At 43.8% G+C, this 122,248-nt stretch overlaps 3 protein-coding genes across 4 annotated transcripts; 1 reads left to right on the forward strand and 2 right to left on the reverse strand.

Annotated features, from left to right (window-relative positions):
- The first annotated feature begins 5,222 nt into the window (after window positions 1-5,222).
- POGK (pogo transposable element derived with KRAB domain) lies at window positions 5,223-10,501 on the forward strand. The gene is made up of 2 exons (XM_082661553.1): window positions 5,223-6,231; window positions 8,465-10,501. Exon 1 carries the CDS (start codon window positions 5,242-5,244, stop codon window positions 6,217-6,219), a length of 978 nt encoding a protein of 325 aa, XP_082517679.1. The 5' UTR covers window positions 5,223-5,241; the 3' UTR covers window positions 6,220-6,231; window positions 8,465-10,501.
- A 1,666-nt stretch (window positions 10,502-12,167) lies between these two features.
- On the reverse strand, window positions 12,168-28,305 carry TADA1 (transcriptional adaptor 1). The gene is made up of 8 exons (XM_082661058.1): window positions 28,185-28,305; window positions 23,694-23,785; window positions 23,368-23,433; window positions 18,943-19,040; window positions 17,261-17,470; window positions 15,834-15,985; window positions 13,806-13,968; window positions 12,168-13,361 (listed from the first exon to the last, which is right to left on the reverse strand). Exons 1-8 carry the CDS (start codon window positions 28,256-28,258, stop codon window positions 13,209-13,211), a joined length of 1,008 nt encoding a protein of 335 aa, XP_082517184.1. The 5' UTR covers window positions 28,259-28,305; the 3' UTR covers window positions 12,168-13,208.
- A 32,456-nt stretch (window positions 28,306-60,761) lies between these two features.
- Window positions 60,762-119,397, reverse strand: ILDR2 (immunoglobulin like domain containing receptor 2; the record flags this gene model as incomplete). 2 transcript variants are annotated; one of them, XM_082656899.1, is made up of 10 exons in its annotated part: window positions 60,762-64,199; window positions 65,456-66,128; window positions 67,259-67,475; window positions 71,825-71,938; window positions 80,108-80,284; window positions 81,393-81,539; window positions 84,282-84,334; window positions 102,026-102,149; window positions 103,012-103,344; window positions 119,337-119,397. In XM_082656899.1, 10 exons carry the CDS (start codon window positions 119,380-119,382, stop codon window positions 64,164-64,166), a joined length of 1,920 nt encoding a protein of 639 aa, XP_082513025.1. In that variant the 3' UTR covers window positions 60,762-64,163. The 2 variants fall into 2 exon arrangements, with proteins under 2 accessions (XP_082513025.1, XP_082513024.1); XM_082656898.1 differs by having other exon boundaries at window positions 65,456-66,146; window positions 119,337-119,382.
- Between the last annotated feature and the right edge of the window lie 2,851 nt (window positions 119,398-122,248).

The following is a 122,248-nucleotide window of genomic DNA, read 5'->3' on the forward strand; positions in this document are numbered from 1 at the left end:
GTTTGGCCCAGGGCTGGCCCTGTTTACCTTCTGCTGTGCTTGGCTAGATAAAAGGCCTCTGTGGAGAGAGGGGAGGCCTGCACAGCAGGGCCTGGCTGAAGCCTTGCTCAATTCTCACAGAAGGTTGCTGTGAGGAGAATTCCTAAGCCACTGCACTGCGCGCCTCTGGAACATAATGTGGGCTTGTCTGAGGATCCTCCGGGGCTCAGTCCTAAATGGGAGGAGATGAATCCAACCTCAGCCTCCAGCTGCCTTCTCACCACTCCAGGGCTGCTGATATATTTACCAGGCCCAGGACGTGTTACCTTTTACAAGGATCGACGTGGGTAGCCCCTCTGCAATGACAGGCATAGCCAGTCCTGTGTCCTGTTTTATCAGCAAAGGGAAAGGGCCTATAAATAGGTATGGCCTAGATCTGGAATTTCCTAGGGAGAGAAAAGGCCAAAGGGAGAGTTGTTTAAAAGCCTGGGAAGTGGGATGGGGTGGGATGGAAAATTCCTGGCTGCCTGGCTTTCCAGATTGATGGAGTCTGAGCGGAGCCCAGAGACCAATCCGTTTGTACCTCCTGGTATTTGACACTAGGGATTTTTGTCCATTCTTACTCCAAAGAGTAAGTTCAGTCTTGTGACAGATACATTTTAACGATTGTTTGAAACTATTCCAAGCGGAATAAGAGACGTCCAGGGGTTATTTGCTTAAATCTTTGATTCAAAGAACACATTTTTAAGGGATTACTACCTACAGGAAGTGTTCTAGGCTTAGGGAAACAAAACAGAATAAGCCCAGAGTACTGCCCTCAGTGAGCCAATATTCTAGTGGAAGAAGCAGACAGGTAAGCCAAGAGGACTCTGCAGTGTGATAAGTGCCATCAGAGCCTTCAGCCCAGGGCGTCACAGGGCACACAGCTTGGGTTGGGACCAGTTTCCTGGGGAACAGGATGTCTGGGCTGAGTCTTGGAAAGTGGGTGGGTGTCAGCCAGGCCAAGAATGGGGAGGACCTCCGAGGCAGCAGAGCACCATGTGCGCACACACAGAGGGTGCGAGGATGGTTTGTTCAGGGAACTGCAGCAGCTGTGTACTGCTGAGCGTGTGCGGGGTGGGAGCGGAGGCCTGCCAGCTGGTGACCTGGGAGACCCCTCTGCCCTCTGTGAGGGCGGGAGCCTTGAAGTCAGACAGTGCTGTGTCCCACTCTCAACCCTGCCGTTATTGGCTGTGTGACTTTGGGCCAGAAACGGGGCTGCTCTGAGCCAGTTTCCTCCTTAATTAAATGGGGCTGTGGGGGGAATAAGGGAAGCAGTTACAGGGCCTTTCCTAGGAGGTTCTCCCTGTGTGGAAGGGGCTGTGATGCGGGGGAGGGACGAGGTGGGCTTCGTGCGTAAGGAAGAAGGGCCAGGAGATCTAGATGATTGACGGCCGGGGGCCTGAAGAAGCTGCAGGTGGTGCAGACACTGAACTTTTGTAAGCAGATGGAAAACAGTACTCTGATCCCCCAGGCCCTAGATTCAGCTATGGGGAGTAGCTGTGAAAGCAGCAGCCCAGATCCCTTACCATTGAATACGATGAACTTTGGAGTAGGATTTTTAATGACTGAAGGAAAACACATAGTAAAAAGAAAAGCAGAGAGTTGAACAAGAGGGGGTCGGTCTGGGTGCCTTGGCTGCGTTTGGCTTCTCAGGCACCCCCGTCCCACTGGCCCATGGGGATGGGGAGGTAGGTGAGCCCGGGAGCGGGCAGTAGAGCGCTCTTCTCTGGCCTTAGGGCTTCCTGCTGCGGGTCTAGGCACGGAAGCAAAGCAGTCTGCTCTAGTATCTCATTACATAAATTGAAGCTCTAATTAGCCCTTCTGTCCTCCTCCTCGTGGATTGGAAAAGGCCGGCCGAAGCCCCTTCTCTCACTGGCCCCTCCCTGGCAGCGTTGGGTTCTGAGTCAGAAACCGGGGCTAGTGCCCTGCAAATGGAGACTAGTGCCCAGGAGGCCCCCAGCACCCTCCTGGGCTGAGGATCTGTGACCAAGGGAGAGAGCAGGGTTGTGTTGGTGGGGCAGCTGTCTCGGGGTGTTTCCTCGAGCGTGGTTGGTTCTGGCTCTGGATGGGGGCTGAGCCGTGATCGGCTCTCCCTGCTGTATGTGAGAACCCAGTGTCTCCCAACCAGTACGGGGGACTTTTCTTCTCAAGGTGCTGCTCTCCTTATCTGTGGATGCTGGGGGAGGAAAGCACTCAGCAGGGCACGGGAGACCTTGTTTTTGTCTTGGTGTTGCTTCTCGGAGGAGCCGTGTGACTCAGGACAGACGTTTCCCCGGGCCCAAGCCCTCGCCTGTGAGATGCGGGTGTGTGATCTGTGTCTGCATGTGCCTACTAGTCGCTGAGAAAGGCCTGTTCACTGTTGCAGGTGCCAGCCCTATTCGATGAGGTGGCCATATATTTTTCCGATGAGGAGTGGGACGTTTTGACGGAGCAGCAAAAGGCCCTGTACCGGGAGGTCATGAGGATGAATTATGAAACTGTCCTGTCCCTGGGTAAAGCTTTGTTTTCCTTTGTCTCCTAGAAGCTCTGAGCCCAGAGAATTGTTTCCACGTCTCTCTTCTCTGGTGTATCCAACATCCCTCTCTCCTGAACTTGGAGTCTGTCCCCTCAATGCCTGTGCCCATTTAATTTCCTGTTTTTGATTTAGGCAGGATATACATATTGTGTCCTTCTACTCAGCGGCTTGTGCCAGCTCTCAGAACCATCCTCATTCAACCCAGGCATTCTCATCAAAAAAAGAAAAAATAAGACATAATCTAAGAAATGTCACCATGGGTCTGCGCCTGTGCTTCATATGTTCCTTAGGAGGGAAGGCAGGCCTCATTGTTACCCTGTCAGCCTTAGAAGCTTGGGGACATATCCTCAAAGAATCCTTGCTCCCTTCCCAGCATTGATATCCATATTATTGGAATGTAACCATATTATTAGAATGTAACCATTTGGAGGGATCTCCTCATTTGCTCATATGGGTACCAGAGTGCTCATTAGATCCGTGGCTGCACCCACCCACTTCCCTGCTAAATGCAGTTCCTTTTTGTTGTTGCTAGTACATTAGCAGAGATTCATAAATTCCCTTGGACAGACCTATTTCCCATCATATTTTTTCTTTAAGTATCCCTGAGCCCTTTCCCCCCGCCTTTCATAAATCTGCATATTGAGAAGACTGTGGTGGGGTGGGAGTGGAGGGGAGGGTTTCTTAAGTATTATAAAGTACTTATTTTGGCAGTGTTCCAAGACAGTAACACACAGCTGTTACCTGTTCTATTTCCTATAAACAGAATTCCCATTCCCTAAGCCCGACATGATCACTCGGTTGGAAAGGGAGGAGGAGTCTCAGAATTCTGACGAATGGCAGTTCCAGGGAGGAACCTTTGCAGGTACTATGATTAACCCAATTCAACATCCATCCAATGGGAGAATAATGAAGATGAATTTTAAGTTTCCAGGTACATTCTGTGGGGTATTTAAGAGTAAGGCAAGGTTGTGAGGCAGAAAGATTATGGGCTTTGGAGTTTCAGAATCTCCTTTCCTACGCTATGTGACCTTAGGCGACTTCATCCACCTCTCTGAGCCTCCATTTCTTCACCTGTCGACTGTCAGTAATAAGTCTCAACATGCACCTTTGTATGCAGGTGAACCAAAGTGAAGTTTGTGTGGCTTTGGTCCAGCGCACATCCTGGGTGCCTCGGTGGCACACCACACACCTCTGAAAACTAAGGAAAATAGTGTGACGAAGCATGCATCCAGGGTTATTTACTTGGCTTCCTGTCTCCTTAATCTTGGATAGAAAAAGCAATAGCAGCTGTAGTACATGCTTGAGCAAATATGTCTAAAGAAGCACTCAGTCTTTTATCAAGAAATATAGTTAGAGGGCAGGCGTTGGAAAAATACAGCTTCCCAACAGCCTGAGTGGTTTGATTTGCCTTCTCTCTATAAGTAATAGTTTAAAATGCTGTCTTTCATTGATTCCAAGACACGTTTTTCCCTCATCACTTTAACATCTCTGCAGTTGAGAATGCCTCTTAAAATTGATGGCGTGCTATAGTTTCACTAGTAGCTTTTTTTTTCTTACTGGCATATAATGGTGCATCTTGCAATTGATGGCATCTTAGTTCTGGTGAGATATGGTAATTTCCGTGAGTCGTGTTCAGCTTCTGTGGCCACCTTCTGAACAGAAACATACAGTGAAACCCAGTTCTGACATTGGTATGCAAGAACCATACTTCTGCCTGATAAGCTTAACTTTGCTAAGTGTGGTATTGCTATAGGTTTTCTTGGTTTAAGGGATATGATTCAGCCCATGATGATACAAATTCTGTAACATTACGTGGTAATATGGGTTATAATTGGCTTCTCGTCCAGGTAAAGGTTATTTTGACCCAAGCATGGCCCACACAGTTGGTATGTGATCCAAGCTTGTTGCCTGTATTCAGTTTCCAGCTCTGCCACTTCCTAGCTCAGCTACCTTGATGCATTACTTAATTTCTCTAGACTCACGTGCAAAGACGAAATAATCAGTTATTGTGAGAATTAGATGGGGTAATCCATGGGAATTGGCACGGGGGTAAGGACTTCGTGTTATCTGTTATTAGAGCTACTGCTTTTAGTGAATTTGAGATTAAGGTATTCTTGGTATTTCGACCAAAAAAAAAAAAAAATCAGGGAATGAGCCAGAAGTCATTTTACTTACGGGCACTATCTTTGCCCCTCCCTGTCTGTCTGCCAGAAAATGAAGAATCTGACGTGAAGCCCCCAGACTGGGTGGGCCCGATGAACACGGCCTCCCAGTTTCCGCAGCCTCAGCACCTGGACAGCTATGGCCTCCGTCTGCCTCGGGACATCACAGAGCTGCCCGAGTGGGGCGAGGGGTACCCCTTCTACATGGCTGTGGGCTTCCCCGGGTACGACCTCTCGGCAGACGACCTGGCCGGGAAGTTTCAGTTCAGCCGGGGCATGCGCCGCAGTTACGACGCAGGGTTCAAGTTAATGGTGGTGGAGTACGCCGAGAGCACCAACAACTGCCAGGCGGCCAAGCAGTTCGGGGTGCTGGAAAAAAACGTCCGCGACTGGCGCAAAGTGAAGCCGCAGCTGCAGAACGCCCACGCCATGCGGCGCGCCTTCCGGGGCCCCAAAAACGGGCGCTTCGCCCTGGTGGACCAGCGCGTGGCCGAGTACGTTCGATACATGCAGGCCAAAGGGGACCCCATCACCAGGGAGGCCATGCAGCTGAAAGCTCTGGAGATTGCCCAGGAGATGAACATTCCGGAGAAAGGGTTCAAGGCCAGCCTGGGCTGGTGTCGAAGAATGATGCGAAGGTATGACTTGTCTCTGCGGCATAAGGTACCGGTGCCCCAGCAGCTGCCGGAAGACCTGACCGAGAAGCTCGTCACCTACCAGCGGAGCGTCCTGGCTCTGCGCAGGGCACACGACTACCAGGTGGCTCAGATGGGGAATGCTGATGAGACGCCCATTTGCTTAGAGGTGCCCTCGAGGGTGACTGTGGACAACCAGGGTGAAAAGCCCGTCTTGGTCAAGACGCCAGGCAGGGAGAAACTGAAAATCACCGCCATGCTTGGTGTCTTGGCAGATGGGAGGAAGTTACCTCCGTACATCATTCTGAGGGGCACATACATCCCCCCCGGGAAGTTCCCCAGCGGCATGGAAATCCGCTGTCACCGGTACGGGTGGATGACGGAGGACTTGATGCAGGACTGGCTGGAAGTGGTGTGGAGGCGGAGAACCGGTGCAGTGCCCAAGCAGCGAGGGATGCTGATCCTCAACGGCTTCCGGGGCCACGCCACTGACTCGGTGAAGAGCTCCATGGAAAGCATGAACACCGACATGGTCATCATCCCGGGGGGCCTGACCTCGCAGCTGCAGGTGTTGGATGTGGTGGTCTACAAACCCCTGAATGACAGTGTCCGGGCCCAGTACTCCAACTGGCTCCTGGCGGGGAACCTGGCCCTGAGCCCCACGGGGAATGCCAAGAAGCCGCCCCTCGGCCTCTTTCTGGAGTGGGTCATGGTGGCATGGAATAGCATCTCAAGCGAATCCATCGTCCAGGGGTTCAAGAAGTGCCACATCTCCAGCAACTTGGAGGACGAGGATGACGTCCTGTGGGAAATCGAGAGCGAGCTGCCAGGAGGAGGGGAACCGCCCAAAGAGTGCGACACTGAGAGCCTGACAGAGAGCAACTGAGGGAAAGCCAAGGTAAGCAGTCGGGAGGAACTGCCCAGCGCCTACCCTGAGGGACGTGTTGGGTTCCACAGACACCTTTTCTCTTGCCATTATTTTCCTCTGTTTCCGAGAACTCTTCGAGCCCACAGTGCAGTGCTGTAGGTGACAGGCCATCAGCATTTTCACCTTTATGTGAAACTGGTTGCTTGGCTTATTTCGTGGGTACTTTGTATAATGCATGAAGTGAACAAGGAGTGAGCTCCGAGAACACTTAATCTGAGAGCTGTAATTATCGCTGAAATTATTGGGGCCTGAAAGAGCGTAGTCTGACATGGCCCCGATAAGAAAAAGTTTTGTCTGCAAAACCAAAATTTTTCTTCCCCTTATAAATTGTGCTGAACATTTAGGGCCAGTGTGTGTACCTGATTCACTTGGAGCGGCCGTGCTCGCCTTGGCTAGCCTGTAGGGCTGGGATGTAAGGACGCATGTGCCTTCAGACTGTGTACCCTGGGCCTCGGGTCTCCGTCCTGGGGTGGTCTGCAGTAGCCCAGTGGGGAAGGAAAGAAATAGCTTATGCCTGCTTCTCCCTGGGAGTTCAGAAGTGTGTTTTAAACCATCATCTCATTCTCATGACATTCACGTGGAGTGAACAATTATAATAATTTCACAGACGTTTGAAGGGTGATACTTTTAAATTGAAACTGCACCAAAAAAAAAAAAATGCTTATCTCGGGCTACAGTGAGTAAAGTCTAAGGACTAAGGACCACAGGCCCGAGAATTTTCAGTTGAGTATAGAAGGGCAACAGCTTTAAAAGGAAGTGGGGGGCTTCCCTGGTGGCGCAGTGGTTGAGAGTCCGCCTGCCGATGCAGGGGACGCAGGTTCGTGCCTCGGTCCAGGAAGATCCCACATGCTGCGGAGCGGCTGGGCCCGTGAACCATGGCCGCTGAGCCTGCACGTCCAGAGCCTGTGCTCCACGACGGGAGAGGCCACAACAGTGAGAGGCCCGTGTACCGCCAAAAAAAAAAAAAAAAAAGGAAGTGGGGAGTGGGGGGCTACCAGATATCACTAGTGGAGTGAACCTCCCCACCCGGACCCCTTGAGAGAGAGTGAACGACCACCTACAGTGGGCAACATACAGAGAGAAGAGACATTTCATTTTACCTTCTTGTTCTCATTTCCCTAATTGTCAGTTCATTTGTTCCTCCAGACAGTGTTTAATATGAAGACAGCACTCCTTTTACAGAGGACCTAAAAGTATCTTGACGGTTTTTCTTTCCTTTAAAGTATAATTAGGTATTTCCATCCTACTTGCTTCTTTCTCCAAATGAAATGCTAAGAGAAATCTTGTTACACCGCCCCCCTTCATGCTGTGTAAGTTGAAGAGTGACTTATGTCTCCTTCCCTGCCCCCAAATCAAACTGTACTCCTAACATTGAACCGCAGTGTTATTCTGAGACCCCTAGAATTACAGAGACAAGGAGAAGTTCTTACTATTACAGTCGAAATCACGAAAATTGCTTTTTCCCCTCATGTTCCCTTATTCTTCCACTCCGTGAATTCAGCCTCCCTTTTCTGCCAATCATTACACTGCCTCCACTGGATTATCAGACTTTGAATTATAGTGACTTTTTATCCTTTTTACCTTCCCGCCCCCCCTTGTTAGATAACATTTTTGTGCATTTTTAATTTTCTAAGCTATTTGCTACCCAAAGGACTGGATCAAAAACTGCCAGAGGGCTTCCCTGGTGGCACAGTGGTTGAGAGTCCGCCTGCCAATGCAGAGGACACGGGTTCGTGCCCCGGTCTGGGAAGATCACACATGCCGCAGAGCGGCTGGGCCCGTGAGCCATGGCAGCTGGGCCTGTGCGTCCGGAGCTTGTGCTCCGCAACGGAAGAGGCCGCAACAGTGAGGCCCGCGTACCGCAAAAAAAAAAAAAAAAAAAAAAAAAAAACCGCCAGAAGAGGAAAGGGAAAAAAACAATGCCGGGCTACAGCTATGTACATAGGCATTTATGTCCGATCCCAACCACTAGCTTTGGCTCATCTTGACAGCCACAGTTCTCTGTACAGCTGCCCTGTTTTTGAGCTGAGGAAGTGCCAGAAGTAGACAGAGATTCTCATCGAACAAGGCATTTTGGAGGCGACGTGGGCATAAAACGGCCTCTTCTCATCTGTTTGGAAATCTGACTAATCTGTTCTTGAAAAGTTATACCATGTCTAAAATCCAAGGGTTAACTCACACTTAGGTTCTCTCTGTTTTCCAGCAAATGAACTGTATTTGGAACAGCTGAGGAGGAAAATCCTCAAGAAGATTTCCTCACAGCATAGGTACACAGGGAGCAGCAGGAAAAGGCCATGGGGCTCAGAACAGCCCAGGTCCGGACGGCAGCCTGAGCATCCTGTCTTGGGACACCGCCCACCCTCGCCCCACGTCCATGAGGTGTCAGAAAAGTCTAGGACCCTTCACTTCGTCAGAGACATGATTAGAAAAGAAACTGCTTCTGCCTCATTTCTTGTTTTAGAGATTACTCCATGTGTCCATCAAAAGAAACCTGTAGATAGGAATGAACAAAGGTATTTCCTGGAGAAGAGGCCATTTGTTCAGCGCCAATAAGAGACTCATCATACGGGCCCAACTCCACTGGTATTTTCTGTGGAGAAAACCTCAAGTCAATGTTTTTTCTTCTGCCTTTAAAAATGCTTCCATCAGTAGAACCTGTCCCCACACAGGTCAAGACTGCAGAGAAGGCTTTGTAGAAATGGTCATTCATGTACACCTGCTACTTACACATTCCTCTTTTGGAAAAATGAGATGCTAATAACAACAACAAAATTCAGACGTACTGGCCTGGTGCCAGCAGATGGCTTTTCTGTAGACAAACTAGGTTAGTGTGGAAGATACAGATTAAAATAAACTATGCCGTTTCATTTATCTTCCCAATCTGGTTGGCAGCTAGACTTTTCTAGGGTCTCATTTAATGGCCCTGTTTTTCATTATTATTATATTTAATGATAGGGTAGCATTTAGTACACAAGCTCTTCTGTTTCTCAGGCTGCCTGCAAAAGTCACCATAAATTATCTGCTGTCTACATGGTACAAAGCTCATTGACTCATCTGATACTTGTTTTGTTAATTCCGATTCCTTTAATGTTTTTATCGCAAGGGTGGTGAGAGGGCGTGGGTCTTTGGCCACAGCTGTTTGAAGACTTCTTCTATCCTGCAGAAACAGGTGGGAGGTCTTTGAATTTTTACACTAAAGTAATGTGCATTCCCACATACGTTGAGTGTTATGAAAACATTCCTTCAAAGCTACCTGTGCTACGAAAAATATGCCAGAACCTCATAGACAAAGCCATTGTTAGAAATGTCATTCCAATGTCAGATCTGGTTAACAGGCTACCATAACCACTTTTCCTTCCTGTAGACCCAGCTCATTTGTATATTATACTTGTTCTTGGCATTTTGAAACACCTATTTCTACTCAGGTACTCATTTTCCTATTAGTGATTCACCTTCCTCATTTTTTAAAACCAGTTTTCCTCTAAGAGGGGAAATTTCACTTAACTTCTGAAATCTGAATAACTTTCAATGTTTGAATCATTTCCCCATTTGCTTTTACCTGTACTGTATTCTTTGTCATCTCAAACGGCATCTAAATCCAGCTACTTTTCATTCCAGAAGTTTTCATTCCCTCCAATTACACTTAATTTATCCTCCACTATCCTGGTTCCTGGCCCTTTCCTCTTTATGTCCTATTTTACTTGCTTTGGGAGCTTAAAGGACTTTATAAGACCTAATTTTTGGTTCCTGCATTGGAGCCGTAGTTGTCTTGCAGGGAAGAGTAGAAAATGGGTTCAACTCCTGTTTCATTCTACCAACACCTCCTTGAGTCTCATTGTCAGCTGATAGATGATGCCTTACAGGTTGCTTAGCACTGGAACTTCCCTAGAGGAATGGCTCTACTGTCAGGGTTTTTCTGGGCTCATTCTTCCACTGACTTTATTATGATCTATGCCTAACAGAGCCCCAGTACAACTATTTTGCAGAATGGCTATTACCCTAGAGTTACTATAGCACATATTGAGACACAGTTGTACTCCCCAGTAGATAGGAACTGACTCCGACAATAAACTTTGATAATAAAGACAATAGGCTCTGGTGGTTTTATTTATTATATGCTAGCCTTGTGAAAAGTCACATGTCAAACTCTTCATTTACACTTTATTCTCCACTCAGTTTGGTACCAATATATTACACCCTTGAAATAAAAAAGTCTGTTCATGGGATGGCAGTGTAAGTAATGTCGGTGTCTTTAAAGACAAATGTTACATGTGGTTTTAAACTGGCTTTTAAAGGTGGGGGAAAGGGCCCTGGCAAAAATAGCTTTTTCCCTCAATCAGTCATGTTTTGGATGCTCACAGGAAAAATCACACGAAGGAAATTCATAAAGGGATATTAATTTTAAAAGGATGGAAACATGCAGCTTGATGAACAGAAAACTTGTGTCCTGTTTTCATAAATTTCTCTCAAAATTAAAGTATGATGAACCTATATGCCCTTTCATGGTGTGCTTTTAGTCTTGACAATTTACCATGCCTGTAGATTCAATTAAATATTAATCTACTCTCCAAGAATAATCTAGACATTTTTCCTTTTTTAAGCCGTGAGAATTAAATGCTGAACCAATCTGTTGGCCACAGCATCTAAGTCTGACCCCGAAAACCAAGCTTCCTTACCATTATTCAAACTGGAGGCATTCTGGTCCGAGTCAAAAGACATGAGGAAACACAGGTATTTATCTACGGTCAAAGTGAGCAATCATTTAGAAGACGCTTCATGAAATTCGATCAGGAACGTCGTGATCACTTCAGACAATGGGAGAAGTGTTAGAGAAATTATGTGCTTGGTTGATCCCAGCAATGGGTGACAAAGGGGTAAGAATGTGTGCTAAGCCAGCACTCTGGTACCTGGTAGAAAATAAGGCGGGCCTTATCAAACCTGGTTTTAAACAATGATATACCTACAGCTAAAAGACAATTACTGAAATCCCTACAGGAAAACTAAGCTCAATTCTAAGCCTGAAATTATCTGGTTTCTAGTAGCTTTTTTCCTCTTTGAAATAGTTATTTTTCTAAATGATGCTTGATAATAAGCACTCCTGATTTCTTAAGAACCTAATTATAGAAGAGACTGCACTCAGGGTCCCACAGTTGACCACGGTGCTACGGCTGGAGGCCACCTTTGGTGGAACAAGGCATTTGAACTCTGGCTCTCTTGAAAAATCCTAAGTATCACTCTATCCAGCTGCCTGCCTTGCCCTCAACCCAATCTCTCCACTGTACAAAATGATGCTTGAGGGAAACTGGCATGGAAAGTAGATCTTGGAGTGTAGGCCCGAAACTTGGAGGCAAAAAGAGTCCTCTGGTGTCCTGTGGTCCCACCAGAGTAGGCAACTAGGGACTTAGGCCAGGTCCTACGGAGTAGTGAGGAATTTTTCTGTTTGGAGGTCCCTCTGCTATACAGATTTCTATGGAACCTGCCACTGCAGTGGGCAGCAGGGCATGTCTGAGGCTTCTAGCTGCCTCTCCATCTATGGAACGCATGAAATTTAACACATACTTAGCATTAAGACTCAGATACATGGATAGGCCAAGCCAAAACCACTATATGCAATTAGATACCAGTTCAAATTCTTACAAACCCTAAAAATTCTTGAGTTATTGAAAACTCTAAAGGACTTTCCAGACTTGTGCCAAGAACTGAAACTAGGCTGTTTATTTTTTCTTTTTAGTCTTAACCTACATATCACAAGAGGAAGAAATGACATGCCTTAATTGGAACCTGCTTTTAATCTTTCTCATGTAGTACGTTCTTTTGAAAAGTCTCTGCTAAGATCTCAGAAAGCAAGGTTCTTCATATTCCTTATACGTTTACTTTAATAAACAAAAAAAGTTTTCTCCCAAAAGGTTTATTCGTCGCATTTAAAGTACAAAACCAAATACACAGATCCAGATATTGAACCATATATACATATCTATACATATGTTATTCAGACCTACGTAAACCCATCTGTACATTCTAATGTATCCACCAATAACATCTCTTGAATAAAAAGCAACATATCTCTAAACAAACGAACAGTTATTAGTAACACTGCCATTTGAAAGTATAGAAAAAGATACTTCACAGGAATAGGAGAATTACCAAGTATAAATCCAATATGTTCACATGGACTCCTATAGGAATAATTAAAAGATGAACCTGCCAATCAAAGTCTTTGGGCATAACAACTCTATAAAAGAAACTTGAGTTATGAGAAGATATTTTATAAGGTTAATTACATTCTAAGAGATTGTTTTGATTTGGTTTTTAATTTAAAGAAAGGACTTTATTTTCTCTAATAGCACAGCATTTCTAAGTCTTATTTTCTATGGAGTTGGAATGAATCTTTAGGCAACTACGTATACCTGTTAAAAATTAAACTGGTCACAAAAAATATATATATATATATATAACACTGGTCACTAAAAATGATAACCGATTTTTAACACTGTGTTAAAAGCACAGTTCTTTCTTCAGGAGGAAAGCAGAAATTTTAGACTTGCCAGATACAGAATACGTGATGTCTCTAAACACAGAGATGTCCTGCTGATCGTGGGGACTAAGTTATAACAGCTTCTTTGTTCTAGAATGTCACCTACCTCACATGCAGACCACAGGATACTAGGCCTCAGATGCCTAAACAGCACCATTCCAGGCACAGAACTTTCTCAGTGCCTATTCCCATAACTGGGAACACACACACACATACATACAGAGATACGGGTCATTATTAAAATCAGATTTATTAATGGCTTCACAGTAGCAACACAAAATGTACTATCACCTTTCCATAGGAAAGGTTATATTTACTCTACACACTTCAGTCTTGAAATGTGGCCCCCAAAAGCATTCAATTCCCAATCATCAATGAATTTGCTGAGGGTCCCACACCCTCCAATCCCAATTCAGCAGAGCAAGAGCCCCTCCTTGGCTGCCAGGCGCTGGCAGTGGACTTTGTCTTGCTGCAGCTCTTCATGATTTGGATGCCAGAGCTTCATAATGATCCTTTCAATGTTGAGAGCATATACAGTGTGTGTAGGAATGACTTCCCTGTGTACCTGGGATTGAAAACATATCAGCACGTCTCCCATTATACTTCAGTATACTTACTTTTCCAACACAGAAAATGAAAGTAAGATCTGTGTCAACAAAATACTCACACAAAAGACACACAAACCTGTAAGTTTTAAGCCAGAACCTAATTAATCCCAAATCAGATAACAAGAAAACAAGGAAATGACAAGGCTCTGAAATAGAAATAAGGGGACAAGGAGATTTTTTTTCTTTCACTGGGGAGGTGAGAGATGCGGGAGGTAAGTTAGGAAGGACTCTTGAGCCGGGGGTTTGAAAGATTGGGTTACTATTAATGGCTTTAATAACAAACAATAGAAACTGAAAAACAAAAGCCAGGAAATGGAAAAGCTAGTGAATATCTTTGTAGACTTGAAGAAACTTTGAGCCTATCCATAAATCCAGGTAAACCTTAAGGAGCCAAGAGTTACCTGCAAAGCTTCAAAAAGGTCGTACATGTTCACTGGAGGCAAAGTCGTGGGTAGCGTGTCCCCCGAGCACGCCAGCAGGAGTGCGGCCTGCTGCTCAGCATCGTCAGGAGGCAGGTGAGACGCTGGATTCTGACCAGTACAAGGAGCAGAAAAGGCTGGAGGGCTGGAAACAAAATGTTTCAGAAATATTACCAGTAAGTAAGATGGGAACAACTGAACAAACAGAATAGGGATGGGCTGCAAGAATACTTCCTATAAAATATATCTCAACGTGAATCAGAAATCCAGTTATCTTTCAGCCAGTGTATACACGAGTAGTCTATAGTTTTAATTTTTAAAGGCAGCCCATCTGTTGGGCTGGAAATAAAATGCAGTGCAACTGCATTTACCCTTCTCCCTCCACAGTGCTAAAATACTAAGTCAGGATACTGAGTCAAAATTGTTCCCTGCCCTTAAAGAGCTTCTAGTTGGAAAAAAGTAACAGACCTTCATTAAAGGAAAATGAAATTGGAAACAACCAACCTGGAGAGGAAGGTAGATGATACTGGAGACAACAGGATCAAAAATAACAAGCAAGAAAAGAAAATAAAGCACAAAAAAAGCAACAGGCAAAAATGAGGGTGGAGAAAATTCATCCAGATCTTGCCAATTTCCCAAAATAGAACCCAGGTATAACATCAGCTGGGAAGTCAGACATAATTTTTGTATCGTAATACAGTAGGAGATAACCTATGCAATTCTGGAGAACACGCAGGAGGTGAAACAACAGTGAGGAGGGAACTAGAACAAAAGCACAAGTGGAGCGTGAGCGTGGGCTCCGGCAGCAGACAAAGGCAGCGCTGATAGAGAAACAAGTGGCCGACGGTGAGACAGGAGCTTCACAGGGACAGGCTGGCAGGGGGAGAGGGCAGCTGGAGGCCCGGCAGGGTCACACACGGCTCCAGCACTCGCCCGCTACGAGGGGCCACTCTTTTACTCTTTTTGGTTTGTTTTTCTCTAGAGAAGAATGACTCACACATGAGAACAAATAATCCCAAACAGATATGCCTGAATGAGATTAAGAAAGTAAATCTTCACCTATGGCAATCTAAATAGTGAACCCAGTTTAAGCCAGTGATCTTCAAGATGAGCCCTGTGAGCCGTCTCAAGGTCTTCGGGGCCATGAAACAGGCACCAGTACCATGCCCTCCCCGTGGTGTCAGCACCATCTGCTCTCTTCAACTCCCTGCTCGGCTTTCCCACCCCACACCCCTCACTGTCACTCCTCCTGCCTTCCCTGCCCATTACTTCTTCCCCAGCATCACTCCTGCCAGCCTTCCCAATCACACTTTTTTCTCTGAAGTTTTATCTCTCTTGTCATCTCTTTACCTCTCTTCTCCCTGAAAAGGGACAACACAGGGATGAAGGTAATTCAGGTCATCTCAGAGGGATGACTCAGAATATCAGAGAGGTCCTGGGAGCCCACAGTGGAGTGCAGACAGAGAGGTTCCAGAGATCGGAGCTGAGAGACCAGAACTGCACAAGAGGATGCCAAGAGCAACCTGATGACACCCAGCACAGGCCGCTATCTTGAGCTACAGCTAAAAAAGCCAGAAAAGGACCTGGAGAGACACCTACTGCTCCTCCTCCCACCATCAAGAAACCCAACCTTGACCCAACAAGCACAGGCCACGTTCCTGAGTGAGAGCTGGCCCACTCCCCCCACCAGTCAGGTGATGCCCCTCAGGAACCATCCAGACGCACTGCCCCAGGGAACTATTCCACTGTACTTCGGAAAGTGGGGGGCACTCACTTTAAACCACATGCAGCGGCCAAACTCTACAACTTCACTCCTAACATAAAGAGTACCATAAGAATTCACTGGTTATCACGCAAGGATGCAACTTAAGAAAATAAAACCATACTGCTCTCAGAGGTACCTTAGACGCACAGAGCCCCAGTAACCAACTTTAACAGTGGTCTATTACAAAAGAGTAGTGTAACCAATTAGGAAGGATGGAAGCAAAGATCACAAGAAACTTCACATACCTTTCTATTAAGTTGTTGTAAGCTACTACACTGTTCTTCAGGTATGGCTGTGGGGTCACATTACTACCAAAGGCATATTTAAAATGACCATCACGTAATCGATAAGCTTTCCTTCTTGACACAACTGATGTCAATATATCTTTAAGGTGATTCTGTAAAAACAAGAAAAAAAAGAGAAAAATAGCATGAACTCCTCTTTAAAAGCAAACCATAAAACTTACTTTGACCAAAAAATGTTTATTGGCATTTAGTGGATGGAGATGTGAGACAGGCAAACAAGTGCTGAAACCAGATGAATGTTCACGAAACAGCCACAGAGCCATACATACCAGGGTACGAGGGTACAGAAAAGAGCAAAGGGAGACACGCTATTTTTATTTAGTTCTATTTAGGATGGGCTTGCTCTACTTTAAAATTTATTAAAGTTTTTATATCTCTGAATTGGCTCCTCTCCCTCAAAAATGATGTTCAGATAGCTTTAAATAAAGTACAAAAATAAGTAATTTTTTTAAGCAGCAAACTACCTTGAAGCTTGGTTTAAAATGGTACAAAATGTTTCACCATCAGGAACATATTGGTTATAGTGCCCAATCTACTAAAATCCTTGCATAAAAAGAACCTTGGCTCTCTCAAAAGCCACATAAACAAAAGATATATAGGAAATAAACAGAAAGTTAGGTATTTAATATCTCTTCGCCCTTGTGAGAGCCAAGTACCTAAGAGAGGGTTAGAGAATGTCTGCGAAAATAGAGACAGAACCAGTCCCAGCCTATCCTTATTAACAGGGGTGCTGGGGTCAGGGATGATGTTTCAATTCTACCAATAAGATCAGCTCATGTCAGGACTTCATGGTACAACTTATGATTCAATGTTTATAACTTCTTGAGAAAGCTATTATAATCTCTGAGGTACCGGCAAGGAAACGGAGGCCCAGAGAATTGAAAGGAATGACCCAGCGTCACCAGTCAGTACCTGTGCACTCTAGACCCCAGTGTCTGTTCTGTCGAGTAACTAAATGAGTAAAATGAATGAATGAAAGAGTGTGCTGAGACAAGAATCCCACAGTTCAGATGCCAAGTCTAATAATGCTCTTCAAATGCCGTACCACAGCAACATCAAGTGATTTTAATCTTTAGGATTCTCAATCTCTTTTTTTTTTTTCTTTTTTTGCTTAAAAACTGTCCCCTTGTTGAGAAATTAAACATCCAAAGTGTTATGCAAGTAACCTTTCTGAAAAGTTTAGTCTGTTAACTGAAGGCAATTGTTTGGATTGTGATGTTTCTCCCCTCAAAAGAAAACAACTTTCAATGACAATTCTGAGATCAGAGTCACATTTTAGTTCTTTTCTTGCAGTACCAGCTTTGAATAACTCACACCAGCTTGTCACATTCAATCTGTAAGAGTGTTTCTGCCACCAGCAAACCAACCTCCACTGCATAGACCACAGCTGAGACAGCCTCCTCGGTGACGTTGTCCAGCCCATGCTCGTAAGCAGTCACTATCATTCTCCCTTCAAGCTGACCCCGAGTGGGAAGCATCATTGTGTGGGAACAAAGTTTCAAGTCATCATCATCTTGGGGATCCTTGGCCACAAACTGCTGGGCTCCCGAGAGAGGATTTTGAGGCTGGAATCTATGCTATGGGTAAGAAAACTTTTCAAAATTATTCATTATGTGGCAAGTAATAAGACACAAACAAAAGTAACCTATGAATTGGACCTGAGATCCCACAAATTAATGCCACCAAAACTATACCACAAGAGTTAAAAAAAAAAAAAGTAACTCATGCACAACTAATCACAGATTCACACCCATTACACAGTAATAATGAAGACATGAGTTATGGGGAATAACAGTACTATGCATAGCAGTTTATTCTATTCAATTAATACCTCGGTAATCACAGAATATATGGCTCTGTGCTAAAAATAACAACTGGGGAGAAGGAGAAGATATAAAACTATATTCAAACAAGTCAGAGTATTTTAAGAATACTTGTAAGTAAGCAGATTCTGAAAATAAAAATATATAATTAATGCTTAAGAAAAGCCCTAAAAAAACCCAGCTAACCAATATAACAGATCTAATAACAAATATTCCAAGATAATGTAGGGTAGTGTAACTCTTACCATTATCTTCTACTAACAACTCTCAACACAGAATCTTTCTAAGACACAGTCATTAGTTTTTTTAAAAATAGTTTCTCCCAATCTTTTCCGCTTATAAAATCTCAGCCTTCCTCTGGGAGATGCTGATAGCCCAATTATACTCTCCATAATCAGTGGGAGATATGCCTCAGTAGCTTTTGCTTAAGCCCAACTCACAAGATTTTGTAGCGAATATGGCTTGTCCTGTTTGAAGTTTGTACTATAAAAGCAATACTTGTTGTTTTTCCATTTTCCAAGTAAGTATAAAACTGTATTTTATATCAAACATGCTTTTTTAAACCAAGTATACCTCTCTGGAGATACTGATGCCCTCCAGATCGAATATTCTTGACTTAAAACATAGAGCCAAGGTAGAAATAAATAAATATTTGTTAATGTTAATGAATAAAGCTATCAATACCCAGTCAAATCTATAAAAGGGATACTTTTGGGAAACTGTGTTCCCTGGATATAAACCAGAAAAAAAAAAAGCAAGTTATTCTAAAACGTTTACAAATTTTATAGCCCAATGCCTTCAAGATTTCTCTGAGGATCCCCAGAAGGCTCAAGGCCTAGTGGGGCGTCAGCAGCATCCTGCCAGAGGCCTCTGGGCCTCCTGGACCCTTGGAACAGAAGTCTTCAATCTGAGAAACATTATTCATTCCACACAGATATTTAAGAGGAAAAAGAACACAGGCATAGTTGTTGAATTACTGAAAAATCATTAGGTACTAATGATAACATATTAATAATTACACAATAACAAACTGGAATAAAAATTCAGACACAATCTTTGAAACCCTCTTCACCAGATTCAAATATAATAACACCGTTTTCTCCCCAAATCATGCCCTTTTTTTTCAACTTTACTACCAGAATTGTAATATTCATTAAAAAACTAAAGCCAGTTCCATCACACCAGTGCTTAAATCAGTTGTTACCAAGATCTACTAAACAACCTACATCAAATTTCTGACGAACAGAAGAAAGCTTTTTCTTTCCCTTTGGTTTTCCAGGTTTGGCTGCAGAACCCCCTGTCCAGGGTAAAGATCCAGCACCCTCTATAAGACAGAGAAACAACAATCATAAGAGAAAAGAATGACAACTGATAACTGCTAAGTTTGTTTTCACTTTAGGCTAAAAAAGTATGAAATGCTCAAATGATGAAAATGAACAAATGCTTAAATTCAGATCTCTCATTCTCCTTCTCTAAACAAAACATTCTCCTTCCCTAAACACAACTTCTCTCAAATCACAATTTTTCTCTAGCTGTAACCAAAATTGTTCTTTTAGGAAGACAAATTTGTTTTTCACATTTTTCATTGTTTACTGGGTGTTTGTTTGCTTACTAGTAGCAGTAGTATTATAAAAGCAGGACAGAATTTTCTAGTTCAAGATGGTGAAATAAGCACATGTATTTGTCTCCTCTCTCTTCCAAGACCCTACTAAATATGATAGTAGAAAAAAGTAAATGGGGGCTTCCCTGGTGGCGCAGTGGTTGAGAGTCCGCCTGCCAATGCAGGGGACACGGGTTCGTGCCCCGGTCCGGGAAGATCCCACATGCCGCGGAGCGGCTGGGCCTGTGAGCCGTGGCCGCTGAGCCTGCACTCCGCAACGGGAGAGGCCACAACAGTGAGGGGCCCGCGTACCACACACACACACAAAAGTAAATGGCACACATCCAGAACACAGATAAAAAGCAAAACGAGTGGCAGACCAAGATGAGATATCAACAAATTTCAAAGATGGGCTAAAAAGGAGCCAACTTACAAAGCGGACACTTGGAAGCTGTGACCTAAGTTGGCAAGGTTGGTAAACAGGTGGAAGTAAATAAACCTGACTAGTAGATATCCACAAAGAATCTGGATTTGGAGAAGGTGAGTGCAGTGGGAACCAGAAGGGATAGTACAGCTTAAAACAAGATTAATGGAAGATCTATATTGAAAAGTCATCCATAGAAACCCCTTCCCTCACCCCCAGGACTGAACTCAGTACAAAACAAAAATGCAGGGTCTCTTGCTCAAAAGTTAAGAATTTCAAAACAACCATAGTACAGCACTAAACCAAGTGCAGGCCCTTCCAAGTTCATGGACAGTTCCTGGCCCCATGAAACCAGCCCCACTCACTCCTGTACACAGTGCAGTATAAACAGGTGGCAGGGAATGGAGAATGGAGAACTCTTCTCTAGTTAAATAGAACAAAATTTCTGGGATTTACTGAGGTAGCTGGTATGAATGTTGGTACCCTAGAGCACAGTTCTCTGCAGCTGGCATTTGAGGAACCTCACTGTAATGGCTGGCCTCCCGTCAGCTCACTCTAAAGCACAATCTCCAGGTTTTATGCTTCATTCGTAAATGTGGATTCTCAGACATTTGATGATAAGCTGTAACATGGTAAGAAAGACCAAAGTAAAAAAAAAAAAAAAAAAAAAATTGAGATCCTAGAGATAAAGAATTCAGGCAACACAAAGAACTTGAATAATTTCTAATTCATATCCTCAGAGAAGTCTGAGAAGATGGGTATCCATAAAACAAAAAGAAGACGCTACAAGAATTGCTGAATTAAAGAATGCACTGGACAGAAGGGCTGAAAGAAAGAATTGAGGAAATCTCACAAAACACAGAGCAATAAGGCAAGATGGATGTTTAAAACCAGTCAATCCAGAAAGACGTTTCAGCACACTATACGGAGCCACTGAGGTCCCATAAGAAGAACAAAAAGCAAAAGCAGTTGGTCTTTGAGAACAAGCTGGTCTAGGAGGGGGAAGCTTTTCATTCTAAGACCCTCTGTACTATTTTTTTTAAACCATGAACATACATAGTTTAGTGTTAAAAAAAAAATCAAAAGTTATACAAGCTCATTACAGTACACTTGAAAAAAATATCCCAAATAATTTTTTTAGGAAAAGAAAAAAAAAAATCACCCATCATTCTAGCAAAACATTATTTCATCTTGATGTTTTTGGAAGAATGAGTTCGTAAAGCTTTGAAAAAATATTCCTGGTTCCTCAGCTAAAAAAGAACTGTTTGGAAAGTCAAGTTCCTCTTCTCCATCGCTTTAAGTATCTTTGGCACACCTAGATCACACCTGATAAGACCAGTCAATCTTAGATGATTTCCCTGATGAATGGAACTTGATGTTAGGCGATGCTGCTGCTGAGTGGCCAAATATACCTCGGGTGAGGAAGCAAAGCACGGCAAGGACTAACTCTGACCCCAAGGAAGGAGGGCTTCACAGCAGCAGTCAGATTTTGGTTTGGATCCAACACTTCTACTTACTAGCTGAAGAGGGCCTCAGGTAAGTTTTTATTTTGTTTTGTTTTCTCTCCTCTGAAGTTTGTTTCCTAGCATATAAGAAAAGAGGCTAATACCTCTGAAGAGTTGTTGTGAGGATTAATGATAACGCACATAAAGCGTCTAAGGCACTGCAGTTACGGTATTCAATAAATAACATTATTAACATCATCTTTCCTGCCTGACTTAGAAAAACAGTAACCAACCTGATCACAATCATTAAAGTACAAAAAACTGTATTTCTATACTTCAATAGAAATCACCTCTTTGTTGCCAGCAAATATTAATTTCATTTTAAAGGAAGACATTTTGGGTGTTTGAGAAATAACCTCTAAATTCTAATGTTTCTTCATTTATTTTTAACCAACAACAAATATTCAAGAATATCAAAGGCTTTATTTAATTAAAATCAGCCACCTATACTAATACCACTTCGTATTTGTTTGGCATTTTTTATTTTTAAGAGCACTTTTTGCATGTTCTTTCATCTGTTTTTTTTTTTTTTTAATAATCCTGCAGGGTAGATATTACTGTCTCTATTTTATAAATGTGGACGCTAAGAACACTCAATAATTAACTACATTATCTAAGCTAGTGGCAAAACCTAAACTTGAACCCAAGCCCCTTGACTCCTATCAACCAAGGTTTTTATTTTTATTTTTTTGCGGTACGCAGGACTCTCACTGCTGTGGCCTCTCCCATCGCGGAGCACAGGCCCCGGACGCGCAGGCTCAGCGGCCATGGCTCACGGGCCCAGCTGCTCAGCGGCATGTGGGATCTTCCTGGACCGGGGCACGAACCCGCGTCCACTGCATCGACAGGAGGACTCTCAACCACTGCGCCACCAGGGAAGCCCCAACCAAGGTTTTTATTTCCGATCATCCCACTGAACCTTTTGGGTGGGTGCCACTTTAGAATATACCTACCTAAAAAGTAAGATCTAATCCTCACAATGTTGGCTTTTCTGATCAAATTAAACTTTATACAATGAAGTGGATTATCTTTATGATCTAACTGGCGAAAGTCCACTTCTATTTAAATTAAATAAAACATTAGAAATGTGACACAGTGTAGGATGTGCAGTGAGGGGTGTGGTGAGGAGTGGAAAACTGCCTTCCCTCTCTAACACCAACCTCCGTAAACAAACGCTCACTGCTTATTATTCTTCACACCAATGGCGACTTCTTTGAGTGTGGAGAACAAGCCTTTAGGAGATCTCATCTGAACTCTCTATCTTACAACAGAGCTTAGTAGAGGGGGATGATACAAAATACTAGTCACTTCTAGGTAAACATGGGCTTTTAATAAATGATCATCAGAATCACCACAGGCCCTTTAAACAACAAAAACTTCAATTTAATCTACAGTAGGAGGTACCTGTAAATTCAAGTTTTTAACAAGAGCCCAGGATAAGCTTTATCATGAGGCAAAGTTTTAATGCATTTACCTTTTTTTTTTGACTGATTAAAATAAAATTGAAAGAGGGGACTTGTACCACTTAAGCTCCAAAAAATTAGGGACAAAGGAATCATTCTGTCTATACCTATTTATTTAGGTCGAAGTGACAGACTTAGCATCCACATACCTCCCCACCATGCTGCTATTACTACCTTTGTTCTTCACCAATAGTTTGCCAAACACATGCTGACGCTCCAACCTTCCAGGTGCTAATATCTCACTTAATTAAGAATAGGAGAAAGTCCAGGTTCTCAACATATGCTGTGGTTTCCCCTCCACGTACTTTACCGTCCCTATATCTATGGAAACGCTCTCCTAACCACCAAATTCCCTCCCTTCACTCCTCAGCTTCTTCCTCCTGACCACCTACCCTCCTCCTCACTTCTCATTTATTTAAGTAATCTAAACCCAGCTGAATGGGGGGTAAAGACCAAAAGTCAATGAAAGGACAGAGAAATCACCTGCTTTAAAAAGGTTCTATAGAAGAATCTCTATTACACAATAAAATGTTTCTTCTGAGCAGTTCAAAGAACATTTCATTTGCAAACAAGTCTGTTAAAGGAAGTGAAAGTCTAGTAAGCCCAGCATTCTGTGGTTTTGCTGACTGACATCCCTGGAGGTGTTTCCACTCCCTTACCTGGTGTAGACACCAAAATCTGACAACGCGTGAGAATAGCCAGGAGGAAATCGTTGTGAGAATGGACTGAAAAAGGGAAGATTGTCACAAGTCAAATACAGAATATTTACAACATAAGGAACCCACTGTTTCAGTCTAGCTTTTAAGGACTTTGGATATCCCCTTCTCTGCCATTCTTTCCATTTAATTTTAAATATCCACATTATTTAAATGACCTTATACCACTAAAACCAAAATTTTTTTAAAATTTTAAATAAACTTTTAATTTATTGCAAATCTGGGAAAACTTCAGAACAGTAAAATAACTCCCCAGATAATTATTTTACCATTATCCTGTGTGAGAAGTCTATGAGCTTCAAGGTCAAACTCTTCTTTGCTGATCTTCTGCTTGAACCACAACTTTAAGTTAGCCCAGTATCTGCAGAGGCAGAAACAATATTAAGAGCCTCAGGTTTTGCTTCTTCCCCAAGTTCACCTTATCTGCCTCAACTCCCAGGAAAGGAAGGAAATTTTGCATTCCCTCGTGTTATGGACTGGGTTGTGTTCCCCCCAAATTCATTTGTTGAAGCCCTAACCCCCAGTACCTCAGAATGTGACTCTACTAGGAAGTAGGGCCTTTAAACAGGTAATTAAGTAAAAATGGAGTCGTCAGGGTGGGCCCTAACCCAGTGTGACTGGTGTCCTTATAAGAAGAGATTAGGACACAGAGAGAGAGACAGCAGGCAAAAGCCAAGGGGAGAGGCCTCAGAAGACAACCCTGCTCACACCTTGATGTCAGGCTTCTAGACTCCAGAACTGTGAGAAAATAAATCTCTGTTGTTTAAGCTACTTAGGAGTCCGAATACCATCACAAGAAGGAAAGTCCTCCCTAAAAGGGACTGAGCAGTAGTCATAGAATCAGACTCATGAGTCAACCAGCCAAAAACCACTGCTGTACCTTTCCTTTCTCACTGCTGCCCTTCTAAAAGACCTGCTCACCAGAAACCTACACTTAAGATTTATATTTTAAAGTATTATTAAAATTGTCAAATATTGCATATTTGAAAATTGCTGAGGAGATCTTAAAAGTTCTCATCACAAGAAAAAAATTTTTTAAACTATGTATGGTGAGTGACATGAACTAGAGTTACTGTGGTGACCGTTCTGCAATATATACAAATACTGAATCATTATGTTGTACCCCTGAGACTAATATACACTTATATGTCAATTATACCTCAATTTTAAAAAGATTTATATTTTAAAATGTGTATGTGTTTTATGGGCATTAATACCAATTCTGGGCAACCTCTTTCCTTTCAAATGAACTCAAGTTTTAATCTATCCTGGCTGAATGGGATTCTAAAACAGCTCGCCACAAAGAAAAACACCTGAGCATAGGAGAAACTTAGTGGTTTTTAAAGTGAAAATCAACCACTAATCATAAAAATTACTAGTTAACTAGTAGGAAGAAAGGATCCAATCTTTTATACCTTAACAACATTATTAGAAATAGGAGTAAAATACTTTACTTTTCACATCCACACCCCTTGTTTCCGTGCTGAAGAAAGATACTCCTCCTTCAAGAAACAGGGCTAAAAATTACTTAGTATGTTTTACAATCACTTTCAATTCACGATTAACTACTTTCTAATGCTCATTTGAGTTTCTAACAGAAAAGAACAAAAAAAAGGAGCGATTCCTAAACGAGATGGTTTAATGCTCTCACTGACCTATTATACCCATGGCAGGGTTTCTCCTGTTCTCCCATATGTAGACTAGCTTAAGTCTGACTAAGTATATATGTAATTGCCTGGGTTTCTGTGCTTTGCCCTCATCCCCCCCTTCCCCCCACACCGGAGAAAACCCGTAGCTTTAGTGGCGTCTTAAAGCTTCCCAAGACCCATTTCATTCAACAGCAAAACATGTTAGTTCTAGAGCCTGGCACCATGTTCCACGTGACTAGTCACACCCAGCAGTCAATAATAACTTCCCAACATCAAACACTTAAATGCCCCAACCTCTGCTTTTTTTTTTCAAAGAACAACTAAAAAATGAAATAAAGCTCCACAGAAAAACAGAAGTCTTTTCCTATCCCATTTTATACAACAAAAGAAAATAGTAACATGAGAAAAACTTCATTATTTTAAAAGCCCTGTGTTCCTATTTTATAAGAAAGAGGCAAATATATTTATATTTGGTGTATGAACTTGTTCCAGAACTAAGGCAAGGCTCTGCCAACATGATGCTGTCTATCTTTTCCAGTGGCAAACTTTCAAATAGCCAGCACTGGCTATCAAGTTGAAGACTCGCTCCCCAATCCTGGTCCCTGTATTAACTTGCTGTATAGCCATGGGCAAATGACTGTTTTCCTCAAAAATACCAAAAACAAAGTTAGTCAACCTCTATGTAGGTGAGGATGATGGGTGATGAGTATAAATGGGTCAGACTAGGAAGCACTTGAGATACCTGAAGAAAATTAAATAACATATGGCTAAATCATCCGAAAAACTAGGCACCCATTTGAACCCAGAACTCTACTGGGTACTATACAAAGTGAGTTAGCCAGCAAAGCTCATTTCTTTCTACAAGCTGACATGGGCACACAACCTGACATAAAGAACATTAGGGCCACTGCATAAATAGAAAGCAACTCATATCTGAGTTCCTTATACATCTTATTATATATTTTACCTACGAACAAGGACCACATTTAAATGGTCACGTTGTACAAACCAAAGCTAACTACTCATGGAGGAAATGTGAGAAATTACTGTATAGCAATATCACAGACTGTTCAACCAAGAAGCGCTTTTCAAGGAGCAGAAGGGGGGAAAGACAATGAGAGAACGGAAAAAACTAATAGAGAACAACACTGTACCATTAACTGTTCCTGGCACAAAAGCATATTTTGATTGCGGTGTTAGTGGAGATTCAGCTAAAGATGCACCAAATTAGCTTTGGCAGCTCTATGTGACCAACGTTTGACAGCCAGTGTTGACCTTTAAAGACCAAACAGGAAATGCTAACTTCAACATTTCTGGCGACCCCAAGCTTGTGTGAGGAGTGTGGTATCACAGAGTTCACCATCGCATCTAATCAATCAATTATACACACAAGCCAGGTTTATTGTAACATGGAAACATTCACTTTCAAATATCTGTAAGCATCTTAGATGTAACCGAGTGAAAAGTCTTTTGTGCTTAAAAAGTGTAAATTTTAGCTGTATTACAAAAATAAGCTATAGTAATTAATGAAGGTAAAAGCTGTCAATTTTACTCATTAAAATAATTAAGAATTTTTAATTAAGTAAGCAAGGAAAGAGACAAAGTCAACATGAATATTAAAATATAACTTTAGGTAGAACATTTTATCTTTGGGAATCAATGTTTACAAAAAATTAAATAATTATGCCAAAATAACAGATTAGATGATTAAATTTTAATTCTAGTGTTTGTAGTTTGATTTATTAACGTTCCTAATATTAAAGTAATCTTTAAAAATTATATTTTGTTCTTAGTTATTCCATTTAGGCCATGAGTGTTCCAAGAAGTCTTACATGGGAATTCTGCATATCTATCTTGCGAGGACGAAAAGTAGATTCTGCCACCCCAAAATTTCACAAGAAGGAAAAACTCCAAAGATCACGTATGACATCCAAGTTAAGTAACTTCAATCTCCAGTCATAATGAAAAGTAGAAAGATGAGAAGGAGAAAGTGCTGGAGAAAAAGAAAGATCCCCCAAACACCTTGCTCCTCCGGAAACATCATTTCAAAGTGTCTGTTGAGTAATGCAAACGTGTAGAATATCACAGAAACCATCTAGCAACAACAACACAAGACTTATACTTTTAAACGTTTAAAATTTGCTTCTTATATTTTAGAAAAATAAAATTGTAATAACAATGTTTTGAAAATTTCCAAACTTGACCTTGTACCTCGGAGGGTTCCTTCTATGACTTCAGCCTTGTATTGAGTTACTGATTTTACACTCGGCCATTTCAGCATCTGACCCCACTGTGTACTCGGTCCCCTGCTATAACCTGGGTGAAAGTCTGTCTGAGAGTCTCTGGGGTCCTTTGCAACCCTCTGTAAGGTATCAGAGCCAGAAATCAGATGCAAAGGCCCCAATCCTGCCATGACTTTGAAGAGTTACTTAACCTCTCAAAATCTCAGTCTTCTCATCTATCAAACGGGAATGATAACTGCACCTACCTCACATCTCTGTTGTGAGAATTAGATGAGATAGTACATTTAGGGCGCTTAAAAGGTGTTCAGTAAATGTCTGCTACTACTATCATCACTATAACTGCAGTATTGTTCGGTGACTATTTCACCGGAGGGTCTGTCTGCCTTCCGAAATTGCTGTCCACGCTCTTACCGACAGTGCCTCCACAACACCCGCGCTCAATAAGCCTCTGCCTCCAGGAAGCCCTTCGGGAGCGGGCCGCCTGCGCGGCGCCGGCTCAGACCAGGCCGGTAGTCAGCCACATGCGTCCCGCACCCTCGCACGGCGCACGGACCGCAGTCGCCCAACAGGCCCTTGGGCGTGAAGGCGTGGAGTTAGGTTTTCCCGCCCCACCCAGGACACAGCCTCGGGCGAAGGCGCCCGCGAGGTTCCGGAGGGAACCAGGGAGGCCCGACCCCTCCAGCCGGGTGAGTCGGGGTTGCCCGCCGGCCCCTTCCCGGGCCCGAGAAACCCAGAGGCCCCGCCACCCGCTACGCGAGGGCTGCACAGGCCTCGCGGCCGCGGGGGACAACTCCATAGTGGGTCGGCAGCCCGAAGCTGGGGGAGCACCCGCGCGGAAACCCGGAGGCTGCGTCCGGGGAGTTCTTACTGTTTCACGTTGTCCCCTAGGGCCTCGCTCAAGTTCTTCTTGGCCGCCTCCAGCTCGCTCACAAAGGTCGCCATTGCTCCCCACGTCTCAGCCCGACCTCAGACCCCTCGGCCACAACGACCAGCAACCGAAAAACCAACTCCGCGAAGGCTTCGGCTCTGGAGGCTCCGTCTTCTCCCGCCTGCCCCGCCCCCAAGCTCTGAGAAGACGTTTGTTTGGTTTTCGGCTCCGCCCGCCTTTCTGTAGAGAAAGTGCTGAGCCAAACTCGGTGTTTTTGTGGTCCTCCTGCTCCCGCCCCCTCACATCACGTGACCCGCTTCACCTAGCGCTCCCGCGCCCCACCTAAACCCGCCGCGCCCGGCCCGGGCTGCAGCGTCACCTGCAGGGCTGGCGTATCCCGGGCTCTCAGTCTTACCGCTGCGGAAGTTCCGAATTCGGTCCTTTTAGCTGGATGAATATCTTCCCCCTCCAGGTCAAAAAGTAAATGTAGTATTGACTTTATTCTCTTTCTTTGCCTTATTTTTTTTGCCGATCACTCATCATCTAACATGCCACTTAATTGACTTATCTTTTAATTTTCTGCCTTCTCCAACTAAAATGTGTAAGTTCCGTGAGGACAGGATTTGTGTTTTGTTCACTGATGTTTCCGCAAGTTCCTAGAGCAGTGCCTGGCACATAGTGGGCTCTCGGTAAATATTTGCTGAGTGAATGAAGTAATTTTGAAAAACAGGAAAATGCACGGAAGGATAAGAGGAAAAGAAAGAAAACAAAATGTTACCACCCCGGGAAAAACCCTTTTAACTAAGAGAGATTCCCCCTTCCCATAATTTATAATCATACTCTATCTTCAATTGTGCATCTTGGTAGAGTTTTGTTATATTTATACTTAATAATATAAATGTTTTCCTCTGGTATTGTCTTTATAATCATAATTTTGGTGACAGCATATTAAATACCGCACAGGAGGAAGGCACACAGTAACTTGTTTCCCAATTGTTAGGCTGATTATTTCCATTTTTTTCTATTAAAAGCAATATTGTTATACACTTTATACATAAAGCTTTTCCTCATTTAGGATTATTACTTTAGAACAGAGTCCCATAAATAGAATTACTAATTTAAAGACAGGAGTATTTATAAGAGTCTTGGTGCATATGGTCAAATTGCCTCCCCCAAATTTGAAATAATCCTAAATGGCTTTTAAATCTTGTGTAATTTCTCCACAGAGACTCCTTCAGGCTTCTCCATTCCTTCAGCAAATGTATAGTGAATTCCTATTATGCGCCTGGCAATCTTTTGGGTCCTGGGGATACAAAGATGAACAAGGCAGGTAAAGTCTTCCTATCTGTGTCATAAAACTCTAAAGAAATTTTGACTTTTTAAAAAGTAGTTATCAACTTATGCTTTCCATGGCTCCCCACTGACTACTGAACAAATTCCAGACTCCCTAACCTGGCATTCAAATTTTCTTATGACCTGGACTCAGCCGACCTGTCCACCTCACACACACCCAGGCCTGTCCATCACCCTTTAGTATGCACTCCGCATTCTAGTTACTTCACTTTCTATAACAAACCACATGACTCAGTCCTTTTATATATATCTCCCCTCTGCTAGTTTTGAGACCTATGGGTGGCTACCTACATTTTTTGCAATCAGGTTCAAGTTTGTTTTTTGGTTTTTTTTTTTGCGGTACGCAGGCCTCTCACTGTTGTGGCCTCTCCCGTTGCGGAGCACAGGCTCCGGATGCGCAGGCCTAGCAGCCATGGCTCACGGGCCCAGCCGCTCCGCGGCATGGGGGATCTTCCCGGACCAGGGCACAAACCCGTGTCCCTGCATTGGCAGGCAGACTCTCAACCACTGCGCCACCAGGGAAGCCCAGGTTCAAGTATTAAAGGACCCATTCAATAGGACTAGGAAGGGGCACAGATGTTTGGGTATATCTTCCAGGAACTGTCCCCACTGTATGGCTACCTGTCCACTAAGAAAAATATGACTCTTATCTCTTGGAATCAAGGCTTGAAAACATGCATACCTCTACACATCTAGCTCAATTAAATAGTCCATTCTCCTTCATCACTTTGTATACCAATTAGCATTAATTTCAGTATAGTGATTCAGGTAAATGTCCACTTAAACTGTAGTGTTAGACAATATAACAAACACAAACAGACATCTGACCGAACAATATACTTAATAGAAATCAATACTAAAACCATTTGTAATTTGGTAGTTTACTTTAAAGAAACTAATTTTAAATCTTTTAGTTATAGACGTGCTTGTAAAAATGTATACCACATATAGACAACTATTAAATAGCTTCAGAGAATGTGTGTGAAAGTCGTTTATAAAATGTAAAGAATTCTACAAATGTTAGTTTAATCTAGTTTTTTACATCTTTTTAAAATCATTATTCTATAGCAATTTGCTCTTCCCCAAATGCAGGCTAGTCTGAGAGTAACTAGTAAAGTCAACTCAATAGGATATTGGGCACAGACTATATAAAATAAGAGTTCCCTTTATTTATATTATCCATATTTTTTCCATGTCGTTAAGATGAACTGTAGAAGGTTGGTAGTATTATTCATATATTGCCTATTCTTATGCAACATCTTTCAAAATATAATTATATAAATTATAAATATAATTGTGTACAAACACAATGCAAGGGAAAACCCCTCAGAAAGGCTATTTTCATAGCTATTTTACTTGCATATCCATGAAAGCTTGGCCTCTGCTTGCTTAATTCTTCCCAGTTCTTTATTTTATAAAGCACTAGTTTGTTTGGTTTTTTTGGTGGTAGGGTTTGATGTTGACGGAGTTGTGAGATATCTCAGATCTGGAGGTGACGATGATGATGATGATAATGATTTCTCCCAGATATGATATTTAGGTTCCTTAGACCTGTATATAAACCACTAACTCATTCTTTATTCTGGCTAGTACCTAGTGCAGCAGAGATATTTGATTGACTTTCCTGGTCTGCTCATTGGCATTGATTCATTAGCTTTCTTCTCGAAGCACTGACTGCAAATGTGTGAGTTGTTTCCATTTCAGACGTCAGCAGCTCTGCTTTATTGGAAGGACTCTTACAGTTCAGCTTTAAAATATTATTGATAATATTTTAGTTGCCCGTTGAAATTACCCTCATAATGTTCACAACAATTTGTAATACTTATTATGTAGTATACTATGGTAGGTATGGTACACACATATGGTACCTACATATACAGTTATACTATAGAACATAGTGACTCGCACTCAACGTATCTGGTAGAATTAAATATTTTAGAAAATTCTACATAATAGTCTTCCTCTTCTATATCTATATTGATCTACAGATATTAATATAGTTAAAGGTTATAGACTAGCATGTACTAGGTCCTAGTAAAATTTATGGTTGAAAACACTTGGAGAGGCATATCACACTGACACCACATATACTTATTTTATGTCTGCCCAAATAAGATATAAAGAGGTTCTTGATCTTTTATTTTGTGCCATGGGCCTCATTGGCAGTCTGGTGAGCCCTTCTCAGAATAATATTTCTAAATCCATAAACTACATATGATTACATTTAAAACAGTTTTATAGAAACACAGTACTATCCATGGGCCCCAGCTTAAAATCCTCTGAAGCTTTATAGGTACTTAGTTTGCTCAGGCTGCGATAACAACACATCACAGACCAAGTGGTTTAAACAACATACATTTATTTTCTCACAGTTCTGGAGGCTGGAAGTCCATGATTAAGATGCCACCAGCAAGTTTAGTTTCTGGTGAGGACTTTCACCTGGCTTGTAGACGGCCACCATCTCTCTAACGTCCTTACATGGCCTGTCCTCAGTATGTGTTTGGAGAGAGAGGGTGATTGAGAAGGAAAGAGGGGAGGGGCAGAGAGAGAGAGAGAGTGTGTGTGTGTGTGCTCTGGTGTCTCTGCTTGTAGGGACACTAATGTGTTGGATCCGGGCTTCACCCTTATGACCTCATTTAACCTTAATTACTTCCTTAGAGGCCCCATCTCCAAATATAGCCACGATGAGGTGGGGTGAGGCAAATATTCAGTCCATAATAGTACTACAGAGAGTTAATTATAGTTTCTCTTTCCTTTTTTTAGAAGCTCTTGGAGATTAAACTTCTAGGACTCTGAGAAATGGAAGGCATCTAGGGATTCTAGTGATAAAAGACACCTAAGCAACCCCTAACAATACTGAAAAGGGAGCGCTGTTTTTACAATGTGTCTTGGCACTATCATGGTTGTAATTAACTTGATGAAAGCATTTTCCCTGGAGTTAGTGAGTCTTACAATAGAGGAACAGACGTTTAAGGAATAGAAAGAAGAGGCATGATCTGTAATGTAGATAGAAGATAATTAGAAGCCAGTCAACAGTACAGTACATTAAAAAATTTAAACTCTACAAATATTAGCTTAGTCTAGTTTTTTAAATCTATTTTTAAAATTATCCTAGCAATTTTTCTTCCCCCAGTTAGAGGAGTATAAGTAAAAGTATAAGTATTGTTGCAATTAAAAGAAGAGGGCTTCCCTGGTGGCGCAGTGGTTAAGAATCTGCCTGTCAATGCAGGAGACACCAGTTCGAGCCCTGGTCCGGGAAGATCCCACATGCCAAGGAGCAGCTAAGCCTGTAAGCCACAACTACTGAACCTGCACTCTAGAGCCCGTGAGCCACAACTACTGAGCCCGTGTGCTGCAACTACTGAAGCCTGTGTGCCCTAGAGCCCGTGCTCTGCAACAAGAGAAGCCACTGCAATGAGAAGCCCGCGCACCGCAACGAAGAGTAGCCCCCGCTTACCGCAACTAGAGAAAGCCCGCGCGCAGCAACAAAGACCAGACACAGCCAAAAATAAATAAATAAACTTAAAAAAAAAAAGAAGAAGAAGATTTAGAATTACGACAATCAACTGAGAATAGAGATACAGTAGAGTTTAGCTTTCAGCTAAGAGCGCAGACTACACGGCCGAGGTGGATGACTAATTAGCTTCCGAGGACACAAAGAACCAACCTTGAGCACAGTTCCATGGGTATCCCCAGGATATTTCTATGCCTTGAAGGGAATCTCAGAAACTCTCTTCATTCTGTTGCCTCTTCTTACTCTGGGAGCCTGACAGCAAAGACCCCGTTGGTCCTATATTAGTAGTAAGAATGCTGCAGACAGTCTGTTATGAAACAGGGTCCTATGAAGGATGAAGTTAGTCCTGGGCATAATATCAGAGATATTTATGGGATCATTCTTTAAATTTTTCAGAATATTAATTATTAAACTGTGTATGTTGAAAAAGAAATCTCTGTAAGCAGCCTGCCAAACTGAAATTTGGAAAATTTGGCTGAAGTCTTTGGCCAGGCTTCTTATAGATAAGAGCTTCTCCAAGGTGCTAAAAGATTTTTTTTGTATAGAGATGGAGGTCAAGCTTTGGAGACAGCTTTGGCACTGGGGGCAGGTGGAGATTCCAAACTGACGCACTGTCTCTGGAGTTGCTAATAACACAGGGAGACTATGCTGGATGGAGACTAGGCTCCACACGTCACCCTCTGGAAGGAGGGAAAGCCACAGTGCTGATCGAGAAAGAGGAACTGCTCTCTGCTGTTGCCCTGCAAAGTCAGGCCCCAGGGATGGAACTTGATAAGTGAATTGTAGAAGATTAGGCCAGGGCTCATTGTTTGAAATCCAGGAGGTGATTTGCTAACAGAAGTTACAGTGGCAGTTGTACCACACAGAGCATCCTATGTACTTGCAGGAGTCCTGAGCCCACTCTTTACCCCTGTCAGAAGCTGCAAGCCTGCTGGAAGCCAGGGCTTCCTCCACAGTAAGGAGCTCTGTCTTGCATATCTTTTGTTAGCTTTATACCTAATTTCTTTGAAAGTTTTTGATGCTCTTGTAAAGATACCTTTTATGTCTGTTACTTATTTCCTTTATTATGTTATCTAATTTCTTTTGTTCATGCATTGGAATGCCATGGAGGCAAGATAGCATAGTGTTAAAGTACAAGCTCTAGAGCTAGTCTGCCTGAGGTTTGAATTCTGACTTTTCCTATTTTAGGTGTATGACTCTGAGCAAGTTACTTAATCACTCTCTTTCAGTTTCCACACCTGCAAGGTGGGAATAGGAATAGTACTTACCTAAGGGTCACTGTAAGAATTAATTTTAGAGTCAAGATGGTGGTATGGGAAGACGCGAAGTTAGCATCTCCCCACAACTAGGGTACCTGCCTGCCACTGGTGGGGAACTTTGACCCCCAAGGAGGCGGGAGGAACCCCAGAGTGAGCCAGTAGGATGTAGGGGGACCGAGAGGGGTGAAGAAGTGGAGGCCAGACAAGATCGGTGCCCCTGAGGCTGGGGAGATCAGGAGAGGCAGGTGGGACGGGCCCTCCAGGAAGAGTGGAGGGCGACTGCCCCACCCACTCGGGCACGGGGAGCCTGCTGAGCTTGCAGGCCAGTCCCCTGCCCTCCAAGGCCTCCATCTCCCCCTCACTGCCCACATTTGTCCTGGGGACATAGGAGGGAGGCCTGGAAGATCAGGAGAGGAGGCGGGAGCGGCCCTCCCAGACTCCCAGACCAGAGGAGCAGCAGAGGAGGGCATTTGCCCTGCCCACTCGAGCCCAGGGAGACATAGTTTGGGAGTTTAAGATTGACGTGTACACCCTACTGTATTTAAAATAGATAACCAACAAGGACCTACCGTATAGCACAGGGAACTCTGCTCACTATTCTGTAATAACCTAAATGGGAAAAGAATCTGAAAAAGAATAGATACATGTATATGTATAACTGAATCACTTAGCTGTACACCTGAAACTAACACAACATTGTTAATGAGCTATGTTCCAATATAAAATTTAAAAAAAGAAAAGAAAATGGAGGCAGAGATTGGAGTGATGCTTCTACAGGCCAAGGAATGCCAAGGGTCACCAGCAGCCACCAGAAGCCAGGAGACAAGCATGAAACACATTCTCCCCAAGAGCCTCAGAAAGAACTAACCCTGTTGACACCTTAATTTCAGACATCTGTCCTCCAGAGCTGTGAGAGGGAAGAAATTTCTAATGTTTTAAGCCACACTGTTTGTGGTAATTTGTTTTGAGAACCTTAGGAAACTAATATATCAGAGAAGGAATGGGGAAGAAATACCCTGGTCTCCTCCTTTTCCTGCTCTCTGATCTCAAATGGCAAGGGAGCCACAGAAGACACAGTCTGCAGAAAAGGGCATAAAGAGTCCTTTAACCTAGGGTGGGGTGCGGGTGAGGGCAAACTGAGAACATGAGCACCATACATGAAATGCAGATTATTATAAACAAGTTGCCAAACGGAAATAGAGCAAGGATAGCTGGTAAATTGCTTCAGAGAGGACATAGACCATGAAGGCTAAACGTATTTCCTTTGCTGTTGGGCTGTACTAAATCACAAAGGTAAAAGCGAGATTTGGGCTCATCCCAAGGGTTTGCCTGTTCTATTCTCAAAGAACCAGGCTCACAGATGTCCACCTTCACACAGTCAGTAAGTGAAAGAGTTGGGCCTGAAACTAGGTCAGCCAGATCCTAGTCAGTTTCCCATTTTCTGGTGTAATATTTTCCTCATCTAGAGAGTTTTCTTTCAGTTAAGAAGGCCAACCTGGTGCTTTAACGTTCTCTGTTTTTGAGATATTTTCAGAAATAGCAGCTTTTTGTTCCGATGGCCTCTCAAGCAGAACTCAACACAGTACCGCCAGAAGAGTTGCCCCGTTTTCTCAGGAGAGAGGGTGCTGATTCAGAGGGTGCTTTCCCAGAGGGCTCTGTTGTGAGGCATCCAGAGCTACGGCTTCAGTCAAGCGTGTTTTAGGGCAGCTCCGTAGCTGCCCACACTCTTTGATTCATTGCACACGTGCATTAAGCATCTAATAGATACCAGGCAATGGGGATGCAACACTGAATCAAACACAGTTCCTGCCCTCAAGGGTCTTGCAGTCTAGAGAGGAGATGAGGAAGTAAAGGCATGGGGTGGGGGTGGTCCATGGAGTGAGTACCTACCTCACCCAGCATGAGATTCAGGAAGGCTTCTGAGCCTTGAAGAGTGTAGAAGGCTGCTTTTTCCTCAAGCACCATAGAAGCTCATGGACAGAATTTTCCACATTCTACAGTGTTTGTTTGTTTGTTTAACAGACTTTATTTTTAGAGCAGTTTTAGGTTCACAGCAAAACTGGGCAGAAAGTACAAAGAGTTCCCACATATCCCTTGCCCCCATACATACACAACCTACCCCACTATCAACATCCAGCTTTAGATTGGTACATTAGTTACAATCCAAGAACCTACATTGACTCGTTCCTATCATGTTTACATTAGGATTCACTCTTGGTGTACATTCTATGGGGTTTGACCAATGCATAAGGACATGCTTCCATCATTATAGTATCATACAGAATAATTTCACTGCCTTAAACATCCTCCATGCTCTGCCCATTCACTCCTCCCTCACTCCTCCCTATGCCCCAGCCCCTGGCAACCACTGATCTCTTTACTGTCTCTACAGTTTTGCCTTTTCCAGAATGTTATGTGTTTGGGATCATGCAGTACGTAGCCTTTCAGGTTGGCTTCTTTAACTTAGCAATATGCATTTAATATCCCTACATGTCTTTTCACAGCTTGATAGCTCATTTCTTGTTAGTGCTGAATAATATTCCATTGTATGGATATGCCACAGTTTATTTATCCATTCACCTACCAAACAGCATCCTGGTTGCCTCAAGGTTTTGGCAATTAAGAATAAAATTGCAACAAGGATCCATGTGCAGATTTTTGTGTGTGCATAAGTTTTAAACTCCTTCGGATAAATACCAAAGAGTGTGATTACTGGAATGTACGGTCAGACTGTTTAGTTTTGTAAGAAACTACCAAACTTCAAAATCAGCTATCCTATGGTATATTTTTTAAATGACTTAATCTTTTTTTTTCAATTTTTTTAAACATCTTTATTGGAGTATAATTGCTCTACAATGGTGTGTTAGTTTCTGCTTTATAAAAAGTGAATCAGCTATACATATACATATATCCCCATATCCCCTCCCTCTTGCATCTCCCTCCCTCCCTCCCTATCCCACCCCTCTAGGTGGTCACACATCACCGAGCTGATCTCCCTGTGCTTTGTGGCTGCTTCCCACTAGCTGTCTATTTTACATCTGGTAGTATATATATGACTTAATCTTGAATCAAGCAGTACCTATATGAGGTGCACTCTCAGAAACTCCAGAAAACTTCCCTGATCAGCCTCTACTTGGAAGATGCCTCTCCTTCCAAGCTTGTTTCATATTTTTAGTCTGAGTCTTTGAACTCTGTCAAAATTGCAAACCTTTGTACAATTGGTAACAATTTTCATTGTCGTCAATGATGTATACCTTGAACAGGAACAAATGTTCTAAGAGTGCTTTGATTAAGCACAATGCAGTGAAGGTTAAGGGGAAGAACAACAGGATATATAACTAACTGGTCTACATACTACTGCCCCCAGGAGTATTTGCTGTATCCAGGGAGAGAGATCTGTCCTGTTTAATCTAACGGGTTCATGCCCCAGTCCGGGAAGATCCCACATGCTGCAGAGCGGCTGGGCCCATGAGCCATGGCCGCTAAGCCTGCGTGTCCGGAGCCTGTGCTCCGCAACGGGAGAGGCCACCACAGTGAGAGGCCTGCGTACTGCAAAACAAAAAACAAAAAACAAAAAAAAAAAGAACAAAAAAAGGAGGAGCAGTCTGTGTCCTTGAAGAGATAACCACCCAGGCATGTACGAACAAAATTTCAATATAACATGATAAGTACTATAATCCCAAAAAACATTTATCCTTGATTTTTAAAAAGTCTGCTTAGTTGTCAGTTGATGTATCAAATCATGTGTTACAACCTTTGATGCAGAAAATATGGTTTGCTTGAATAGAGGCATTAAACACCACAGAAGCTCAGTGGTGAGCATGACTGACTCAGCCTGGAGGGTCTGAGAAGTCTTCACAGAGGAGGCAAAATTGGGGTTTAATACTCAACGATGTATGTGACATTTCCTGGCACAGGAGAGAGACAGAGGTTTTAAGGCAGACAAGTCAGACACAGGTCAGCGTGTGCAAAGGTGTGAAGTGGGAAAGAGCTTGGTCTGTTTTGGGGTGGTGATTCGGTGTGGCCAGAGGAAAAGGTACCTGAGCTGGGGGCAGGAGGGGCGGGTGGGAGGAGACAGGATGAAAAGCAGGCAGGAGGCAGCACCTGAAGGGCTTTCACATCATGGGCAGGAAGCTGACCAGTAGGATAGCCACGAACCATATATGGCTCTTGAGTATGTGAAATATGGCCAGTGCAACTGAAGGGCAGAATTTTTTGTTTTAGTCATTTTATTTACGTAAATTTAAAAATGGAAGTAGTCTAAAATAGATAGATAGGTAGATAGATGGATAGATTACATGTTGAAATGATAATATTTTAGATGTGTTGGTTAAATAAAATATATTACTAAAATTAACTTCACCTGTTTCTTTTCACTTTTTAAAAATGAGACTACCAGAACCTTTAATGTGTTAAGCTCCCACTATATTTCTGTTAGGCTTTGCTGCTGTAAGCAGCTGGGAGCCATTGAGAGTTTTTATGCAGGAAAAGCATGTGATTGGGTTGAGGTTTTATAATTACAGTTCTGATAGTAGAGCAAAGGATGGCTTGGTGGGAGAGTGCACCTTGAAGTAAGGTGACCAGTTAGAAGGCTCTTGCTATAGTCCACATGAAAGCCGATAAAGACCTCAAAGAGGCAGTAGAGATGGAATGGGGGAGCTGAATTGAAAAGATATGTAGGAGAGGAAATTGGCATGGCTTAGTAATGGATTGGCTGTGGGGGTGTGTTGTACAATGAAGAACTTGACTTTTGCCCTTGGTTTCCAAGAGGTAACCTTGAAGTCTTTGGACTTTCCCAAGTGTCTTTGTTATTCATGATGGGCCCCTTGGACCACAACTGAGTTTATGCTAATACGGTGACTCATGGTGGGCCACTGAGTTTCGGGATAGGGACTGGCCATGCCAACCATGGTCACATGAAAGACCAACCATGTGATTAGGAGGTTGGGGCTTGGAGCCAAGTGCTATCAGCTAGACCTCTGAACTTTGGGGAGGGGAAAAGAGATTAGAGTGATTTCAGTCGCATAGCCAATGATCCCAGCACTCATGCCTCCATAATGAAACCCTAATAAAAACTCTGGACACTGAGGCTTGAGTGAGCTTCATGGTTGGTGATGCACATTGATGTGCTGGGAGGGCGATGCATCCTGAGGACACAGAAACTTCACATTTGGGACCTTGTCCTGTGGTTTCTTCTTTGAGCTGGTCCTGATTTTTATCATGAACTATAATCAGAAGTACAACACTTTCCTGAGTTCTGTGAGTTGTTCTAGTAAATGATCAAACCTGAAGCGGTCATGGGAGACCCTCCAATTTATAGCTAGTTGGTTAGGCGTGCAGGTGAAGTGGTTACCCCTGAGCTTGTGGCTGGCACCTGAAGTGAGGGCAGTCTTGTGGAAGAATGTGCCCTTAGCCTGTGAAATGTAACCTGTCTAGCTAGTGTCAGGATTATACGGCAGGGTGAAAGAGAACAAGTCAAGGATGACTCCACAGATTAAAAATATAAAGAACCCAACAGGAGATGCAAGTCTGAGTCAGAGCAGGGGAAAGTGGATTGAGGTGTCTGCTGTCTTCAGGGTTGAGATGTCTATAAAGCAACGCAGTTGGAATCCAGGAGCGAGTCTGGGCTGGAGGTAAAGATTTGAGGGTGCTCCATTGACAGGAGGTTGAAATAGGAATTTTTCTGCTTTGTTGTCTTCTAAGGCTCCTTGTTCCTCCATCCACTTCCCTCCCACTCTACAGATCTTCCTGTGTCTTTATCTTTTCTACCCCACCCAAGTTATTCCTTCTTCTTCATGCTCTTCCCACTCTGGCCTGTACTGGTCCGCAGAACTGCCTACCTGCCCTAGTGTTGAGCCAATGATCTGGAGAAGCTGGATAAACAGGTAGCTCTAAGCACACCTTCCCCTGCCCTGTGTACAGTTCATCCTCTTCTCTCACCGATTTTTATCTGATAATCTGCCTACATGACTCTTGCCCTTTCTATCTTTTCTTCTGGAAGCAGAGAGCATAATATAACATGGTGAGAGTTCATGTTTTTAAATGCCAAAGACATTCATTTTTCTTCCCAACAAATATCTGAGCACCTAGTATGTGCTTAGTGTTAAAGATATAAAGATGAAAAGACATATTTGTTTACAGTCTGAAGGAATTTGAACACTTACATGTTAACCAAATTCTTTTGATCATGTGACTATGCATAAATTGTAATTGAGGAGGTAACCTAATATAAATCCATCTTAGAGCTGACAGAGGTTAATACATTCAAGATGAGTTGTAAGTCTTTTTACTGTGTCCTCAAGAATTTGTCCATTAAAGAAACTGGATTTCAAAATATAAAATATTTCTTCTTTTTTGGCTTTTAAATTAATGCCAAACATCTAGATTTTTAAAGCACTTTTCATATCCTTTCATTCATATATATATATGTCATATACATCTATATTATTTTATATGTATATATATTCATATTTATGTATATGTATTTTACATATCATATACCACCTCCTTTTCCCTTGCTCTGACACTTCTGTGAATATGGGCTTGTGGTCTAGGGAAAGAGGAAGAATTATTTTATTTTGAGACAAGCTCTACGAAAGCAGAATGAAAACAAATCCATAGAGGTTCCAAAGACGGCCACTTGTCAAAGGACTATGCAAGGATTGGCTCTATTCCTTGATACTCTGTACCATTCAAAACCTGGTAGCAACAACATGACCTGGGATCCTATTAGAAACGCAGAATCCCAGGTCCCAGCAAGACCTACTGAATTAGAATCTGCATTTTAAACAAGATACCCAGGTCATTCAAATGCACAAAAAAGTTTGAAAAGCACTGCTCAGTGAGTTTCACATGGAGTTTTGTGAAATGCTATTATTATACAAGAGAAATTAGATTTCAGTCCCCTTGTAAACACTGACTGCTTGTTAAAGACCCTTGGTGTGCTGGCCAGCATTTTTAACGAGCTGGCAGAGAAAATTGTCCACTTTCGGCTCGAGCACATTCTCCTACCTTAGGATATGGAGAAGAATCTTGAAAGAGGGACCTTTGCTCAGCACAGTTGTGCAGAGATGGGCTGTGTATTGGGGGTGGACCTGAGCAAACAGAGCCCAGTATCTTGATGCTCCAATTTCTTGGAATGGACGTTGGGAAGAAATGTGGTCCCATGAGCAACAAGGCCCGCCCATGGCTAACTGAATGGCGGGACACTTTTAGAGCCCAAAGTTTCCCTCTCTTGGTGGTTTAAGAAAGCAACTTTCCCTGGATTCAGAATTCAGACGTTCCCTCATTGGGTTTCAGCTTTGGGGGTTTTGCCTGGGTTTGAGATCTGTACCTTCTCCTGAGTTAAGTGCCTTTAGACTTGGGGGCTAAAGGTTTGGGTTTTCACTTGGAACTTGATCACATTGTAATTATTCATAGTCACCCTGGGGAAGCAGGAGCTCATGGAAAGTGCACCGGTTAAGAAGTACGGCTAGTAGTTCCTTGCTGTGCCATTGTATTAGTTTCCTGTGGCTTCATTTATACACTACCGCAAATTTGAAGGCTTAAAACAACAGAAATTTGTTCTCTCGCAGTTCTGGAGACCAGAAATTGGCAATCAATCTGTCTGCAGGGTCGTGTTCTCTCTGAGGGCTCTAGGGAAGAACGTTTCCTTGACTCTTCAGTTTCCGGTTGCTCTAGGTGGTCCTTGGGTTTTGGCTGCACACCTCCAATCTCTGCCTCCTTCTTCAGATGGCTGTCACCTCGATCTTTCTGTGTCTTCCCTTCTGTCTCCTATAAGGACATTTGTCATTGGATTTAGGGCCCACCAGGATAATTCAGGATAGTCTCATCTTGAGATACTTAACTTCATTACATCTGCAGAGATTCTTTTTCTTTTTCTTTTTTTTAGGATGTTGGGGGTAAGAGTTTATTAATTAATTTATTTATTTTTCCTGTGTTGGGTCTTCATTTCTGTGTGAGGGCTTTCTCTAGTTGTGGCAAGCTGGGGCCACTCTTCATCGCGGTGCGCAGGCCTCTCACTATCGCGGCCTCTGTTGTTGCGGAGCACAGGCTCCAGACGTGCAGGCTCAGTAGTTGTGGCTCACGGGCCTAGTTGCTCCGCAGCATGTGGGATCTTCCCGGACCAGGGCTCGAACCCGTGTCCCCTGCATTAGCAGGCAGATTCTCAACCACTGCACTACCAGGGAAGCCCTCTTTTTCTAAATAAGGTTACATCCACAGGTTCTGTGACTATTTTGAGGGATCTACAAATCAATCCACTGCAGACCCTAACAAGCTGTGTGGCTCTGGACAGCTATCTATAAAATAAGATAAGCCTCAGGTTTCTCATCTATGAAATGAGATCTCTGTTAACAGTAGTGTTAATATTTTCTGACTCTAAGTCTTTTACTTGAGTGCTCTATCCCTAGGCAGAATAAGATAATTAAAGGGAACACCGTTGTGTGTGTGTGTGTGTGTGTGTTTTAAATAACATCATCCTTATGGTTCACTGTTTTTACATTAATTCTTTAAACAAATATTTGTCTAGGATGCAATTCCCAGCAAGGTGTTGGACTACAGTGATAAATGAACAAAATATAAGATTCCTGTCCTCATGGAGCTTACATTCCATGTAAGCTTACATTCTCTCCTATTGGAGAAGAGACACAATCAAGAAGTAACCAATAAATACTCAAGCTAATTAGATAATGCTACATTCCATGAAGGAAACAAGGTGACGGACAGAGGCACCAGACAGGATGACTGGGAAGGCTTATCCAAAGAAAGGAGATTTAAACTGAGATATTAAAAATGAAGAAAAGCCACGAAAAAGGTGGTTCAAGAAACTGAAAGGAGGCCTGTATGACTGGAATAGATTTTTTGAAGCCTCCATGTGAAAAGTGAATTATGGAAAACAAAGCTAATAGTGTATGTGAAAAATCTTGAAGGATTTTGGTTGACAAGGTGTCAGTAGTGTGCCGGGAGTGCCACTGCAGTCCCTGTGGTCGTGGGCTGCACAGGCAGAAGTCTGGTCTCCACAGGGAAGATGTTGGTCCTGTGCTGCTCAGAACACCCTCAGTGTGTTCCATCTGGACACTGTGCATGGTCCAAGTAAAACTGGGTCAGTTAAGGACCATCTTTGTTTGTTTGTTTGTTTTTAAGCATCTTCCTTCCTCCCTCCCTCCCTCCCACCCTTCCTTCCTTGCTTTCTTTCTTTCCTTCTTTCCTTCTTTCTCCCCCCCACCCCACCTTCTTTCTTTCTGTATTTTGGCCATACTGCGTGGCATGTGGGATGGTTCCCTGACCAGGGATTGAACCCGTGCCTCCACAGTGAAAGTGCTGAATCCTAACCACTAGGCCACCAGGGAACTCCCAAGACCATCTTTGGACTGTGTAAAGTTAAAAAAAATCCAGATCTGACTCCAAATGATTTGAACAATAATGTAAATCTTTACTAAGTTTTCTTGAACTTACCATACAGATGTTTGTGTGGGGCATCACAGAAAAAAAAATCTTTAAAAATTCTCTTTAGACATCTTTTTCACCCAAGCTCCACACTCGTGCTAGCCTCTCAGCTTCTCTTCTCTTGATTGCTCTCCTTTCATACCCTCCCCCCCAGCGCTGTCTCTCCCATCACCCCCTCCGAAAAGCCAGGGCTGTTCATGTCTGCCCCTTCCTGCACTTCCCACTGGGAGTGTATTTCCCTCTCTAATTTCTCCTTTCACGACAAGCAGCCCACCCACCACAAATAAACCTTTCAACTCATTGCATTGCATACACTTTAAGATGGCCGTGGAGGATAAATACAAGAGATATTTAAAAGGTATGATCAACAGGACTCCGTTACTGATTGGCTAATCATAACATACTCTAACATTTATTTTGTTCTTGCTCTGTGTCACAGCCTGTGCTATTCTATGAAGCAGACGGTGTTCTTATGCTCATTCAAAAATGGGGAAACCAAGCCTCAGAAAGACTCCATGACTTGCCTAAATCCACAGAGCTGGAAAATAGCAAAGATGGGATTTGAACCCAAGAAGTCTGACTCTGGGAACTGGACATTTTACCCCTGTGCTGGGGTAGAAGGGTGAGAGAAGTCTGTGATGATCTCCTAGGACTCAGGTTAACTAACTGGGATTAGTGACTCCATCAACACAGGTAGGAAAACTAGGTCAAAGGGCAGGCCTTTTGTTTTTGGGGTGGCGTGGCTAGTGTAAGTTACTGTTACTCCTATGTTAAAACTCCCAGTTTATCTCTAAGGGTAATGTAAAGATTGCTTCTTTTCTGTTTTCCTGGCTTCTTTATTCTGCCTTTGTAGCAACTCTTAACTCTGATTTTTAGACTGCAATACACCAAACTCTTCCTAAAGAAATATAAAAGGATAGGTGGAACACACCCAAAGAAGATTCAAAATCAGACATGAAGCACTGATAGCTTCATAGCTTTGTCTGATCTATTTGGCCACCTTCCATCCTTAGCAATTGGAGTGGATGGCTTGGGGGGTACAATCTGGGGCTAATGGGGGTTCAGACTCTGTCTATGTGTCTGATGCAAACTATTTGGGTAGAGCCCAGGTGCTTCATGTCCCCTGTTTACTTAGGTTCTTGGCGGTCTCACCTATGATTGGGATAACTCCTGCCCCCTTCCTCCCGACCCGCATCAATCTTATAGTCACTGGGTGCTCCGGGATTATCACAAAATTTAACCAAGAACTTCTTCAGACAGTTCCTCTCCATGGTTAATGGGAAGCACCTTTTGAACAAATTTCTTATTCATAGACTCACAAGCAAGAAAGCTGCCCACCCAGAATCAGTCTCCCTGGACAGCAGGTGCGGCTTTTGATACCACATTATTCTTGCTGGTTCTCTTCCCTGACCTCCCTCATCCTGGACTAAGGCTGCTTTTGCCCCTTACGGCACACAGTTTGTTTTTCGTATTCAAGGCCTGGTTTCTGAAAATATCAGAGGCTTGACTCACAAAAGAGAGATGGTTTTAGAATCCTTTATGATCATTTTCTAGACCAAAACACTGGGTTTCTAAGACACAGAAAATGAGGACCAGCAAGAGTCTTCTTTGTTTTCTCTTTGCGGTACGCGGGCCTCTCACTGTCGCGGCCTCTCCCGTTGCAGAGCACAGGCTCCGGACACGCAGGCTCAGCGGCCATGGCTCACGGGCCCAGCCGCTCTGCGGCATGTGGGATCCTCCCGGACCGGGGCACGAACCCGTGTCCCCTGCATCGGCAAGCGGACTCTCAACCGCTGCGCCACCAGGGAAGCCCCCAGCAAGAGCCTTCTTTTGCTATCTTCTGCTCTGGCTCTCCCCCAGCGTTGCTTGGACTCATCAGTCTCAGTTTATTTGTATCACCCAAATAAAGTCACTGTCATAGAAAACAATCTTATGATCACCAAATGGGAAGGGTGGTGGAATGATAAATTAGGAGTTTGGGATTAACAGGTATACACTACTATGTATAAAATACAATGGATAAACAACAAGGGTCTACTGTATAGCACAGGGAGCTATATTCAATGTCTTGCAATAACCTATAATGGAAAATAATCTGAAAAAGAATATATATATATATATATGTATAACTGAATCACTCTGCTGTACACCTGAAACTAACACAATATTGTAAATCAACTATACTTCTATAAAAACATATTAAAAATGAAGTCACTGATATTCACGTTATATCATCCATGCAGCAGTTTTACCCCATGGGTCCTTTGGTATTAGAACAAGCCTTCCCTCTTGGTGCAAATGAGACCTTTGTTCTAGTTTTCTTCATAAAAATCTCTCCTCCTCCGTCTGCTAAGGCTGTAGTTATATTTTCCTCCCACTTCACAGATGGGGAGAAAGAAACAAAGAGCTAAAGCTCACACACATAAACTCTTAATCAATCCTTCCTCCTGTCTTTCCCAACAGAACTTGATTTTTCCCAGGTGTCACTCACTACTCTCCACGTATCAGTCATGACTCAGACGCCAGTGGCTCCAACTCTGGTCCTTATTCATTTAAACCAATCAGAACATGGCAGACCTAAGTCAGCAAATTCAGGCTAGCAGGAAGGACCTGTACTATATGCTTAGAGGAATGGTTTCTCTCTGCATTCCTGTTGGTTATGAGCAAAGAAACACATTGTCCCAGTTGCTGACCCCAAAGAGAATTAGCTTTAGGATGAAGCTTAAACTTGGATGGCAAAGATGAAAGTTAGAAAGAGGCCATTGATAACATACTTAAGCCACTGAAACACCCAAACATTATAGCTTGTTCTACATTTTGTAAGCTAATAAATTTGCTTATTATTTTTGCCAGTTTGTGTCAAGATTTCTTGTTTTTGTTTTCTTGGTTTTTGGTTTTTTTGCTACCAAAGCATCCCATCCTACCCTGTACTTTAATCTTCTCTACCACAGGAAATCCTATCACTCTCTCATCAGTTATTCAAGTCAGAGACTTAGGAATCATATTTGGTTTTTTCTTTTCCTGCACCACCTCCAAAATTTAATAAAGCAGCAATCCTGCTTGCTCTAACCTACAGAATATATTCATAATCCATCCTATACCTCCATCTCCAATGCCACCATCTTAGTCTGTTATCTCTCATATAAAATCTACAATAGCTTTCTAACTGTTTCCCCTTCTCCCACCTTGGCCTTCTTATAGTCTGTTATCCATGCAGAAGTCAGAATGATCTCTTTGAAACATAGTTCGTGTTATTCATTGTTTGAAACTTTCTAATGGTTTCTCACTGAAAAAAAATCCGAATATCTCATTGATTTAGTTACAGTAAAGACTACATCACTATTTTTAAAAATCTCAATATACAGTGACTTAAATAAGACAGAAGTTTATTTCTCTTTCGCATAAGAGTGAAAGACAGTTCTGCTCCATGAGGTCCTTCGGAGACCCAGATTCCTTCCATCTTCTTGCTCCATCCTCCCTTAAGCAAAAAGCGTATTGTCCTTATTTGCATGGCTGGTCACGCAAGGGAAGGAAAAAGAGGGGAAGTTAAAGATAAGCATTTTCCTTTCAATCAAGCAGGGTGGGTGTCGCACACATCTCCTCTGCTCATATTCCTTTGGCAATAACATTGGTGGCATGGCTGCACGTCACAAAAAGAAGGCTGGGAAACTGTGTCTGGCGAGGTGTCAGATTAAAGTCTTGTGCCCAGGAGGAAAAGGAGAATAGATTTTGGGAGGATGATTAGCAGTGTGCCATGCTTATTGTGGCTTTCAAAGCCTACATGACCTGGCCCTTGCAGGCACTCCAGCATCATCTCCTGCTGCCTTCCTAGTTCACTAATCTGAGCCACAGTGTCTTCCTTTCTGTCCTTCAAACATCCTGAAATCCTTCCTACCTACATCCCCTTGCACTTGCTTTCCCTTTGCCTAGAACACTGCCCAGTGATCCTTGCAATCTAGGTTCCTTCTTATCCTCCAGGTAACAGCTTGAAAATGTCTCCTCCTTAGAGAGGCCTTCTCTGACCACCCTTCTACTATTGTCCTACCTCTTAATAATTAATGTCTGTAACTCTGCTTTATTTTATTCATTACACTGATACTTGTATGAAATCATTTCTTTATCTCCATACTGGCTGTCTGTCTCACTGGAATCAGAGCTCCAGCAGAATAGGGCTTTATTTGTCTGGTTCTTGTTTACTGAAGTTATTTGGTCAAGAACATCATGTAGACATGATGGGTGCCCAACAAACCCTTTTGAAAACAAATTGAGTAAGAAGATAAAAGGATCCTAAGCAATTTCTCCCCATCTCATCCTGTGCAATTATCATTTAGATCAAAATTTAAGACTTTGCATTTATTCCTCTTAAATTTATTCTATTAGACATGGCCCATTGCCCCAGTCTATAGACCTCTCTTGGGATTTAATTCTCGATTGTTCACTGCCAGTGGGTCTGTAAGTCTTTCCCAGCATCCCATGTGAGCTGGCCATCAGCCTCCAGCCCTGGGTTAATGGACACTCAACGTTCCCAGCTCCTTTAATTTATGTTGCTTTTTCACTGCACTTCCCTTTTAATATGTGCTTCCACAATCTCCACACTTGTTTATGAAGCAAGAATTAAGTGTCATGGGCAAAAATAAACTCAAAATGGATTAAAGACCTAAATGTAAGGCCAGACACTATAAAACTCTCAGAGGAAAACATAGGCAGAACACTCTATGACATAAATCACAGCAAGATCCTTTTTGCCCCACCTCCTAGAGAAATGGAAATAAAAACAAACAAATGGGACCTAATGAAACTTAAAAGCTTTTTCACAGCAAATGAAACCATAAACAAGACAAAAAGACAACCTTCAGAATGGGAGAAACTATTTGCAAATGAAGCAACTGACAAAGGATTAATCTCCAAAATATACAAGCAGCTCACGCAGCTCAATATCAAAAAAACAAACAACCCAATCCAAAAATGGGCATTTCTCCAAAGAAGATATACAGATTGCCAACAAACACATGAAAGGATGCTCTACATCACTAATCATTAGAGAAATGCAAATCAAAACTACAATGAGGTATCACCTCACACGAATCAGAATGGCCATAATCAAAAAATCTACAAACAATAAATGCTGGAGAGGGTGTGGAGAAAAGGGAACCCTCCTGCACTCTTGGTGGGAATGTTAATTGACACAGCCACTATGGAGAACAGTATGGAGGTTCCTTAAAAAGCTAAAAATAGAACTACCATATGACCCAGCAATCCCACTACTGGGCATATACCCTGAGAAAGCCATAATTCAAAAAGAGTCATGTACCACAATGTTCATTGCAGCTCTATTTACAATAGCCAGGAGATGGAAGCAACCTAAGTGTCCATCATCAGATGAATGGATAAAGAAGATGTGGCACATATATACAATGGAATAGTACTCAGCCATAAAAGAAACGATATTGAGTTATTTGTAGTGAGGTGGAGGGACCTAGAGTCTGTCATACAGAGTGAAGAAAGACAGAAAGAGAAAAACAAATACCGTATGCTAACACATATATATAGAATCTAAAAAAAGAAAAAAGGTTCTGAAGAACCTGGGGCAGGACAGGAATAAAGATGCAGATGTAGAGAATGGACCTGAGGACATGAGGAGGGGGAAGGGTAAGCTGGGACGAAGTGAGAGAGTGGCATGGACATATATACACTACCAAATGTAAAATAGATAGCTAGTGGGAAGCAGCCACATAGCACAGGGAGATCAGCTAGGTGCTTTGTGACCACCTAGAGGGGTGGGATAGGGAGGGTGGGAGGGAGACCCGAGAGGGAGGGGATATGGGGATATATGTATACGTATAGCTGATTCACTTTGTTATAAAGCAGAAACTAACACACCATTGTAAAGCAATTATATTCCAATAAAGATGTTAAAAAAAAAAAGAAGTAAGGAGAAATTAAAAAAAAAAAAGAATTAAGTGTCATGGGGATTAATGAACCAGGCTTCAAGATACCTGGGTGCTAGTTCCAGTGTCTGTTGTCTTTTTAAAAATTACCTCAAGAAAGTCATTCCCCTCTTTGTGATCTCATTCTCCCATCTGTACAACAGAGGACAAAAATGCCTGTTATGCTTTCCTCACAGATTTGTTATGAATCAGATAACAATGTACATAAACATGCCATGGAACAACCTAAAATTGTATGAAATAGGAAGTAATATTCCAGACAGCCAGGGCCGATGATAGGAGTCAGGGAGAGGCTTTGCAATGTGGGAAGATTGCTGGGGATCCAGGGGCTGCTCTCTGGAGCTCATCTCCAAAACCATCAGTCCTCCATCCTTCACTTACACAATAGGGCATCTTGTCCTTTCTTCCCCTGGTTTTCATGCTAAGCATGGAAACACCTCCTCAAAGAAGCCACCAAAAAATCCCTTTGTGCTAGATGACAAGACAGAGATCTTGCTAAGAAGGGAGATTTTAAAATTCTGTTATAACCAGTTTAACACATACTAAAGTTCCTCAAAAATGCCAGAAGGGATTTCATTCATAACAAATAAAATAATAAAATCTTTAAAATATTCTTTTCATATCTCCCTCAAGACCTTACACCCCAAATCTCCTTCCCCCTCTCCAAAATCTCCTAGCTCATCTTGACCATTATCTTTTACCCTTTTCTCTCCCACACTCTGCTCATTCCATGTGAATCCACTGAGCCAGACCAGGATCCTCTGGGCTCTGCCTTCACTCATTACCTCGTTTTATATCACAAATTGCAGATGCTGAGCTGGCTGTTCCCAATATGGTGTACACTGAAAGAGAAAGAGGTTAAGAGGTGCTCATAACACTGATATTTTCTGCCTGTCACATTGATTTGTTGCCTTTTAGACTAAAAGAAACTGAGGCTCCGATATGGTGGAGAGGAAGGGAGCAGACCCAGAGGAGGTCAGAGCCTGAGTAGGTTTCTCTAGTAGGTCAGTGTTCCATCTTCCCCACTACCTGGACAGGATGTCTTCCAGGCCCTCCTGAGTTGTCCAATCCTGATATCTCTGTCTTGGATATATAACTTATAATACTTCGTGGTTCTCATGAGCTTGGGGATAGTAATGGCTGGTCTAGGTGCTGATGAAAACACACACAAACAGCTTGTGGCCTAGAGACAGGTAACTTCTTTCATGTCTCAGTCACAACAGCATCAAAACCCTCTATGGATATAAATCCTCAGTTGGAGTGAACAGCTGAGGTTGGCAGCCAGTATAGGGCCTCAGGTGTTTCTACCTCCAAAATCTTCGGCCTCTCGCCCATGGCTTATAGGTGAACACAATCCCCATCTCCTGCCCTCCAAACCCCTCTAGGCTTACATGTCACTGAGAAAGGGACCAGTATCTTGGCAAGTCCCTTTCAAAAGTTTTCCAACCTCTGCTTTAGCGTATGGCTAGGAGGAAACCCTCAAGGTGACTGAGGTCGTCTGTCCTGGCTGAGCAGTGACCTGGATATGGAAGGGTTTGGGCATATTCAACCAGCATGGGAGTGACTGCTCTCCAGCCCTCCTGCGATCAGAGCTTTCAGAATATCATAACATGATCCCACTTTGGTTTAGTTCAGCTAACGATGGAGAACTTATTGTGTACCACGCACCATAGTGATCTGAAAGAGATAGAAAAAGCATACTTTCAAAGTACTTGGATTTCAGTGGGTGGACAGACACAAAAAGGGATTCTTTTGAATTCACGTTGAGTGCAGCGACAGGATGAACACTTCTGGGGAAGCAGGGAACTGGGGCTTTTAGCTCAGCCTGGTGGGAGCAGGGATTCCTAGAGGATGTGACACCCAAACTGAATCTTAAAACATGTGTAAGGAGGTGCCCAAAGAGGGTGAGGAAGGCATTCTGCAATAAAGGCACAGAGATGCAAAACAACACAGTGTATTCAAGTGCTCCTAATGATTCTGCATATGAGAGCACAGCAAAGAAAAAAGAGAAGTTGAAGTAGAAATTGGCAGTGAAGCTGCAATGGCAGGAAGAGGTTGGACCACAGAGAGCCTTGTGTACTTTCTAAGGCACTTGACCTTGTGTCAAGAAGACTGTGGAGAGCCAGAAAAGTTTTAAGCAGGGTGTGACAAAGTCAGACTTTGGCCTTGCCGGGTATTGTAATTTCAGTTTTCTGATTAGGAAATATGTATTTATTTATTTCAGTTTTCTGATTAGGAAATATTTACACATCTGGAATTTTGTAACTGAGGGTCATTATCAAGGTGTCATATGGCTTGTGTGAGAGTGTTCAGCTCTCACTCTTGGATGATCTAGGTGCTGACAAAATTTTTGCCTGGATCCAGGGGCTCCAGCACCCACCCAGTTCATGGCACACAGCCCAGTGCCCCAGCACCCAGTCCTCTGTGTGGGTCAGCACTGCCTACTGTCAGGGTGCCTGCTACCACAAGCCAGAGTTAAGTAGTCCCCTTTTATCCCTTACAATTCTTACCGTGAGAGTCTTTAGGTAGACTTTTTTCTTTCTAATACTTTCTTTCTAATGCTCTCAGGAGCATTTGGCAGCTTTATAAGAAACAAAACAAAACAAAACAAAACCCAGGTCTCCATAAGTCAAGCATTGAAAATATTTTATTTGGTTTCAAATTTCCTTGAGAGCAAAAAAAAAATGTGTTGATAAGTTTCTTGGAATGAGAGATGCATCTGCTGTGATGAAGAGCTGTTTGCCAGCTCTTGAAGACTTTTCTTTCTGAAGCACTGAAAGTGGACACAAGAGCCCTCAAATGCCTGGAGAAGAGGTTTCCTTTTGAAAACGCCCCAAGGCCTGCTCTGAATGACTTTGGATCATTGTGAAAATCCACCCTCGTCCTATTGAGTTATTTAAATCTGAAGAATCTCTAGGGGCGCTCTCCAAGTTGTCCTCATGCGGAGGCATTGGACATGGTGTTTGCTTTTCTTTGAGAGGATATCTCTTATAAATGGATTTTTTTCCCCTCAAGAAACTGCTGCTCTAAATTTGTTAAAACTTGTTCAGTATTTTGTTTGAATTTCTGTGTCAAATGCTGGAATGGAAAGTGTAAATCTATGGTCAGATGGGTATGAGATATTGGTTGCCTAGAAGCAATTAATGAATTTTTAGAAAAGATATATTTAAAGTCACATAATCTAACATAAAAGTTATATGTACAGATACATACATCAATAAACTTTCTATAGCATGTACAAATATTTTTTGGGCAACAAATGTCCTCTGTACCATTAGAGGTTTGGGGTGGCACAGTCCTGTTTGCCCATGACCAATGCCACATACATGTACACAAAGAGTACAAGTCAAATGAGGGCTCCGAGGGACAAATATCTCTCTAACTGCAGGGTTTCCAGTAACCCTGTGAGAGAATGCAGCTTTGGTCTGAGACCAAGATGCCTAGTGATGACTCTACCCAACTGTGCCCTCCCATGAGGGAAGTAAGCACAGAGGTGCTGGTCACCCTGAGACAGGAAATGAAAGAGGATGTGGGACCAGAAAAGAGAGCGTGGGGTCCGTGAACACTCACGTTTACACGTGAAATGTGGCCCGGTGAGCTGCAGGGATTCTCGGGAATCCAGTTAGTTCTCCTCTCCTGATAGTACAGAAAAAAATAAAGAGATGGGTAGGGAGACTAGAAGTCCCCAGTTCTGCAGAGCTTGGAGAGGAAAGGAGAAGGCACTTTGCCGAACAAGTATTTCTCTTGAAACTAGCTAGAACTCCTGACAACAAAGTAGAAGGTGAATTATTAGGGGACAACACTGGAGGTGGGAGAGAAGAAAGGGGGATATTAGACTAACCCAGGAAAGAGATGAAAAGTTTTAACTAAGGCAGTGACGCAGAGAAAGATTTCTCAATTTAGAATGAGCAGAGTGTACCCAAGGAGATACACCCATGTGTGGAAGGCTCTGGTGAGAATTTTCACTGAATTGCAAAGAAAACAGCCCCCTAATGCCCTGGATAGGGATATTACACCTGAGGGGTGTTCAAGGCTCCATGACTGTAGGAGAAGAATATTTCAGCATGCAGTAGTGGACGCCCGTTGTTATGGTATTCTGTCTGCCCAGCATCCCTTTTCCTACTTCTATTCATAACACATCCCTCCCTCCTTTGGAGAAATGTTCTTATCCCACTATCCAGTCCATCACTGAGTCTCATCCTTCTAGTCATAAACGGACTTGCCATCTCTCTGGCCACAAGGATGAGCTCAAAGATGGGCACATAACTCTGTATGGGTCAGTCACAGCCTTTCCCCAAGATTGTTCCCACGGGTAAGACCCTTCACCTATCTGGGGCCATGTGAGCTGGAAAATTGTGACTCTTGGACTGCTAGTGACTATATTCCTGCCTTGTAGAGAAGGTCTGTCCTCAATGGGAGAAAAATGTAGATATAAAAAGACAAACAGATGTGAGTGATAGACAGGGAGAGAACCTGAATACATCACCACCCAGATTTCCCTCAGTTCCTACAGCTCTTCTTCCATCCCATGATCTATCCCAGGATCTTTCTGATACACAACCTCCATCTCTTCCTTTTTTTTCTTAAGCTAGCCTGAGCTGGGCTTCTGTCATTTGCAACCAAAAGATTTTTGACTCATACTGCTGCAAAAAGAAAGCAACTTCAGCTGGAACTTCAGTGGCTGTCTCTCTGGCATGAAGGAGTAAGAAAAGCCAGTTGCCTGAACCACTACAGCAACACCAAGAGGTTATGGGAGAGAGGGGATGGTACTAATGTCCATTATAAATGAATTCCATTCAGCTGAGCAAAGGGCTTTTATAAGAACAGTGCTAAAAAGAAGTTGGCATGAGCTATGGCCGCTGAGCCTGCAGGTCTGGAGCCTGTGCTCCACAACGGGAGAGGCCACAACAGTGAGAGGCCCGCGTACTGCAAAAAAAAAAAAAAAGAAGAAGTTGGCATCTCTCTCTCTCTGGCTTTGCTCTATTGGAGACTGAACATCTCAGGAAAAAACAAAACAAGCCAGGAATACATTGGTGCTGGGCTGCAGCACAAGATATGTAAACAAAATATAAGAAAACATCTCTTGAGAGCAAGGATTGTTTTTTATATAAAGTGTTTTAATGTAAGAGACTATGGAATCTTCTCTGCTTGTTTTTTTTAGAGACGGAGCAAAAGAGTGAGAGCGAGAATAAGAGAGAGAGAAAGAGAGAGAGAGATTGATTCATTTTTTTACAGTCAAAGGCCAGGGAATGGACGGTTTAAATCCTTTGGTTGCACAGTTCAGTGACAGAATTTTTGCTTGTTAATGAGAAACTGACTTCACTGTAATTCTGTAGCATCTGAGTCTGAGCTGACTTCAGTACTTATATTTCAATGGTGTTAAAAAAGAACACATTAAAATAGCTTTAAATCAAGGGAGGAATGTGCTTCATTTCCACTTCGTACCAAGCAAGAAACATGAGGTTTTCCCCAAGTGGTACCCACAGAAGTTTACCCTGAAACTATAACATGGAAAGATCTAAACTTGCAAAACATACAGAAGGACTCATCACTTCCAAATAAAGAACTCCTAATGCACTTAATTTGATTTTCCATAAGTGAATTCATACACAACTTTTTAAGGATACAACTCTTAGACACTGAGGCACACTTCAATACCTTGAGTCCTGGAAAGTTAGCACTAGAGGCGTTCCTTTATATGTGTGCCACTAGATGGCGCGTCAGGCTAACTCACTCCCCTTCTCTGAGCAACTTGCTAGCTACCAACTACACCTCCTGCCATATTTGGTGAGTCATTTCAGGCCACCTGATGAGCATTCAGGAAATGCTTAATACCAATTCAGCAGAAATGTAACTTTCACCTAAATGGTGTGATGAGTATTATTAGGATGTCTCTACCAAGATTTTTTTCAGAGACTGACTGAAATCAGCCTACTTCTTTATTTCTTGAATTGAATGTATATAAAAATATGACTTTTACATTAAGCAAACAGAAATCAGTAGGGTTAAAATGTAAAATAGTTGATTTTTCCCCACAACTACCTAATTCTAATCCATACTATGGGTCTACTCCTTCCTTGCTTCTTGAATGAAATCTAGATCCATAATTTCTTCGGTTACTCTTGAATAATACATGGCATTCTGTCCACTTTTAACTCGCCCAAATAGTCTTACTCCCATAATTAAAATAATAATTCTTTTATAATGATCAAACTGGACAATTTGTAAAGTTAAAGTTTCTTGCTCTCCCCTATTGTAGGTTCATTTTACTCTAGAAGCTTGCATTAGAGAGAAATGCATGTACCTTCTAGATTTTCCCCATTAAGCACTTCCACTGCTTCTTCCCTCAATCACTTCTTCTTGGACCCCCCAGGGTTGCTGTGTATATGTATGTAGATGTGGAGTTATTATGGAGAGAATGAGGACAGGTAAGGAGCAAGAAAGGTCTTTCTTGACTGGCATCAATACAATATGACATTTTACCAAACATGAATTCACAATCAAAAACTACAAAACATATAAGGAAACAAGAAACCATGAGTGAGAGTTAGCAGAAGTAAGAAACTTCAAAATTAGACCCACAAAGACTGCAGATATTAGAATTATTGGGTAGAAAGTATAAAATTAGTACATTTAATACATTCAAAGAAATAAGAGGGAATTGTATACAACAGTAAGGAACAAAACACTATCGTCAATGACTGTGCAGATTTGAAAAAGAATTAAATTGAATTTTTATAAATGAAAAATTTATAAAAATGTATTAATTGAAATTAAAACTCAAAGGAAGGAGATTAGGGGAAACTAAAGAGAAAAGTCGTGAAGTGGAAGATAAACTTGAAGGAATTACCCAGAAGAGACCACAGAAAGATAGAGATGAAAAATACAAAAGATGGATTTAAGCAATATGTAGAATAGAATGAAAAGGTCTAACATACATTCAATTGGAATTCTCAAAAGAGAGTTTAAAGAGGAGAAGAAATATTTGACATGTTAATAGCTGAGAGTTTTCCATAATTAATGAAAAATCCATGGATTCATGTAGCACAACAAATCCCAATGTGAATAAGTAAAAAGAAATCCACAACTGGTCACATGTTGATTAAGCAAAAAAAAAAAAAAAAAAAAAAAAAAAAAACCACACACACACACACTAGAAAAAAGAAGAAAATCTTAAAAATAGCCAGAGAGACAAGACAGATTGCTTGCAAAGGAAGGACAATTAGATTGGTAACTGGCTTCTCCAAAGCAACAACAAAAGCAGAAGGGAGTGGAATAATATCTTCAGTGTGCCAAGAGAAAATAATTATTGATTTAAAATTGTATACTCAGTAAAATTATCTTTCAAAAACAAGAATGAAGTAAAGATTTTGTCTGAAACAAATACAAACTGACAGAGTATCCTACCAATAGACCATCACTAAAGAAAACTTCCTTCAGATAGAATGCAGACGTTTTCAAAAGCTAATCTGAAATGCAGGAAGAAAAGATGTGTAGAAAAAACATGTAGGTGATTCTAAACGAACACTTTATAAGTCAAACACCGTATTTTATAAAAGCTGAAAAGCAAGATAGAATTAAAGCAATGGATAACATCACAGAAAGTTCAGAGGAGGTAATCAGAGTTAAACTGTTTCAGTGTCTAACTTTAAATTAAATCTACATGTGAACATCTTAAAGTTAACCATTAAAAGAAGAAAACTGAGTCCAGATGCTTCAAGCAAGGACAAATTTTCCATTCAACCAGAGCCCTAAAGTCTGGAAGTCCCTTGAGAGGGCCTGGCCAAGAAGAGAGGATTAATTGTTCTCTGGGGGTACTTATCACTTCCTTTGCTAACAAAGTTTTAAGTTGCCTTCTCTAAATTATGATGCTGTGGAATTTTTCAAATCTCTTCAGAACTTAAAATGTCTTCCCACAAATAGTTTCCTTCCTCCCTTCCCCAAGTGCCATTTCTAGCAGGCAAATGCTTGGACCCTTCTTGAAAATGAGCTAAGAACCCTCCCATTCGTCCAATCATCTTTCCCACTCCTCAACTCCTGAGTGTCAGACAGTCTGTGGAGAGTGGTGAGAGTGGCCACAGAATGTATCTGGGCCGTAGCTTATGAAAATCTATAAAAACATACATTACACTCTGTCAGTACTTGCCTCTAGTCCCACAGTATTCATTCCCCATTACAGTGCTTAAAACAACCTGAGGAGGTCATGTATTGTATGATTTTTTCTCCCCTGCTGAGGTCATTTAATGTCAGATCATGATTAAGCATAGTTGTGCTAAATCATGAGTTCTTCATAACCAGTGTAGGTGAAAATGCTTTATTTAGTTTAAACGTTACAAATTCACTTTGTATGTTTGACACTGAAGAAAAGTCATGGGCGACAGTGATACAAATATTTCAGTTTTGATGCCACAAAAATAACTGGGCAGGTGACTCTCATGAAGGAGCTTTCTGACCTTTCTTTGTCCTGTTGTTCCTTCTACTCCCTTTTCCTTTATTCCCACAAGGGAAATTCTCATTGGATAGTGCCCAATACCTTTGTTAATGGAGTGGCTTTTCTGAAAGCCAAGGTAAGAGGCAAGTTTGTATCTCTTCTAGCCTCCCTAGAAGAAATGAGCCAGACGACATGGACCTGTATCCAGCCTCACCAAGAAACCCTAACATAACTATTAACTGAACTGCTGTATTGGCTACCTCTATATCTGGCCCCTGTTAGTTCTACCTTAAATCCCCAAATGTAGTGAAGATGACAGATAGTTCATTCCAGGCAGGTCACCCCCAAGCCCCGGAATTCTGAGTCTAGATGAATTTGTAGTTTGGCGCAGAAGTTCCTCTTCAGGAAGGACTCTAAAATCTGAAGCACATTTTGATCAAAGCCTTTTCCCCTCCAGCATCGCTAATAAAAATGAAAGTCTCCTTGAGTAGAGCTGACTCCCTCTTAGAGCAGTATTTGAGGACCAGCGCTTAGGAGGATGAAGCAGCCACAGTGCCTGTCTCCATAGCTTCACCCTGGTGATGCCATGAGTGAGCATTGCATCCAGGACTCTTCTCCCCAGATGCTGGGCTGATTCCACTCCACGGGTATTATAGGAATTGGAAGGAACCCTTGACAGATGGTCAGAAGGCCTGGCTCTATGATTTTAAAACTTACTTGACTATGGGCAAATGACTTAGCCTTTTTCAGCCTCAGTGTTACATTGTCTGATGGGACCACCACGTCCACCCTGCCTCTCCCACAGGGGTCACTGTGAGGGTCAAATGCGATAATGCATGTGAAAGTGGTCTGTAAACAGCGCTATACCAGAAAAATAATACAAACTTTATTCTTACCACCCTCAGACAGTGCTAAAGCTCAGGCTGCTTCTTAAAGCAGCTCCACGCTATCCTTGCTCCTCTCTGTTGCTAAAAGCCCCTTACTTGGAGCTCCACGGAGCGGCTTCCCAGGTGAAGAGAGGAAGGATACTGGCGGGAAAAACCTAGGCGCTTTTTTCTTTAAGTACCTGGTCCCTATTTTGGTGAATCTGGATCTGTACATCTTATAAATCAATTTCAAACCCCTGTAAGATTGTGGCAGCATTTAAATCTGATGTTGGAAGGATATATAACGTAGATTCTTGCCCACCCCTCTTTGGGTCTAAAGGCGGAGGTAGGTGTTGACCAGCCAGGCTGAAGATTTGAATGCTTCAAAAAGTGATTTATTTTTGCCAGTTCCCCAGTGGTCTCTTTTCTTTCTATTCATGATCTAAGTTTTGCTCAGAATGACATCAAGGGAATGAGAAAACTACCTGTAATTCTTGTTCTCAGATCTGAGATTGTCACAACAGGATCTCTATTCTAGGACTGGGAACAACTGGAACAGCCTTCTGGGGCGTGATCCTAGCCCTCCTTTCTCTCTGCCTCACACCGTTCTCCTACCCCTGGACACTGGCGAGCCAGTCACCACCATCGTAGCCAGATTGCTGGGGGGTTTGCTACTGCCAGCCCCAAGGGAGAACGAGCGACCTCACCAGGACATTTGAAGAAAAAATTTCGAAGCCTGAGGAAGGCTCACGACCAAGTGTTTTGGGGCACATGATGAGGTATGATCTAGTGTAAGATTTCACAAATACAGGTGATCACAGGACTCTCCTGAAATACGTGTTAAAAGTACAAATCTGGGCTTCCCTGGTGGCGCAGTGGTTGAGAGTCCGCCTGCCGATGCAGGGGTCACGGGTTCGTGCCCTGGTCCGGAAAGATCCCACATGCCGCGGAGCGGCTGGGCCCGTGAGCCATGGCCGCTGACACTGCGTGTCCGGAGCCTGTGCTCTGCAGCGGGAGAGGCCACGACAGTGGGAGGCCCGCGTATCGCAAAAAAAAAAAAAAAAAAAAAGTACAAATCCTAGCCCCAGACCCACCCCGTCAATCTCCCAGGCAGGGCCCAACAATACATTTTCAACAGCAATCAAGTAATTCCTATGGTTAGGCAATCTGGGGAAACACTGATCCAACAGAAAAGACCCAATTAGGGTTTTGACTTCACTAATGGCAGCGATGGCTTATTTCTCCATCTATAAAGAAAAGAGGGGGTGAGTTACAACACTATCTGTGACCTTAGCCTCTCTCCAAGGCTGCCTAAGGTCTCATCAGATAACCTATAGGAAGTCTTTCAGACTACTTAGAAATATTTACAGATGTGGCTAGGTCTTTTCAGCGTGGAGAGCTGTGGGCTAGAGTGGCAGCCACTTCTCATGCCCAGTTTGCACAGTCCCGTGCCAGGTGCAGAGAATGGAGACGAGGCCGATCATCTCTGCAAGACATTCTCTGCATTAGTGGAGGTGGACAGCAACACTCGTGGCTGCAGAACTGAACCCCTGGAGAGCTCCCCCATGAGCACTAGGTCCAACAAATGTCCCCAGCTTCCTCATAAGTCTCTGCATGGCCTAGAGAAGTTCATCTGCCTGCCACCTGCATCCATGCCCCCTCATCCAACACGTCCCTGACCCGGCTGTGACTCACAGGCAAACACTCTCAAGTGTCTTCCCACTGGGGCCTCTGCTTTTCAACCCTCTCCATCCTAACTCACCTCTTTCAGCTCAGACTTTTTAATATTGGCTTTTCAGATCACTGAGCATATCTTTAAATGGTATGGATGGACAAACACACACAACACAAATATCAAAATATACCCATTTAAATTAAAAACCTTTAATTCTCTGGGTTTGTTGTAATTTATCCATAGCAATATTTCATATTATATGCATAAAATCTCCCAGTTCTTTCTTGGGCATGTCTTATTCCCCCTATTCAATGGCAGGGTCCCCATGGACGGAGACCAAGTCTTACACAAGTCTTATCTTGTACCCCCAATAACACCTAGGAAGGAAGCTCACATGTATAAGCACTTCCTATGCAGGACAGACTATTTAGGGGAGAATAAACAGAAGGATGTGTTGAGAAAAGCTGGGGTGCCGAGGATGGCCAGTTTGCCTTTACTTGTCCAGTCAACCTTATCTCCTGGCCACATACCCAGAAATGACTGTTTTCTCTCTCGACTGGAGGCCTGGAGGTCCGAGTGATTTATGCAGCCCTTCAGAGGATAACCTGGTCCCATCTCCCCAGGTTATTTCCGTAACCTGTTATCATCTTTGTATTTTTTATTGTCTGTCTGTAGTTCTGTTGTTTGGGGACTGCGGGTTTCCAATTTTAATAATTCTTTCCCATGGCTCCCTTCAACGTTCACCAAAATCATACATGCCCCTGACTAATAAAAGCAGTATTTTTGGTCTCTGCGGCTGGTGCTATGGGGCTCTTTGGTGGTGAATAGCCTGACACAGTGCTCAGTATAATGAGATAGTAGCTACCGCAGCTACCCAAGATTCTCTAAAATTGCCTGAGCAAGTTGAAATCCAAAGCTGGTGACTAAGAAACGATGTTTTAATCATCTTTTCCATCGGAATCGGGGCCCAAAAAGACAGACTAGAGCTAAAGCTTTCAGAGGCCAGGGACACCAGCAAGTCTAAAACTCAGCACCAGGGTTATGGCTTGTGTCTTCCAGCCCTTGGAAGTGCCAGCACTGGGCTGAACTGTTCTGGTTCCGCTCACACAGGCCAAGGCCACTGTGAAGTCCTTTGGCAGGGCCAGTTCTCCCCCAGGCAATGGTAACAACTCATCCTTCTGACCCTCACCTAGCCACTTCTTTATTTCCTTGCACACATAGGACTGGTTTGGAAATGCCATGAATTAAATGGACACCAGAGGAATGGTACTCTGAGAAAAGGGCCTAGCTCCAGTCAGACAGTTCTGGAGAGACCGAGGAGATGCTGAAGAAGAAGCCTTTTTCAGAGGTTGTCCATGGAGCCATAGATAGAGGATGGACCGCCGCCGGGAGCAGAGGGATAGCGCCAAGCATCATCGTCCTCCAGTGATTTGACCCAACCATGTATCCCACCATAAAAGTGTGGGATGAAGAGCTTTGACGAAGGTCTGTCAAAGAAAGTGGAGACTGAGAGATACCTAAGGTTAGATGGAGTCAGGGTTTTAGGGCTAAACATTCAGACAAGAAGAAAAAGCCAGGTTTTCCTTGAAGAGAAATGAACATTTAAAGAGTGCACCAACTTCTCATGCCTTGAGTAGGAATCAGCAATGTGGGCTGGGCTCAGGTAGGCAGTTCTTCTGTTGGTCGCGGCTGGGCTTCCTCATGTGTTTGCAATCAGTTGAGAGTTGATAGGCTGCCAGTTAGGGTGATGGGGGTAACTGGGCCCCTCTCTCTCATCATGTGGCACGCTAGCCCAGGCTCATTCACCTGGTGGTGGCTGCAAGTTTCCCAAGAGCAGCAAGAGAGGACAAGCCCCATGCACAAGAACTTGTCAAGTCTCTGCTTGTGTCACATCTGTTATTGGGCCACTGGCCAAATCAAATCACATGGACAGTCCCAGATTCAAGGGGTTGAGAAACAGACTGCACCTCTTGATGAGAAGGGAAGAGTGGCCATTTTTCACAATCTGTACAAATTACAAAATCCAGAGAGATCTAGCTTTGGGATTTAGGCAAAATCTATCATTTAGACAAGGGTGGGAGTAGGAAGTGTTCCTTCCTGAGAAAGGAAGGATAATCTCTCTCATCTCCCAAGAGCATCTAGAGTGGCAGCCTGGTGAGGCCCAGGGATGCCTGTCCCACACTCAGGTGTCCTGGAATGACGAAGCTGGGATGGCAGGAACAACTCATGGTAAACAAAGTATAAAACACACAGAAGATCCAGGGGAGTCTGTGGGGGAAATGGCCCATATTCAAATTATAAGGAGACAATATATTCTTTTCTTCTTAGATTCCTTCTCATTCTTCTCTATTTTGCATTACTATCTTCTCCTCTTTTTCTCCCTCTTCTCTTTCATGTGTATACTTTATTTTTTTATTTTTTATTATTTTTTTGGTGGTACGCAGGCCTCTCACTGTTGTGGCCCCTTCCGTTGTGGAGCACAGGCTCCGGACGCGCAGGCTCAGCGGCCACGGCTCACGGGCCCAGCCGCTCCACAGCATGTGGGATCTTCCCGGACAGGGGCACAAACCCGTGTCCCCTGCATCAGCAGGCGGACTCTCAACCACTGTGCCACCAGGGAAGCCCTCATGTGTATATTTTAATCATTTATCAAAAGGCACCTGATGACAACCTAATCAGAGTGCAGAGGGAGGCAGGGCTCTGTGTGTGGCACCAAAACCTGTGAAGAGTCCAGGAGAGGGGAGGACAGGCAGAGCCCTTGATGTCCAAGACTCAGACGTTGCTGTGCCAAAAGAGAAAACGCAGTTTATGTTCTCAGGATGGAAGAAGAAATACCACTTCGACAGCTCTTGCTTTGTTCCAGCCACTCAAGAACTGTCATTCGAACAGTACACTGAAGCCATTTCTGTGATTGTCCCACAGGTCACTGTCACTGAGCTCACCACGGGCCTGATTTCAGTGTAACAACAGTCATTGACTAGTGACTGGGAGGTAATGGGGCTAAAAGGTATATTTTGTCTGAAGCTATCTTCTGCTGTCAGTGAATTCCTTCTAATAGTAGTAATCAATTCTGTCTCTAAGCACAGCACAGGAGGTATAGAAAAGAAGACTGTAGGCATAGGCATTATCTGGAAGTTAGCAGTCCAGAGCTAACTCCCTTTTAGAATTGGAAAAGGAATCCTGGTTTGGCTAAGGAAGGAGACTGGGCAGGATGAACTCTGTGGGTGAGAAACTCCATGTGTGGGAATGTGCTCACACGTAGTTGTTTTCTTGATAAGTTTCTCAGACTAGTTAGATGGGCACTGAGGTTTGCAATCAGCCTTCCTAAAAGGCTGCCCCCCATCCCTTGCTAAAGCAAAGATCAGCAAATCTTCCAAGGTGGTGGCCAGAGAAGGTCCCGGGCCTGCTGCTTCTTGGATTTGTGTCTTGTTCCCGTATTCTGCTTCTGATTTCTAGTCATCCAGAGAGTCGTCTTGAAAACAAACATCAGACCACAAGGGACATCCTGGTTGGAAAGTCACTCTGGGGGAAGAGCAGGAAGAACCTGATTAAAGAAACCCAACCCAACACAACAGATGGTTCCCTGGGCAGAGTCCACACCTGTTCAGAGCCTGGCACACCCTGACTTTTAGGGCATTTCATTAGGCTTGTGACTACTGTCCCTAAGCCTTAACTGGTGCTGAAGCCAACATACATCTCATGAAACTTAGTCCCACGGCCACAGAATAACTTCTCACCCCTTTAAGGATAACTGCAATGTTTACTGTTCCACAACAGGTAGTGCAGGTGGTGTACCATAAACCTGATATCACCTGAAAGTTCCTTCCCTACTCACAGTACTTTGGAGGGGTTAATAATCATGCCAGAACCTTCTTCTGTTCATGTTCTCTCCCCATACTACACACTAAAGAAAATGTGCAGCTTGGAATCATGAAAAACAAAATGGCGGGAGAGGCGGGGTAACTGAGGAGGGGGCAGAAGCATCCAGGCTTGGAGAGTGGCCTCTGGAGTACAAAGGCACCTTGGGAACCCACATCTGTGATTGTCCCCCAACAACCTCTGAGGTCACATTTGGGGGCTGAGGGATGGAACGAGCTGCTCTTGGCGTTTAGAAAGAAAACAAAGTCTAAATAAGGCCACTTACAGAAGAGACAATTAGCTGGGCAGGGACTGAAAGACTTCTTTCACATATACTGGGCATAGGACAGTTTACACTCAATAAAACATCAAAGGAAAAAAAAGTGAGCTGTCCTTCATGAACACCGATGGCTACTAACCTCGGGAATGTGGACTCTTTGGGGCATTTGATGCAAGTTACAAACCCTCACCCTAAAAGGGATAAGGGATGGAGAGGAAGGCACACATAAGCATGCATAGAGCATAGATCGTCTGCACGCAGACCTCAGAAGCCCACCTAAAGGCCTGTGGTAGTAATGAGCCCTCGAAACCCTGATGTTAAATGCTTCTTAAAGCTCGTCATTAATGCTCTCGAATACTCTACACCTACGTACCTGCTACTTCTGCCTTTTTTCAATGCTCCAGGGGCCAACACTCACTTACTTCACCTGGTCCTGGATAAAGGGAAGCGGGGGACAAACCAGCCTGACACCTGCGTTCCCCAAGCAGGAGGCCCCGCTCCCTCCACCTGGGCCCCACTCGGCGTCTGGGGCAGGGCCCTCCTTCTCAGCTCTCCCCCCTCCCCAGCCCCGCGGCTCCTGGACAGCGATAGTGCACGCTGGCTCCCCGCCCGGACCCCGTGGAGGCTGCCTGGGCCTCACCGTCTTCTTGGCGGGTTCCTTCTTCCTCCTCTTCTCCGAGTTGCTGTGGTAGGGCAGGTCACGGCCGCGGTAGGACGGGCCCCGGCTGAGCTCGCGCTCGCTGTAGGGAGGCAGCGCGTCGTCGGGCGCGTCCTCCTCTTCGCCCTGCGGCGTTCCCTCCTTGTAGGTGGACGGCGGCGACCAGGCGTAGTAGGAGGCGCTGCGCGGGCCGAGCTGCGCGCTCAGCTTGGACGGCGTCTCGAGGCTGCCGCCGCGGCTGGCGCCCTCAGGCAGCGCCTGCCGCTCCACCCCGGCGCCCCGGAACGAGTGGTCGTACTTGGGCACGGCGCCCGGCGTGCGGCTCACCAGGCGGGGCAGGTGTGCGTCGTCGGGCGGCCGCCGGCGCGGGGGGCTGTAGGACCAGCCGCGGTCCGCGTCGGTCAGGGGCTCCCGGCTGCGGCTCCGCTGTCCGTAGTACTCTTCCAGCGAGCCGTCCTGGTAGAAGCCCCCGTGCGCCCGCGCCTCTGAGCGCTCGAAGCGGCTCCCGCCCCGGGCCTCGTGGTTGTTGCCGTCCGCCCTGCGGGACCGCGGGCCGTAGGAGTCAGCGAAGGCCGCCAGCTCGTCCATGGAGACGGCCGGCACCCCGGTGGCGAAGTTCTTCCGCGACAGCATCTCGGATTTGGAGCGCTGCTGGCTGCGGGCAGAGGAGGCGCTGGTCAGTCCAGGTAAGCCGTGCGCGAGGCAGGGAGCTTGAGCGGGGATCTAAGGGCCCCTGTCGTGTCTGGGGCCTCTGTCAGGAGACCGAGGTTCGAACCACGGCTCCGCTCCTGGCTGGATGAATCACCTCGGGCGTCTCTCACGCCTCAGAATCAACAAACAACAAGCTCAAGGCGGCCATGCCCATCTCGAGTGTTAGTGTTAAGGATCAAGATGGGGTTGTGTGGATAAAAATACTTCGTGATCTACACGGTGCTGAAACACACGTTGGGCCTTCTTTTGGCCATTACGATGTGACCTCTAGTTGACAGCCTCCTGACTCACTCCTCACACCCTCAAAGCCAGCGTGGGTGATGTGGGCCTGCAGTACACACAGCAGTGGCCCACGGAGTCCCTGTAATATTTGGTGACAAACAGAGGCCTTTCCCTTCCTCAGAGCCGAGGCCAAGTTACCTCTTGGGGTGGCAGGCAAGAGGGAGCCTGCAGTTGGTACTTTGAGAGAAAAGCAATAGTATCTACTGCCCCTCCAGATACAGGTTAGGTGAGTGGGGAAGGTGCTGTCCGGTGGGCACTGGCTACACAAAACTGGACAGACAACTTGGCCGCCCCACATTCATTGGCCATGTGACCCAGGGTAAGTTCCTTAGCATTTGTAAGTTTCAGTTTCCCCAACTTAAAATGGGGACATTAATAGTACCTCCCTTTTAGAATTAGGAGACTCAAATGCAACAGTATAACACGTTTGGCACTTGACCTTTCACAAAACAAATGATCAAAAATGATGGAGGTGATGGGTGGGGTTTTTTAGAGGTTATAGGATAAAACGTGAGAAGAGCAGAGAAATGTTAACAAGGTTCATTAAGGGGTCTAGAGTACCCTCTTCAAGGAGCCTTGAGTGATTACTTCTGCTCATGGTGTCCCAAGTGTTCCCTTGCTTAATAAATGTGGGAAAGGGATGTTCAACAGCCCACAGAGAGACGTGGCAGAATAACCTAGAAGGGCAGACAGAGATGCTGCTGGATCACAGCAGCCTCACGTGCACCCTGCCTCCCAGCTCCTGCCCCCTCACGCCCAGCACCAGCGCTGCCCGGCCACAGCCACCTTCACCTGTGCCTGAAGCTCTCCAGATCCTCTTTGTTATACTCCATGGCCGAGGGCCCCCGGCTTGGCCCGCTGCTGCCTCGCATGACACCTGACCAGTAGTCAGGATTGCTTTCCAAGTCCCCAGACACAGGGAACTGTTTGCTTCGCATCTGATGGTAAGACTGGCGGAAACTGCTGTCTTCCTCATGCAGGGAGCTGAGTTCCGAGATGGTGTTGTTATCTGCAGGGACAAAAACCAGGCATGACAGAGCTTCCTACCCATAGAACAGAATGGGAACTCGGTTAACGGCTGAGACTAGAGGCTTTGGGAAACTCCCACCCGAGGGCCTCAATCCTGTCCAGGGTGGGTTGTAGACCTGAGCTAGTGGTATTTGTATTCTTAGCTCAGCAGGAACTGGCTCCAGCTGGAAGCCCACTTGCCTACAGAGAGGGAGGCTTCCTACATGCTCTGTTCTTGGAATAGGAAAACAATTGTTATTGTTCCACCTAAGGCAGGCTTCCCAGAACTTGGGCTCTCTACAGCTGGTCTCCTCCTAGTACATCAGCATCCTTGCTCAAATATTTTTCTTCTTGTTGTTTAATTCAGTGATGAGCCATGATGATCCCAGGCATGAGGCAAAAGGGGCAAAAAGAGAGAGAAGCCACAGACCACAGGATCTTCCCTACTGTTGGCTGAGTCCCAGGGTGGGGCCTTCAGAGTCAGTGCTACAGCTCCGCTTTAGAGGCACCCCATTCCAGCTTCCTGCAGTTGTGCCCCTCCCCACAGAGCGAGGAGTCCACAGGGCCAAGGGGGTGTACACACCTAGTGGCCATCCACCCCCCCCTCTGGATGTTCATCCAGGAACCTGGACTATCTTCCCCAAACAATACCAAGTCCATTTCCAGGGCCTGAGTAGACCTCTTCCACTCCCCAAAGAGTATGGGGCCATGGGTGGCCAGGACAGCTGTTTGGAGGTGCGGGAAGAAAAGGGGAAGGTTGGGCTGCACTTAGGGCTTCTGGGCCTCCGCTTATACTCTGGTCCTAGCCCAAAAATGTAAAGAGGGAGGGGATGGTCACAGCCTGCTCATTTCCTAGGGTGGCCTAAGTAGCTTTTCACAAAAGCACTTGTGAATAAGGACCAGAGTCACGGTCTGGAAAGAAAACAAAAGAACAAAGAAACTATTTATTTATGAAACTTTGAAATGGGTTGAATTTCACATTACTTAAAAAATAAATCTAGCGAATCTATTTGTAATGTAACTGAATCCATTTGTTTTCCAAAAATCCTTTGAACTTCAAACTGTTATCAAAATCAACATTTATAAGGTGTAGGGCCCGGCTGCTGAGCAACAGGTAAACCGAGATCAGATGTGGGAAGCACAGATGTGTGTCTCAGTTTCCCCTCTACCTCGTCTCCTCCCTATATCCCCAATGGTCCTTAGAGGAGCAGAGAATTTTTGCTGGTTCCCACCCATGAAGGGAAGGGAGGGTCTCCCCCCACAGCATAAACACAGCCTCCTTGTCCTGTTTTACCAGGACACAAGGCTGACCAGGAATGCCGTTCAGTTTGGTCATGTGATCAGCTGGTTTTGAATTATAATCTAATTATAAGCCTTTTCTGCCCCGTAAGGAGAATGGACTAGTCCGTGCCTATTTTAAAGGAAAACAACTCAGATCCTAGTGATTAATCAAATCTAGAACCTTTCTTTTCTCATGATCCCAGCGAACTCCAATCTCCCGGGAACCATACAGAAGAGAGCTTTAAAATGCACCGAGTGTGCTTCTTGAAAAATGACATTATTTATTCAGACCTTTCCTTAAACTTCAGGGAATAATGGACAGTTTTCACTTCTCCAGATACTCAGGGCTAGCTCTGTTTCACCATTCATATGACGGACAGTCCAGGCTGTATGCTGCTCTAAAATTTCGGCCACAGTGAACATGAACATCAACATACCCCACTTCACAGACACCTAATAATGGAACTCTAGAGCATGATAGGCAAACTTTTTCTGTAAAGGGCCAGATAGTAAATATTGTAGGCTTTGCAAGCCATACTGTCACAACTATTCAACTCTGCCATTGCAACATGAAAGGAGTCATAAGTAATACAGAAGTGGATTGGCATGGCTGTGTTCCAAGAAAATTTACTTGCAAAAACAGGAGGTGGAACATATGTGCCCTGGGAGACGTAGTTTGCTGATTCCAGACTGAAATATCCTAAGAGCAACCCCCTATTTACAAGGGGCAGGCGAATGAGGATCACCCTGGCTGGGAAATTCATGGGCCTGACCCTGAAACTTCTATTTCTTACAGAATCTATTACTCCCTTGCCGCACCTGAAACTATGAGACTCATTTTATGATGAGATCTTCAAGAGTGTCCTATGTCCGTGATCCACCCCAGGGTTTACTTTCCTCTTCAGGAACAGAACCTCTCAAACTAAAGAGAACTAGATTCCTACTTCATCTCTCTGCAGTTATGGTAACGTCAACCTGCAGGTTCAGGAGTGCTGGGCTCCAGTTCTGGCCCCGACACTGAGCTCTGGCACTGGTTACTTTCCCCCCCACCTCCCTTGCCTCTTCCGTAAAATGAGGGAGGTAGATTCGACAGCCTCAGTCTCTTCCGGCTCCAACATCCTAAAGTCCTATGAGTTAGAAGTCTTCTAGTCTTTGACTAGAAACTGCCGCTGCAGCTATGGCACATTCCACAGTTGGCTCCAAAGTGTCTAGTTTAACAAAAGGGCACAGGACGGGAATCAGAAGAGCTGGGTTCTAGTCCTGATTCTATCACTTCAACCCTCTCGGCTTCTGTTTCCTCATCTGTCAACCCAGGCCATCCCTTGGACTCTAAGATTCCTTGGTCATTACCTTATGGCCAGCCAGCCCTTGGAGACCACTTTAATCCAGGCAGACAGAAGACATCACCTAAACTGGGATCCACCCTTTATTTTCAACCTCCGTTTTTCACTTTTTCTCTGTGTGTGTGAGATTCACAGATTTCCTCCATGGGCCCTTTCTCCTTGATCTCTGACTATCTCTGTCTCTGTCCCCTTACAGAGATCCATGACAACACTGTTACAACTAGCTTGTCAAAGTGCAGTGACATCTGCATTCCTGACATTCCAATCTGGAGATGGTCTTTTTATAACCAGTGTGGTGGGTGGAGGCAGCAATGGATGCAACTCAGACAGGATGAAATTAGAATTGCAAACTGGGAGGAATATGTTGTCTTTAATCTGAATAAAGCTCCTCTAGTCTGGGACTGTTTCCCCAACAATGCCATCAAGTCTCTCGTGGATTCCAAGGCGAGGAGGGTTCAAAGAGAGAAACGTAGTGACCTCACTCCCAGGCCTGCCAGCACCCTCTGATCATTAGCCTGTCCGTGTCAGACCTGCCCTGTGATGCCTCTCATGACAGATGGTAATTTGGAATCCAAATCAAGAATCAGCTGTGTCAGCTGCAAAGTCTCCCAGGGCTGTGGGTGAGTTAAGGGTTGGGGCCCTGACACCTACAGACTCAGTAATTAAAACGTTCTTTGGACAAGAGGGGCAGCCTCTTTGCTGGCCCCTCAGCCTCTGCTGCTGGGCATCTCAAAGGAATGTAGGCCTCTTTTTTACGAGATTTCTTTCTTTCTTTCTTTCTTTTTTTCATCTTTATTGGAGTATAATTGCTTTACAATGGTGTGTTAGTTTCTGCTTTATAACAAAGTGAATCAGCTATACATATACTTATGTCCCCATATCTCTTCCCTCTTGTGTCTCCCTCCCTCCCACCCGCCCTATCCCACCCCTCTAGGTGGTTACAAAGCACCGAGCTGATCTCCCTGTGCTATGCGGCTGCTTCCCACTAGCTATCTACCTTACGTTTGGTAGTGTATATATGTCCATGTCTCTCTCTCGCTTTGTCACAGCTCACCCTTCCCCCTCTCCATATCCTCAAGTCCATTCTCTAGTAGGTCTGTGTCTTTATTCCTGTCTTATCCCTAGGTTCTTCATGACCTTTTTTTTTCTTAAATTCCATATGTATGTGTTAGCATACAGTATTTGTCCTTCTCTTTCTGACTTAACTGCATTTCTTTGGCAGACTTGCTCTTTCACTTTCACTGATAACGGCAAGTCGGGCAGCTGGACTGTCGTTCAATGCTAGGGCCTTTCATGTTGGAAAAAACTGATACTCAAGCTTCTACATCCTAGGTCATTATTTTGAATATATTTTAAAGGGAGTAGTAGGGAAAGGCTGTTTTAATAAAATATTTCCAACCCCAGGATTGCACGGCCCCAGCAGTACTGACTGCCCCATGGAGAGACACGATAGGAACCAAGATGGTATATGATTGCTCTTCTTTTTTTTTAAATTCTATTATGGTTTATTACAGGATACTGAATATAGTTCCCTGTGATTGCTCTATTTTTCATACCAGAATCCCTTTTTTCTTTCCTCTATGTACTCAAAGCTACTTTCTTTAGGGTGGTATCACCAGCACCCCTACTAGTTCTGACCCTGAAAGCTCAGTCCTGCCCACGTATGGTCACCCCCAAATCCCCTTTAGCACGATGCACAGATCACGTAAAACTAACAGATGCTCACATCTGCCTCTCATCCTTCTGGCTGGATCAAACTGAGCCAGCTCCTTCTCGACATAGTATAGGACCTTCATGGAGTCTCTCTCTTTGTCAGCTTGGATCCGGTAACCTTTGCGAACTGTTGAGAAACAGACAAGAAGGTGAGGTGAAAAAAATCAGGAGAAGACAGCTTCCATTTATTTTACCAAGTAGAAAACATGGGTCCCACTAATAACAACTCTTTTTGAAATCACCCAGAAATCGTAACCTGTAGTTGTATATATGGAACCATACTTCAGATCCCCTTTATCAGATGGTTCCATTAGAATGGAGGATCGGCAGGTCAACAACAAAATTCTATTACAGTATATTTTTAGTCATTTGTTAACCTCTGCTTCCTACCTCCTGACCTCTTATAGCTCTACTTAAAGCTCATCTTCTCAAAGTTTGGGGGAGTACACTCACACTACAAAAAGACCACTCTCTAGACTAGGGCCGCAGATCACTCTACAGTCTGAGGTTCATACCTTCACCTGGTGGAAGCACATGTAGCTTTAAAACAGATACCCAAACGTCAGGGACCTTGACACAGGTGGCCTAAAAGCCTCTAGTTGCTTGGGAGATGGTGCAAAAATTCCATAACTAGGTGATGCATAAGAGCTAATATTAGATTGTAGGCTTTATACATATTAGTACAAAATAAAATGCAAAATACATGGATTACTATTATGGTTCCATTATTATTTCTTTAGCATTTTCCTCTTAGGAAAGGGATTACCATATTTTTGACATGATTAATTCAACCTGCTGCTATGTGGTTACAGGCAGGTGTTCTTTTCAGGGCTTAATAAAAAACAAAACCAAAGCATGAGAGATAATACCATCTCCTACATTCCCATCACTCATATTGTCAGGGGCAAAGGCTGTTGAAGCCCCATGTCACTTATCAGTCGAGTCCAATACCAGCCCCAAGGGTGATCAGACACGGGCAGGTCCAATCTTCACAGATAAGAGAAAGAGAAAACAAGAAAGAGTGAAAGGAATGGGATGGGGACAGAACAATAAGGGTAATAGACAACACTTAATTGGGCACTGAAATGTGCTAGGTCCTGTGCTAAATGCTCTACATGGACATTGATTCCTCACAACTACATAAGGAAGTTAACTGTTAGTAGCCACATTTCATGGTTGAGGACACTTTGGTTCAGAGAGGTTTTATAACTTGCTCAGGAATAAGTGGTAGTTCTGGGACCGGAACCATGTAGTCTGACTGAAGCCCAACCATACTGGGCATCTTGCCTCTCTGGAGTCTAGGAGCAGAGACAGTATGGAGAGATAGGAGAGGAAGACAAAAAGGAAGAGCCCAGAGTAGAAAATGCTCTTAGGTGTGCCATAGGCAGTGTCACCTGAGGCACGATCCTACCTTACAGCCCATCAGGACTGTACAGTGGGATGGAAGCAAATGACCCGCCTCCAATATTCTCTGTTCCCAGAGTAGGGCAAATACCATAAAGAAACCATACGACTGCATGCACCTCTGGAGAAAATCCTGCTTTCTGTACTCTGGTCATGTTACCCCGGCTGTGGACAGAGCCCCCCACACAAGCATGTACGTGGAAGATTAAAATATCTTCCACGGACTCTAATCACAGCCCTGGCATTGAAGATTGGGAAGACGCCCACACATCCATTTGCAGGTGCACTGGTTTTCTATATGAGAACAGGATGGGCAGTCCACATTCAGCTCCAATTGTGGAATTACTTAAAAAAAAATTAATGAATCTCAGCACACGCTTTTTAGTACACCTTCTCCCGGAGGTTAGATCCATGATCCGTATGCAGAAGCAATTATTAGCAGAAATGATTTTATTTATCAAGCTACACACTCTTCCATCTCTGCAGAGGTGTTTACATAGTACAGACAGTTCACTTAAAATGCAATTATCCCACGGAACTGCTATGTCTGTTCTGAGGCAGTTATGTCTGATGGATGAAACACAGGGCTGGGAAATGGGGAACTGGGCATCTTGTAGGCATGCCGCTGGATTTACTGAGGGACCTCAAATAAGTGGTGACCTATCCAGGACTCAGTTTTCATGTCTGTAAGATACAGCTAATACTTTTCACCTTTTAAATAATCTCATAGGGGAAAGACAAATATATAAACCAAAAAGAAAAAGAAAAAAGAAAGGAGACAACCAAGACCAAATCAGTGGCGCACTTTGAGTTCTCTGTAATTATTAGGGGCAGCTCAGATGACACCTCATCCAAAAGGCTTTCTTTTTCTCTAGCTAGAAAAGTTCTCTCCCTTCTCTCTCTATCCCACTCCTAACTTACAAATCATTTACTTTGAACTTTCATCATGGCCCTTAATATATTCTCATTGGTTTCAAATGATTTGTATAAATGTCTAATCTTCCCAAAGATTCTTGAGGGAAAAGACTGCTTATCATTCTAGCTCAGCGTAAAGCCCAGGATGGTGCTCTATACACAGTATGCACTTAAATGTTTGCTTGAGCTGACTTGGTGCCAGCCTGGGGCTGGGGGTAGGGTTAATGCTTTCTTTAGAAACAGTATTTTCAGTAGTTTCCCTGTCTAGATTGTAAACTTCCTGAGGTCAAGGACAAATTCTCTCTGTTTATCTCTGCATCCTGAGCACCTAGCATAGAACCTGACACATTGCAGACACTCAAAACACATGTGTTTGTATGAATGAATGAATGAATGAAAATCAGGAATAAAAACTATATTACAGAGAATTACAAGTAAGGCAGAAAAGGCCATGTGATGGGTTTGTTGGAGAATTTTCACCAGGAAGGGGAAGGCTTGAATGGTAGCTTGAGGGAGCAGCAAGGTTTAGGTAAGTTTTGTTGTTTTGTTGATGATTATTTTTTAGTAAAGAAAATGAGCATGTTTATAGGCATTAGGGAAGGGTCTACTCTACCTGCAGCTGTGGCTTTATCTAGGTGTTCTTAATATGTGAAGCACTGTATGGCAAACATTCAGTAATACTGAGATAAAGGGGGGAAGAGTATTGCTATAGGAAACAATGTACCAACTGTCCCCTGGCAATGAGAGATGGCTGCCATCCTGAGCAACAGCTGGAAACTGCTCCCTTAACTGCAACTTGGACCGGCGCTTAGATTGCTTTCTGTGTCATTATAACAAATTGAACTCCTCATTACGAGACAGATTTGATCATGTATGCATACGTTATCATGCCCCTGCAAAGTTACAGTAACTCTTCACAGCCTCAAATGACAATGGCAGCTTCGCCTTTCAGTACTGGCATTGTAAAGAGACACCACTGTACTAGATCCTTTCAGCTTTGATTGCTAAGTCACACCAGCTCATGAGTTCAGAAATCTTAATCCCTCTACTTTGTCAAAAAGGACAGAGGCAGAGTACTGATGTTTAGACTTTAGAGGCATCATCCGTTTGGTTTCAGTAGCTAAAAAAGCTAGGCACTTCTCCCTTTAAGAGGCGTTGGTTTTCCTCTTTTAATTGAAAGCTGTATATTCGATGGGTGGCACGCTATAACTAATTCTCTCATCGTGGTAGAACCTGGCTCTGTGTCACGTATATGCTCAGGAGCACAGAAAACCTTTCTTGATCCTCCGAGCAGATGAGACTTTTCCTTCTCTGAGCTGGCATCAGAGAACAGTCTTATCATAGGTTCCTTTCTATTTGTCACTCATTTGATTTCCATTCACAAGCCCCCAGAAACCACTCTGCTGGACCATAAACTCCTTGAGAGAAGATTTGTACGCATTCATTAAATTTTTCTTGATTTGAAAACAAATAGAATGGTGTCAAGCCGATTTTTATCTGTAATTTGTCTGAAGATCAGAGAACTCTCTGATGCGTGGTGATATTTTAATAAGAAATGTACTACATTATTGGCCAAAGACCAGCATTTTTTGGAAAATGACTTTTTTCCTGAAAATGTCTTATTTCAGTTTAGGGTCGATGGGTGATTTATTTCTCTTTTGAAGTTCAGTCTGGTCCAAGTCCTTTGGTTGGTGTGGATTTTCATACTTCAGCTCCTCTAATTTATTAGCCTTGCCAACTTTGATTTTTACTGGAGAGGGACTATTGGGATACTCATTTTGATGCCAAGCTATAATTTCAAAACTTCTTATTGTTAAAAGATTTGAGTTGATACTTCTGACCCAATTAAGGCTCAACTATTTTTCAGCTAATTTCCCCTTTAAAGCCAAATCCGATTTGTAAAACTTGCAAAAGAAGTCTGTAAGGCAGATATCCATGGATATAGCCTTGTTCTTCCCGTCCTATCTTAATAAGCTAAGGAAGGCTGTTTATGGATAATGGAACAGCTGCCAGATTCCACCCCCAGGGTGACAGCAGCTCAGTTGTGGGAGAAGTGATGCTTAAAATTTGCATATTCTCTGTATACATACAGTAGGCATATATATAGACACACATCCTTATTAGTTTGAAAAATGACATTTCAGAACCCTACTTGCCTATTCAATTCTTTTGCAAGAAGGATGAGTGGAGACCAGGTAGATGTGAAAATAAAATGGATTCAAGCAAGGGAAAAGATAATTGCATTAATCAAGGTGGGAGATGATGGTGGCAATGACTAGGATAGTTGAGTAGAGATGGACCAATTCAAGGTTATTTTGAGGTCTAATCTGAAGGACTTGGTGACCAGTTGGATGAGAGAAGTGAGGGAGAGGAAGAGATAAGGATCAAGCCCCTGCTTCTGGTTTGGGCTACTAAGTAGATAACGGTGCCATCCACCGAAAATAAGAAATGTAGGAGTTGGTTTGAGGTTGAGAAACAGCAGATTAATTCCATTTCCTAGATAGATGTTGAGCTGGAAATGCCTGTGGTACATTAAGGTGGGTATGTTCAGAAGGCAGGTGGATATATGGGACTGAGGAACAGGAGAGAGGATGGAGATAAAGACTGGCAGTCGTCAGCATATAGATGATGACTGGCGCCATGGACTAGATACGATTCCCCAGAGAGAGGACCTTGCACAAACAGGAGCACCAGCATCTGGGGGATGTGCAGAGAAAGAACAGCCAGCATATAGTGAAAACGGTAGGAAAAACTCCAAAGTACAGTGTTGAGGAGGGCAAAGAAATATGAGTGCGTTGTCAGGGGTGGCAAGAGCTTTTGAGAAGTCAAGGGGGCAAGCTTTGAGAAGCATCCATTCGAGTTAGCAATAAGGCGGCCTTGGCAAGCGCTGGTCTTTGGAGTGGTGAAAGCAATAGCAAGACAGAAGTTAGTTGAGGAGAGGAAATGGAGACATTAAAGATTCAAAACTCTATCAAGGAGCTTGGCTGTGAAGAGGATAACGTGGATAGGGAAGTAGCATCAGAGGACTATAGGGTTTTTGCAAATTGTTGTATTTTAATGGGAGAGATCCGAGTGTGTTCTGAACGCTGATAGGAAGGAAAGGAGAGATCCGAGTGTGTTCTGAACGCTGATAGGAAGGAAAGGCTAAAGACGTGAGGTGGGAATGGGGTGGGGTATGGAGATTCAGCAAAGAGAGAACCTTGACAAAGCTGAAGGGGATGGCCCCAGAGCAGGACAGGAGGAGACAGTCATCTTTTTTTGTAACACAGGTAACACACACACATAGCAGGTAACCGCTATGAAGAATGGGAGAAGGAATCAGGGTGCCTCTTACCTCTTGCCCATTCGGTAGCTAACTGGCTATACTATAGGTAGCTCATCAAAGGTGTCTTTTCAACTACACGGAGTGTTCAAAAGAGTATTGTGTACAAATGTAATCTGAAAAATTACTGTTGCTAGATGATTACCCTAAAATTGAAGTAGCATAAAAATAAAAAATAGGCTAAATTTACATCTTTATAAATCAGCATCTCTTAACACTTGTGACATTCTTTAAAGGACAATCTACATGGAACAGTGGCTTAAGCCACTTTTCTTAAAGGAGAAATAGCCAAATGCCATCAGTAATTCTGGCCACGGTACCATGAGTACAGAAATGTGCCCAGTGAGGATCATGAAGAACTCACTCCTGACTCAACGAGCCAGAAAATGATAACATGAGCCAGACTAGCTTGGCCGGCGCTGGTTGTGCATTCTCCCCTTTTCCCCTGCTGACAGAATCCTGACTTTGTTCATTTCCAAGGTGAATAGGTGTTGTGGCCTAAGAGATGAGTCTTGGTTGGTCCAAGCCAATCTGGTTTAGGAATGGAGACAGGACACAATTCTTGCCAATAAAATGACATGGAGAAGTCTGCTGGAAGGGGAAGAGGCTTCTGGAAAAGTTTTCCTCACTCTTGAGAAAAGGAGCACAAGGAAGGAGCATAACTTTTCCGTCTCTGAATGCATTTAGCATCTGGGACGCTGGCAGTCATTATGGAATCTGGAGGGGAGCCAGCCCGGGAGGACAGAGGATGCACTCGGGATGCCAGAACAGAAGACGGAAAGAACTAGGTCCTACAGTGATGCCACCTGAACTGTTCCATTAACCAAGCCCAGAACCACCTTACCTTGGAATTTCCTGCTATGTGAAATAATTTTTTTTTCTATTTTTTAAGCCACTTCTAATTGCAGTTGCTTAGTATCGCAGGATGGAGCCCAAATGCCTGAACTGCATATGCAAAAGCAGGAACTGGAAACAGGCTGAAGACAGGAGAGAAGAAGTATTTGCCATTCTATGAATAAGAGTCATTTTATTATGAGAATCCATTCAATAAAAAGTAAGAGGGAAAGGGTTCTGATGGGAAGGAAGGAGACAGAAGATTGGGGGGGAAAGGCAAGCTGCAAACAGAGCATGAGACAAGTCCTATTAATGCCTCTTTTGCCCACTCCATCCTTTGGGGAAATGGACTGTATTGTATTTATCTCTCTAATACCCTGTGTGTCCTTGATCATTAACTTTTACTTCTCAGTCTGTGACTCATTCCCAGTCTCAGACATCAGAATCCTGCTAATAGTTCCTGAGAGAGAAAAAACACAAATACCAATTACTCACTGAGGATATCCACTCCTTCCAGGGTGGAGCATTGACAGTTCATTAAATGGACTAGACATTCTGCCCTGCTCCCCACTGAAGGCTGTCCAGATACCTCCAGGGGAGAAATGTCTGTTTCATCAACCCTAGCGGCTCATTCACACCTAGGGATTTAAAAATCACCTCCTAAACATACTACATACACAGTTCTAACCTTTACTACTCTGTAGTCCTGTTCAGGTGCCTCCAGGAAGGCTACATTTTAATGTCTCTGTACTCCTCTACCCCTGCCTATAACCTCGAATTCATCATGCCCTCAATGGGGCTAATCTTCATCCAAATACACTCTCCTTACCAGTTACCTCATTTCTGTCTAGGATAGGCACCACTAGACAACTGGGCTCATTTTGAAGCCTCCGAACATCTAACTGCTTGCTCTTTCAAAGCATCTCTCAGATTCGTCCACTCATTTCAACGCCCGTTGTCTCCATCATAATCCAGACACTCACATGTCCCACTTCAATCACACCTCAGCTCAAGGTCTCTGATTCTACTCTCTCCTACTTACCACTTGCTTTGTCAACATGTCACCTCTCCACTCCGGAACCTGCCTGCAGTGGATCTCATTTGCTATGGCACCAAGCCCCAGCTCTTCTGGGAGGGGTTTCAAGGCCCTCCCTAATCTGGCTCCACCATATTCTTCCACTGTCTTGCAGTCAGACAGACAAGCTAGACACTGTCAAATACACACACTGTGTTCTTTTAGCTCCGGGCTTCCACCATGCTGGCCTGTGTGTCTCTGCTTTCCTAATCCTTCTCATTCCTCTAGGCCCATCTCTAATCTCCCCTCTTCCCTGAAGACTTTGTAACCATCCCAGCTCTTTCTCCTTTGAACTGCCAGTACCATACGCTTTAGCATCTAACTGTCCCACTAAAAGTCCATTTTCTTTCCCTGGCTGGGCCACACTGCTTGTTAGACAAACCTTGTCCTACACGTCTGAGTGTTCCTCACAGTACCTGGTAGAGTCCTGAGCACTAGATAGGGAAGAGATAACTATTTATTAATTGAATGATCAACATGCAAGGGGTACACCTTGCCTCTTTTTCTTATAATTTTAGTTATTGAGGAGCCTGGGAAGAAAGCAAGGGGCAGCTATGTCCTGCAGCCCTTGGAAAGCCTGGCACGCATTCCAGGAGATATCTGACAAAGCTGGCAGGCTCCCGTTTCCAGAATGGAGATAATCATTGTCCAAAGAAGCGTCACTGAACAGATGGTTCTCAGCAGCAAGGAACCAGAGTGGAAGCCAGACAGGAGCATGGGGCAGGGCAGTCGGGAACTAGATTTACCACTGTGGCTTCCTCCAGTGGAGTCACTTGGTGCCAGGGGAGGTGGATGCGGCTTGTCCATCAGCACGCCAGATGCGGGGGCTCCTCCCAAGGGGACAGAGGGGATGGAGTAAGGGCCGGGGACACCGGAGACAGAGGGAGGGTACCCGGCCTTTGCTGCTTTCCCTGCTTCATACACTGTGGAGGGAGATGAAGAGCAAGAGAGATTACATCATCCCACCCTCCACAACCCTCACACCAAAAATTCCTGAGGGTGTGCTTAAGGGAGCTCCTGGATGTATGCGCGGGCGTGTGTGCGTGTGTGTGTGAGTGTGTGTGTGTGTTCTACTAGTCCTGAATTGATTCATCGGAACCCCTCTCCCCCACTCTCTTGGACTCCTCCAGCGATGACATAAGGAATTACAGTGTTTAGTAGTACCTGGCAACTGAGTAATTAAGCAGTGCTGGGAGCTGTCACAGCAGCCTCCCCTGTGACAGCAGCAGCCCACTCTTAACCACGTTGCTGTAGGCTGCCTCAGCCCCTCTGGAGGAGGCCTAGCACTGGGTTGCCCAGAGCTGCTTCCAGGAGGCTCCCAACCTCTTCTAGAGAGGCAAAGCCAGCTATGTGCTGACACACGGCCCCGCTCTGTGAGCTCAAAAGCAGAGCAAACAATCTGACTCCTCGCGTGGAAACTGCTGTGTTCCTAAGGATATGAAAGATATACATTGTGTCTCTCTCCTTCAAGATGTTTATGGCAGGGTGCCAAACTTATTGCCTATATGGGCTTGGCCAGGGAGGTAAAATTGTGAATCCCCAAAGGAGCACTAGTTCCTTTGTGGACCATTTTGTCATAGGAGTAAATACAACTCATCTGTGTCTGGATGGGACCCAAAGGCTGTGGTTTGCACACGCTGTTGGTAAAAAGGAGGAGTTCTCTGCACGCGCGAGGCATGATCAGAGAAGGTTTTCTCTAGTTTGGATGCCCGAGGAGAGGGCAAAAGCCTTACCCCGCAACCTCACCATCCTGAACCTGCCCTTCCTTTCAGCAATAGTGTCAGTGAGGATTCCAAATGCAGGGGTGATAGGTGTAAATCAGAAGCATGGAGAGGTGCCTGTAGGTGAGAAGGCAAACAAGAATGGTCATCTCAGGAAGCTGGGGGCTCCCAGCAGAGGAGAGTCTGGAACGATCGCTTTTGGGGTGGAAGGAGAGGCGGTGGAGAAGGCGCTCAGGGCACATAGCTGTCTGATGGCGAGGTGACATTTCTTTTGATCACTCTACATCTCCACACTCATCACTCTACTCACAGGCCTGCGGGCAGCAGCAGGAATCTGGGCAACATGGGCAGCGGATGTAGCAACAGCAGCTGTGAGGACAGCACTGGCACCAGCAGATCCCCACCAGGACGAAGAAGAGGAAGACTCCCAGGGTCACCAGGCCAACAAACACCCACTCTGGAAGGACGCACAGAGAAACCCACACTCGAGGCGGCCCCCCGCCGGGACAGGCCCCCTCTCACCAGTGCCTCCCTGTGAGATGAGTGAGTGGGAGGGACCTGGGGGAAGACAGTATCTCATAACAGGGCACGGAGCCCGCAGACTAAGGAGGAACTCTGAGAGTGAGAAGTGCAGACCCTCCCAGGACTGGGGCGTGGACAGCAAGGAAGGTTACCGGGGTCATACTGAGCACACGTAATGACCAGTACAAAGTGATGCGGGAGGTTCAGGGCCCCTTCCTGGAAAAAGGGCTTACCTTACCAACTGTAGTGTAAGAACACCTATGGGACAAGAGCAGAGATTCCTGGCTAGGTAGAGGGGAGCTTTGCTTCCTGAGCTATTAAATGGTGGGTTCTGTGAATTCGTATGTTTTGTAGCCAAGTCAATCTTGTCCCTAAAAGTGTTAAGTCCTGAGAAAAAGTTCTCTATGTCTAGATGGTCTAAATCAGAACATATTTAGGTGGTCCATGTCCCTTGTGTATTCATCTGTTTTCCCTACTGAATGCCTCTTAACAGCTTTCCTGTACTCAGCATCAGTGCTGAGATCAAAACCCTTTGCTAAAGAAAACTAGAGACCTAGGCTCCGAAGAGAAGATCCTGTCCCTGTTCCCCAAGAATGGTTTGATCACACTCCAGCTGACCGTGCTACACAGCCAGCATGACCACGGACTAAAGTGGCTCAGGACTGGGATGACTGGGAAGGCTCTCACGTGTATATCTGACCATGTTTGTTAACGTCTGCTATTTTCACTGCTCTGCCAGAGGCTGAACGTGAATTTAATTCATTTGCCCATCCAAGAGATTAAGAGAAAGGAAACCAATCCGTCTGGCTTAGTTAAAAATGACTGTGGCCCTGGAGTGACCTGATGTCATGCTTTTGGGACTTGGCTATAGGATCCAATGTCCCACTGTGGGGGGAGGGGCCTGGGAAGGACTGGAATGAGCCATGATTTCCTTTCAAAGCAAAAGATTAAAGCAATTCATTCTGATTGAAAACCATCTACCAAAAATCCCTTTGCAATCAACTTCAAGTACACATTGTTTTGTTTGAATTTTAGTTATTAAATATTCCTTCAGTGAAATGGAACATTCAGTTGGAGCTTGCGAATATGCTATTTTGGTTATATAAAGGGTTTTGTGATCATGATAAAGTTATTTGACCTTTGTCTAGAACATAATTTCCTCAGGGAGGAAACAAACAACTTACGTTTCCTGAATGGTCCTCCTCACTCACCCATCAGAAATACATTCAAAATAACCAGGTCACCCTCTATTCAGGAAGTGAGAAGGCCTTGTACCCAGCTAGAATGTTCTGGAGAACATTCTTGCTGAGGACAGTAGATAGATGAGGGCTTTGGCCTGTGCCTTAGCGCCAACATAATAACACAATGCGGCCTGAGATAGATATGGGCCCCGAGGATTAGCTGAGATGTGTGGTATGGTGGCTACAACTTGGGTCAGGCAGTCAAGGATAAAAGACTGGCAGGTTCCCTTGGAGAAACAAAGAATGTTATCCATGAAAGGATTCTTGGAGTCAAAAGGGAGAGAAATTCGGGAGACCAGGACCAGATATGAAAAATACAGTAACTTTTCCTTGGGACTGTGGGATATAACATCTAGTATGAAGCAATGCAGTGTAACAGTGTTTTTTTTGTGATGAGCAAATGTGTACAAATTGATGGAACTCTGGATAAGGCGGATCACCAAGAAATATCTATTTGCGTCCTTGGGATCGACCTCGGTGAAAAGAATGTCTATATTTGGGTTGGCCAGCTCATGGGAAAGGATCAGGAGAATTCACGGAAGAATAATTAGTGAAGCTCAACTGTGAAGACTCTGCATGCTTCTTAAAACCTGAATCAAGTCAAAACCAATCGCCAGGATTATCTTGTTTCTCTCTTTTGCTCTCAGTTATTAAGCAGCTCTTAACCCTTTGGCAGAAGCTCTCCAAAGCAAGGCTGAATCATATCCTTTCCCATTCCCTGCCTTTGGTTATGTCCTCTCCCATAGTTCATTCTTGTTTCTCTCTAATCCTCCTTCCACGATGGGCTATAGTGCAGCATCAAACTGATGTTGGCTTGTCTAGCTGGTATGTCCAACAGAAGCTACATAAAAGACAGAGGTGTACATTCGGTGCAGGTGTCCTTGAGATAGGGTCCATGGACCCCAGGGACTTAGGGGGCCAAGCAGCCCCTGAAATTGTATACAAAGCAATGTAGATCTCTAAATGTGTACTTTTCAAGGGAGGAGGGGTGCATAGCTTTCATAAGGTTTGAAAAAATGTTTTGATAAAGTTATAAAAGGCAATTCAGAGTAACATGGTTGTACACTAATGAATGGGTAAACATAAAACTTAGGGAATAAGGAATGCAGATTAATAACCACTCCGTTAAGGATACTTATAGCTATCTGGGTGCAGCTGAGATACTGAGATTGCGAAAAGGCCTGCATACCTGACACTGAAGGACTGGGTCCCCATCTCAGCCTATTTTTAATTACCATTATTCTTTTAGGGCCTAGTAACAGGAGAAATACAATTTGGAGGCTCTTCCAATGGGCTTAATTTCATCCTGGAGAATACCACAGACATATATAGACAAATGTACAAATAAATTAAAGGAGCAATTAGTAACTAATGCAGAAGCAAGACAGATGGAGGGATAGCAAATTAAGCAAATACAGAGTTAAATGACTGAATACCTGGCATAATCTCCACAGCAAAACTGGGCAAGAGATCAGCAAGCAGCCCTGTCCTGCCTAAAAGAAGTGGAAGGAAAAGAAGAAGTAAAGAGGTTACTCCAAAGGAAAAACACAGCCTGAAGCCTAGCTCCAGTTAGCACCATCCCTACATGGGGCCATTGATCCATGCTGTCTGTGTTCTGAGATGCACGTCACCAAGGCTGGGCTCAGTCAAGAGAATGAGCTTCTCCATCAATCTTTGGCAGCCATCTAAGAACTCTGCACCTAAACCAGGCAGAAGCAGAAACAGAAATTTCTCTCCAACTATTATAGAAGGAGGAAATCTCTGCTTCAAATATGAAAAAAACCTGCTTGAGCAGACTGACATATACCATCTCCATTCATTTATACATCCTACTCCACGTATATTATTGGAAAGTCAAACCCATCTGTATCCAAACGTTCAACCTACATTTTCGTACATCCATACACAGTCCCATGTCCATATAAAAACAAAAGTACATATTTGGTTTTAACTCAGAATTATCTCCCTACATGATTCTATTTATAGCCTAAAGATATTTCAATGATTAAAGTTTTCAAAGGCAAGGAAATGATAAAGCTAGATCAGTTATACGCTCTTCGACACTCCTTCTGGCTTCAGAAATACTCTGTACATATGTATATGGTATGGCTTTTCCATACGGCACCCACAGCTGGCATGGTATGGACCCAATTGCCTTCTGCGTGATATGGCACAGAAGCTTAAGGGCTGGTGTCAGAACAGGTGCCCCTCGGGGCTCTGAGAAGCAAAGAGCTGTGCAGGAAACAACACACTGGAAGAGGTTGGGGAGGAGGTTAGTCCTTTTAAAAACTAGCCCGGTTTATATAGAAAGAAGTGCTGAATGCTTCCACCATGTTCTCATATCCACGTAAATATAAAGGCTGTAATAGGACTTCTGCCCTGTACCAGGTTCTCTCTATCACAGTGCAGCCTTGCTAAGAAACAAGCTGCACTAGGAAACAACTAGCAAACTCGCTTCCTTTGAGGCTTGTGATGGCAAAAGGTCACTATGGTTCCTAAGCCTGCAACCGAATCTTACTTCACTTATGGGCATGACATACGCTTCTAGCACAGCTCTGTCCAGTAGAAATATAATGTGAGCGACCAGTAATTTTAGCTTTTCTAGTAATCACATTAAAATAGTTTTTTTTTAAAAAAAGATGAAATTACCTTCATAATATTTTTACTTGTACCAATGTAGCCAAAATATTAATACTTCAAAGGCTCTGTAGCCACACATCACTATTAGAAAACACACCTCTAGGGGTCTGGTCTCTTTGGTTCATTAGAAAACTTTTCCTGTTGAAGTTTGTTGAGGTGCATTAGACAAAAAGTTACCCATGTGTGTGGTTTATATTTTGAGTCTAAAGGTCATAGTTGGTCACCGATCCTCTCCTCTATCAAATCACCCCATAGAAAAGCAGCTCTGACAAAAGTCAAAGAAAAAGAAGTTCTTCCGAGGCACTAGGAGAGGATGCTGCAGCAGGGGCAAGGTGTTAGGGAGTCAGGTAAAAGGGCTCTTTGCTCACTTTATTTTTCTTGGCTCTCCTCAACTATACAAGGCCAGTGTGGTAAAATGTGTCCCAGTCATGTCTCCTGCATGGGTCACGGTCCCACATTTGAAAAGTTATCAGTACCAGAGTACATTCCAAGGAAAAGAAAGCATGGAGTGGGCCACTAGGTTAACTCTGTTTTATTTTTTATTTAGTTATTTTTTTGGCCACGCCATGCAGCATGTGGGATCTTAGTTTCCCAACCAGGGATCAAACCCATGCCCCCTGCAGTAGAAGCTCGTAGTCTTAACCACTGGACCGCCAGGGAAGTCCTGAAGTTAGCTCTGTTTTAGGTTTTGGCAAGAAGGGTTTCCTTCTTTCTGTCTTCCATCTTGCACAGCTGACACGGTAAGGGTGGTTTGGTGCTTGCAAGGTCTCTTGGAAAGTCAAGTGGGAGCCAAGTAGGTCATTGGAAAAGGGCATCTTGAAGGAGAGATGGGCTAGCCTTTGGCCTAAGCCAACCTGAAAGGCTAGGAGTCTCCCCAAGGCTCACACGTGGTCTAGTCCATTTTCCTAGGATAGGCGACCAGACAGGGATTTGGGGCCAAAGTCCAAGCAAGTGATTAAGAGCGTGCGTTGGTCTCACATGGAATGTTCTCTGTACAAATATCTCTTGGAAGTTCAACAAGGCAATAGACAGGTGGGCAAGGATTTGGGATCTTGGACATCTCTTAAAGGCATAATTAGTATTAATTACAGCCAACAGCCAATGATCAAGAAGTGAATATTTTAAAAAAAAGTCAATATACTGTGCTTTTAGCAAAACAGTTATCAGATGCTTACTTAATGGTGTTTTTTTTAATATGGACAGATTAGTACTTCTAAATATATCTTACTGTATATAGTAAAATGAGAAGCTTTTATTGTGTTTACTCTCTAGTTCTCAAGCCTACCACTGTTTTAAACATCCCTATATGTGCTGTAGCCCAAATCATTAATTACATTCATAACAGAAATGTTATTGATGATATAAGCTATCGATTTGCATATAATTTCTCACAGGAAATTAGCTATGTGATAATAATTAACTATAAAAAAATCCATACATTCAAGGAGGATATGGTACTCACACATATTATATAGAGCATATTCTATTGGAGTAAGCAGTAGACTGGCTGGGAGTCAGGGTACTGAAAGCAGCTTTGACATCAGTTTACTTGGTGACCACTTCGGACAGATTACTTCCTCTTTCTAGGACTCAATTTTCTCATGAGTCAAATGAAGCGGTTGAATGAAGAGATCCATAAATAGGGAGACCATACATCTTGGTTTGTCTGGGACAGTCCTGGTTTATGCCTGTTGTCCTGGTGTAATTATTAATAGCACCCCTTTTAATTCCAAAGGGTTCTAATTTGGACAATTATTTAGATGGTCACCCTATCCATAACATTTTCAGTTCTCAAATCTGATATTTAGTGATCAGAGTTGCAAACTCAATTCCATATATTTATACGGACCAGTAGATAATGCAAACAAGTGCAGCTGGTCAAATGTAATACAACTGGGAGCAGCTGGGCGTGTGGCAAATGGCATATTGTGTCTGTAGGGGCTGCTTCTATGCACCTCTAGCCAATTGTTGCCTCACAGAAAAGTGTCTTCAGGGTTGCAAATCTTCCTATTTTTCAAGATTAGCCAGACCCCAGATTTTTATGTGAAATATCCTGATTTTCAAATGTTGGCAACTGATTCACAGATTTTAAAAAATCACTGGACAAGCCATACAAAATATGTTTTGGGACTGTATAGAACCCAGAGGTCATGTGCTTGCAACCACTGCGGGGTATATATACACAGATATAATTATGATGGATAAAACACAAAAGCTGGATTTTCCCACCTGCTGTTTAGAACGACACCATGATGGTGTTCTGACACTACTGCACACAGAATGTTAGTGAATATAAGCTCTAGGCACCTATGTTCAAATCAAAATCTGAAAGCAACAGTATGACACACCAAATTGTTAGCCCTTATTTCTGGGGCACTGGAATGGGCATCATGGAAGAACAATGAAGGGGCTTTCATTTTTTTAGATTTTTTTTACACGTGTAATTGAAAGTTAAAATAAGAAACATGGACAGGAGATTCACAAAGCTTGTCACTCCAACAGAAAGACATCCATCAAGCTTCTCATTCTCCCTGAAGCAACGGCCAATAGCTGACACTTCAGAAGATGGGGAAGCCTTCCCATAATGCACCCATGTAGTGTTAGCCCCAGGGTGGTGTGGGTGACAGACTATGGCAGTAAAGTGGGTAAAATTAAATGTCTTCAGAGTTTGGGGATAGCAGATTATACCACTATGTTATGTCAACAGTAGAGAGGGAGAGAGAGAGCAAAGCTCTCTGGCTTTTATACCATGACCTATATTTTCCTGGAGCTAAAGGCATTTTAAAAAGTGAATTTATGCTGGAATCCTATATTTCTAAAAGTCATTTTGCTTCCAGCTTCTTGCTTAACAATTCCTAAAAAATGCTGTTGCCACTTAGAAATGCTCTAACTTTTCTTCCTATTCTACTCTATTCTGTCACATCCAATGAAGGTCTGATGTTAGACAGTCCAAACAATTGCAGTAAATACATTCCAGATTTCAGCAGCACTTTACCAACACTTGTGAATCACTGTCATTCTTCCAGGATTCAGTTAGAGTGGCAATTACAAGTCACTTTAACGTCTAAGAAAAGGATGGAAAACAGACCCAGCAAATAGAAAGCCAAATTTACTCTTTTCAAACCCCAGCTCAAACTATGAGTAGAAAGTACAGTTTTCACGTAAGCACTTCAGAGTTTTCCCCAAACCTTGCAGAATCCATTACTTTTAAGAAATTTCCACATGAATAGACCAAATGAGTCAGGCATACTACTAGTTTGTACACGCACACATGCAAGTGTCAGTATCATTCCATACGGTCATCAACATCATAGCCCAAAACATTCATGTATTTTGGGTTGAATGACGAGGGCAGAAACAATCACTTTGATAAAACAACTTACAGATTTTACCTATATAATTCCCTGTTTCAGCTGTTTTCTGCCACTGACACCTTGAAGTTATCCCCAACTGAACTCTCGGTACATATTCCTGAGAACAAGTTCACTTCTGGAATGTCTCCAATTCATTCATTCAACAAAGAAATGTATATTGTGCCTGGTGGACACGCAGAGAAGAACAAGACTTGATCCCTATGCTTGAAAGCCTCAGGCTCGCCCACGTAGCTTGTCCAGCAGTGTGAGGCTAAGAATTCGGCTTTACTTCTCTTGCTTCTGGGTCACGTGACTTACCAAGGTCAAAGGACTTTCTTCCTGCCAAATCCCGTTTTCATTAGCTTTTTTTTTTTTTTTTTTTTTGCATTTTTGACATCAGGTTCCCCCAGTCATGAGGCCTTCCCTCAGAGGCACAGTCCTTGCCTGGTTTCCCACTCCTCTCCTACCCATGGCATTATCTTCCTATATTTCACAACAAACCATGTCCCGGTGACATTTCTCCAAGGTTCTGATACCCTTTTCTTGGCCGGTCAGGCCCTCAATGCAGGATGTACTTACCTTCTTTACTAAGATAACCAGCTAATGAACTTCTCAATCTTCTGCTTCATTCAAATTCTTACCACACACAGTCTACAAGACTCTGAAATATGTTCCGACAGAGCCGTGTAAGAATACTGCCGTGAGAGGCTGCATCCTCCTCCATGGTCCCGGTTTCATGAGAGCACTTGTCTCTCAGCTGCCATGATTCCTTTACATGTGCCTCCGCTAGCAGGATGGAAACCCCGCTGCCTCCCCAACAGCGTGGCATGAGGAGACACCTCACCCGTCAGGACCTTGAACTTTTCCCAGTAGTAAATCCCCATTGTTTTCTATGCTGGGCTTCTGATTTACTGCTCACGTTAGTGCCTTTTATCCAGCTCAAATGGACTCTTAATGAGCATATGAAGGAACCATTCATTCATTCAGCACTATTCTATGTAATGGAGAACGTTTAGCACCCCTGGACTCAGGGCTCAATGCCAGGAGCATCCTCTACTCACTGGAATATCCCCAAATGCCATCTTGCCATCTCAGGGGATTGAAGCACCGCCTCATTCCACCCCCACAAGCTGAAAGCCACGAGGCTAGGGTATTTTCAAAGCGGCCATTACACAGAGATACAATATGTGCCCCAAATTGGTTTTTGTCTCTAGTCTTAAAACTTAAATCCAAGCTCTGATCATTAGTCCAAGTTCTAGATGTAGGACAAACTTGTTTTCAGATCCTAGATCGGCTACTCAATTATTTGATGACAAAAGACACATTATTTAATGCATTGGACCTTATGAAAAGAAGGGAAAACAATACTGCCTTTGTCCTTGTGATGTCAACACTGCTGACAGCACAGTTATCTCCATTCATTTCTTTGAAACGTACTAACTTGGAGTCCTTTTCAGTTTTGCCGATATATCATACAAATGAACTTTCTGTTCGGGATGATCTAGAATGTTTTTCTTCCCCAGCTTCTTGAGGTTCCCTTCTTTTCCCTTCTGCTTAATGGACATCTGGGCTTCATCCCACTTCCAGGCTTTCCTAAGATGCCCTGGATCCATTTTCAGGGATGTACTGTAGCCACCCGTGACCTCTCAGATCCTAACCCTCTAAAAGGTTTCTCTCCTAAATCTTTGAGGAGAGCAGATGTTTTTCTCTGGCCCTTTTAAGTGTCAAGTTGTTTCTTTGGCTGTTTGGAATCCCCCCACATTGGAAATTTCCCAAGGGCACACACATCCCTGTTTTTATTCTATATGCCTACGGCAACCATGCATTCAATAAATAAAGATTATGATTATCCATCACAAATGTGGATATAGCCTCCCTTTCTTTTATATGTAAACTATGTATTTAAGCATTTCATGTGTGTTTTTTTTCTTTGTCCCTTTCGTTTTAGCTCACTTTAAATTATAGTGAATAATTCTCCCAGTGAATTCTCTCCACAAAATGAGTAGTATCAGACCATCTACAATTAACTGTTCATAAATGCTCCAGGCTTTTCGGCAGTGATTATAAGCTTGGCCTAAGGCACTGACTTCTATTCACACAGAATTCTAAAATCAGGTTGTATTGCCAGAAAGGATCTCGGAGGTCATCTAATCCATAACCCACTCCATGTTTTCAGGAACCTGAAGCTCAGAGAGCATAAGAATCTTACCCAAAGTCACACAGCTGACTAATAAACCAGGAGTAGAACCTGGGTCTACTCACCCCCATCCCTATCTTTTTTCCCCAGTATCTCACTCCCCCTCAAGCTTTGCTTATTCTTAATTTAGAAATGTTAGACATGTGCAGCATTTCTAATCTCCTAGTATCTGCAGTGAGCAACACAGAAATTTATGTTTGTGGCATTACTGCTCTACTTACATAATTAAAGTATAATGTCTGGATATAGGAGTGTTGGAGATGGCTAACGATTTCAGCACCTTTTAAAGCTGTGACCAGAAAATGATTACTGAATACATCATAACACAGTATGAGCTAATTAAAAGGCATTCACCATGCTGCTATAAACTAATAAACAATAATAAAAATGATTGCAAAGCACTCTGCCTTTGCAAAGTGCTATAGTGATCCAACCCCCTAGCCCTCAAGAGTGAGTAGATGCAAAGTGTTATTAGTAATATAACGTGCTCAACTTGGCCTGAGATGAAATGACTAAGACAGTTAGATTTGATTCCAAAATGATATGGAGCAGGGTGGGATTTAATGGAGGGAGGAAATTGAGTTTCTTGGTGCCCAGTGTGATTTCCTGAGCTCCCTGTGCTCCAACCATCAGACCTGCACAGACACTTCAGATGCAAAGATAACAAGAACGGCTAGTTTCCTTAACCCAAAAAGCCCAGGTGGTCCACGGCAGACACGGAGGGGCACACAGCTTGGTAGGTCTCGGGTTGTCAGAGTTCCTGCCCTTTCCTCCGTGGCCAGCCCCCTCTCGGTGTGAGGGGCGTGAGCATGGAGCATTTCCCAGAGCAAATTCTGAGGCACTGCACCGTGTGAACTCAAACCTGCACACTTGAATAGCGGCAGCTGGCTTTGGAGAAAAATGCCATGGCTGTCTCCTGACCGGCTTTCAAGGGCTGCCATTCTTTCTTTCCAGGGCTGAGCCGATTTTCGGCGACACCCGCTCTCCCGCGGGCCTCCAGGGCCTCCCCTCGGCGGGGCCCGTCCCCTCCCTCCCGCGCACCGGCTTCGCATTTTTGCCGCCTCCCGGCTCTGTCGACTACAATGCGGCCGGCGGGCTGACCCAGCTGCTCCAGCTCCCGCCTGGGTAACCACGGCAACCGCGGGCTTCAGGAATGCTCACTAATTGAAGGCCGAGTTTCCTCCCACAGTGATGAGCAACAAGTGAAGCAAAAATAGTGAGGCGGGATAAAGGCTTCGAGGGAGCGGGGGAGGGAGGGGAGAGCAGTCGCAGAGCGGGACTGGGTGGCTGGGGGTGAGGGGAGGGCAAACGGCGCCTTCAGCACCTCGTTTGTTCTCTTCACAAACCCAGGGCAGTGAAGAACCTTAAAGGACACCGTTAACCCGGCAGAAATCTCAGCACACGTTTTTCAGTGAACAACTGTTACTGCAAACCACCACCTCTTTGCCGGGCCCCTTTGCTTCTAGTAAGTGAATGGAGATGTGCACATCCCTAGGTCCCCATAATTAGAATGCCAGCTAACACCCAGGGTGCAGCAGGTGAAGGTGAGCTGAAACTAATTTGATCCCAGCTCCTCTGGATCTTCTGTTCTCTTCAATCAAAAGGAGAACTTTCCAGGTGATCATCTCTAAAGATGGGGTGACCATCATACCAGTATGCCTGTTGTCTTGACATAAATTAGTAAAAGTCTCCCCTTTTCACTCTCAAGAGTATTCTCATTTGGACAATAAATGATAAGGTCACACTATCAAAAGTCTTTCCAGGCCCATCTAGATCCTAATCCAAGTCTTAGGTGCTCCCCAAACCCTTCCAGACTTCATCAAATGGCCTCTGTGACCTAATCCTTGTATTTAGGTTAGGTAGTAAACACCCTGTAATTAACTGAGAAACGGGGGCTTCCAACAGCTACTAAAACATAGCAACCAAAAGTCGGCATGCTGGGACAGAACACCCTGAAACCCACTAGCGGGAAGATTCCCACAGGGCCGATTAGGGCCACCACTCGCAAGGCACTGCACAGATGTCACTGAGAAAACATGAATCTATTAGTAATAGGATTGCCAATTAACAGATGGCTCATTAAAGCCTCTGCCCATGGAACGGGCTAAAAGAAAATCAGCTCTCTAGGAGGAGTCCCGGAACACAGAATTCCCTGAAGAGGGTTCCCTCAAATTAGGGATGACATTCTGGCAATGAGATGTGGGGTATAGGAAACGGTAGGAGAAGGGAACTGACATTTACTGAGTTCGTATTCTGTGTTATTTAATCCTCATACTAGGTCTTCCATGTGACTTTCCTTTTCCCTCCCCCATTTTTACAGAGGAAACCAAGACTCGTCAACGTTGACTTACTGAAGGTTATATTGATGCACCGAGTCCACAGATATCTGACCCCAAAGCCCGTGCTCTTCACAGTGGATCTTATCCAGTAACCAGATTGACCTTTGGTCACGATCAGGGTTTTGCAACCTTGGCACTATTCACATTTGGGGCCAGATAATCCTTTGTTGGGGGTAGGAGGGCCACCCTGTGCGTTGTAGGATATTCAACAGCCTCCTTGGTCTCTATCCACTAGATGCCATGGTACCCCACAAGACGGGACAACCACAATGTTTCCAGACATTGCCAAGTATCGTCTGGGTGGGGGTCCAAAGAGACCCCTCTTGAGAATCAGTAGCCTAGATATTTAATATCAAATATAGTTTTACTCTTTTCTTGTATTGTTCTCTCATTGCTTCAGAAATGTAATGCTTATCTTTACCAAAAGACAGTAATTTTCATAGGGACAAAACAGTGCCATTTTAAAATTTTGTATCCTCACTGTGCTAGGGACATAGTATGCAAAAGAGACTGGTTAAAAGTTAAATCATAATTCAAATGCAAATCACGCTTGAAGCAAAACTGACTCTATCGCGTGGTGCCTATCAAAGAGCAAGGTTGCGATTATGCCGTGGAGAGGTCTGAAGGCCAGAAGAGGCTTCCTGCAAAGGGTAAAAGGCATGATCCCTAGTCTTTGGAACAACCCCAAACCCCACTCCACTGCTCAGATGGTAGAAAGTTCATTTTTGGTAGCCATTAACCAGAATCAGATGCTAGTTGATGCCTGGTTGACTTTTCTGCCTCCGCCTTCTCCTCCACCCCTTCAACAGTTTTCTGGTTCTTCTCAAAACCAAAACCCACAGAGGCATCTAGGTAAGCTCAGGGCAGAGTAGGCCAGCTGGGAGAAAAGCCAGCGGGGCTGGGGCCTAAAAAGCTCCCTCCCATTATAAGTTTTGTGTCCCCACTTTCATGGGAGGCAGTGCAGTTATCTCAGGTCTTCAGGAAATCCGAAGATAGATAGGGTAGGTCCATCCTGCTAGAGGAATCAACTCCCCTTGACGTCTTTCATGTGAAGCCAAGACATCTGAAGTATAATCAAGTCTGCAAAGGAAAATGTGGGCACAGCCCAAATGGAAAGATATTCCAAAGGAGTAACCCCCAGATTTATGGCTAGAGTGTGACTCGGTAATTAATTCCTTCTCTCCCTTTTGCCAGGAGTCAACTTCTCTTTCTTCTCCTCCAATTCTTTCCCCCTCTTCCTCTGTTTGTAAATCTTTGAGAGAAACAGCAGCAGCCACTCTCAGAGATCAAAGTTTGAGCAGGCAACAAAGACCTCCGAGGAGGAGGCTGTTGCCATGGGAACTCTCTGAGCTGAAGCCCTTTTAATCGGCAAATCTCCTGGTTAGCAGCACAGGCTAGGGCTGGTAAAGAGGAAGAGAAGGGGAGTCTTGGCAACAAGTAGCCTTTCTAAACAGCCAGAACTCCACCTGGGGGTGGAGGTAGGACAGGATTCAAATTGAGGCAGCACTGACACGGGGGTGAGTGCCTGAGTGTTTCTGCACAGCCATAGAAACAGACTTCCATCAAAAATCCCTAAAGCCCGTGACAAATTCCGAGATGTCCCCTCCCAAGAATTCCCTGATTTCTTATTATGTTCTTAATGGCTTTTTAATACTAATGGGCAGAAAGGTTGATTTTAGACTGGAATAACACTTTCAGGCGCAGTATTGTGAATAATGTGATTTTTTTTTTTTTTAAAATTAATGCATGCCTGTTTCTCCACCTCTTGTCTGGGTAATATATGTTTACTTCTGGATAAGTCACAGGAGGAAATGGAAGGAAAAATAGAAGCACGACAGGAAAACAAAGGTAATTCTGTGGCATTACCTTCACATTCTGTGGCATTATTCTTCACAGGGAATAATCAATCCCAACTTAGCGCCTACTCACAAGGACCTGCTGGGAACAAGCCTATTTCTGGCCTCCTGAAATAGCATGGCATTTGGCCTAAAAAGAAGCAGAAATTGATGAATTCCACAAAATATTAACACTGTGTGTTTTTGCCTGCCTGGCATTCTTTTCTTCTTCATTTGGAAACAAATGTCCAACTTCTCTTTAGGAAGCTGGTCCTTTACCCTTTTGCCTTCAATTCATATGGTTCATTTGGGGCTGGTGGTACCCTACATGCCACCCCGCAACAACAGGACGTTTGCTGACACTGTGGAGAGAGGCAGTTTATCCTCCTGAGAGCAAAGGTGTTAAAGACCTGCTAGGGGCCAGGTTTGCAGACAGCCTGCCCAAGAATGCAGCTAACACAGAGGAGATAGAGATTCTTTAAAACATAATCTGAACACTGGGACTCAGTCATGCTTGAAGCTAGGAATACCCTTGGACTTATGGGTTACCTGAGCCAAAAAGGTCCCCTAAGCCAGTTTGAGAATCTATCCCTTGCAATTAAAAGGGTTCTGAAGAACACAACAGTTAGCTCTGATGGTGAGAGTTTGAAGAGAGATTTTCTTCTTTTTCCGTTTTGTTTGAAGTTTTTATAATAAACGTACCATTTTTTCTAAAACAGGACAGCAGTATTTGGGGCATCACCCTATACAGAGAATTAGTTCTGCAATCTGTGGATCTTTTAGATAAAGGCAAAATTATAGAAAGAATGCTAAAGCCATCTTGCTTATCCTAATATTTTGGACAAGAGAACCTGTTCCATGTTGAAAGCTCATCAGAGAGGGAGTCTCTATAATCTCCTTCAACCAACCATAATTTCCAAAAATTGTGATTTACCATTAGGAAAGTCTTTCTTAGCTTTAATTCTGAACACTCTCGGCTCATGTCCGGTTATTCTTTTCTCGGTCCACAGGCACAAGTGTTCATCCAGCCATATTTCCACTGGGGCCCTTCCCCTCCTTTATCTCCTTGGCCCTTAAAAAACAAGCTACCACATGACACATCAGAAAGAAGGGGTCAGGCCCTTATATTGTGCACAGAAAGAAGTAAGAACAAGGCGAGCTGCTTTTAGATTTTAAAACAACAACTTCCCTACTTGAGCCTTCCTGAATGGTGAAGTCCTTTTCCTGCCAGCTGGAGCTGACCAAGGGAACTTTATTCCTATCCAAACAGTGGCATAGTTCCAGGTTATAAACAGACTGTTCCCGCCACTGATCCCAGACCAATGTCTAATCTCAGGGTGGCAGATTTCTGGGCACTTCCACCCTCTGTGACTGTCTTCTGGTATGGCCCTACGATCCCAGACATCTGTCTAAATATTTCTAAGGTACCTGTCACTGTCATCTCAAAGCACCCTAAACACCATGTGCATTTCTACCTTCTGAATCATCAAAAAGAGACTAAAGAGTGTTCAGTATAGTGTTTGCATTTAGTGTTGAATCAGCAGTTATCCTCCCATTTCTCTGAATCACATCTTTGCATATTTCTGAAACCTCTGAAAGAAGCATCTGAAGCGATCTGTAGATGGTTCAGATGTATGGGGAAAAGAAGGTGGGTCATGCTCAGTGGGGAGGTCCACAATCTGAACAAAAACAGCTATGTCTTGGAAGTGAGAGCCCAGGTTAGTGGTTACAGGCATTGGTTATAGGTTTCACTGAGAAATGAAATGAGATACTAAAGCAGATCTGGGACAAGTAAAAATCTTTACCTATGGCCTAAAGCAGCAACAACATTTTTAAAAACATGACTTACGCAGGGGAGCGTTCTATAGCTTCTTAATATAGACAGGTCGTGTGGTATCGTGGAAAGAGATGAGGCTGGGAATCAAAACACTTGGGTTGGATCAAAGACACTCTTTTGGAAGGGGATAATAATTACAAAACCTGAACATTAATTTCTGCATTTGGAAAACAAGGGAAATAATGCCTGCTCTCCTACATTACAAGGTTATAATAGAAAAATTTTGCAAAGTCAAATTATTATCAGTGTACATTAATGTTAGTAGTAGATGTAGTAATGGCATCACTTTGGTGGATATTTATTGCTTTTGGGGGCATCTCACATCCATTCTCCCTTTTTTTGGTAACAGTGCCCCAATTTACTTTGGGGAATTAATTCTTCTCCGTATGTTGATGGCCTAGCCACCAAGAGCCTCTAATCTCCTAATGCTGAGCAGTGGACACCTACCCAACTGGACCAGCTGGACTCTCTCTCCTGAGACTGATTCTTGAGTGAGAAAATGCAAGATCAGAAAAAAAAAGAGATGAGTTGATTTTTTTAATGTCCATGGAGCCCTAAATACATTGTCTATTAATTCTTGCTACATAGACCCTGGAGCATCTCTGGCGGGGCAGGAATGGTGCTGTGTTCATCAAAACATTTTTACTTTCTTCCTGGACACAAACAAAATAATAGGAGAAGTAACCCATGTCACTGACAGACCTGACCCCTAAAAAGTCCCCCATGAATGACCTTCCTTACTTTTTCTTTCTGTGCAGCCGGGAGCAAAGTTCTCCAATACAGCAAACTAAAACAATGGAGAAGCCTAGACCCCTATGCCATACTTGAGAGGGAACTGCCCAGGTAAAAGCCTCCTAACCCACATCTGACTATGACAAGATGACGTAATGAACTTCTATGGTGGCAAGTCACTGAGATTCAGGGGTTGTTTTTACAGAAGCTAGTAAGTGTTACCCTCATATATTATCCTTTTTGGAGACTGATTTTCCAGCCTTTCTTTCAATTTTGATATCCTTCCAATGAATTCCTTTCCTGCCTAAGTTAGCCGAAGTCTACTTCTGTTGCTTTCAACCATAGTCCCGGATGGTTCTGTCACTAGTAAAAATTAAAATACCCAGATAAAGAATCATGACCGATGAGATTAAACCATGTTATATATCACTTGAGACTGTAGACATTTATTATATAAATACTTCATAAGTCAACAAATATATACTCAGCACTGATTAACATTTAAGAGTCACAAAGTAAATACTGGTTACAGATTCTGCCCATTTATCATTTAAAAAAACATTCATTCAAGCTTCTTTATTCTAGACACTCTGCTAAGCATTGCAGATAGAAAGGTGAATGAGAACTGGTTCTTGCCTCTGAAGAACTCATGTTCTAGGGCTATTGAGAAGCGTCCGATGTCGTAGGGGAAATCAAGACAAATACACATGCAGTACCCGTGTGGCCACTCACATGAAGTCAAACTAGAATATAAGACTGATAAGGTTCTGTCCTTGACCCTTTCCATTTTATATAATCTTCTCGAGTGACTCATCTAGTCTTTCATGGTTGTGACTATCATTCATGACTCTCAAATCTATTATCTCTAATCCTAGTTTCTCCACTGAGTTCCAGACCTATATTTCTAATTGTCAGCAAGACATCTCCACCTTGGTGTCCCACAGGCCTCTCATATTCCACATGTTTTCTACATCTGTGACTATTTCTGTTTTGTAAATAAGTTCATGTGTACCATTTTTTTTTTTTTCTTAACCAAACTCATTCTCCTGCCTCTCCAACCTGCTTTCCAAACTGTGGCCTCTCTCTCGGTTGACGGAACAGTTGGCTACCCAGCTAGCTAGAAACCATGGTGTCCTTTTGACTCATCCCTCAGTCTCATTTTTTTTTAATGCATTAGTCACCAGGATCCATCAACTCCATCTTAGAAACGTTTCTGTGCTGTTTGTTCTCAATTCATTCCTCTGCTTCAGAATCTCATTCCCTTTTACCCGTGCTGCTGCACCTCCCCATAACCCATCCCCCTGTTCTAGCACTCCTCTCTAATACACTGTCCACCCTGCTGCTAATTATTGTTTTGACCCTGAGATCTAATTTCATTCCTCTGTCCTGATCATCCTTGGAGAAGAGCTCAAGTTTCAGCTCCTTCAAGCCTCCATCAATAGTTCATCCTCATTCTTGTGGAATTAGTCCTTTTAACCCTGACCTACTGCAAAAGACCAGAGTTTATTCCTGCTGGCTTCCTTGTGAGTGAGCACCACCCTGTATGCTCTTGTAACCAACCTGTAAGTCTTTTGTCTCTGTCATGTGGACTGAATTACCGGGAGGTCACTTTCTCATTTATCAAGGTAGTCACATCACTCACATTCATCTACTTTTTAAACCAAGAATTTTAAAATTGAAATAAAGCTCAAAAATAACTGAGTTGAACACCTTTTCCTATACATAAGTGCCTGATATAATAACTCATAAAAAATCTTCCACCTTCTTAAGGATATAGAAATTACTACTCCTAAGAACACTGATTGTATCTTTAGATGTCTGATTGTTAACAGTTCTTTCTTTATCCTCAGATGGACTCGCTCCCTTTGTAACTTCCTAGCCACACAGACAGAGTAGGTTTCCAATCTCTCTTCTATACAATTTCACTTCAGATAGCTGGAGACACTTCCCATGCTCCCTTTCCCAAGTCCTCTTTCACTAGACCAAATCCTCCCAATTCCTCCTACCATTCCTCATATTAAGTTCAGTGGCTTATGGAGGTTGTAATTAGCAAACTGTGGACTCAGTTATCTTCCCACTGAGGTCTTAATCTCCTTGAGGATGACTTCAGAAATCAGGTTGCTCTCCCAGTCTCACATAAAAAGAATACCTAACAAATGGGCCTGTAGGATATAACCACCAAATAATTAGCATTCTTTAAACTGTGAGGGTACTTTGAAAAATTCCCTAAAGGGGTGTCAAGACCGAGAAGACTCAGAATGTTGCATTTGGAAGTAAATACAGTACTTCCTGCACCCAGAAAATTCTCATAGATTTCAAACTAACCCCTTTAATTAACTAACACAACTAGCATGGCACATTTACCATGCTTTGAACATTTCTAATTACTTAGAATAAATTTCTAATTAATGTGGAATATAGCAGAATTACGTGTTTCTCCTCCCCAAGAACCCTAGTATGTATCTGTTTATCTCACAGATATGCTGCTTCTACTGTGAAGAGCTGATTTGCAGCATCCCCACTTTCCCTTTATGGTTCTTTTTAGGGTAACACTGATTTCTGTTCTTATCTTTTCTTCCATCTTTGTTGACCATTTTCATCTGAGTCTTCCTTTCACCCACCCTGTGGTGCTGAGGACAGCATCTTTGCCCAAGTTGCTTTGTATGTTTTGATCCAGAGCAATGCCCTTCATACACTTCAGCACATCCTCAGATGACAAGGCTTTCACTCTATTTATTTCCCCACATTTGCAGATCTGGGACCAAATTATTTAAAGTGGCTTTTACCTGGCCTCCTTTTCCTGCCCAGGCAATTACTTTGCTGCAAATGGTTGCACTGGCCAAATAACTGTGTTCACAATTAGCTAATTGCAGGCTCAATGAGCCACTTGTTCCTTCAAACTTAGACATTAGAGTTGTGTTATTAGGCAGAAATTTATCTTTTTATTCCCTACAGAGTCACAGCAGATCCCGAATCTGATTGCCCTGTAGTCTTTTACAATGTCAATATAAACCTTTTACATTTTTATTTCCTTTTGAATATATGTCGTATTTCCCATTCTTTTACAGATCACAGCAGTTAAGCTTCATATACTGGACTCATGTATTTGAGTAAACATGTATTTGAAATAATCTAACTGTCTAAAAAGGGCTAATTATTATTAATTAAAGGGTTAATCATTAATAAATAATTATTACCTTAATCCATTTTGTAAACTATAAAATTAAGGCAAGCAGTACAGTTGACTTGCCAAAGTCATGATAGAGTAAAACTAAAACTCTTAAGCAAATTCCATTTTCTCCTGGGGCACTGAGTTTCCCACAGAGGGTAAAAATTAACCTTCAACCTCATTTGCTTCTAAAAGAAAGCACCTTAAATATTCCCCCCAAATTGTTAAGACCTGGTTTCTTGGAAGCTACAAAAAATGTAAAATGGCTTCAAGGATTTACCTTTTATCCTACAATTAATGTTGTTTCTTTTCTTAATTTCTGTATGTTTATTCTAATTTTTTTGTCCAGCCAACATTTACAGAGCACGAAATATGTGCTCAATTTTCAGTTTCATACAAGGAGGTCATCTCCCACTGATATTCCTCCAATCCACAAAAGAGAAAAGTACCCAAAAATAATGAGTTTTCATTTATGAAAAAATTAATATTAATAAGGATTAGATTATAGTTGCTTTGCGAATAACTTGGACACTTTTAGGTTTCAAGAAATTTGCCTTCCAATTAAACACTATTACGTCTCCCCCATAGCTCTTTTCACTGAGCACCTTTTATTATTAAAAGTTTACAGCCATCTTTCCTTAGGATTGCCTTAAGTGGAGATAATTGAATGGGAAAAGATTCCTTTGTCTCAGGAGATCCTAGCACACCAGCGAATTCTTATCTCTCAGCTGTCTCTACCCTGCTTCAAAGGCCTCTGGCATTTTCCTCAATCATTAGCATATGTAAAGAATAAGAGCAGAGAGAAATCAGGGTTAAAGGTGCAAGTGGAAAGGAGGGGAAAAAACTAAGAAAGCAGAAGAAACATTCAGGAAAATGGTAAAATGTGGGCCATAGGCACCAAGAAACAAAATATAATAAATACAACTACTGCTCATAAAGAACATATTCTAAAACTGGTTTGTCTGTGCACCAAAGGTAAAGCCTGTGCGTGCAACCTGCTGACACACGCAGGGAGGAGAAGCGAGAAGAGGGAACAGTGCAAGCAGTCTAAGATGAAAATGTTACTGAGGGTTGTCACTTACCCAACACCAGCAGTTCCACCGAGTCCTCGTTCTTGCCCTCCAGGTCATCAGGGGTGGTGATGATACAGTAATAGAGTCCGCTGTCTCCCCACATGAGTTTTCCAATTTGAAGATCTGCATCTGTTATCACAAAGAGAAGGACCGGGTCCTAAACTCTGTCCTCTGAAGGAAAACACTAAACAATGGGGGGGGGGCAGCCCTTCTGGGTGTCTGTAGTGTTCTATTTCTTTACCCTGATGGTGTTTGACGAGATGTTTGCTTTATTTAAAACAAACAACGAAACGATAATAAAAGCTAGCATCCCTAAGGGGTGAGAATTAGAGCGCCCCCAGAAACTGGTCTAGTTCCAGTCTGGTTTCTGGAATAGAAGACTGCTTTCAACCAGGCCTGCAGAGGCCCTTGAAAGCCAAGTAAATTCCAGAATTAACCTGGACTCCTGGAAATGAGCTGGGTTCACAGGAGTTCTTCAAAATTTGGAACTTTTCCTTGCCCAAAGCTGTAGGGAGCAGGAAAAAGGGTGGAACTTATGTAAAACTACCTGAGGCTTGGGCCATGGTATCTACCTGGCTCTGAAACTTGTACACATACATCCCTTCTCCCAGCAGAGGAAATTCTTAGGGAAGTCTGCTTTCTGAGTTAAGGAAAGGGCAATAAAGGCTGGTGTCAAGGTGTGAGGTATTTGACTGAGAAAGCTTTCACTAGAACCCATTTCAATTCAGTTCTGATAATAAATTCCTCAGGCTGGAGGTCAGGCTCATGAAAGACTATTTCCAAAGCTCATCTCTGTCTTCTCTTGATATTACAAGCCTCCATCCTTCCTCTCCACGCCATCCCATTAAAGCAATTTGCTAGGTTTCTTGATACTCCCATCCCCCATAAAATCAAAGTCTTGAGGGATTGAAAGGGCGCAAGGCTGACATCCTCTTGTATCTGGGAAGAATGGAACCAATCTTCCCTAGATTCAAAACAGAGACATTATTACCATGAACAATTGTGATCTCTCTGCCCCTGTAGAAATCTCCCAGGGTCACGGTCGAGCCCTGTTTGGAAGCTACCACTCGAACAGTCCTCCTACTGTCTAAACAATCCAAGTAGGGGTCCCATTCCAGGTTTCTTTTGCTGAGAGATTGGGCCCGGGGAGAAGACATGCCCAAGGATTCCCCCATGCGATCCTGGCAGTAGGACTTGAATTTCCACTGCACGACTGCAGGCTGATGGGAAGACGTGGAGAAGTGGCAGCGAAGCACAGTGGGCTGGAAGAGCATGGCCACCTTCTTCTTGTCGGGCACTGTGACCTGAAGGCCTCCAGCTATGGCTGCAAAAGAGAATGAACATGTCCAAATGGTATCAGTGTCCTGGACCTCACCTCACATATCATAGGTGTGCCTTTCCACCTTACCTCCCTAACCTGTCTCTCCCCTTGTTTTCTCCATCACAATGAAGAGCATCAGTATCTACCTGGTTGCCTTGTCCAGAAACCTGCCTTCACTCCCAGTGTCCAACTGGTCACAAAGTCGTGTCAACTTGACCTCTTAACATCTTTAATATTTCCTTCCCCTTCTTTAACCCCACTACCATTGCTTGTGTGTACGCTCTCCTCATTTCTTGCTTATAATTTTGCAATAATCTCTCGTCTGGTCTCCCTGCTGGCAGTTGCCCACATGCAGTCCATTCTCCTTGCTATAAGTTCAGGTTATCTTTCTAAATCTGACTGTTATGACTCTCCTTCTTAAAACCCTTCGCTCATCCTCCATGGCCTTCAGGACAAAACCCAAAGTTCTTGGCAAGGCATTTAAGGTGCCCCATCAACTACTCCTCCTCTGCCTCACATCTTGTAGCACGTCCATTTGAGCACCAACCTCCGATGATACCAAACTAACGGTTCCCCCAAGTGGGACGTGGTATATCACACCTCTAGATCTTGATATTTCTTGTTTATGGAATGCTTTTTCCTCACTTCTCTTCCTGAGAAACTCTTTTCCATCTGTCAAAACCAATTCAAAGGCTTCTTGTCCAGTCTTCTGTGACCAGTCAATCCATTTGTCACTTCCTCCTTTGTGCCATCAGTATCCCCAGCATTCTCCTCTAGACATTTACTATAATAATTTTGTAATAATTTTATACTTATTTTCATGCCTCCATCAGACTTGTCGGGTCAGGTAAGGAATGTGTCTTATCTTGCTGTCCTGGGTGAAACCCATAGATACTCAACAGCTATTTGATAAATGAGGACAGTGAAGCCAGGACATATGACTTCAGGAGGAAGTGACTTCCCTTCCAGCTGGTGACCCAGCAAACAAGACAGAGATTAAGGGGAAAAGAAGGCTTTGAGAGGAATGGAGAATTTTGGATCAAAAGCAGTAGACTAAGTTCAAAAGCTTTGAAGGGTAATCAAAAAAGGGTGGGGGGAGACTAGAAAGCAGATGAGAAGTTTAAGTGTTTAAAAAGATCAGTTTGAGGCTTGGTGTCCAAGAAAGAGAGGGAAATTTCAGTGAATGAAAGCCCAGGGGAGTGTTTGAGAGGCAAAGGGCTTCTATGAACTCAATGGTAAGATCTAGAAATTCCAGGCAAAGAGAACATAACTTCTTCAGGTGAATGGGAGAGTTAAGAGTTTCTAGCTTGATCTAAGGTTAGAAGCAGAAGTAGAATCACGATGAGAGGCAGAAAAACGGAATATGAATAGAAAGACATGATAAAGAGGTTCAGAGTTGAATCCAGGAGCCTGCCAAGCCAGCTTCAGGTAGCTTGAGGCAAAGAGTTTCACCCCAGAATTGCAGGTGGACTTGAGACATACAAGAAAGGGCTAGTTTCCAGGGGAAGCCTACTGTTCTTCACTATTGCCCATGGTCCCAATGACATCCCACAAAGCAAACTCACTCTCACAGCTCAAACATGCACTTATTCATGAAACTGTCTTTATAGAAGCTCTCTTAACAAGGGCAAGATACCATATTTGTACCTACTTCTGAGTTCCAGACCAGTGCCTCTCTTCCATGAAAGCACTGTGAAAACTAGGTTCTAATTCCTGTTAGGGAGAAAAGGTTTCTGCATTCTATGGAATTGGGAAGAGAATGCAACAGAATATTTGAGATTTAGTGTTTCGAAACACTAAATCTGAAATAGTGCTAAACACTAAATAGTGCTCGATAGCTACTATGGAATAAATGAAGGAATGGGGGAGCAAATGAATGACTATTAACATGGGAATTTCTAGGACTTTGCAGAGAAAACGGGTTAAATGACTTATAAACAGCATAGTATAGTAAGAGAGCATTGGCATCAAAAGATAGGGCTTTGAATCTCATCTGGCCGTTGTACTAATGGTGAGACCTTAATGAAGCCTCTTAAGCAATACTCACCTGTAAAATGAGCCTCATATTCCTTACTCAACAGAGTTGTTAACAAACCTTCTCTCTCTCTCTGGGCGCCTGCAGAGAGTGAACTCTATAACAGAGAACCTTGACCATGACCAGTAGAGGGGAGATCTCAAATGCAAATCCTACCTCACCTTTCCTGCCTTTTGCCTCGCCTCCCATTCTAAGGCTCCTGAATCTCGATGAACATCCACCACTAATAGGTTTGATTACAGCCAAATTATGTAGATCAGCCCCACTGAGGGGCAAATAATTCCTAGAAAAGAACCCCAGCTCAGAAAAGAACCCTAGTTCCCAGGCTCCACTGCTTCCCTTCACCACCCCCAAATGTTGGTGTGGCTGATTCCACTCTTTCCAACTCACACACCTGGATGAGGAAAAGGCTTTTTTTTTTTTTTTTTTAACAGTTTCTCCTTAAATTCTATTGCATTAATTTTTAACCTTGTAGTTCTTCTTCAAAACCTTATTCACGCTCCAGTTTTCCAGGTAACAAAATGGGACAGAGAGTTGAAGTGTCTTCAGTTAGCAGTGGTTGAGACTGGATAACCAATCACAGGCGTTGTTCCCAGCACAATGCTCGGTAGTTGACCAACCACCTTTCTTCTCTGCTACCTATTCAGGCTCTTCTTGGGAAATCACATTTCCTTAGCATTCCAAGATAAATGAAACCAGCAAAGGAGGCAGGTGCAGACAAAAGTGTTGGGGGGGAGGGTTGTTTTTGGTTTTTTTGAGAGAGTTAAGTATGGGGTTTTCTTCATTAGATGATTACTAAGAATAACCCCCTCCTCAGCTCTGTTCTCTGTTAATGGATTAGCTACTTGACCAAGCCATTCAGCTCCCTTAATTATCATTTTTTAAAATTGTGCACTCCCTTAATTATTAATAGAGGTTAGTCAATTCACAGCTTCTATGACACACACATAAGTTCATGTTCCAAAGAATAAAGAATATGTTTCCAGAAACATCTGCCTCTTTACAGCATGATAATTAAAGGCATGGATTTTAGAGTGAGTCCTAAGTTAGAATCCAAGCCCTACCACTTCCTAGCTGCATGACATAAGGCAAATTACTTAAGTCTTAGGACTTTCAGTTTCCTTACTGGTAAAACCAGAATAATAGTAACTATCTTATGGAGCTGTTTGAGGGTTAAATAAGATTTTATCCTGGGCTTCCCTGGTGGCGCAGTGGTTGGGAGTCCGCCTGCCGATGCAGGGGACGCGGGTTCGTGCCCCGGTCCGGGAAGATCCCACATGCCGCGGAGCGGCTGGGCCCGTGAGCCATGGCCGCTGACCCTGTGCGTCCGGAGCCTGTGCTCCGCAACGGGAGAGGCCATGACAGTGAGAGGCCCGCGTACCGCAAAAAAAAAAAAAAAAAAAAAAAAAAAAAGATTTTATCCTAAGCACTTAGGATAACACTGGTATACAGTAAGCACTCAATAAATGTAGCTGTTGCTGCTCCTGGAAGCTGGAAACCGAGGGTACCCTGAGTGTGTGTACACATACACAGAGATGTATATATATGCAGGTATAATGGAAACCTTGGGAATCTAAGCTAAGGATAGATCTGGATAGCTGGAGAGGACAGATCTAGGAATTTCAAGGAAATGTCAGTTTATTGGATCTTTGAGGACCATAAAAGTGAAGAGTTAGAGAGAAAGCTGAAGATGCCAATCCCTGTGTTAGCTCTAGAAGCATCAAAATGTAGGATGAATGCCACCCAGGTCCCAAGCCTGCCCAGGCCAAACCTATTAGGAACCCCATTCCCACTGGAGGGTAAGGTCTAGAATTGCTCTTCTGGCCCTAACCCTGGATTCTGGGCGAGGGCAGGGGTTCCTACACCCACTGAGCCACATGTCTTTCCCTCAGCCTGTGTTTATGTGAGACTGTGTTTCCACCTGATTTGCAATCCACTGGTACCAAAGCCTTGCCCTGAGTTCCATTCTGCTTGCCTGGGCTCTGATATAAGCCCTTCTCCTGAGGATTAGGTTTTGTTCCCTCTATCCTCACACATGACTGTAGGTTTTGTTCCCTCTATCCTCACACATGACTGATCCATATCTGAAACTGTAACCTTGCTATCCACCCAACTTCAAAAACTACCTCTCATGGGACACCCACTCCTACCCCAGATCGGGCCCTTCAGAGATAGTAGCTAATTTGGATGAGGACCAAGATTGACAGTTCCCCAGGGACACTGAGATTTGGCCTGGGAACACCCTCCCTCTGACTCCAATTCCCAATAGATCTGCCCTGGGGCTAGGTTAGTATCCTGAACTTGGGTCCCACCTCTTATAGATTTTTTTTGTTTTTCTATGTTACCACCTGTCAGATGCCAAAAACCTAGTACTTCTTATGCTGGAGTCTATACAGGCTAATAAGAATACCTTTGAATGCCAGGTAAATAAATTAAAATTTTTCAGCCTCTTTGTAATGTTAACCTGTGCATTTGATCTAAGAAATCTTATTCTCCCGTGGTTCCAACTACCCGTTATGTCTCAGACCCTCAACTTCATGAAACCTCATCTGCACGTTTAACAGATACTTCAAATTAAACATATCCAAACTTTGTTCATCATCTTCTCTTTTCCCACCTCAACTCTTGCTTATAAACCAGTCTCCCTAGCTCTTTTGCCAGTATACTCACTGTCCTATCATCGTAGATAGAACTCATAGCTTTGATCATCTCCTCTTTGTCTCTAACCATATTCAGTGGCCACTAATTCTAAATCTGTCTCAAATTTGACCCTTCTCTTTTCCCATGGTCACTCCTAGTGGGAATAAATCAAGTTTCTATTCCTTCTACCAGGAAGTGATTATGAAACACTTACTGTATGTTAGAAATTGTATTAAGTGCCATGGAGTATCTTAATAAATTCTCTCCAAAAATCCTGTAAAGTTGGTATTATCATTACACCCAATTTACAGATGAAGAAACTGATCCTCAGAAACTGTATGTATCTTGCCAAACACCTCAGGGTTAGCAAGTGACAGATTTGAACCCAGGTTGACTGGCCCCAAAGCTCTTACTATCACTTTATACAAGTCCTCATTACATTTTTGGTTTTATAATAGCCTCTTCAGTGGTCTCCCTACTTCCAGCCCGATGTACTCTCCACATTTTTTCTATCTAGAATATTCTTTTTTTAAAAGACTGATCGAATCATGTCAGGCTATAAGGCCTCCAATGACTTCCCATTCCTTTAGGATAAAACCCAAATGCCTTGACACGGCATGTAAGGTCTTCTCCATGATTTGGGCCCATGCAAGTTCCAGGCATACTAAGATGTTTTCCATTCTTTGACTATAAATATGTTATTCTCCCATCCTGGGGAAACATCAGGGCATGTAACTGAGGAGTTTCTGGGAGGTAGACTGAAAGAAGCACTGAGTGTGTGTCATGCACACACATGAACAAACACGTGCTGGCACAATGGGAAGGCTGGGAGTCTGAGTCCAGGCCGGGGTGACACCATAAGGGACTTGTGTTTTTAAGCTCTTATAAGAGCTTTTACAGGAGTATGGAAAGAATCCATGTTTCATCCTACAAAATAAATCAAGTATCCCCAAAAACTGGAAAGAGTAAAGTAAGTGAAGTATGTCCTATATCATACTATATAGAATACATCTGTAAAAATTAGGACTCCTGACTGAAAGAAGACATATTGAAGATTGAAGATCACAGGTGGTTTTCTACATTTGCAGAGGAGGGAATCATCATTCTTAGAGACCATTCCTTCTGTTTCTATTGTTCCCCTGATCCTCAGGAAAACCACCCTTGGCTATCTAATACAAATTCATTCAAAAATATGTTTTAAAATACAATGTTACATTCTGGGAACACAGATTTTAAAGACCAGTCTCTGAGCTTGAGAAATTCAATATAAACTTGGTTTCTAACTCTAAGGTCCCTGAGGGCAAGGACCAGGATTTGTTGATTCTGTACCCTCAGTATACAGCAAGCTCTATTTTATGGAATGAATATGTGGAATGAACAAATGAACAAGTGAATCGGAAGGGCCTTTCTTAGCAGGTGGTCCTCAGTGCAGAGAATGGATTCTGGTCAATAACTAGGAAAGCTGCCTAAAAGTAGAGTGATGAGTGACAGCTCAGAGCATCAGCTCCCATCTCAGCTAGTCACCAGGGGTACCAAGTCACCAGGCCAGGGAGGATCAGCTCCAAGTGCAGACAATGCCTCACTGCATGTGGCAAAATAAGTTCCTGCCCCAATTCTCATGTAAAGAAAAGGATTCTATACATGACGAATTGTGTTCTTGCAAGGATAACAGAAGCAGTATCTACAGAAATGCCGTTCTTATTTTAGTACTTTCATTTTTTTCAAAGCAAGTTCCTTTTCCCCACTAGTTGTAAGCTATTCCTGCCAGCATCTTTGAGAGGCAGATCTATAAGCACAGCCCCATTTTAGAGAAACAAAGATTGCTGCTAAAGATCATGGAAAATTATCATCACCACAGACAGGCATCTTTAGAAATTTTGTATCAAGCTCACCCATCCCTTAACTCTTGAACTCCCAGAAGTGGGATTTGACCTCAGAATTGCCCATTCACCAGCATATCTTGGCTTTCAGACTCCTAAGTTTTTTCTTCATTCAGTATGACAATACACATCTTCCTCTTCCTGCCTTTAACTTAGATCTTTAAGAAATTCATCTTTCTGTCCTCACATTTTTAACATACTGTCCCAATTTCCTAGGACATTGTTTTAGGAACAATTAATGGGCAGGTTTTCTAAGTGTAAGAGATGGATAAGGAGTGTCCGAGCATCTCCACTAGGTTTGGTCCATGGCGTGTCCATCTCTTAGTAGCAATGTCAGCATGGGAAGCGAAGCATTTTGGGAAATGATGACCCACAGGCTCAATTTTTAAAGACAAAACACAGCTTGAACCTTTTTTCCCCCAGAAGTAGAAACCATTCATCTTCTTGATATAGTTGGGTTAAATAATAAAATAAAAAAGCCTTTACCGGGCTTCCCTGGTGGCGCAGTGGTTGGGAGTCTGCCTGCTGATGCAGGGGATGTGGGTTCGTGCCCCGGTCCGGGAAGATCCCACATGCTGCGGAGCGGCTGGGCCCATGAGCCATGGCCGCTGGGCCTGCGCGTCCGGAGGCTGTGCTCCGCAACGGGAGAGGCCACAACAGTGAGAGGCCCGCGTACCGCAAAAAAAAAAAAAAAAAAGCCTTTACCAAGAAGAGTAGACATTTCCTTGCTGTTTGCCTATTTTCTAAGCCTAGTTCTCCAGCTTGCCTATTAGTCCTGCAAGTTACTCAATTTCCTTTCAATAAATGTCTTTCCTGCTTAAATTGGACAGAATCAGTTTCTCTTGTTTGCTACCATAGTACCTAATGGCGTGATCCATTTTAGGGTTAGGGTGACCAGATGTACTATTTTGAGATAATAAAAAATACGACAACATTCTTGCATGTTTTCTCCCCAAGACTCCTAAAGGGCATCAGTATCTCCCCCCCCTTCCCATGGGGCTAAAGTAGACACTGGTGCTGCCCTCGCCCAGGTGGGCATTGCTCATGGCCTAGTTATTATTCGCTGCCAATAACTCTAGCACTTGTGCACACCGAGCTTGCCATTCATTAAACATATGTTCTGTGTGTCCCATGGAGCCATGCTTTCCCATTCTCTGCCACCACTGTGCAGATGAAAGCAAGAAGCATATCTCCTTTCTGTCTGATTGCCTCGTCTTCCAGAGATCTGAAATGAGCTCGTGGGTAATGTCTAGCTGGCCCACATGCTGTTCCAATACGACTAAAGCAGTACTAAAAGAGGTCAGTCTCTACCCTGCAGGGCCAAGGTGCTTTGGAAGCTGTCCTGATTCATTCAGGTGGGTCAGACTTCTAGGATGGATCAGCCATTTGGACAGAGAAAGCTCCTGTATGAAAGCTCTTCTCCACTTTTATCAACTTGTTACCTGTATTTCCAGTTTAGATCTCTCACCCAAGCTCCAGACCCAAATATATAACTTCATTCTCCATCTGGATGTTATACAAGCACCCCAAACTCATCATTCTATAGATGGAGATGCTAACTGCTCCCTTCTTTTAGTAACAGAACTTCCCAGGTTTTAATCTGGCCAGCCACATACTACATTTCCTAGCCTCCCTTGCAGCTAATTGTGGCCATGGGACTAGATTCAGGACAAAGGTATGTGAGGAGAAGTGATGCGTGTTATTTCCATGCCACCTCTCTAAAAATAAACTACTTGCCCTGACCCTCTGCTTTCCTTGCTTCTGCTTGCTGAAGAGTAACTATCACTGGAGCAGTCTTGGGAGCCACATGTTGGGAATGGTAGACTCAGTCCCACTAGATCTCTACTGTTACGGGAGAGAGAAAAAAAAGAACAATTTTGTATGAGTTACTACATTTTAGGGTCTTTTTGTTATAGCATCTTAGGCTATACTCTAACTAATCTAATGAAAAAAACTGAACCTGTCTCTCCCTCCCTTACACGTTTCTCCTCCTATATTAGTTCATGTCCACAAATGGCATCCCCAGCAGACCCAAGCCAGGTACCTGGAGGCATCTTTGATACTCCTGTCTTTCAGCCTCCACATCCAACCAACCCAGGACTATGGACTACTTCCTCCATCTCTGGTCACTCTGTCCATTTCTGTCATCTCCACTGCACCACAAGACTTCAGGATCTCATCATATCTTGCCTCTCTTTCTGTAAGCATCTTCTAGCTGGTTTTTGCTGCAAGTCTGCCTATGTCTAATCTACCCTTCACACTGAGGTGCAAATGATATTTCGAAAATGCACATCTGATCACAGCACTCCTTTACTCTCACCCTTTTAAAGACTCCCTCTAGGCATTCAGAGGTACAAGGGCTCATTTCAGATGGGGCCACTCTCTTCCATTTCTCCCACACCACTAAATTCTCCAGCTATACTAAAATATTTGTACTTTTTGAAAAACATCATGTCCTCTTTTGATTGTTGGCTTTTGCACATGCCGTTTCCTCTGTAAATTTCCCTTCTCTCCGTCCCACTCTTTCTCTAGTAACTCCTACCTATCTTTCCGGACTTCCTCAGCTAGCACTTCCTGTAGATGCTTCTTCTTGCTCTTATTGCAGTCATATTACCCTAGAGAATCACATCACCTTGCCCGAGAAGTTCCTATTTAGTCATCTGTCTCTGCCATTAATAACAAGCTCTCTCCTTCAGGCTTTTAAAAAGTCTGCTACGTAGTAGGTACTCAACCCATTTGTTGAATGATTTAACTCAGTTGATAGATTGTATTATTTGTTCCCAGTTAGTTTTCCCTCCTCACTCTTAGATTGTTCCCTGGAGGTAGAGTACACTTACTACTCCAATGACTAGAAGCTTGGCCATGTGACATGCTTTGGTCAATGGAATATGAGTACATGTACCATAAGACTTGTCCAAGCAGAAGCTTAAAAGGCATTTGTGTGGTTTGGCTCTGTGCCCTCCCCCTACCCACCTTGAGTCCTCCACCATGAGAACAGCATGCCTAGATAGTGGCTGCTCCTTCATCCTGGGCCTTGGACTAAGAAGACATTTGGAACTGAGCCAAGTCCACCAATTGGCTACAGTTGACCTGTAACTGACTGCAGCTCTCATAGAACACGAGCGACTAAATGTTTGGTGTTGTGAGCTGTTGAGATTATGGGGTTGCTTGTTGCTGCATCAAAATGCTGACTAATATTCCTATTTGAGGTTCATAATAAGTATTGAGAGCTTACTATTTGCCAAATATTGTGCTACGAGTTGTACATAATCTCATTTTAATTATCACAACAACCCTATAAGGTAAGTTAGCTTCCCCACTTTAAAGAAAATAAGGTAAACTATTAGGTTAGTATTCAAATCCAGGTCAGTTTGAGCCTCATCCCTCTCCCCCAACAGCCCCCTGACAAGCCAAGGGCAAAGGAGGAGTAACGATGCAGGATCCCAGTTGAATGTGAAGGTTCTACTCCTATTTTAGAGAACCACGTCCTGCAGGGCTCTAGCTGCTGTAGGAGAACAGGGAAGCATCATGTTCTTCTGAGTTCTTCCTTGTTTCGTGGCCCATAAAGAACTCTAGTTATCCAAAATGCCTTCTTTCATTCTCAGGAAGCCAAAAGCCATCTTGAAGACCAAGATTTTAAGCGTACATATGCCACAGTGACATCCTGTGTAGCTCCTGGGTGCACAGTACCAGCCCCTAGTCCCAGAGGGGCTCTGACATGCCAGCAGTCTCTGCTGTCACAGGGTCACATCCACTGCTCTCCTGTGCCTCACTAGAGCACTCCTCATTCACTCTTTTCCTGTAGATCTTAGGATTTAATTAGAAATACTAAATGCTATTCTTCATCACTTCTCCCTGTAATATTTCCCTGAGTTCTATGAACTCTGAGCCTCACTACCCAATGCCCCATAATAGATACCATGTATGTTCCCTTAAATCAGGAGTTCCAGTTTTACCCACCTTAACCAGAAAATAATGTTTCTCTTGGATTCAGGCATTTGAAACAACCAAGTCATATGTAAGTCAGTGACACTATTTCTTATGATAATCAATAAGATACCATAGACTTAGACAAGTAATTTACTCCCTTTTATGTATAGGTAGGTAATATCAGCCTCACTTACTTAGAAGGAACAAAAGGGATAATGTCCATGAAAGCCATTTAACACATAGAAAAGCATTACAGTATCTAAATAAGCAAGAGGAACAGTCAGATCATACCTTTCTTTATATTCCTGATTGGCGGTAAGTTGATATAAGAGCTAAAATAGTTGGAAGGGGTGAAGAGGTGAGTGTGTCCTGGAACAAGAAGTTGAGACTAGAAGGGACATTCTAGGGCCATGTTGGCTAGAGTAGGATTCATCTCATCTGGCCCAAAGCACTTGCCTTGCTTCAGCAGTCCCCCATATGACTACATTTAATTGTTCAGAGTGGACCCTATCCTGTCCACCAAGCACGCAGTGCTACTCCACTTGTTCCTCTGAAAATGGTAACAAGAGCTCTCCCTTCCCAGCTGCCATTTTTCATTCCAATCATTAGTGGTCAGGGAAAGGCTGAAGACAAATGGGGCTCCCTCCATGGCTCCTCACTAAGGATCTATTGCTTTGTAAGTTTGATTTCCAACTCATCAAAATTAAATGGAGAAAAGTTCAGAACCATAGAATCTTAGAGCTGAAAGTGACCTAAGATGTGACCTCATTCAAAAGATTATAATACATGCAACCCCATGTTCACTGCAGCTTTATTTACAATAGACAAGATATGGAAACAACCTAAGTGTCCGTCGCTTCATGAATGGATAAAGAAGGTGCCATGTATATTTTTTATATGTGTGTATATATATATATAATTTATATTTATATACATGTACACACAATGGAATATTATTCAGTCATAAAAAAGAATAAAATCTTGCCATTTGTGACAACATGGATGGACCCTGAGGTCATTATGTTAAGTGAAATAAGTCAGAAAGACAAATACTGTATGATCTCACTTATACATGTAAACTTTAAAAAGAAAAAACAAAAAAATGAGCTCATAGATACAGAGAACAGATTGGTGGTTGCCAGAGGTGGTGGGTGCGTGAAGGGGGTCAAAGTCTACAAGCTTCCAGTTATAAAATAAATAAGTCCTGAGGATATAATGCACAGCATGATGGCTATAGTTAATAATACTGTGTTGACTATTTGAAAGTGGCTAACAGAATAAATGTTGAAAGTTATCACAAGAAAAAAATTTGTAACTATATATGGTGATGGATGTTAACTAGACTTACTGTTGTGATCATTTCATAATATATACAAACATGAACTCATGTTGTACACCTGAAACTAATGTTACATGTCAATTATATCTCAATGAAAAAATAAAATTACATGCCAAAAAGAAAAAAACTGATCATAAGACCCAGATCCCATGGATATACAGTTAATTTGTGAAGAAGATGGGACTGGAACCCAATCCTCAAATCCCAGGTCAGGGTTCTTTCCACTAACCAAGTCCTGGTACTAATGCTACTAATGCTGTACTAAGCACTAGGTACTTGAACTAAGACCACAGCATGGTACTAGCATAGTGTTGCACTAGGACTACTAGAACTAATACCCAAATCTGTATAAACTAGCCATTCAGCAGAATCATGACTCTAAAGAGTAATGGGGATACTGAAACAACCCCCCTCTCCTAGTCTAGAGAGAAGCACCCAGGCTGAGCATGGTGGGACATGGAGAGGGCTGTGACAAGATGCTGGAAGAAGATGCTCCAGTATGAAAAAGGTCTCTTCCATGGAGGAAAGTAGAACAGAGGAGGGAGAAAAATTGAAAAGTATACAGGATCGGAAAGGAGATAATGGAAATTAAGGTGTCAGGAATCTCTGAAAGCAACTCTTCCTTCCCCAGGGCTAATTACACTTTAACCCTCCATACCCAAGCCCATCCTCTCATGGTCACCACGCATCTACCTGAATGCAAACCAAACCAGCCACCGTGTCTGGATACCTCCCTGCCTGCTGCAGGCTGGGTTAGAAGCCACCATGAGGCACCCACAACAGTTAGTGCAGATCTCTATCATGGCCTTTGTACAGGGTATTCCATAATTGTGTGATCACTGTTCCATCACTGGAGTCTCCACCATCAAACTGTAAGCTCCTTGAAGGCGGGGCTGTCTTATTAACCCCAGCACAATGCCTGGATGTGAAAGTAACTCAGCAGCTGACTGTGCGTGAATAAATGTATTAACTCAGCCATCACCTCTTTGGGAGTTTGTTTCCGAGCTGCTCCACTCCCACCCCAGGTTTCAGGCACGTATATGCCTCATCCGTGCTCTCGTAGCACCTGTGCAGCTCTCATGGCTCTTATCATAGGACCTCTTACCTCCATATCAAAATTACCTGAAAACTCATTTGACTCACTGACTAGACTGACAACTCTTTGAGGGCAAGGACTGTGTCTTTTCTCTCTCTATTCTCAGCACCTATCATAATACTTAGAAACCATAGGAATTCAATACAGACCTGGAGAAAGATGAATAAATGAATGAATACAACCAAAAGGGTACCAAAAGAAATGCTAATAGAACAAGCACTCTTCGTCACAGAGAGACCCAAAAGAGTCTCCAGGAAGACGAACTGCCTGCTCCCAGAGTGTCGCCACAGCTCTGGCGTTTCTTGCAGCCTCTGCTGCCAGGAAGGGCTGAAACGCCATCCATATTCAAGAACAAAGACAGAGTGAACCCTCCTCAAGTCCTATTGCTAGATGGTACCTGTTGCTAAAAGAGCAGCTGGTAAGCATTTTGTTTCGTGCAAAACGACAAGGACAACAACAAAACAATTTATTACAGGAAGCAGCATCACAATGACAATGAGAAATCATGAGGCTAAATATACAGCAGAAAAAAAATACAGAATTTTTGTAATGAAAGACGAGGAAGGAGCTGTTAGAGTCTGAGGAAAAAATCCTGAAGGGTTGATTAGAAATTGCTCAGCCTGCATGAAAAGAGAGAAACTAAGGGCGGGGGGGAGGGGAGGAGAGGAAGAGATAAAGAGAGAAGAGAGAGAAAGGGAAGGAGAGGGAGAATGAATGTGGTTTTTTTCCTGGCTCTCTGACTCATTTTTAATCTGTCCTTTCCTTTCTCCCTCCCCTTCCACCACCCACTCAAGAGAGGATTCATTGATTGGGCTGGACTGAAATGTCTTACCTTTGCTCTGTGAACAATGAGTCTGAATCCATCTCATCCTTGCTGCTCCTCTCTCTTCCCTCCCTCCCTCTCCCCAGACGCCATTGTTAGCTGCTTCACTTTGCTGAGGCTGAGGCTTGTCCACAGTGGGATGCGGGGGGGAAGGGGAAACTGGGACCAGGGGATGCCAGTGGGATCTCCGGAGCCAGGCTTACTTGCAGAGGCTGGAAGTCCCAGCCCTCTGACAGCTGGGATGGCCCTGATAACTAACCTGTTGCCTGCTTCCAGGCAGGAGCAACCTCTCCAGGTACGGATGGGAGAAAGCACAGACCAGATGAAGCAGCACCTTCCCTCAAGACAAAAACAACCCCCCCCCCACACACACACCCCCCACAAAGCTCAGAGAGGGAGCTCAGGAGAGTGCAAACAGGACTGGCCCGGGGTCTGCGAGGACTGGGTCTAGCGCCCGCTCCAACACACACTTGCTGTGTGCACGTTGCCTCTCTGGGCCTCCATTTGTATAAACTGAGAGGACTGAATTAGATGGTCCCAGGGACCATTTCATGAAAAGCTGTCAGCCATCTAGCAAGGGCTATATGTTCCCCTTCTGCCCCATGCCCTGCAAATCCCTAGAGAGCTCTTTTTGGGTATACCCCAGGTTGTCTGGAAGAGCGCCTCTGACTTGGGGACCCCTCCCCAGATGCCTAGCGGACTTCAGGGAGGCGGTGATAAAGGTTCGAGGCCAAAGTTCCCCTCAAATATGATAACTGAGAAGTAGAGGCAAATTAAGGACGTTCAGAATCAGTGAGGGTGGAAGTAGAAGGCACTGGGAGGCCAGGGGAGTGGGGAGACGTGGATCAGGCAATCCCTGAAATTAGAGATGATTCATATTTGAATAATGTGGGAGGGATGAACTCACAGCAGCCAAGAGAAGAGGCTAACTCTGCTGAGGGACCCCTCCCCAAACCTAAGCCCCACAGGGGGCAAAAGCCAGTGTTAGGGACCCTTCATTAGGAATAGAAAGAAAAACTGAAGCAATCTATAATCTTATTCTGAAGCTAAGTGACATAGTGGTTTTGTCTTTCTTCTTAAATTTATTTTACCCTCTTTCAGTCACTTGCCTTAGATATTTTTATCTTGTTCCTCTTTTCCTACTGACTTGATTTTTCCCAGTCTTCAGTGCTCCCAGAGGGGACACAACTTTGTTCTTGGTGCTATTTTCCATTTTCTCTCCTGCCCTTCACTACCCCATCTTGTCTTCACCACTTTTCTGCTCCCTTGTTCCTCTCCTCCATCACTCGGTTCCACCTTGCTTTGAGTTGTTGCCTCAGACCCAGTCCAGACTACCCAAGCCTTCCTAACCCCTCCACCTCCACCCAAGGCAGGGCTGCTCTGTGAATCTCTCAGGGCTGCCCATTCAGCCTGGCCACCTATCTCTCAACCTCACAGATCATCCTGTGGGAACATGTGTTAGGAACCAGAGCCGTTCCAGACCCCAGGAGGGTGGGGAGAAAGTTCACCAAAAGGGAGGGGGAAACACAGTGGTCTCAGCTAGAGAAAGTGACTCTAATGCTAAGGGAAGGCCCTACCTTCTGAATGTCTCTGCAAATTATCTTTATTAGGGGGTGTTCCCACCTGTTTATGGGGGGAAGAAGGCTCTTCTCTTCTATGGGACCACTCCCCAAATGGTACCAAATGCGAGTGGGGCCCTCAACTCCACAACCAATCAAGCCTCCATCCCCGTGTCCTTCCTCATCCCCGCTCCCCTGCACACCTGGGAGCCACTAAAGAATGCCCCTGGGGCTCCCGGCTTCTCTAGGGAAGGAATTAAGAAGACACTCCTTTACTTCCAACCCCCAGAAAACCAGTTCTCTTAATTAATCAGTTTCCTCCGAGCTTTCATTTTTTTTTTCCCAACCAGGCTTTTCCCAGGACTCACAGCATTACAAAGTCAAGATAAGACCGAGGAAGAACCGTTGTATGAAAGGAGAAATGAACACTGGAAAGAACAATCTCATATCTCGAATGAGTCAAAACACCTGCATCTCGATCCAGCTCACTTGATACGGGGTTTCTCCCCGCCTCCCCCATCATTCTAACACACACACACACACACACCCCTCCCCCCACTTACCACCAGCCTGCTAAGCAGCTTTAAGCACAATGGGGGGTAACTGGGGGTGCGGTGGGTGGGCTAGGGTTAGAACTGTACCAGTACCGGAATACATATAAAGTTATCCGTCTCGGTAGAAAACGCCTCTTACCTGTTAGCCAGAAGAGAGCAACCCACGCCAGCACGACCCTGTCCATTTTCCCCAACTTCCCATCCAGATTAAGGAGTGAGGGAAGTGGGAAGCGACAGAGACGGGAGGATCGAGGTAACCGAGTGGCGGAGGCGACGGCGGGCGCGAGCGGGCCCCCGGCGTCCCTGGGCGCCGCCGCCCGGGCCGCGCAGGCGGGGCCCCGGGCTGACCGCGCCGCCGGCGGCAAGCGCGCTGCCGCGGGCTCCCGGGGTCCGCGCGGCGCTCGGCTGCGCCTTCCCCGCGGGCTGGCGCACCCGCACGCCCAGGCAGCTCGGCCCACCGAGCGCCTTCCGGCCACAGAGCGCGCCGCGCGGGGGAGCTCAGCCGCCGGCTCCTGGCCCCGCCGCCAGCCGCCCCGGGGCTACCAAAGTTTCTCGGTCACGTGCACGCCCCTGCGGGCCGCAGGTCAGCGCTGAGTGACAAAGTACAGGGGGGAGAGGGGGCGCGGGGGAGGCGGCAGGGCGGGCTGCGCGGAGCCGGGAGCGATCAGCGCGGCTGCTCCCAGCGAAGCCAGCGTTCGGAACCCGAGCCAGAAGCGGGGTTGGGGACTCGAGGAGGGGGAGTCTGGGTACGCACGTGGCCAGGGACATTCTGAACTGGGACAGAGGGACCTGCGGGGACTTGGCATAACTTGTTGGCAAGGGTGTGCTCTTTCACTGACCCCCCTGCCCTGCCCCTCCGTTCGGTTCCCTTTTTGACAGTGCAAGGAACCGAGGGGCTCAGCAGAATTGGAAAAGGTAGGCGGGAATCCCTCGTTGAAACTTTCTCCTGTTAAAACATTATGAGGTTAAAGCATTATGAGATAAGGGCATGCAGCTCTTTAACAGAAAATATGTAAAACCAGAATGAAATGAACAATTATACGGCTCACATTTGTACAACATTTAATCGCTTCTCGGCCTTTTGGCTAAAATCAGGCGCATTTGTACAACAGTTTGCAGGGCGCATTAACATGGATTACTCCGTTTCTTAAAAGGATCTTGTGTGTGTAGGAAAGGATTCTAAATGTATGTGTTTCGAGACAACCGAGAAATGTGTATGTTAACGAACATATTAAGCATCTACTAGGTGCTAAGAACCAAGGCTACAAAGATGAGGAAGACAGACTTCCTGCCATAAAGGGGCCTCATCTTGGGGCCCGGAGAGGGAGGTAGATCAGCACATTGAACACAAAACACATACTGGTAGTAAAACAGAGCAAATGCTATGATGGAGATCTGGAGAAAGGGCCCTCAGAACATGAAGGAAGGAGCAGTTTAGTGGGGAGTGGGGGAGAGTGGGCAACACCACAGTAAAGAAGGGGTAACATCCCAATTGGTATTTGCAGAATGGGCAAGATTTGTGCTATTGAGGGATGGGGGGTGGAAAGGGGACAGGTCAGGGGGAATTCTGGGCAGAGGAAAGAAAGGAGACAAGGCAGAAAGGTAGAAAATTCCTCTGAAAACAGAGTGGTTCTAGGCTTGAGGAGAGTTCCTGGAGAGAGACTCTAGGTGCTTAGGAATGAATGAATGTATATGTGAAACGGAGATGAGATGTGAACATCAGAAATGGTGAGAATTGACTCTGGTCTTTCATGGCTGCCTGACATCGTAATTCCCTTCTTATTTTCGAGGAATCCCAGCTATGGAAGCCAAAAAATCTAGAGCAGTCTCCCCAACTGGGGACCCTCTCACTCAGAGCTTTTTGAACCTGGAGCACATGAGGCAAGAAGCAGAGTCAGCGGAGAATCAGTTTTGCTGCTGAGGTGGGCAGCTGGCGTCCAGTGTTCACAGGCCAGCCATGGCAGAGGTCAGGCCATCAGACTACTGTGATGTGCGGTTTTTGGCTGTGCTCCTAGTTGTGTAGCCTCTCTGGGTTCCAGCTCACTTTCTACACCTGGCTCTTCAGACTTCCTGGCAATTCTGTGAGCCACCCCATATCCTCTTGTAAATTCTCTCTTTGCTTATTTTGACCAGAGATGATTTCTGAAGCTTGCAATTAAGAACCCTGACTAATATGCTGTGTGAGAGAAATTTGGAGGATTATTTTCTTTCATATACAAAAGAAGGAAGGAAGGAGGGAAGGAAGGAAGGAAGGGAGGGAGGAAGGAAGAAAGGAAGGAAGGAAGGAAGGAAGGGGAAAATCGAAATAAAGGAGATACCTAACATTTGTGGGTTTCCTATTAGGTTCTAGACGCAGTCCTAGATGTTTCACAAGCTCTCTCGGTTAATCCTAATGAGGAAACTCAGGCCCAGAGAATTTAATCATCTTAAGATCAGGTAGCTAGCAGGTGGCAAAGGTAGGATTTGAACTGAGATCTTGTGGCTCAAAGCATATTCCCTTTGCACTATAAAACTGACATCTAAAAAAAAAAAAAAAACTGACATCTAGACCAGAGGGTTGATATGATGATGTATTTGTATCATCTACAAATTATTTACACACATTTACTGTGTGTGTGTGTATATGCATATGTGCCCATGAACACACAGCATAAGAGTTTGAATAGTGTTTAGTATTTAAGCATACATAACGATGGTATTTTATGCAAAACTTGGACATTAGAGTTGAGAAATTGGAAATGAGGGATGGACTAAGCTAAGGGAACCTGGATGTGCATGGAAAGTGGAAAGGGAGAGCCCACAGAAGTGAGCTTTGAATGTGTGCTTGGTGTTTGTTTGTCAGCAAGGAGTCAGGGCACTTGGGGAAGAGTTTGTGCCAGAGTGGATCATAGAATGCAGGGGCCTGGTCCACCATCCAGGGAATGTATTTTCTGTGTAGCACACTGCATGTCTATCTTCTAGCTAGAGAGATACGGTTGATCAGCATCTTCCTGAGGGGGTGGAGCCTGGGCCATCCCTAAGGAGATGCTAAACTGGACTAAATCATGGTGT

Source organism: Grampus griseus, assembly GCF_964374135.1.
Source record: "Grampus griseus genome assembly, chromosome: 1".
Classification (NCBI taxonomy): domain Eukaryota; kingdom Metazoa; phylum Chordata; class Mammalia; order Artiodactyla; family Delphinidae; genus Grampus; species Grampus griseus.

Excerpts from the sequence above, each read along its gene's own strand:
- POGK (XM_082661553.1), top strand. The coding sequence starts at position 5,242 with ATGCAGCTGAAAGCTCTGGAGATTGCCCAGGAGATGAACATTCCGGAG.
- TADA1 (XM_082661058.1), bottom strand. The coding sequence starts at position 28,258 with ATGGCGACCTTTGTGAGCGAGCTGGAGGCGGCCAAGAAGAACTTGAGC. Across the intron at positions 19,041-23,367 it reads GATTTTGGTGTCTACACCAG|AGGGTGCTGGATCTTTACCC; the intron begins GTAAGGGAGTGG and ends TCTGTCTTATAG. Across the intron at positions 17,471-18,942 it reads CTGTTCGTCAGAAATTTGAT|CATAGATTCCAGCCTCAAAA; the intron begins GTAGGTTGTTTA and ends TCTTACCCATAG.